The 117,287-nt window shown below is 40.0% G+C and overlaps 8 protein-coding genes across 14 annotated transcripts in view; 3 read left to right on the top strand and 5 right to left on the bottom strand.

The window, feature by feature from the left end:
* The first annotated feature begins 2,869 nt into the window (after positions 1-2,869).
* On the top strand, positions 2,870-12,670 carry dzip1 (DAZ interacting zinc finger protein 1). Of its 7 annotated transcripts, none has more exons than XM_080052732.1 (20): positions 2,890-2,980; positions 3,237-3,386; positions 3,583-3,730; positions 3,996-4,607; positions 6,038-6,077; positions 6,287-6,402; positions 6,737-6,895; positions 6,989-7,126; positions 7,209-7,271; positions 7,622-7,750; positions 8,693-8,741; positions 8,830-8,880; positions 9,098-9,157; positions 9,604-9,779; positions 9,885-10,095; positions 10,345-10,519; positions 10,838-11,202; positions 11,674-11,795; positions 11,947-12,106; positions 12,193-12,670. In XM_080052732.1, the coding sequence occupies exons 3-20, from the start codon at positions 3,728-3,730 to the stop codon at positions 12,300-12,302; spliced, it is 2,739 nt and encodes a 912-aa protein (XP_079908858.1). In that variant the 5' UTR covers positions 2,890-2,980; positions 3,237-3,386; positions 3,583-3,727; the 3' UTR covers positions 12,303-12,670. The 7 variants fall into 7 exon arrangements, with proteins under 7 accessions (XP_079908856.1, XP_079908858.1, XP_079908855.1 ...); XM_080052729.1 differs by having other exon boundaries at positions 5,993-6,077; XM_080052731.1 differs by having other exon boundaries at positions 5,993-6,077; positions 10,853-11,202; positions 12,193-12,669.
* Positions 12,671-13,312: 642 nt separating this feature from the next.
* On the bottom strand, positions 13,313-15,477 carry cldn10d (claudin 10d). The gene is made up of 5 exons (XM_080052615.1): positions 15,127-15,477; positions 14,623-14,784; positions 14,455-14,536; positions 14,218-14,325; positions 13,313-14,071 (listed from the first exon to the last, which is right to left on the bottom strand). Exons 1-5 carry the CDS (start codon positions 15,356-15,358, stop codon positions 13,879-13,881), a joined length of 777 nt encoding a protein of 258 aa, XP_079908741.1. The 5' UTR covers positions 15,359-15,477; the 3' UTR covers positions 13,313-13,878.
* A 757-nt stretch (positions 15,478-16,234) lies between these two features.
* On the bottom strand, positions 16,235-17,964 carry LOC307269901 (claudin-10-like; the record flags this gene model as incomplete). The annotated part of the gene is made up of 6 exons (XM_080052983.1): positions 16,235-16,382; positions 16,487-16,594; positions 16,683-16,770; positions 16,859-17,020; positions 17,136-17,275; positions 17,873-17,964. The coding sequence occupies 6 exons, from the start codon at positions 17,962-17,964 to the stop codon at positions 16,235-16,237; spliced, it is 738 nt and encodes a 245-aa protein (XP_079909109.1).
* A 308-nt stretch (positions 17,965-18,272) lies between these two features.
* Positions 18,273-22,035, bottom strand: cldn10e (claudin 10e). The gene is made up of 5 exons (XM_080053109.1): positions 21,775-22,035; positions 21,513-21,674; positions 20,571-20,652; positions 20,373-20,486; positions 18,273-19,315 (listed from the first exon to the last, which is right to left on the bottom strand). Exons 1-5 carry the CDS (start codon positions 22,004-22,006, stop codon positions 18,874-18,876), a joined length of 1,032 nt encoding a protein of 343 aa, XP_079909235.1. The 5' UTR covers positions 22,007-22,035; the 3' UTR covers positions 18,273-18,873.
* Positions 22,036-24,923: 2,888 nt separating this feature from the next.
* Positions 24,924-27,716, bottom strand: LOC307269844 (claudin-10-like; the record flags this gene model as incomplete). The annotated part of the gene is given in 6 exon segments (XM_080052925.1): positions 24,924-25,053; positions 25,613-25,617; positions 25,619-25,721; positions 25,839-25,920; positions 26,073-26,234; positions 27,497-27,716. Coding segments are annotated over 6 exon segments (702 nt in total).
* A 3,544-nt stretch (positions 27,717-31,260) lies between these two features.
* Positions 31,261-63,442, top strand: abcc4 (ATP binding cassette subfamily C member 4 (PEL blood group)). Its single transcript, XM_080052760.1, has 31 exons — positions 31,261-31,384; positions 32,036-32,146; positions 37,166-37,286; positions 37,679-37,903; positions 38,553-38,642; positions 39,813-39,976; positions 41,065-41,190; positions 42,115-42,364; positions 42,682-42,789; positions 42,971-43,060; positions 43,209-43,400; positions 46,510-46,604; positions 47,140-47,226; positions 48,971-49,067; positions 53,274-53,471; positions 54,454-54,591; positions 54,722-54,759; positions 54,845-54,957; positions 55,078-55,224; positions 55,597-55,676; positions 55,883-56,033; positions 56,145-56,264; positions 56,873-56,983; positions 57,088-57,188; positions 57,516-57,707; positions 57,799-57,954; positions 58,105-58,194; positions 58,449-58,621; positions 60,718-60,823; positions 62,582-62,716; positions 62,806-63,442. Exons 1-31 carry the CDS (start codon positions 31,311-31,313, stop codon positions 62,893-62,895), a joined length of 3,969 nt encoding a protein of 1,322 aa, XP_079908886.1. The 5' UTR covers positions 31,261-31,310; the 3' UTR covers positions 62,896-63,442.
* A 6,094-nt stretch (positions 63,443-69,536) lies between these two features.
* kynu (kynureninase) lies at positions 69,537-77,108 on the bottom strand (the record flags this gene model as incomplete). The annotated part of the gene is made up of 14 exons (XM_080052982.1): positions 77,071-77,108; positions 76,561-76,736; positions 75,734-75,854; positions 75,267-75,349; positions 74,239-74,300; positions 74,002-74,073; positions 73,564-73,638; positions 73,043-73,189; positions 72,146-72,244; positions 71,623-71,696; positions 71,223-71,275; positions 70,984-71,069; positions 70,249-70,479; positions 69,537-69,686 (listed from the first exon to the last, which is right to left on the bottom strand). The coding sequence occupies exons 2-14, from the start codon at positions 76,727-76,729 to the stop codon at positions 69,537-69,539; spliced, it is 1,422 nt and encodes a 473-aa protein (XP_079909108.1). The 5' UTR covers positions 76,730-76,736; positions 77,071-77,108.
* Positions 77,109-85,700: 8,592 nt separating this feature from the next.
* Positions 85,701-117,287, top strand: part of LOC307269899 (von Willebrand factor D and EGF domain-containing protein) — a gene marked incomplete at its 5' end in the record, with an annotated part of 40,262 nt that continues 8,675 nt past the window's right edge. The window contains 25 exons of the mRNA XM_080052981.1: positions 85,701-85,803; positions 93,934-94,118; positions 94,895-95,123; positions 95,625-95,690; positions 96,221-96,453; positions 98,861-98,950; positions 99,601-99,742; positions 100,686-100,903; positions 101,923-101,996; positions 103,203-103,386; positions 103,859-103,951; positions 104,419-104,621; positions 106,769-107,495; positions 107,839-107,980; positions 108,502-108,638; positions 109,378-109,539; positions 110,297-110,401; positions 111,361-111,475; positions 112,222-112,487; positions 112,835-113,054; positions 113,398-113,535; positions 114,598-115,014; positions 115,389-115,559; positions 116,075-116,448; positions 117,101-117,220. Coding sequence (XP_079909107.1) covers positions 85,701-85,803; positions 93,934-94,118; positions 94,895-95,123; positions 95,625-95,690; positions 96,221-96,453; positions 98,861-98,950; positions 99,601-99,742; positions 100,686-100,903; positions 101,923-101,996; positions 103,203-103,386; positions 103,859-103,951; positions 104,419-104,621; positions 106,769-107,495; positions 107,839-107,980; positions 108,502-108,638; positions 109,378-109,539; positions 110,297-110,401; positions 111,361-111,475; positions 112,222-112,487; positions 112,835-113,054; positions 113,398-113,535; positions 114,598-115,014; positions 115,389-115,559; positions 116,075-116,448; positions 117,101-117,220 — 4,914 coding nt within the window. The remainder of the gene's footprint in view (positions 85,804-93,933; positions 94,119-94,894; positions 95,124-95,624; positions 95,691-96,220; positions 96,454-98,860; positions 98,951-99,600; positions 99,743-100,685; positions 100,904-101,922; positions 101,997-103,202; positions 103,387-103,858; positions 103,952-104,418; positions 104,622-106,768; positions 107,496-107,838; positions 107,981-108,501; positions 108,639-109,377; positions 109,540-110,296; positions 110,402-111,360; positions 111,476-112,221; positions 112,488-112,834; positions 113,055-113,397; positions 113,536-114,597; positions 115,015-115,388; positions 115,560-116,074; positions 116,449-117,100; positions 117,221-117,287) is intronic.

Here is a 117,287-nt window from a genome sequence, read left to right as displayed (position 1 = left end):
TATGATTCACTCAATATAGATATAAAAAGGAAATGCTCTCAATCCCTCAAGGATAGTTAAGAAAATTGTTGTTCCTTCTTTGGCAACATCCTCATCAGCTGCATATTTTTTGACTGTCTTAAAAGATAAAAGTCATTACATTTGAATGTCTCTCTCCCTTATGGTATCAATTGCTATGGGCTCCCAGACAGGGGAAAAAAACTATCTCTTTTCACCTTTTGGATCATCCGATTCTTCCAAATTACTGGAGATGCTAATCTGGGAGCCGAAATACAGTGAGCATAACTGTACACAGCGTCTCAGCATGTGGAGTGGTCTGAATCCATCTCGTCCCTCTGCAGTGGGAGATAAGAAGCTCCTTCATGAATAAAGATGTTTCGGCATCCTTCCCCTCTCTCTCTCTCTGCGTTCGTTGTACTTGTTAGAGCGGCCATTATTTATAGTCCCACTAAGGCCCTGAGTGGTGAGAGTTGGTCTCATGGGGGATTGGGATGTGGAGCCACGGTTACCTATAGTGGAGAAGATATACCACCTCACCCCCGCTGAGAACTTCGCGCAGGAAATGAACTCATAAATCAAGCAGTAAATTGAGTGTAGGGCTGTGCTTACTCATCTCAAGAGGTCCGCTCCTCTTCCTCCACACAGCCCTGCTCCTTTTTACTGCATGACTAATGCAACGCTGCAACTTCTTTGCTCCGTGTGTGTGTGTGTGTGTGTGTGTGTGTGTGTGTGTGTGTGTGTGTGTGTGTGTGTGTGTGTGTGTGTATGTGTGTTTGTGTCTCCCGTTCCGGTAAACTCTCATCAAACAGTGTGGATTTTCAAATAAATGTCATAACTCTGGCCCTGGAGGCTACAGTGAGTATAGAGGTAAGGGCGGGGTGGGGGGGGGGGGAACTGCACCGCAAAAGTGCCTCTAGCAGGGACGTGGGTCCAGAAAAACCAACGCATCAGCATCTTGTCCTACATATGAACTTCAACGCCTCATTGGGATGCCACTGGTGCGGGGCTGCCTGTCTTTACCCAGCCACAGCCAGTGTAGAGAGTCTCCCCTGCCCGCCTCAGGCTACCTTGACAGTCACAGGCCCCTGTCCAGAGGAATTAAAATCTCTATTTATCAGGAGTTGACTGAAGCTGTCTGGGGACTGGCCGGGGAAAAAGGCACACAGTCGGCCCTCTTACAGCAGTGGGACTCTGATGGAGAGTTAAACACGCTGGAATGGGCCCGTTCAGGTTGTAAGCCTATGTGTGATGCAAAAACAAAACAAATTAAGTCTTCTATTCTATCCCAGGTTACACACCAGCTTCCAAACACCTTAATTGCTTTTTAATTGTATGCCTGAAAAAAAAGAAATGTTCTTATGATTGATCCTTGAATACAAGCAGAGTGCAAACTGCATACTGACACATAACAAATGTGTGGATCCACCTTGCAGCAGAGATCCGATCAGATCTCTACTGACCTCTGTTGGCGAAAACATTTACATGTCTTCACGGCTGGATTTAAGATAGTGACAGCATTTAGTTTGGGCTCCTTGTCATGTTTCAGATGTCTATGAGTTAACAGTTCCAGCTCAAAGGGGTCAAATTATGGCTTCTGTAGCAGGATGTTGTTTTGCTATATTTTCTCTCCCATCAATCATCTCACCACCCCTCAGATTTGTCTTGTGACCCTTTTGAAGGGGCTCTACCCTTAGGTTGGGAACCTTTACAAGTAAACCAACAGTTAAATAGGCCTATACTTACACATTTAATTATCAGTATGATTATTATATGTCATTTTACAGACACATTTATCCAAAGCAACTTACGACTGGTAGGCAGGTAGCATAAAAGGTCCTTCCTGAAGCCCCTAATTGGATTTGTTACTCTCCATATTGGATTATATCGTAAATCAACCACAACGGGCATTTTTCTGGGTAACAAGTAGCCTACTTTTACTTAAATACTGCAAATGTATTTAGCTCTCTAAATGACTTTAATTTGTAATGGAGTAGTTAGTATGTTATTAGCCTACTTATAAGGGAGTGAATACTTTTACCACCACTGCCATTTTTGGCAGCTGCCAAATCAAACCAGACTATACACTATTAGATTACCACCATCCCATTTTCAAAGCAGTATGCAGTAAGTATAGGCCCTCAATGTGGACAATGAGTGTGGGTGATGAGTCAATGGCAACTGCAAACCACAAGGTGGAGCCCTTACACAAGCAGTGCCTGCTGCACCTAGGCTACTGTAGCAGTTACATTGCAAAATTTTCTAAATCTTAATTTGCATCCCATGAGCTGTGTTGATGTTTAATATTCCACTATCTCAACTTGTCCTCTGAATCCAAAGTTTTACTTTTGCTTTATTCGGATTGGATCTTCTGCAGCGAGGACAGCCTGCGGCTCCTACTCCCTCATCCCTGTTTTGAGAATCCCCATTTCAAAGCCAAGCGGTCCCCATCTCCCTTCCCCCCTTCTCCCTGTGAGCTGCGTCAATTCCCCCACAACACCACCGGAAATTAGCTCCGTTTAGGCTTAGCCCTCAAAGTAATTTAGGGTGAAAAGCTGTTAGCAATATTGTCACAGATTCCGTGGCTCACCTCCTTGTTGTTACAGGGGATTCCGATTCGACTCCAACCTGGCTCTTTCCTGAATGACTTATCTTCCCATTTGAACTCTGTGCCTATCCTATGCCTAAAGGTTAAATAAAATAAAAATTTATTAAAATAATCCAATATAGGCTATAGGTGAAACATAGCCTATCCTCACATGATGTATGCAGTCTTTTTTAAAGGTCTGCTTCAGTATTTTACTTTGAAGGTAATTACCGGAAATTCTGTTTGTATTACCGTTAGCTTTGTGCAGTCTTTTCAGTGAGCAGGGATTTAGGAATGTGGAGACCAGCACCTACGTCACCCACAAACCGTCTGGGGTACCGTCGTCTGAAAACTTTTGAGAAAACTATGAACTAAAAACAAAAAGAGAACCCTCTGGTAAGTTGTTGAAATTATATCCTGCAAAACATATCGACATTTAATAGTCAAAATTGTTTTGGGGGGGTGTATAATACTGTGTTACGTTTAAAGTTTTTGCCCAACACACTTTGACTGCAAACATGTCCGTTAGCTAGCGGCGCAACAACACGTTGTAAATTGTTGTTTTAAACAACTTATTTTTGCTTCTTATTAGTCGTGAGGAAGATGTTTAACCGTCTCCCGGGCAGGTTCAAACGTGTGTACCTTTGTTTAGGTTGAGGTCAAGCAACGGGATAAAAAAAAGAAGCCTGCCCCAACATGAAATGATTGTTTCGGAAACGTCAAGCCAAGAGATTAGTGGTATTTGCTACTGGTAAGGAAAGAAGGAAACCGTCTCGGCTAAACCTCCCCGTGCTCATTTGCAGTAAGTAACGTTGCTTTTTGTTTAGCTTTTTTTTCTATGCACGCAATGCTTATGTCGAATGAGGCAAGATTTTTCTCTTAAAAAAAAAACTTTTAGGTATTATCCCACAGGACGTAATGTCTCGTCCTTCCACACACACTGTAGGGAAACATTGGCTGATTGCCTGCAGTGTTTTGATAACATATCTCTTCCCTAGGGACGCCCGTCTCTGTCTCCATGGTAACATGGCCTCGGCGTTGTCGCGTTGAGCTGCCTGTCAAGGGGGGCGGCACCGTAGCGGAACGACGTGGGGCATCGATTTCTTTCTTTCTTTCTCCCCGTGAAGGCGGAATCAGTCGAAGATGGTAAGAGGAGCAGGACTGCGTCAGGAAGGCACAGCGTTCTAGGTAGATGGAGGCTTTAATCTGCCTTGGTGGAATCTGTGCTCTGCTGGTTTACCTTCGCCAAAGCAGATGCTGCTGTAGCCTTTTCTTTCACTCTCTTCCTGTGATTGTGTGTGTGGTGTACCCATAGACTGTATACAAACGAGGATGTACCTGCTGCAAATGGGACTTGTTTAGGTTAAGATGCAGTCTGTGTTTAATATCTCTCTTTGGTTTTTAATTCCAGCCATTTCACGACGGAGTCTACTATCCCTTCGCCGGTGACACCCAAGGGACCCAGTCATCAGCAGGGATCCCGTCCCTCCTGAACTCCCCGCTCAGCCAGCCCTCTGCTAACGGCCACTCTGCAGTACCACCACCAGGCATGACTCCATCCAGCGGAGCCTCCAGTGTGTCTGTGCTGCCGCCTTTCAAGTTCCGGCCGCGCAGAGAGAGTGTGGACTGGCGGCGGATCAACGCGGTGGACATCGAGCTGGTGGTGAGCCAGCTGGACGTGGACGCCCTGCAGGAGCACATCAGCACGGTGACGTTCTGCAGCCTGGAGGGGGAGCGCTGCCAGCGCTGCCAGAGCCCCGTAGACCCCTCACTGGTCAAGCTCCTGCAGCTGGCCCAGCTCACGGTGGAGTGGCTGCTTCACTGTCAGCAATACCTGGCCCTCAATGTGAGCGCGGCAGAGCAGAGGCTGGCGGCAGCCGGCAGGGAGCGCGAGCAGCTGCTGGCTCAGCAGAAGAAGCACGAGGACAAGGTGAAGACCCTGGCCGCAGAGCTCAAGCAGAGGAAGAAGGTCATTCGCACCCAGCAGTCCATGCTCGCGCCGCGGATCCTGAGCAGCCACAAGGTACCCGCTGACAGGCTAAACACTAAGTCTCTCGTGGGGGGGGGGGGCGGGTCGGTTACCATTTGCATTTCACGTATAGCAAGCAGACGGCCAGCTCCATTATAACCCCCAACCCCCTTCGCTCCTCCTCCTGAGGGTCCCCCCACTCTTTCATTGTTCCCGAGATCTATTCACAGCTCCGGCTTTGTGTGTTGTACATCAGGGTTTGGAGGGGAAACATTTAAGTAGTTGAAGGCTTTTTCTAAAGAGCTCGAGAAAATGCTGTTTGTAAAAGTGGTTGTTATGTTCTGTAAAACCTACCATGGCTGCTGTGTTTCGGTGTGGTTGTTATAATAAGCCTTGTGTTCAGCCTGGAAGAATAGAATAGGATTTAGAGCTGCAGAACAGATGGTGTCATTTGGTGGCAATAAGTTTTTTTAATCCACTTACAAAAGGGCTGTAATCAAGACGACTGCTGGACTCCCACCTCCCCCATGCTCATCGACACATGTACCATTTTTATTTGTGTAGTTGAAGACATTTGTAATAGATAGATGCGTAGCTCACTTATGATGAGGATATTTATAGCGCAAAAATCCCCCCCTGTTCTTCAAGTGTACAGCTGCCACTGACCTGGCCAAACGGTTGCCAAGGCAACAGCTATACTGTGTCATGACAGGTTGCTAGGTGTGTGCTAGAAGCTCAGTTAACAGAGGTGGCTCAATAATTAATAGTGTGGCCATGTGTTTGTGTCCTCTGACAACCTTTGGCATTTAGTGGCTTGTCATTGGAATTGTCCACGTTTCTGACAAACACACAAGCGCTCTTTGAAGACTAATTTAATTTCACTCCCAATTTCCACGGTTGTTCCAAAGCCTAATTTAATTGCATTGACTTACAGACCTACTCATTGTAGTGGCACACTTCTGCTTGTCACGTGGCTCCCTTTTGAATCATTGCCATATGGTGTGACAAGCTATCAGTAGCAGCAGGTTTAACATTGAATGAATTCACACGCGCGATCAGCGGCAGAGTTTAATGTAGCATGTGATGTGTGTGTGTCGGGCAGAGGCAGCTTCTACACCAGTGGTTAAGTGTTAATATGTGGTGACGCCTGCCACAGCGAACAAATCAACATCACTCACAGTATTTCTCTGAATGGGGAACACATGCCTGCAATCTATGTATCCTCGATGGAAAAATATAATGCATATTATTTTTCTCTTGGGCCCTAAGATCTCAATATATCACAACTAAAATAAAACGCTTACAAATAGACCAGACACAATCGAATGAAGAAAACGTCTTCACCAGTTTGTCAACACTGTATTTGAGATTTGCTTTCTTTGTCAAAAATGCACAAGGTGATATACTAATAATAATTATCGTATGTTTGTCTCTTTTAGTGTTCCCAGTGCGATAAAAACTTCCTCAATTCCTCCTTTCTCCAGAATCACATGCAGCGCCGCCACCCTGGCGAGTATGAGACACGTAAGTCCACCAGTCAACAAGGTTCGCTCAGCAGTTTAGAGGAGGGACAAGTAGAGAGAAATAGAATGATAATGCATGAAACGAAGGTAGGAGACGGATACATTGCTTAATACAAGGAACGGAAGACGAACCAAACTATTGAAGGGCTTGAATCGCGTTGTATTGTTGTATACAACATCCTGCATAATTTTTCCTTATATTACATCTAGAGTTGCGGTCAGACAGTGAGAATAAATCTCAGATCGAAAGCTTCAAACAGGAGATCAACAGTCTGAAGGAGCAGATTCTTCAGCAGCAACAGGACCTACACGCCAAAACTATTCAGGTAAAAAGAAAACTGAGCAAACTCACCTTTTTTCCAGTGACACAAATGTTTAGGTTTGGGCTGTCGAGTGTACAAAACATGCAACATGAATAAAATATGTTCTGTTTTCTGACTTTTTGTAGAATATACGATTAATTACTAAAAATAAATAAAAATAATTAAAATATTTGTAAACCTGCTACTTGCAGCCCAACATTGTTACTTTAGCATGTGTTGTTAGATGCCTCACTGACTAGTAGTCCGTAACAAATTACAACTATCTCAATCCTACTAACCAAACAAGTTAACAAAAACAAAAAACATCTTTAAGTTGATATTTTTGTTGTGATTTCAGGAGAAAGAGCAGCAGTCCATGCACAAGGACCTGCAGAGAGAACTGGACCGTTTTAAGGCGGAGGAGATGGCTCGCATGGAAAGAAAGATAGAAGACAGCAGGGACGGCATGCGCAGGGAGATGGAATTTCTCTACACCAGAAAAATCCAGGCTCTCAATGTACTGAAATGACACTTGGATACTCTTTTCAGTAGCCTTTTCACACAGCATTTATCATATTTGGGCATTCTTGACCTGTATTTTCACTCATAGGAAGTCAACCAGAATCAGACGGCCAAGCAGGAGAGACCAGCCAGCCCTGTTCAATCGCAACCAGAGAGAGATGTGGACAACTACAGAGAGATGCAGATACAAGCCATCCAAAAGCTGGAGCACCAAATGAAGAAACAGGTCAGCGTAGAGGAGAGATATTGCTTTAAAATATAGAAGTGGACTTATTATGAATACTAAAATATTCTTTTGAATATTCTAGGATAAAAAGTGGGAATCTAGGCTGCAGGAAATAAAGGCTCAGCACGAGTCTGAAAAGAATCAGGTATGTTTCAATCGTTGTCATAATTATCATGCCATTAAAATTATTCCAACCTGGATTTCTTTTATGAATGTTATGATGGGTACTATCACACTACCATCATACCTGGCAATTTCAAGTTCTAAGAAAACACTTTGCTTGGGGACTTTCAAGAAATCTTATAAATTGTCCTCATTGAAGAAGTTCCTTATTTCCCCCTGGGAGGCATATGTCTTTTTTTCCCTGGCTAAACAGTATGCATGACTTTTAAACAGGAACCTAATTAAAGCAGCATTAACTGAAATATTTAACAAGCGTGTGTTATAATATCAGCCTGCTTAATTATGCATCATCTTACTGTGCTGGTCTTTTAGCTGCTAAATGAGCTGAGCAGAACACAGTTGACGGTGTCGGAGCAACAGGAGCGAGGCGAGAGGCTGCAGCAGGAGATGGGCAGGAGGCTGCAGGAGAAGGAGCACACCATCAAGGCCCAGAGAGAGCAGGTTAGCACTGATTCACACTCACACTGCCCGTGCAATGATTATGTCGGCACAGGAAGTGAGGCGGCGGGGCAGCCCTCGTTCAGGATATCCTGTATTTGCTACACGGATCTGTTTGAGACATGATGATACTGTACATCGTAGTGCACAGGAAGCTAATGCTTTTCCTGGGACAGCTCCATATTTACTAATGAAAATGGATTGTTGAAAACTTTGCAGCATATTGTTTAAACTACAGCTCACAAAAATGTACAGCTTAAATCCCTAAGATTTCTAGCCTGGTTCTACCAGATCATTGTACTTAATTTCATTTGTACAGAAGGTCTGGAATCGCTCAATTGACAAACGTAGGTTGCGTTCCGAATCGCATACTCTTTCTTTTTTCTATTCTACATACTACATCCGACGATAAAAATAATCTAGTTATGATGCAATAGGCATACTTTTGGGACATACTTTACTCTCTTATTTCTTGCTTTTATATCCGTCGCATCCCCATTTGTTTTCATATGGATGCTTCGTCGATGTGACGTCACTTCACGTGCGCACTGGATTGTGGGTCAGAATCGCCCAAATAGGATGCAGTTTTCAACACTAACAATCTTGGCCGCATGAAGTAGGACATCCGGGTACTTCTAACCATCCTAAATCTGGCCACAAGAATCGGGACATCCTAAATCTTTAATCTACATACTATATAGTAGAAAATATGCGATTCGGAACGCAACCGTAAACTCACTTGAAGGCGGGTGTCTGTTGAAGTTTAAAACTATTGGATCTGCCCAGTGCCACTCTGGATCTGCCAACCAATCGCATAACGTTTGGTCGTGACGTCATGCGCCGGCTTCTGACTACAACTGAAACTGGAGTAGTTTATTAAACTAGTAAATGATTATTTTTAATACATGATCATGCGGAATAACAACTTATTTTTTCAATTTACAGATACGGAATATTGCCTCCAACCCCCCCACCAAAATAGTGGAAATACCAGGTAATGATTCCTTCCTGGTGACTTTCTCATTAGAAAAGTATGCTGCTTACATGATCCTTATGCATTTATGGTATTCTCTGTTTTTCAGTCATTGTCAGTGCACCAGCTCCAGAGCCTAAGCAGAAGAGAGTTGTATATGGTAAGTAGTAGCCAGCCATCGTTAGACAATTAGAATATAATTGTCACTCCCAGAGAGTCAGAGCATGTGCTTTCATGCATGGTGGATTTACACAAACTCTTAATGAAGCAGTGCTGTCCCAAATTAGTACTCCCCACCCTCTCTCTCTCTTTTGATGCGTATTTCATCTCACTCCCTGACTTCCAATGACCTTTGACCTTGTATGCTGTCCAATTAGAGGAGCCAGTTTCTGCTCCTAAGCTGGATCCTATACAGGAGCTGTCGGAAGAGGAGAAAGGTAAAGCGGACCATAGACACCAGCAGAGCCGCTCGACTGCATGCTGTCTGCATGGATGCGTCAGTCTGTTGTGGGCAGGCCTGATATCAGTTTAGTCCACACTGGCAATAAAAGGCATGACCTTAGTATGAGAAAGCTTTTCAGAAAGAAAGCAATCACTCACGGTCCAAATCATATTCTGTGATGCCTGCCATTTGCGCATCGTTGATCACTTTGTCCATCCGTCATCTTGTCGCCAAATAGACTTGTAGACATTCTCCTCTTCTGCCTGCCCCACTGCAGTCACATCCGTCCACCCACCTCAACCATTGGCATGGAGCTTGCTGTGAAAATTGGCAGATGCATGCTCATTGTTTTTTTTTGTTGTTTTTCCTTTTCTTCTCTGCTGCCAGAAATGAGAGCCTGAATGATAATGTTTTGCCGATTAAGTGGGATTTATTTTACAGACTCAAGCAGCTCATCTGAGAGGAGGCTAGTGGAGAAGAAGCCCCAGCCCGTGCCAGAGAAGAAACAGAGGGTGACCTCCACTACTCTGAAAAGGAACGCCAGCATCAAGAAAGACATGCGGCCAGGGCTGGAGGAAGCTGTTATCATGAAGCTGGAGAACCTGGGAGTCAAGCCTGTAAGTTCACACTACTGAGGAGGGTTCGGGAAGCTTAAAAAGTGTTGTAGAACATATGCTCTAAAAGAAAATACATTTATTATAGTCCACTCAATCTCTTCTTAGGATCAGAGCGGTCTGAAGAACAAAGACCTTAATTCCATCCTTGCCAAGGTGCATTCGAAGCGGGAGAGCGTTGCCAAGGGGATGCCCGACTACTGGCGCCAGAGGGAGGAGTTAGAGGGCACTGTGGAGGACAGGGTGAAGCTGGAGACTCAGAGGAGAGGCAGCGACCCCGCGCTTGAGTCACAGGCCAGGTCCAGACAGTCTGTTCAAGGTGAGTCATCAAAAAGCCTCTAAACACGTGAGATCATCTCTCCAAGTTCCTAATTAGTTACCACACTGTAATGCTTTGTTCTTTAAGAAGTTCAGCTATTGCTTGTTGTGTTTGCGGCACGTAATTGGTTTGATTGTGTGTCGGTCCAGTACGTCACCGTGTACTCTGTGAAAGCTGACTCAATCTGTTGACACACTTTGAGCGACTGATCTGATTGCTTGTGCTTATATTATTTATTTTTGTGTGCAGTGTTGCAGATCCGGCCCCGCTCCAGTAGCCTGCCCTCCAGAGCGACCCAGGTGATGTCTGGACCGGCAGTCAAACAGCCCAAGACCCCGCAGCCAGCGCCAAGGACCAAGAGCACCGCCCAACCCAAGACATCTACACCCAACACCAAGACCCCTTTGAGGACCTTGAATTCCAGGTAAAGAAAAAAAACTGCATTGAGTTAAACAATATACTCATTGACTCTATTATCAGAATGATGCAGAAGCTGAAAGGTCACTCTCTGCACTTAGTTACAGCCTAAGTAAAGACACTGCAACTTAAACTATGTAGTGTGCGGAGAGTAAAAAATAACAATTAGAAATACTCATGATAAATGTTTATAGAAACCATTTGTGGTAAGATTAAGTACTTAAAGTTGTTCACACTTTGTGTTGATCCCAAATGTAAACAGTGAGAAACATAAAAAGGCTATAGGCTACGAATAGTAAAAAAAAAAATGTGTCTGATTGTTTAGGACCCCTCCTTTCAGCTCAGATGCGGAAACTGAAGATGAGAACACCGATATGGAGGAGGAACAGCCCCAAAAACATGCGAGGGGCAAATCCCCACAGCCCAGACCAAACCAGGCCACACCGGCCCACAGAGCAAGCAAAGCCAGTCCGGTCCAGTCCAGCCACTCATTCTCCTACAACACCCAGCAGGCAAAGAGGCCAGAGGGCAGTGGTAACAAGACAGCAGTTGCAAAGATGGAGAGCGATGATGATGAGGACAATGACAGCGACTGGTCTGCGGTCAGCGAGCTGCAAGAGATCCACTCAAGACAACTGCAGAGGCACAAAGACCAGAACGGCAATGTGGACAAGAGGAACTTTGGTAAAGGTAACTATAGTTGGTCCTGCAATTTGTCATTGATTCTGTTTATTCCTATCAAGTGGGGACATTTGACATACAAACCGATATAGCTGTAGATATAAGATGAGATGTTTTAATAGGTCAGGTTTGACACACAGGTTATATTGTATGCATTCAGGGTGCCAGTGAGAAGACTAACAATTTCCTTTCAACACTCTTACGGTCATAAAAAGTCTTATTTGCATAGTCAGATAAACCAAAAATTTAAAGTGAATTAGATCCAATTATTTGTTTAGTAAGTAATTTATGTTGCACTATCCCTGCCAGGTGCCTTTGCTTTGTCCTTATTGTGTTGTATATTTTGTTTTTACTCCACTACGAATGTTAACACCTTCAAGTCTAAAATCTACAAAAATCATCAGAACAAAGTTTTTTGTCATACAAATTAGGAACAAAAACTGAGCCACATTAATGTTATGAAATGTGGGTTTCTTTTAGAGAACAAAATCAATGACCTGGCCAGAAAAATGGAGAAGCAGTTTGCAGAGAGAGTGATAAAGAAGCCAGCAGGGGGCGTCAGCATCTTATCAGAGAGGAAGGACGAGGTTCAGGAACTCACGGTGAGACTGGGCTCTTTGACAAGGCTTCAGTGCACTGCTTTGATGTACAATGTTGCTTGCTCATTTGATATTATCTTGTACAAAGAAGAAGCAGTTAGCCTCCGGGAAGTAGTACTTGACGGTTAAATAATGGTTGTGTACATTGTGACAGTACACAGATTTTGAGGAGAGCAGTGAGTGGTTGGTCTCCTCCTTAGAAGACAGACAGGAAGTGTCTAAACCGGCTCAGGGCTCTGGACCAATGAGGAAGAGCCTGGATTCACCCAGTACCAGCGTCTGGGGAACCTCCACCGGAAAGGCCCCCAAATCAGGTCAGTTATTTCCACCTAAGGGCCTTAAAAGTAAATATAAATATGTATTTTAGTCCTGTGTTGTAAAGCTGTCTTCTGCCCATCAGGTCTGACTGAAGCGGGAACAGGAAGCACCCTGAAGAGCAGCCTGTGCTCCCTCAGTGACATCAGTGACTCCGAGGACATTAGCAATAAAGACAATAGACACTACAGTTGACCAGGTGATGTACTGTAGCTCCACGCCAAGCACAGACACAAAGACTTTACTACAACTCGTTTGACGTCAAACACCAACATGCAATATCTTCTGCTTTCGTTAAATGGAAGCTATAAAACAGAGTCAGCAATACTTATCAAAGGGAATTGGGATTTGGAAATAGTTTTTTGTATATAAACGACAAAACAATAAGTATTTTAGAGATGACTTTTCATTTTCAGCCTCACCGTATGCCTTGTGCCAATTCCTTGCTTGCCTCAGACCTTTTCAGTTTTTTAACTTGAATTAGCCTCTGCTTTTATGAAATATAACCAACACTCCAAATGAAATACTGTATGTAGTAGCTTGTGTAAAATTTTGTACATTAAATTGTTAAATTACACCTTCACGTGTCAAATGGAGCAATGAGATGTGATTTTTGTATAGAAAATATTTATACAAACAATAAAAGATTTATTTCTGGAAAACATTGATAGCACAACAGTCTTGGGAATGGAGGGACCGTTTCAAAGGGAAACATAATTGGGAGGCTAAATTATTTTTTGTCCATCACAATACTAAATAATAAATTTTCTGAAAGCATTGAAACGTTATTTAAACTAATATTATTATTATTGTTATTTAATGCTCCAAAGTTAAGTAGTAAGAGATCAGTGGGCTCCGAAAAGTTGGTTATAATATGTTTTATATTTATGGTAATTTGTACTGTATTTATCTTGTAACCCATAGGACTAAACATATGGTATTTTGTTTTATGTATATATATTTAACTAAAACACTATCAGTGGACTGTGTATAGGAAAGTGACCACAACACTACATCATGATTGAAAAAAACTATGCATATGTAAACAAATAAGTCACATCATGAATTATGAGCAATTCCTCTCTATTTTACTGATCGTTTCCGTCTGTTGTGGGTGAAGCCTGCAGAAAGAGGGTAAAGAATCAAAGGGTTTTGATGGACAAAACACTTTAATACAAAATGTTTTAAACGGACTTATTGCAGGATGTGAAAAGTTGAGAACCGGAAGACTCTTAATCGCTTTCTTGCCAAGAGCTGGATGAGAAGATGGATACCAATCCTATGTTTTTCCACTGAATATAAAGCTTAAACCAGCAGCTGGTTAGCTTAGTTTAGCATAAAGACTGGATGCAAAAGGCTAGCCTGGAACTTTTTGAAGCTAACACAAATTGTCTACTAGCCCCATACCAATCACTCCGATGACCCTCACCTTGTAGGTGTTCCCGCCAAGATACAGTCCTAACCTCAAATAGTAGTTTTTACACTTTGTTTTTCTTTTAAAACACAATATTTAATACCCTAATTATCCAGCTTTACAGGTGCAAGTAGTTTGATTGTGTAACCTTTGTAAAGAGCCAGACTAACAGTTTCCTCCTGCTGCCAGTCTTTATGCTAAGCTAAGCTAAACGAAAGCCGGCTCTAGATTCACACTGGACATTCAGACATATTCATATTATACAAGAAAGCAAACTAGATTATTTCCCAAAAAGGTCAATTATTCTGTTGAAGTCTTTTAAAGTCAATTTCTGGGCTCAGAGAGTTCGCTTCTGGCTCATACAAAGCTGTCCCGGGCCTGGCCGAAGCTCTTCGCTGTTTGTCGAGCGGTTGTCGCCCTAGACGAGCGGCTCTTTCTGCCTTCGTAAAAAAGCGGTGGCCCGATGGTCACTCTGGACGATGCGGCCGGCAGCATGTATGTCCCTCTGGTCCGGGCGGTGGCGTAAGATGCCGGCCTCCTCTTTGTTGAACTTTTGACGTGGTGGAAAAAAAGTTATTTATCGCAAATCTTTCTTCTCATGCAGTTACAACAAACCAGGTGAGAGATAATATGACTGATAAATGCATTACAGCAGTTCCAGTGAAATATACAGTATAAGGCTTTATATATTTTTACCTTGATGGCAGACCTTCTTTTCCAGAGAAGTAGGTCATCACTGCAGCTCCACAGAGGAGAAGGATGGAGCCTCCCCAGCCAACAAAAACTGCAGCTCCGAGTTCAAATCTGAACACAGCGTAGTGAGGTAAATCAAGAGTTATGTTTTAGTTTTTTTAGTTTTTTTTAATCCCTTTTAAAAGAAAATCACTTCCAGGGACCTTGTAAAAATGTTCACCCTTCTTTAAAAATACTCACTTCTGTGCCCTGAAATTTGGATCAACAAATTCTGTAATGACTTTGTTGGCCCACCATGAGTACGTGATCATACCACAGAATCCTGACAGAAACAGAAAATGTGCAAAACATGAACACAAGTGTAAAAATCCCCAAATTATTTATAGAAATATATTTTCTTTTTTATACCTGAAACTAAGTAGGTTATTCCGCCTGCAAAGGTCACCCGGGCATTGGCGATCTCTGAGCCGCCTATTTTAGTGCACTTCATCCCTATGAGTGTGAGGACGCCTCCGAAGAAGCCAGTGATGACGGCACAGACGGCAAGTGCTCTGCAGGCGTGTAGGAACACTACAAGGAAACAGGTGAAACCAAAAGGATTAATGGTATTTAATAAATTACAAAATTAGGTCGTCTTACTTTAAACTAGAACCAGGTTCTTCAAGGGACTGTACAATTGAATTAAAAAGTCAAAAAGTTTTGTCACAAATATAGCAATTATTTTGATATGTGAATGTTCATCTCCAACATGGGCCTCAAGCAACGTATAATTGATTTGACGGGCTATAGCAGATCTGATCTCATACATATCAGGCTATTTCATATATAGTTCATACATATATGAACTATACTTGTCATACAATCCCTACATTTTCTTTCTTGTCGAGAATTTGAAGCTTAATAAATTCTTACCAGGCAGGGCCAGCAGGGAAGGGTAATCCTTGCAGTCAGACACGCCCGTGGTGTCCGAGATGCAGTCCCTCCACAGGTTGGAGTAGTAGTTGGAGGTGGTGATCACCACGCTGCCCACCTCGGAGAAGGTCCAGTACTCTGTGGGCAGAGTGGAGCACACCAGGATCCAGCCACACAGGCAGGACACAAAGCAGCCGATCTCCATGTACATCACAATTGTCCTGTACTTCATGGTGAAAACTCTTACTCAAGCACCCACCCAAAAAAATCTAAATTAAATCAATATAGAGAGTAATGTTCCAGGTTTAAATAAGCATCCTCACTGTGGGAAACTAGATGTGCTTGCTGATGTGTTGGGAGTCCAAACCAGCTGTGAGATTGTTTGCCTTGTATCTCATCTTATCTTGTAGATGGTTTTGCCCAGTAAGCATCTCACTTCACGTTCCCAGCACTCAGGGCTGAAAGGGTGAAGGATTACGCCTTGCTGTATCATGCTTCCATTGTGTTTTCTTTAACTTCCTTATTTTTTATTTATTTTTAACTTTTTTCCAATAATTCTTCTTTTTTTTGTCATGGGAAAAGAAATTAACAGAAAATGTATCCTCTAAAGTGACGTCGTTGTGAAACTAAAAAGTAATTAACAGAAATTCCAATAGACTTATTGGGAATTTTGGAGAGGTTGTACTGCATACAAAGTACCCTAAACATCAGTGATACATCTAGAGAAAATTAAAATCCATTGTATTTAACAACACTTCACATTTGAAACTCCAAAAATAACTTATCAAACATAGCTAAGGGGTCTCCAGAACAACAAACATCTTACAATTCCTTTGGTAAAGTTATAAAAACAATGATGATGGCGAGAATGGAAACCATTGTTTTTTCATAGTTTATTGTTTCTTTTTGCACAAGACTTTACATTCGGAAAAACTGTCGCACACTGTAGCAACTTTTTTAAACACCGAAACGTTGCCTTCTACAATTACAGACAGATACATAGATGGGTAGTATCTTAAAAGCATATACTGAAATGTTTTTTACGTATATACAAATAAATATAACTAATTAAAATGTGATTATTTTTATTAAAGCTGATTATATGTTCTTACACAGTCACAACAGAAACCATCTGGTAGGGAAAGATGCTTCTGGAGACCTTTGATGTTTTTGACGGGCCACAGATGTGTTTTCGTCCTCTTGGAATGTCTCTTTCTTCCCCTCTTTCACAGATGAAGAGAACCATGGGATGTCTGCTGCAACGAGAGCATTGTATCCAGTCACAGTATATATAAGTGAGTTTCCAATTTAAGAGTTCCAAATCTCTTTACAGAAAACTGAAGTTACTTCACAAACCAACCTTTTTGGATGGCTTACGCTGCATACGGATGCACACTGAACCGTGGCACCCAGGAAAATGAGGAAACCCCCGACCAGGCCGAGGTACAGGGGTGGGCCAATTTCATAGCTGACTAGATAACAGTTTGAAATGTTTGTTAACATTGACTCACATTTACGTATTGATGAGGGGTTTATTTCAAAGTGCCACACATTACCTCATCTTTGACGCATCTGCTTTGGCGTGTAAAAAAGCCACAGCCACTCTGTTTATGTATAAACAATAACCAGCCATGTCTGACAGGCCTGCATGAGGGGAGAAGCCGATGACACATTAGGGGAAACAAAATAGTAGACAGACCAGTATATTAGGCTTTGTAAGAAATATACTCACAGCCGACTAGATGGAATGCAGATGCTGTTATTAACATCCTGTCCTTGCTCCTCTGGGCCCCACCAATGTTTGTGCACTCCATTCCGAAAAAGGCGAGCACTGTGCCAATCAAGCCGAGGCACAGACCAATCATAAGAAGCCCTCTGACTGCCTGGATGTATGCTGCTTACAGAAAGGAATTCCCTTATTCATGGCAAAAAAATCTGAGAGTAACTGTATTTTACATGCGTATGAAACAGGAAACTAAAGCAATGGTTATTTTTGCCAGTGTACCCACATTTGACTGACCACAGCACCCCAAGGTCTATACAGTTCACCAAAGCAGTGGAGTCTTCATAGCAGTCCTTCCATAAGTTGGACCAGTACGAAGCCGTCACCACTACAGACGAGCCCCCTTGACCTCCCAGCTGGGCCACCCTCCAGTGGCAAAGAGTATTAAGAATTGGCACTCGTTCAAACTTTCCAAAATTCTATGTCATGTGAGTGGCATCAACATATATTATTAATATCTTATATGTGCCTTCAATCCAGAAGTTCTTAGTAATACAGTGGTGTGATAGACTGACATTTTGTTCTGTAGTAATAATATTTTTGTATTTTCTAGCATAATTCATGTATTTATTAAATTATTTATTATCCCTCCCAAAAATGTTATTCCATTTCATTTTTATATTAAAAATAATTTATAGGAAGTTTGTACATTTGTTATAGATTGCTAAGATAATGATAATAATATTTCATAAATTCAGAAATAGTTAAATTACAAAAAAATAAGTTATCTTTTCCCCACCATATTCAAAAGTAGTTTTGCATTCCTGGCACAACAAAGTAGAAATGTATCATCCACAAATTCATGTAAATGTTTTGCACATGTCTCTTATTCAGTAATGAAATTAAAAGAGAAAGAGGAACACGCTGATCACACAAATGTACACTAATGGGTTGACATATCAGCTAAAATCCCTTCTGATTAGCCACATTTTGTATGCTATTTTTTTCTTCTTAGTTGCCTACCTCCAGTGGTCCATAGCCAGTGTGCAGCCCACAAAGCCCCAGCCCAGGATACAAAGTAGCACGGCCAAGATCTGAGCCAGTCTCCTCCACATCCCTTCAATCCGGTAAATACTAGAGCCTTAAATCATACAATACAAATAGTATAATGCCTGATGTGAATGTATTTAATGCCTTAGGAAAGGAGGTAGCCCACCAGTAATTCACAACAATAAAAGCCAGATGGGTTCTGCTCGTGTGTTTGTGTGAAGGTTTTTAAAAAAAACAGCAAAGCCGACACTGTTGAACTGTTTACTGTAAACCAGAACCTGATTAGCCTGGTGGAGTTTTATTTGATGTTTGAAAGGCTACACAAAGGCTGGCAGTTCTGTTAGAAATAGGTTTATGTGTGACATTGAATGATTATGTGCTTTGTGTCAGATGATAAACATGGAGAACAAGCAACAATAACAAGGATTGTATTAATACAATATTACAATAAACTTTTTATTTATACAAAACACATATCCCTGACATTTTTTTTAAAATCACAGATTCATACATTGAATAGAAAAAATATCAGCTCCTCCTTCCACGACATTTAATAAAGGTGCACTATGTAACTTTGGGTGTGTCAGAGAAGTGAACTTTTTCTAAGATATATTCTCATAACTGCAAAAACAAACTTTCCTGTCTGGAAAATGTGATCCCTTGAACACTGTTTGAAGTTAGGAAGCTTCCTAAAAAGTTACTGTTGTTGTTGTTGTTGTTGTTGTTGTTGTTGTTGTTGTTGTTGTTATTGTTTACAGCAGCAAGGCCCACGGTTTTGTTTAGAAGCATATTCTAGTCTTATGTTTGGTTCCAGGTGCCTCAAAATAATTTAGTTTTGATTTATGATGATATATTAAAAACTAAGAATTGCATGTAGAGAAAATGTGTTTTAGGCTCTGCAAATGTAAACAAATCCCCATCACCTGAAACTGCATATTGCACCTTTAACATTTGTCCCTCACATTACGATTGGTTCAAATAAAGGACTTTCTGACGAATGGTGTGGTCTCGCTCCTTGAACCGCCTGACAACGACGACACTGTCCTCCGGCTACTAGCGCTACTTCTGCTGCTGCTTCTGCTGCTGCTGCTGCTGCCTCTGCTGCTAGCGCTCTTCGTCCCAGACAAAGTTGATACGCTGGATTTGGACGAGAGGCCGGACTCTGAGCCCGATCCCCGTGACCTAGAGCCCGCAGACCTGGTCTTCGCCGACCGCCCCGACTTGGCTGTGCGTCCGGATTTGGAAGTGCGTTCCGATCGCGAGGAAATGCCCGAAACGTCACTCGAGCGCTCGGATCTGGACGACAGCTCAGAAATGGTGGAAACTTTGGTCTTGGAGGTGATGCCGGACACTGTGGACAGAGCTGTGGTGGACTTGGTTAGCTCGGGGTCTGGCAGTGCCTGGACTGTGATGACCCTGGAGAGAAAAAAGAGAAAGAGACACTTGTCAGAAAATCCTGCTTCAAATCTACCCTTCACAACTTTTTTAGTTTTCAATGATTTTTAATATGTTGGTTCTAAAAAAAAATCCAATAATCCACCAGATGCCCTCAGAATTTCCCCTCCTTATTTGTGTCTCATGCCCTCATCAGTCACTCACTACATAGACAGTTTCACTCCCATTGTTCCATTGTCAGATCCTCATCGTTGCCAGTGTGCCTAGTTGTGTTTTATCTTTGTTATTAAGTTTCTTCATTCCTGAGCTGATGGTTGCCTAGACACTCTCAGCCCGGAAAGGTATTGTTTCAATGCCAGATCCTGGGGCCTAGGTCTGACGTGTAAGGTTGGGCTGTCAGATCAGAGTAGACATAAGTTATGTTATAAGTAACATTACTGTTAACGTTACCCTGTAATTGAATTGGTCAGCAGCACTGGTGTAGCTTTATCAGATATCCTTCTAGTATTGAATTCGAACATGCAGGTTTTTAATTCCTTGATTTAAAGGTGTAGCTAGCAATTCTGGAGAACGCTTGTCAAAATCAGTAAATATCTCCTCTCAATCTGCTACATACTATGTGTGTGCTGAACAAAAAATTCCATTGTTGATACACAGCCTAGGCTCTGTAAACTGACATATAAACAAAAGCAAGGATTTTGGCAATAAGTGATTTCAACCAGAAGAATTCTTCGGAACTAAAGACTGCACCTTTAATTGAGATGGATGTATTTGTTTTTATTTTGTTTATTTTTATTTATTTTGTGAAATCATTTGAACATATTTTTTTATTGTATTTTCATGCTTTTAATTTAAAGAAAAAAATGTATATGTCTGAAATAAATTGAATCAAATCAAATAAAAAATGGAGCATATCTGCACCAACATCTGCACTATTCCGCAGTATTACTGGAGCCTTGTACTTTTTGGATAATGAGTCATTTCATTGAGCACACAGTGGTGTTTTCTATTAAGGAAATAGGCAATTGAGTGGAGTTATTAATTCACTTCCCCTCAAACAATATGTGTGTGTACTCACTTGGCCTCTGCCCCACAGAGCGGCTTGCACACCGACCACAGGTAAAAGAAGCCACCGGACGATTGAAAGGCAGAGCCCACCCAGCCCAGGAACAGCGGGGTGCCCAGGTCATACCTGTCAGGGTGAAAAAAGACAGAGAGACAGTGAGATTCATTTTCAAAGATTTCAAATGGTTTATATTTGAGATGGTTAACTTACTTCAGTCCATCAAAGTTAGGGTCGAAGTATTCTATTGAGACGTACTGTGCATACACGGCGTACCCAGCTGTAGACAGCACGCCTGGAATCATGTTGACAGACAGAAAAATAAAGTTGCACACAGATGTTTACTTAACATAGCAAGAAACACACCTTATATCACGGAGAAACCTATGGATTTTTATAGGGTTCTTATTTATATGAAATAAAACATCACATTCATATTTTGTTTGGCTGCCTCATAACGATAATGTCATGTAGAACCAGTATTAACTATCAGATAATGTAAAACAAGGTAGTTGCACTATCAGTCTATCAATTGGATTAGATGTAACTTTTCAAAATCCTAGAATGCTCTCAGAGATAATGTGTACATTCTGATGTTCAGCATGTATTTAATTCACCATGTTCATTGTCTTATCGTGTTAGCAAGCTACCAATTGCTGAAGTGGTAATAAAGAATGTCCTTAGTTGAACAGGTATTTGATCATGAACAAAAGTGTTTTATAAGTAAAAATTTGACCAGATGATGGCACTAGAAGTTGAATTAACTCTTAAAACTGACACACCAAGTTTGCATCCCTAGAGCCATGCTACTAGATTGGCTAAATGTATGATGCATGTTGGGCTGGTTAACATTTTGCACCATACCACTAGAGGGTGTCTTTTCATCAGATATAAAATGTCAAATTTATGTAGTAGGCTATAGTTGCCCTCATAAATCTCCCTTTTTGAATCACCAAAATAATATTTTGTATATACCTTTGTCAAATCACCCAGCAAACCAAGGGAAAACCAGTGGTCATTTTCCGATGGCTGTATTTACTGCTCGTTGGTAATACATAGACCAGAATCCACATAAAATGTTTATCTAATTAATATGTATCTGCTTCTGTTCCTATTAACTGCCGACATTACCGCTGACTATGTGGCAGACATTACCGCTGACTATGTGGCAAACTCCGCCGGCGTAGATTTTCTTGTACTTGGAGCGGTCTTGACCCCCGATGAAGGTGCACTCCATTCCCAACAGACTGAGCACAAAGCCCAGCATCCCAAGGGAGAGAGCCGCCATCAGCAGGCCTCGCACGATCTGAATGAAGCCTGAAGACACATGGCAAGACTCAAAAACACACAGTAATGAGTCTAGCTAGATGTTAGTGGAGCTCATGAAGTGACTAGTTAAGAAAATGCTTTGCCTTACCCTCCACAGACCAGAGCACCGGATAGTCATAACAGTTGCTGACGGCGGTGGAGTCGGTAAAACAGGATCTCCAAAGGCTGGACCAGTACCAGGCCACCTTGAGGATGGAAGAGCCCCCCATGCCACCGATGGAGGTGATCTTCCAGCCCTCCATCGCCATGGTGCAGGCCACGAAGATCCAGCCCAAACACGTCATCAGGAAGCCCCATATCTGGACCACACGAGTCCGCATCGTGTGTTGATTTCCAAGGTAGTCACTTGTCGTTGGTTATTTTCTTAAGTTTTAGTTTTTAATCCAATTTTGAGTTTTAATTTTAATTGAGGTCCCTTATTCACGCTGAAGAAGTGTGCATCCTGTACAGATAACAGACACTGGTCTCCTACTCAGCTGCTATTCTAATAGAAAAAGGAGAGGACGAGGGCATCACATGTCCAAATCAGGGGTGTGTATGTTATTTTGTTGCTGCTCCATGCGGCTGAGAGACAACAGTCACTCAGGTTCCCATGGGCCACAATCGAGAGTGCTCACCTAAGCGTTTATCTCGAATTACCCCTAAGTACTGCATGCCCCCATCGGACTGTTCTGCTCTTAACTTCGTGTGCAGACGCAGGATTTCTTTTTACAAAATCTATATATAGATTTTATCGCTGATGACATCACCAGGGTTATTTTCTCTGACGTTTAAGTCATGGTGAAAAGAAGTGAGAGCATCTGTACTTTGTAGAGACATACAGTGAAACAGAATATGTTGGTGGGGTGGGTATTAGTAAGTAGACGGCTTGAAATCAAATCTTTAGTAGATTTATTGAACGGTTATGAAGTAATACAAACACTAAGTAAAACGTAAATTAAAAATATATAAAAAAAAGATCCTTAGCCACATCAACAGAATCAAAAAATTAGCAACTCAAAGAAATAATATTATTCATGTTCACAAAGGGAATGAAGATGTTAAAAACTTTTCTGGTCCTAATTTATTAATTTCCAACAATTGATTGGATCACTTAAAAAATGGGTGTGGCTTTGTTTAGACAGCGGGAGGGAGTAGGGGATTATGGAGAAATCAGAAAAACTGGCTCATAATCCTCCTTTTATGGAAATTTTAAGTTTTTATATCACATACATCACCAGAACTTCCTTGTTTTCTCCGACCACTAAGCATACCTATAATATACTATTAAAACACACTACTTAAAGTCGGACCAGTATATTACTGCATTAATGACCTTTACATGATCCATGAAATATGTAATAACACTGCCGCTATGGCCCAAGCATCATCATTCTGGATGCCTCAGGCTTTAAGCTGCAAGTTATTAGTAATTTACTTAAAAGACCTGGCTGTGCTGTAGGTCTCATAATTGAAGCATAACTTCTTTGTGCCTTTGGGGGGGATGAAAGAGCTACTCTTTGTGTCTAAGTCCTCTCGGCTTAGGACAAAGTTATTGGTAGCGGTAGGGAGATATTGGCAACGGTGGGCTGCTCGGTAGCCTTCATGTATTTGGTAAGGCTGGATTTAATTAGCTTTAATTAGCGTTGAGAGTGGGGGAAAAATGAACAAAGAAGTGCTTATTTGACCTGCGCTGACCAAGTTTTAAAGGAGCTGTAAGAACAGCCAAGGACACATAAAATCTCATTGAGTCAGAGTGATTGCTATATTTTTCTTATGTGGTCTATTTAGTTTAGTTAAATTCAAAATGACACACTTTTAGCTGTTACATAATGTGAAATTTCCCTAATTTTCACTACCATTAATTGTGCATGAATGCTGCTCTCTGGTGGTGTGATTGCAGGAATAAATGGATGACCATTGTTCTGTGCCCTCCGCTGCTGTAATGACCATCTTCCCATTGGAACTCAATAAATAGGCGAGTGTTTTTTCTCACGGCCCCGTAATATAAAGCAATATATTCTTAAAACACCATCATATTTGACTTGAATACTTTTTAGAATCCTTAGAGATGTCAAACTGTGTACTCAATGGGTAGTGCACAGTTTTATATAATTTTATATTATTGGTAGAATGTGAAAGAACCTCAAAATACACTAAAGACATAACCAGAGACAATTTAGAAATGATAAGACTTATACCCAAATAATTTTGCTTCAAGGGATTTCTAATTTGTTCAGCATTTGTTTTAAAATATCAACTTGGAACCAAGAGCAACTCAGTTTGGATGTAACTATTGTGATCTGCCATATGTTTTGAAATTATCCGTCAAAAATAATTTCAAAGATATAAGCAGAAATTGTTATAGCCCTATATGTAATGCAGACATTAGACAATACAATACCGCCATTATATCAGAGCGCATCTGAGACACTTGTTTACGGATGCTAGGGTGGTGGTAAATTACTGGGCAACCACTCTGCTCCAGCTGGTTCAAGTATCCAACCTCTGGGCCAAGAGGTTTTGCGTAACATAGCCCGGGGTTCCTATTGATAATAATTCCTAGGTGCAGATGGATGGCTGATAGGAGGGGAAACCTCCTGTCGGGGCCCCCAGCTCTGCACAGCCATGTCTGGGCTCAGGATGTGACCTAGTGACCCCTCAAAAGGTCAGACCAGTGTAGGCCAAGAAGAAGAGAAATGCTTTCACATGATCTGTTTTTCTGGAAATATGACAAGATTTCTTCAAATCATAGGTTGTAAAGGTTTTCACGTTTATTTAAATTTCTAATTAAAATAATATTTGGTCACATTTACAAAATTGTACTGCTTCGAAACCGCATGCTTATAATGTGTCTTATAATAATCTAATGACCGCAATGGAAATTGAATCATACTAATTTTAATTATAAAACAGAAATTGTATTATGTGTTCACTTCAGTCAATGTGGGACAGGCTGGAAAAAGGCCCAGCTTGTTGAAGGTGACCCGAGTGTTTTGTGCCAAATCAAATTTCCTGCCTTTAAAGGAAAAACAGTCTTATCTCTTACATACGGGGCATTGCCAGAAATGTTCCAAAGAATATTATGGCCACTTTGGATTGATAAAATGTGTTTAAAAAAAAAAACGATCGGATGAAATACACTTTGCAGCCACTATTGTCATAGAGGCACAGAAGTTCATGAAAGTCAATGTGGTCCTTGGCTTTTCCTGTATATTGTGATCAATTCCACAATCATCAACAAGATGGAGTCCAATTTTACACATAGGCGTTTCGTCCAAACTGTCTGGACGGTTCCCCTGGTTCCTTGTGGAGGCCGTTGATAGTCCTGCTGTGCTTTTTGCGTGTCGTCGCAAATGATGCAGCTCCACTGTAGGAATATTCAGCCCTGCAAAAAAAAAGGATAAAAGAAGACAAAGAAATTATAAAGCACCAAAAAAAACTTAACCATGCTGTATGTTTCAATCTCCATTTAGTAAAGTATCATTGAGCATACATTTAAAGATTTCCAGTGGATAGTAAGTAACTATATCAATAAAATAAGAATAATAGGCTGTTCACAAAAAGAGAATTTGCATTCTTCGCCCTATAGTTTCCCTCAGTCAAGGTGACTTTCACTTGGAATAGGTCTGTATAACTCGACTGCAACAAAGGAAACATTCAGCCCCAGACGGCTGCATAACTAATCAAAATTACGATCATACAATTTGCCTTGTGGGTTCAGCAATTATGAGACAAGATGTTGAGAGAGATTATGGGACGTTTGCGACCGTAACAGTCCCTCCATTGCATTTAAGGTAATTATATAAATTGCCTGATCGAGTTAGCAACTCAGTGCAGTTTAGGGCCCGTCCAAATCAGATTGTCTCTAAGCCTCTTGTTACCGATGACAGATGTGGATGGGATAACACTGTTAGCATCCAGCATGTCAGAAGACATCAAGCCACTTGCCTGATGCTGAAGCCTTCGGACATGGATAGACAGAAAACCAGTCCTCCCAGGGTACAAAGCACCGATCCGGACCAGCCAATGAAGAGAGCCGCCCCCAGCTCAAACCTATAAAAAGGGATGAAGAGAGAAACTTAAAAGAGGGTTATGACTGGAATTTGTTTAATCTGAATGTGGTTTTGATCCGCTTTCGAGCAACTCTTTCCTTTAATCCTGAACACTTACTTCTGGGCAACAAAAAGGGGGTCGAAGAAGTCAGTGGTGATCCTGTGTGCATATATTGAGCATGCAGTCATGCAGCAGAGGCCTGCAAAGAGGAATTTAGAAGGATTTCTACAACAAATTCCGACTGAAATCAAAGCAGACCAAGCTATGATAATGTCATTCAGTTCAGGACTAATGTATTCCAAAGTTGGACATCTTACTAAAATACAGCTCAAATGCTGCATAAAAATGTACCGCAGAGGATGAAGTGGAAGCCCGAGAGGACGGTTAGGCGAGCCTTAGTGGTCTCAGAGCCTCCTATTTTGGTGCACTTCATTCCCACCAAGGCGAGGATGGCGCCGAAGAAACCCAGAATTATGGAGGCGATCATCAGACCCCGACACACCTGAATGTAGCCTTCAGGACAGAGGAAAAGAAGAGGAGAAAGAGAGCTTTGAACTAGCGGTTCCCAACATTGTGACCCTTGTTTTGAGAACATTTAAAAGGCCAAAAGAAAATAAATTGTTCTTAATTTGACCCCCCTAATTTCTGTCTTGACGAAGTTTAGATTTGTAGATTGATTCCACTTTCTTGTCTGTACGCTCAATGTGAAGCAACAGCCACAAGCTAGTTAGCTTAGCTCAGCATGAAGAATGAAAACACGGAAACTGTTATCTGTACAAGGGTAACAAAGGTCTATAGTTCACAAATAAACATATTATACCTTGTTCATTTAATCCGTACCAAAACAGAAGTCAAAACCAGAAGCTATTGCTTTAAATATTTAATAACTGCCAAAGATCCAAATATTTTTTAAGAGTTGGTGGAGTCCAAAAACAGCTAAATATTGGACTTTTATTCATCAGGTGGACACAAAGCGGACTGAAATTAATGATAATATTGCTCTATCTGCTGTATGTCAAGACTAAAGAGACAACTTAAAAGGTGATAATGTGTCAATAGTGTGTTCAAGTTTGTTTTTGCTGCCCTCGTGTGGCATTAAAAAGTTATAAAAGTATAAATTATTATAGGCCAGAGGTGGAAGAATGTAGTCAAGAAAGAAAAAAGTATTGGCAAAAACTAACATATTTCTTCTAAATCCTTTAAAATTTTAATCATATAGGGTCACGCCCTCCCCTAGATTTAGCTTGGGACCTAAAAAGGAAAGTTTAAAATGTGAACTATATTTTGTATATTAAGTGACGACACATGGCATTTATCTGAATGCCTCAAATTGCCTCTAGACACTAGAATAACAGTCTCTGCAAGCAATGCCTTTCCTCATGGTTATTACTAGCACGCAATGGGAAGTGACAAGTGACCTTTCTCAGATTGCTGCATTAGGACACATTAGGAGGTTTGCATCGCTCCAGCTCAGCTCATTCACTGAAATATGCCTCGCTCAGGTGGCCTTTTAACTTTAACGGTTGTAGTTGTTTGTGGCCTGAAGCCAGAGTCGTAAAAGGAAATATCAAGTTTCCAATTTGCATTTGTTTACAATGGTGTTCATTCATCCAGAAACAACAGGCGTTCGAGAGCTTTGGGCATTACTGCTTTTTCGGTCAGGTGGATAGTTGCAGAGATGCACAGTAGTATGGCAGAACGATACATTTCTGTCTTTGCATTACGACCTTGTAAAGACAACACCATACACCGCCTCTAAGATTCTCAGAACTCACCAGCCAGGGCCAGCATGGAAGGGAAGTCCTTGCAGTTGGACACCCCCGTGGAGTCGGTCACGCACGTTTTCCATAGGTTGGACCAGAAGGTAGCAGTGGTGATGACAGTGCCGTCCACAGAAGAAACCTTCCAGTAGTCTGTAGGCAAGGTGGACGACACTAGGATCCACCCAGAAACGGCGAGTACAAAGCCAACGATCTCTGTTGCCATGTTGCCCATATTCTTCCTGTGGCTTGGAGGTTCCGGACTCGGGGACAGGAGGACAGATCTTTCCCCCAGGTGTGCCAGGGAAGGAGGTGGAGGTGGGGGGTTGGACAGGTGCGTCAGCCAAGCATCTCTGCCGGAAAACCAATGCAACTTAAGTGCATATCATTCACTAGTGCACTATCGCTTGTTGGATATTTTGGTTTGTGTGGTGGGAGGGCTCGGGCGGCAGTGCACACACTGGCCATCACTCCACACGGTGTGCATGTAAGGGTCTGGAAGGGGATCTGCAGGAGGAGGAAGTCTGTAATTTAAAAAGGATCTGAAAAGTCTTTGACAGGTTAGGCACACAAGATGAGGGAACCGAGATAGGAGATTTTTTGAGATTTTTGGGTTCACGGATTGAATGCATGTTATTTGTTCCCTTTTTTAACATTTCAGTTAATTTCAAAAGGTTTGGATTCTCTGCGCTTTGGCACAATGCTGTACCGTAACTTAGCATTCCATTACTTCAAGTCTTTATTATAGAAGAAACACTAAATAAAGGCAGTGCCACTGATGAGGTGACGACAAAAAATCTAGGTGTTTCACAGCGTTACGGCTCCATCAAGTGGCAGGAAGGAGAAAGTGTTTCAAGCTTTCATTTCTCTGCTTGTAGTTTTATTAACTGAATATTGTACCTGTATTGTGCCTGCAGTTCTAATAATAATGGGCTTACATACCCTGGCACAAGTTGACAGCATCAGACTTTCTTAATTAAATACTGTTATTCACAGTTAAAGCAATTGATCTGAGAAAAAAAAGGAAATACTCCTGTGGGCTGGGTTACTGTATCATAAGATATTTAGTAAAAACATTTAGAAGAGAAACAAGCTCATTAGAAAGTTAGCAGCTTCTTATGGGTCCTAACTCAGCTCACTGAGGGCAGCTTACATAACAACAGGCCTGAACTTTGAGCAATGGGTCTTAAATGAAGGAGAGAGAGAGAGTGGAGGCTTGGAGGAGGGAAAGGGCAAAGAGGGACAGGAAGGTGAGTCAGAGGAAAAATTTAATCACAAGAAATTAAATTAAAAAGGTTATTGAAAAGGCAGGTAGGCCTAAAATAAAACGTGTTTGCAAATGTGAAAGAATGATCAATACTCCAAGCAGAATGAGGCGAGGCATTGACTAATTAAAATACTAATCTTTTATCGCAGAGCTTTAAAAAACAAAAACAAAAAAAAAACAAGGATTAAATCTAATCTGTGTTTGTAGAGAAAGAGGGCTTGTTTTTCTGGGTGCAAATAATCACTCAAAACATTTCCCGACAGTGTTGCACTGAAGCTGCCCCCATTTTTTGGGGTCATGAAATGGGGACAGGTACAGTGTTCCCATAGTCAATCTTTCAGGAGATTAGAACCCAGGTGTTTTACGTTCACTTAACGACAGAGGGATGGTACCTAGGGCATTGTTGATGAAGTCTCTTGACAGTTGAGGCCTTGGATGGCGAGTTTCCATGGCCACCGTTGCCGGGCAATCTCGGAGGGCACCCTGATCCTGATAAGCCGCTAATGAAAGGGAAGCAGCTGGAACTGTTTGTTATTGGTGCTAACCTGTTGATGACTCCTCGTCAATCTGATAAGCCGGCGATCTAAACTTTCTAATTTGTTGGAAATCACTAATATTAGGCCAGTACAGGACATGATCAACTTCGACTACAACTTCAACTTTATTGTCATTTACCATAAACAGAGTTTACAGGGAACTGAATTACGTTTCATACAGACCAAGGTTAAAAAAAAACAAGGAAAAAAAAGTTAACAGGGAAATAGACAAGAAACAGTAGCCTACCCTACAACAACCAACATCTGTGAAGGACATACAAATGTCCCAAGTTGAAAACAATAGTTACACAAAAACTTGTTTAAAGTGGCAGTGCTGATAAAGATGTATGACTTGTGTATGACGTGTGTATGACTTATGGCATTTCGCAGTGTGCAGATTCCACAGGAGTAGGCCTATATTGTTAAAAATTGTTTAAATTGAGCAGTGTGCATGCTATGTTTTTCCCATAGTTGCTTATTTGCGGCTTGTTTAGCTGCAAAACAATAAGACAAAAATAAAGTGTAAATAAAATGATATAAGGTGAGGACTTATTCCGTTTGTGGTCATTGAAGGGAGAAAAAGATCTTGGCACTTGTGATGGGGACAATCTTGGCCTACTAGCCTATCACTGGGCTGGGGCAGCATGGGAAAAGGAGCGTTGATTTTTTTGCAGACATGAATGTTATTGGGCGTTAGTTCAGCTTCTCGGAATAATCTCCTGCTGGCGTTCTCTCCTTCGGCCCTTACCCCAGTCGGTGCTGAGTAAACAATAACGTGCAAGTAGTGAGGGCCAAGGCCGCACCGGTGTGTTATCATTACATGGTCAGTGTGAGGATAATAGTTATGTGACTTGATTTCTTTTCAAAGTTTCCTTCTTGACATTGAAATAGGAGAAGGAGAGGTGTGTTCATACTCTCCCAGGTCTTTTATGCAAGTGCAGGAAACACCTGCAGTGTGTCAGAGGGCACCTGTTATCTATAGCCTGCTCTTTATTCATAGGATATTCTGTGTGTGTGTGTGTGTGTGTGTGTGTGTGTGTGTGTGTGTGTGTGTGTGTGTGTGTGTGTGTCACACATGTCCATTTGTGTTTGTTCAAGGGAGAAGAAAGACAGTGACTGCGCCATCAAACAAAAAGTTAGCTCAAAAGGGGGGGAATTTGTTGTAGTCATTTAGAGTAATGATTAGAAAAACTGCCTAACTCCTGAATTGCTTTAATATAAGTGAAGTGAAACATAGTAAGATTATCACGAGAAAGTCAGGCGGCACGAGTGTGTGTGACATAAAGACAAGAGAGAAGGGGAACTCGAGATTTTGCTGAGTAATTCTGACAAGGATTCTGCAGGACACACACACACACACACACACACACACACACACACACACACACACACACACACACACACACACACACACACACACACACACACACACACACACAAAGCAGGGAGGTTACTTGGACACCTTTCACCTAATATTTTACCCAGACAGAATATAGTCTTTAAATGGCAAAGGTTACCTTACAAAATGACAGCACTCACTTTATGTTTTTAATTTTAATTTAAATGCACAGTGACTCATTCATTTTATCTTTGTGTTGGCTTATTTGTTGATTTCTGATGAATACTTACTTGTTGAATATATGTTGTTACATATTAATGTGCCTTGTGAAAAAAAGAAAAAAGTCTGTTCTATGTTTACCAGGCTTTCACGTGATATTGTAAAACTGAGGCATTATATGTAGTTCCATTCCCACGACGCCGATACACGGTAAATTCTGTGCGCACAGCCAATAGCATGCGGCGATTAATAAATCCAGCCAACCAGGAACCTCCAGGGCGGGCTTGATTTCAATATGTTTTGACGTAGTCAGCCTCGCATTTGGTAAGTGAACACGTAACGCTTCATGGGAGGGCTTGCAGTCCTGGCGTGTGTGACTGCCGCAAACACGCTGTTTAACCCGGAGCTAGGAGTTCTCTGGAGGTGGAGAAAGTCGAGGGGGAGCTACCGTGTCATTGCGGGACTACCATGGAGGAGATGAAGAAAGCTGATAAGACCAACCCGTGTGCGACGGCGAGCTTTTTGTCCAAGGTCTTTTTTTGGTAAGTCGATAAAAAGTGTCCCGGATGGTTACCGCTGTTAGCTAATGGTAGCGCGCGATTCAAAGTAGTGATGCGAGATGCTGTGTGTGTGTGTGTGTGTGTCCGTACTTAAAACGTTTATTCTCCATTGTTCACGATGAAATTTTCCCCAGTGTTCAAGTGTCCCGTTAAAACGCGACCGAGTGCATCCCGTTTCCACATTGTGTTAAAATAAAAAGTTTCATTTTCACTTTCAGTCAAGAAGACCACAGACTGTATTTAAGGTCAAGACTTCATAGTTGGTCAGGAGCACCCCCTCTTCCTTCCATGCTTCCCTGTGCGTTTATGTAACAGTAGTTTCCTGTTGAATCATTTGCTTTGGTTACAGTAGTGTCCAATGGAAAAGTGTGTGCAGCCTCTCTATCTAACAGGCAGCACACAATAGTTGCTTGCTACTCATTTACAAGTGTTCTGTTGACCTCCAGCACACATCATACCATGACTTCTTGCCTCACCATACTTTTCATAGCTTTTTTTTAAAGAGCCAGGAGTGACGCCAAACCCAAAGTGTGTTTGGCTGCAGATGCATTTTATGGTATTAAGCACTAGAATGGTTGATGATCTGAATTTTTCGCCCTCCTAAGTGTCTCCCTCTGATTTTTTCTCCTTCAGGTGGCTCAATCCCCTGTTCAGCATCGGATACAAACGCAGGCTGGAGGAAGATGACATGTTTGAAGTGCTCACGGAGGACCGCTCGGAGAACCTGGGGCAGGAACTTAAAAGGTAGAGCGAGACAAAGGCCTGCCGAAAAACAACCCAGAACACTATCGCAAGTATTGTTTTGAAATGCCGTACTTACGGTGTAATAGTCACATCACAGTTATTAGTCAGTTATAAGTCTATTTCTGAAACAGTCTCTATTTCCCTCAGATGATCATGAATGACATGTAACAGCAAACAAGACCATCAGTGCAAAGATTGCTATTTTTATATAGTTTCTCATGAGAGTGTATTAATCTTTAGCTTGACAGAACAAACTGCTGCTGTAGATATCAGAAGCAACAGAGGAGAACAGCAAACTAAGAGGATACATACTGTCTTCTTGTGTATCAGGAGATCCAAGATGTTTGAGGCCATCTCGATGGATTATCTTAAAACGGCTCTGTCACCACAGAGTTCCCTGAAGATGAGCTCCTTGTATTCACAGTAGGGGTGTGAACGTTTACAAAAATGCCTAACCGTGTAAACGACAAAATTTTTTTCGTGTACACGGTTAACTGTGACGTCATTGTCCTCGTGCCCCCGCCGTCTTGTAGGCGCGCGCGCGCACACACACACACACGCGTTCGTTCGCCTGTAAACACACAATTGACAGGAACTACGCTCGTTTACACACCTCTTATAATAGGTCCATGGTACACACACACACACACACACACACACGTTCGCCGTCATAATTGCGCTTCATTAATTTCCTGATTAATATAGCCTATCGCTTTCTACATGTCCACGTTAAATGCATGTTGAACAGGTGTTATAAAGTTCGGGCTACTTACGAGCGTAGTTCACGTCAACCGAGTAACTTTAATATTTAGGTTATCTTTCATCTCTCTTCCGTGGCTGTGAGTCGAGCCCCAGCACGGCGACTCCCCGTGTGTGTGTGTGCGCCGATACACACACTCACTCACACACACTCGCCGAGGGACAGACAGATTCTCGGCAGACTAGCTTTTATCCTCCCCAATTAGTTTATTAGTGATGTAAAATCAATAAATGCGTGTCTCCAGAACATATTTAAAAACTTTGAAATTAAAAAAAAAAAAAAAAAAACGGTTTTCGTTTATTGATTTTTCCTAAACGGTTATGATTTACTAAACGGTTACACGTTTACACGTTTACACGTGTACACGTGCACACCCCTAATTCACAGCACGTCCTTTATTGGTGTTGGTAGATCCGCCCACTTCCATGACTTTAGACCACATTGATTATCACGTTACGCAACAAAATGCTATGTGTGTGTATAACCAAGGCCTAACAAATGTAATGAATGTGTATGCTTTCTTTACATGAAAAGCTGAGTTTTTCTTTGAAGCTTGAATCCAGCATTGTATACATCCATGTCAACTAACAAGCAGTCCTCTCTTTCCCTGCCTTTTGTTGGTGTATTAACACCTGTAGATCAGGGGAATATTTGATAATGGAAAGATCAGTGGCTCCTCAGGGAGCCTTTGAACCTTTGCTCTATAAACACTTTTACCCAAACTTGGATCTGAAAATATGACGGTCAATATTCAGTTTCCTATAAAAACAAGTAGCAGTTTCTAAGAAAATGTTTTAACTGCACGTTTTTTTTTTTTTTTCATTAACAACCCATGTGTAGTCTAAAGTCAAACATTTCCAGCGCTTTGAGGTGGGTGCCGTACACTGTTAATGCTTGAGATATTTTAACTTAACTAGCAATGATGGACAACTGGTAAGCACTCTTTCATGTTAATGTTTTATTGTATACTTACAACTCAGTCTTTGTAAAGCTCAGTTTCTGTGCAACATGTGCCAGAACAAACTTGACCACAAACAAACATATTATTTCCGAGATAAACCAAAGTAAACATCAAGGCTACAAAAGATACACAGTCTGTTATTTAGTGTGGAAATGTTGACATTTACGGGTAAGCCTTTGAATTTCACAAGCGGTTGTTGATTACTTGGTTGTTTCATGGTCAAACAAGGGTTTTCAGTGTTAATCTAAAAGGTTAATGTCAGCTGTTAAAGCTACTACGAGTAAGTCGGCACGTTGGCGACACCTTTGAACAAAAGCGGTACTATTATTACGACGGCAGCTGTCGTGAAGCTGTTTTGTAGCTCGTGCAGGCGTGCAAGATTCAAATAATCAGGAAGCAATATGGTGCGTGTCCGTGTGTTGAAAGTGTGAGGGCACCGGACTCTTTTCAGCTCCGTGAGTCTATGGGTGACACAGCATCAACTAATGCCAGTAAGTGCTAAACACACCTGATTGCAATGAGTTGATGCATTATTGTCACCTCTCACGGAGCTGAACGAGTCCCCGTGTCCTCACACAAAGCGAATGAACGAGAGATGGCAGTTAGTTAGTATGGATCACGATGAGGTAATGTGTTTTATGTTGTAAATAATGACTATTTCCCATGAATAATGGTCATCTGATGATGCTGGTGAGGCAAAGTAAACTTTGTTTTAGTAGGCTACCGCTCATTCATTTAGGAGTAAACACTGCAGTCTAGTTTCGCTGCGTGAAATTGTGTATAGGCTACGTTGCTTGGCAACGCCCTCCCGCCCGACTATCACTTTTAGCTTTTCTTCATTGCATTTTCTTTTTTTTTCTTTTATGGTTCAGCCCCGTTATCGGTCATTATGACGACAAACAACTGTCTCAAACAAGGCTCCCGCTCCCCTTCCCTCACCTGGAGGGATATGCTTCTCAAATCGCGTTCCTGCGCCTCACTGAAATCTGTGATCAATACGGATATGTGACCATAGAGCATGCACGCGTGAACCGAAAATCGGACTGGGTGTACGACCAGATCAAATGCAGTAATAAAAACTATATAAAAACGTCTTTCTTTGCACTGATGGTCTCGTTTGCTGTTAAAGGTAATTTATGATTATGAGAGGAAACATGAGGCTGTTTAAAAGATATTTAAAAGTTACTCGTTGCCGCTTTAAATTGTCGATGAAATGTGAATTTATCTGTGGCCAAATGACTGTAAAAATCCTGTCCTTAAGGCATCCAGGCCCCCTTTAGTCACAAATGCTTATCTGTTGGTTTTCACTTGTGCAGGGTGTTAAAGTGCTGGACTGCTGGTACAAATTGCGTTTGAACTGCTCTATTGGAATAGGTAAAGGAGGCAACAACTATGACTTAAGATTTCAGTAGTAACCGAGTGCCACAGACAAGTGAGGGAAATTGGAAAGTACTGAGATATCACATTGTCTGTTTTGGATGTTTTTGACAACCAGAAGACCTGAATCTTTAATGGTACAAATGTTAACTGTAAAGTTTGACCTTTTGCCATGGTGTTTATGTTGGATGTATATGACGCAGGTCCGTTAAATGTGGCAATTGTCAACAATTTTTTTTCACAAAAATGATAACCTATAGATGCCTTTCTCCTACTTTTGCATACAAATGACTGCTTTACCCTTTTATATCTTTTTAATGTTAAATATTTAAGGGTTATTATGATGATTGTTAGCTCATGACTAGTTTCAAAGTTTCAGCTTTGTTTTCGAAAGGTGGTAAAGTTTGCATCCTATTTACAGCAGACGATCATTACAAACTCCAGAACTACTCAAGCAGTTTCCATTGGCAATCAAGGCTGTGAATGTATGAAATTAGCACCACATGTTAGAACTTGCCTGACTAATACTACTCTTCCTCAGTGTTAATTTTGGCAGCAAATTCTGATTTAGTCTTAGTCTTTTGAATATCACACCATTTAGTCTTAGTCCTATTTAAGTCATCTGAAATCTTTTAGTCTTAGTCTAGTCTTAGTCAACTAAATATAAGCATATTTTAGTTGACTAAATTTGAAGCAGACTTTGTCGACTAAGTGTTTTTCTTCATTGAATGGTATTAAGGTTTGAATATTTAATACAGACACAGATTTAATGGTTGTAATACAAAACATGTATTCTATTTAATTCGTAATAATCTCACATACAATCAGTGTACCTGACTGGATAGGGGGGAGGGGGGACTTTAAGAGCCTTTGCCCGGGGGCCCATTATCTCATGATCCGTCTATGAACCAACTGGATTCCACAATCTTTTTTCTTTTTGCGGGGAGCATGCAGAAGCATTATTTAAAAAAAAATTAAAATAAAAATAATAAGTGGGGGGCCCCACACTAGGTCTTGAAACGGGCCCCGAGATCGTTAAGGCCGCCCCTGGGCAGCAGCAGCAGCAAGCAGTTACGTGCTGATAAAATTGAGCAATTGCCTTTCCTTTAAGCAACACTGCTGCCGCTGTGTGTGTTCGGACTTCTTTTGCATCAAAGCCTTTTTGATAATAAAATGAGAGGTTTTAATTGAACGCTGTCCATGCGTCGGAGTTGATTGTAACTTACTCGGGTGAAAACAGAAACTAACGGAGGGAGGCGGCAGTTTCACAGTTCATTTCCTATATAGTTGCGCAGTCAGTTTGGGGACATGGCTCTGTGTATTCAAGCTCGAAACACAGCCTACTACAAACAGATCGTTGAACTTAGCCGTTCCCATAGACAACGTTAACGGGCAGGATATCCCTGACTATCATTTTGTCCATCAAACCGCAGAGTTTTTCTGCACAGCGTCTCACTCCACCCGCTCACACTGACTAGTTCTCCCGTCGATTTTCACCGACACAGGGTTGCATTCGCTGCTTTGCACTGATTGGATTTCTTCCCAACTTGTCCCACAGTTCTGATTGGATCTCTTCTCCATTCGTCCCGCCCTAACAGTTTCGTCTCGTTCCTATTCGTAGACTATAGTGTCAGTTATATTCGTCTCAGTCTTCGTCATCATATCTGCCTTTTTATTTAGTTTTTATTTAGTTTTCGTGTGTGAAAAAGGTTCGTTGACGAATATTTTTCGTCATAGTCTTAGTCTACGAAATTAACACTGCTCTTCCTATAGCAAACATTGCCATTAAGTGAAAGGGGTGAATATTTATGATTATGCACTTATCACCACCTCACAAGCGAATCCTGACTCATTTGAATGCATGGCTTATAATTGCTCAAAGAACACATGCATTAAATAACATGCTACCTTTATGTGACAGATACTGGGAACTGGAAGTCCAAAAGGCCACCAAAGAGCTGCGCAAACCTAGACTCTCCAAATCTATCATCAGGTGCTGTTGGAAATCCTATTCAGTGCTGGGATTGTTAACCCTTGTCGAGGTACGTATGTTAGGAAATTGGAAATGAGCTGAATGTGGTGTGTTATCTCTGGCTCTAATATGCTTTAACGTGCAATTGAAAATCTTCTTTTTATCAAAGCATGCAAGATCACTTTAAATCAATATTTACAAGAATTAATACCAGACCAGGTATGAAACTATGCTTAGCATTTACTCTAGTGGGTTGCCAGCAGAATACTTTTAACACAAAACAAATGTAAGAAATTGTAAGAATTTCATCTCAGTTCCACGGTGAAAACACTACACTGTTTTTGATTGAACATGCAGTGGTTTAACAATTGTTCATTTAAAACCCTTGTGAATAATCGGCCACTCTCACAATGGTATGTGTCATGACGTTAAACTTCTTTGATATCCTACCCTGCATATCAGGAGGTGATCAAAGTGGTCCAGCCGGTGCTCTTGGGAAAGATGATTCAGTACTTTGAGAATTACAACCCAAATGACCAGAACGCTCTGTACGACTCCCTGGGCTACGCAGCTGGCCTGTCCATCTGCACCATTGGCCTGGCACTGCTCCATCACCTCTACTTCTACCACGTCCAGAGAGCGGGCATGAAGATCAGAGTGGCCATGTGTCACATGATCTACAACAAGGTCAGTAAGAGGACGGCACATTTCTGTTTCATAAGGTTCTGCCTATTTCTTGTTGAACGCTGCTCAATTTACATGTCAAGGGTAGTGAATGTCATCCCAGAATTCTTGTTCTTGACTGTAAGGTGGAAATACTTCTTTCAATGTGTTTGTTCCATGTGTTTGGTCATAGAAAAAAATAGAATAAACTGACTCCCTAGTTCGTTTTTCATTGATAGGTGGAGTCAGTGGTCCTGGAAAACGTTTGTTGTCAAAAGGACTTTTTGTCAAAATCACTGAATATCTCCTCACCATCTGCAACCTGTCCGTACTTTTTTTCAGCACACACACACGTACTGACAGGTAGCGGGATCGTGAGGAGATGTTTACAGATTTTGACCAAATTGCCAACAAGTCTCCAGAATTGCTGACTAGACCTAGCTTTTATTCTAACTCGTCCACGAAATGGACTACTTCAGTCACTTCATATCCTAATTGGACAAATTAAACGTGGTATTTTGCAGATTTGTACAGCATTTAGCTCAGGTTGAACGGACTGTGTGTGTGTGTTTGTTTGCACGCGTGTGTGTGTGTGTGTGTGTGTGTGTGTGTGTGATTTGAAGTATTTGTGGTTGATGCTGCCTCACTTTTGACAATTCCTGTCTTTGTCTAGGCTCTGTGTCTCAGCAGTTCGGCAATGGGAAAGACCACCACAGGCCAGATTGTCAACCTTCTTTCCAATGACGTCAACAAGTTTGATGACGCACGTGACATTTTATGCTTTTATAATAAACAATAACACGCTTAGAAAGCTTTTGATCTGCCTGCTTAATGTTTTTTCAGCCAGGGAACTAAGCTTACACTGAAACAATTCGGTCGTGTTTGTAGCAGCAGTCAAACCTCTGTCAACTGTTAAAATAGGTTGAGTGGTGTGGGCCCCGATCAGCTGATTCTAGATGTTCTACCAGCTGTGAATGAGATGAGATGACTGAGAGCCTCCTGGGACTGTTAACTGGATCGTGTTATTATGTGTTTAGTGGAAAGGGGGGGTGTACTGTGATTGTGTTAAGGTGAGGAATGCACTCTTAAACGTAATTTTGCAAGTCATCCCTTAGGCAGCCTGTGAGCGTTTCTAGCTAAAAGTTGTATTGTTTTGATGGGTGTGACATATTATTTTTAAATACCTGTGGTAACAGTGTCTCACGTAAGTCCTGACCGTAAACAGACTATACAGTGAGAAACACTGGCAAACCTGTTAGCTAGTGTGACTTTTGTGGCACCAAACCCAGAGTTTTGAGTTTCGTTTTAATCAAGGGGTCAGATAGCCTGCTGTGAAAACTCCACAGGTTCTTGGCACATTTTATTTTCTTGGCACTGGGCTGCTAATTAGACCCTGTCATGCTTGCTCATGCTGGTTTAAAGATTAAATCCTTTTGAAAGAAACTGTGGAGGGAATCTACCAATTTGGAGAAAAAAAGAAAAAAAAGCCTGCTTCTGAATGTGGACCTAGTGATCACTGTGCGATTCAATTGAGTCAGTTTTGTCCTGCTTTTCAATGCGTTCCTCATGATGTTACAGCTGCAGTATATTTTCCGGCCTTTACTCAGAACGTTGGTAGCAGGATGATGGAAGAAGACACAGTTTGAGGCAGATGAGGAGGTCTTCAGGAACAATTCTTTTATTTAATACAACAAAACTCATCCTGCAGTGAAAACGAAGCCAATAAAAAGTTAAAGTGTTTGTAGCCAAAAAACGATTGTGTACAATTTGAATGATCTACAGATCAGCCTGCTGGCTTCCTCAACTTAAGCAATCCACGCTCCTATCCTGCACACATATATACCCACGAGAGCTGCTCCTCTCCTGATTATCAGTAATCTTAGAATGTGTCATAACGAAATACACTACACAGCTCATTAGTTCTCTTCAACAGGTGACTATCTTCCTGCACTACCTCTGGGTGGGCCCCCTGCAGGCGGCGGCCGTGGTGGGCCTGCTGTGGGTGGAGATCGGCCCGTCGTGCTTGGCAGGCATGGTGATCCTCATGTTCCTGATGCCAGTGCAAACCCTGTTCGGAAGGCTCTTCTCTAAGTTCAGGTAACAAGCACACATAAATCCTTAGTTAGCTTCAGACTTGACTTTGCACCAAAATGACCTTTTTTTCTTTCACTTTTATTAAATAGTTTGCAGGAGACCAATCTTAAACCGTTGCCTTGGTGTCTTATTGTGTATAGGGGAAGAAGAAAAAATAATGTAGTGAGGGTTAGTAAATCTAATTTTTATATAAAGTAGCTACGCAGAGCTTGCAGATTTTGTTGATTCTAGCGGCACCTTTGGACAAAAGCGGAAGTGTTTTTACAACACCAAGCGCTTTGCTCAGTTTAATCTCCGACTGATAACATTTGAAGTATCTTAATAGAGCGATTTCAGCCCTTGACAGCAGACAAGGCAGGCTCTCCAGTCATACAGATTAAAATAACTTGGGATGTCTCAATCACCTAAAATAGGCATGTTTTTTCTGACTGGATTTTGGATTTTAGATAAGATGGTCATACATGCCCCTCTTTATGACCTTGTTCTCATGGCAGTTTTAGTATATCATCACTAGTGGAGGAGGGGTTACCAAGCAAATTTACATAATGTAACCTCTGGGGGAGGGGTTGTGTGTGTTTATGTGTGTGTGTGTGTGTGTGTGTGTGTTTTCCTTTTCTCTTCTATTCCATGATATGATGCAAAAAGACTCAGGCTGAAGCTATAGTTCCCAGTGTGTGGGAAGTTATTCAGAGAAATGCATTAAAATTGTGTGTTGTGTGAAAGTTAAACTTTGTTGTCCATTTTAAGAATGTCAGCCGTTGTTGTGATCAATGAACCCGAAGCTTCTTGTACAGATCGCACTGGACAAGGGTCAAGTGAAATATTTGTAAAACAAAAAGAACTCCACCTGTGTGGTTACACATTTACTGTAGCTCCCTTTTGTTAAACCTGATTTACAAGTGCCATTGAATTAGTTACTGTTATGTAAATGTGGCCTTATGGATATAGAAAATGCTTACATTGTGTAAAAATCAGTACCCATTTGTAATTGCGTACAAAGTCATTTTTAAAGTTGTCAACATTGTTTTTGTTTTGTGTTTAACTGTATTTCTGCAGCATTTCAATAAAACTTCCTCCTTTTTCTTATTCAGGAGTAAGACGGCTACTCTGACCGACAACAGAATCCGCACAATGAATGAGGTGGTGTCCGGGATTAGGATCATCAAGATGTACGCCTGGGAGAAACCCTTCGCTGCTCTGGTCTCTGAGGTCAGAAGGTAAAATCATGAAAAGGGTTATGACGCTCTGCAATTTCCTGTTCACAGTCAAGATATCTTTAGATCAAAGAAGGCAGTTAAAGAGGTACCGGATTAGGGCCCGACCGATATGTATTTTTGGGTGCCGATGCCGATTATTTTCTGAGAAAAATTACGATAACGATTAAATCGGCCGTTTTTCTTTTTTTTTAAATCCCATAAATATATATTGAAAAAATGTACTTTTTTGAACCCTTAAATATATATAAATACTTGTTACTGTCAATAGGTGTACAGGAACTTTTTATTTATTGAAATATGCATTATCTAAAAATAGATAAAGTGTTACAAATATGTCTAAAGTGACATGACGCATTTTTAAACTCAGAACATTAAGCATTTTATGTAACTGCACCCAACCCTCTGGAACTCCCTCCCTCCAAACATCAACATGATTGCTGGAATAAAAAATAAAAAAATTAATCTGCAAAAAAATCGGCGGCCATTTTGCCGATTGCCGATTTTCGTAGATGTGCTATAATCGGCCGATTAAATCGGCCAGCCGATATATCGGTCGGGCCCTATACCGGATCATAAATTAAATCTGTCTAATTATCATAGAGCGTTCTTATATAGATTGGTGTCTATAGAATATTTCAAATGCAGGCATGTCAGTACAGTACCTTCACCAATTGGAATCAGGCATGATACTACTACTTAGTATTGTTTGAACATGAGGTCTGTTGTCGTCTTGCTGCATAGTGCAGGCGATTTTAATTAAAAGGCGATTTTAGATTTCTTGGCAAGATTCAACCCCTTCACGTCTGCATTATAATAAGGGAATTTGAAGCCATATATTAAGTTGCCAACCATTCATGTGTGTTGCTGCCTGAAAGGGGATGCTCTTATAGCTTGTTGGAACCTCTCTCTCTCTGTCGTCTTTAGTAAGGAGATCTCCAAAATCATGTCGAGCTCCTACCTGCGCGGCCTGAACATGGCCTCCTTCTTCTGCGCCAGCAAGATCATCCTCTTCGTCACCTTCACCCTCTACGTCCTGCTGGGTAACACCATCTCAGCTAGCAGCGTCTTTGTGACAGTGTCGCTGTACACGTCTGTGCGACTCACTGTCACTCTCTTCTTCCCCAATGCCATCGAGAAAATGTATGAGTGTCGCGTCAGCATCCGCAGAATTCAGGTGAGGTGCCACTGCTTTAATATTAAGGTTTCAAAGCTTAAACTTGTGGTTAAGTATTGGAAAGGGGGGGGGACACGCTTGTGGTGTAGTGGTTCGAGCGCCTGCCCATAGAGGCTCAGTCCTCAGGAGTAGCAGACCACGGGTTCAAATCCGGTTTTAATCTATAAACTCCCACATTATATTTTTCTTCTTTTTAAAGATATGTGAATGTTGAAAAGTAATTTCACACCAACCAAGTAACGGTTAGGGTTATGTGTTTCTGTATAATTCCTTGGAGCTTGGCACTGACTCTATTCTGTTTATCTTTAATGGATAAGGAGTTCCTGATGCTGGATGAGATCACGAAAAGGAACGATGCATTGCTGCAGGTGGAGAAGAAGGAAGCCTCAGTGGAAATCCAGGATCTGACCTGCTACTGGGACAAGGTCTGATCCCTTGTGCTTACTGCTATACTTACTGGGAATACCCTCAACCAATTGTCTAGATAAAGCCATCCACCGTTTTGCTTGTGTGACAGAAGAAAACGTACATATCAACATATAGTGTTTGCATAATTTCTGAATGAATAATATTCTAGTGTTTACATATGTGCTGTTTCTCCCACAGAGTCTGGACGCTCCGTCTCTGCAAAACATCTCCTTAAGTCTGACCTCAAATCAGCTGTTGGCTGTGATCGGACCAGTCGGAGCTGGAAAGGTCAGATATCTAATATGTCGTCAGTTCAGAGTTCAAAACTGGTTTTGTTTTGTCGTGGTTTAGGAAAGGTTGGGTACATTTTTCCCACAATTCATCAAACAGGCTCATTGTTTTTTTCCTTTCCCCGTGCTTGTCTATGTCTATCCAGTCGTCACTGTTGAGTTCCATCCTGGGAGAGCTGCCCGACGAGAAGGGGGTGCTGAAGGTCAAAGGTCAGCTGACATACGCCGCCCAGCAGCCCTGGGTCTTTCCTGGAACCATCCGCAGTAACATCCTGTTTGGGAAAACCATGAACCCCCAGATGTACGAGAGAGTCATCAGAGCCTGCGCCCTAAAGAGAGTGAGACATCACTTAAATTATTACTAAAATAAAAGTATAAAAATATAACTACAACATTTTAACTCCTGTAGCTAAAATAGGATAGTTGTTTTGCTGAAATGCGTTTGTGGCAAAGCAAAGTCTTCCCACTTGTTTTTACAGGAAGTTGTATTATACCCAACACTCATTTTTTCATTGCGTAGATGGAGATGCAGCCCCTCTAATAGGCCTTTCACACCGCCGCAAAATCGGAGCTAGTTCCGGGCTAGTTCGGAGCTAGAGCCAGTGTTTTGGTTTCACAACGCCAGAGAGCCGGCTCCGGGCTGTAAAAACCGGTTCAACTCAAACCCCAGGATTGAGCAGGGTTTGAGGTAAGAACTGCTTGCGCCAGCGGCCGGGGGAGGGATTATCCTGACCAACCAGACCAACTCAAACCTCATGCCCGCCATATTTAAAAACACCGCTACTACGAGACGTAAACATAACATAATTACCGAACGTAGCGATCAAATTGACCGGCAAAAATACGCTGTATGGGTCTTGTTTTAGCAAAATAAACTTGTGTCACCACCGGTAATGCCAGAGACACGGCTTTCTATATTGAAAAACACAATCTTTAGATCAGCGCGCAGCAGTTAAGTTACAAATAGAGCATTAAGGCTGCGGCTTCACATTAAAAGCATTTCACTGGCTTCACATTAGCATTTCACTGGACAAACGTGAGTTGGCTTTTATTTTGAAGTAACATGAAAGTAAACGCTGAAGCAGGCAGCACCTTCACAGCATGGACATATAAACACAGAGCCCACTGAGCCGAGCAGCGCGACAAACCGAGACGCACACACACACACACAGATAAAGTGAGAGCCAACACGTGTAAAAATAAGACGTATTCGCCGCTGTTGTTGTGCTTAAAGCTAGCGCTAGCTTTAGCGTTAGCCACGAGAGCAGCGGCGTCGGGCGACGTACACACACGTTTACAGTGACGTCATGACGTTGCTCTCTTGCCGGCTCCATGGCTGGCTCTGGTCGTTGTGAGCACTTGGGGAGGAGGTACACTGCTAACCTCAGGCACACAATAGCTGTAAAGACTAGCTGTGCTGTTCATTCACTCCTCAGGCCCCGAGGCAATGACCTAATACGCAGCAGCGCTTTTTCCCTGCCCGTTGGCCTTCTGTGAATGGCTGTCTGACACTCAAGATTCCACAGTAGAGGCTAAAGGCACCGTTAACCACTTCTATCGCACTGCTGCTATATGGCATAGTCCTAATTTGTTGCAGTTTTTTCTTTTCATTTTTGTCTTTACCCCACCCAGGCATGTCAGTTTGAATTGAGTTGTTCATTGGTTTATTTGAGTAGTTGGGAACTACTCAGACCTGGGTTTTACCACGTGAGTCCTTTGACTGTCCACTTTTAATTGGGCAGAAAGAATTCTTATCGTTCAAATATAAAAAAAATACCACCTACCACCACAAAATAAATGACTTTATGGAGACTTCTCATTGTCTTTGATTGGACTTATTGTGGTTGTATAGTTTAATTCCTAACATTTAATGTGTGACTTATACACCATAAACCCGGTCGTTCTTTTAATGTAGTAACAATATGACTGTCTGAACAGCAATGTGCTGACTCACCTGGGGCCTCATTTATAACGGTGTGCGTAGAAACCTTCCCAAAACATTGCGTTCGCACAAAGCCAAGAATGTGCTGCGCAAAAAAAAAGTTGAGATTTATAAAACTGTGCTGCGCACAGTTGCACGCAATCTTCCCTTTATAATTACCCACCTGCGGTGATTTGTGCGCGGACGATCTCCGCCCGGTGTCATCCCACTTCACCTCCCAGTTTCATCCCACAATCTACCATACATGGCGAATGCTAAATAGCTCCTGAATATGATGACGCACTTAATAAGCACGGAATTTTGACTGACATGAGGAAAAAAGGGAGGTAACCGGCCACAAAGAAAGCGACTGGGAAGGAAGAAAGCCCGTGCCATGCGTCGCTGTAACTGCCTCAAAAACACAAACACACACGCGCGCGCTGATCACATATCATGATTGGCACAGTCGTTATAGTCTTTGTTAAGATGTTTTGCCCAACTTTGTACTGCATGAAATATCACGTATTAGCGAAACTGTAGGACTAGCCTATATGTAGGACGATATAAAATGTGTTGTGAGAAGTGAAATAATGCATTAGCCTATAGTATATTCCAAAGCATTGCTTCCCTTCCATAGATCAACACATTTCCAACAACGTCAGATTATAGGCTAGTTTAAACTTCGAGGGTTAGTTGTTATGGGAAAGAGATGCATAAAATAATTTGCTAAATTCATAACATGATTTTATCTAACGAAATATATAGTTTTAATTAATATAGTTGGCCTTAACTTTGTACAAAACTACTTTTTACACACAGCCTAAAATATAGACTATTTGCTCTCCCGCTGGCCACTCAGGGACACACCTCCCGACGTATATGATATTATTATAGAGTAGAACTATAAGATTCAATTTCAAAATATAATCAAAATATGTATAGACCTACTTGATAAGTAAATCAACCTACATCATTACTGCATGCCATAGACAACAGTAGCCTATATTCGCAACAATAGGTACGCACATAATTGATGAAATATATTGGGTGCCAAGGATATGTGTGTTTTTCCGATGACAGAGCTTTATTTCGTGGTGTTGCCATTGAGTGTCGCTGATTCCCCGAGTCAGCAAAACCTTGCGTGAGCTCTACGCATGGTCAAAAGTTTGCGTGGGAATACGCACACTTCTACGCAAAGAATTCTTTTATAAATACCACCGTTTTGCCACCGCACATTTGACCGCACATTTCTGCCGTCTACGCAAGGTTTTTGTGCGTAGAAAGCTTTATAAATGAGGCCCCTGGTGCGTTAACACTGTAACTGTTGTAAAGGACTGTTGAAGCTTTGTTCCTGTGACATTAAAAAACGGAAGTATTCCTGGGACGTAACCTCACATGTTTTTAAACACATCTGTCCCTTTTATTTTTTTGGGGGGGAGGGAAATCCGGATTAATTAAAGTGTCATCATTGATTATTCTAGTGTCTAGTATGTTCTAGTTTTTGAGTTGAATCTTTTTGTGTGCAGGACCTGGAGCTGCTCCCAGACGGAGACCAGACACTGATCGGAGACAGAGGAGCCACACTCAGCGGGGGACAGAAGGCTCGCGTCAACCTGGCCAGGTGAGGGCACACAATGAAGCCAAGAAGGTTTTCCAGTGTGTGATGATTGGAATAATTTAGAGCTGCAATGATTAATCGACGAATCGATTATTAATCGATTATTAAAATAATCGCCAACTATTTTGATAATCGATTAATCGTTTTGAGTAATTTTTTAATAAAACATTTCCAAATTCTCTGATTTCAGCTTCTGAAATGTGAATATTTTCTGGTTTCTTTAATCCTATTATGACAGTAAACTGAAATATCTGTGTGTTTTGGACATAACAATACATTTGAGGATGTCAACATGGGCTTTGGAAAATGTATCAATTTTTCACCATTTTCTGACATTTTACGGACCAAAACACTATTCGATTAATAATCGATTAATCGAGAAAATAATCGACAGATTAATCGATTATCAAAATAATCGTTAGTTGCAGCCCTAGAATAATTTAGTCTTAGCATAATAACTGAGATAGTACCCTTCCATATGGTGTTGTACCTAAATGCTGTGAGTAGATGCAAATCAAATATTGTGTGTGTATTTCAGGGCCGTGTATCAGGATGCAGACATCTACCTGCTGGACGATCCTTTAAGTGCTGTGGACGCTGAGGTCGGGAGACACCTCTTTGAACAGTGAGCGATTTACCGGTTTCATACGTTAACGCATCTTCTCGCCATATGTGTGACACAACCAGGTGTGTGAGGGTTTTATTCTTACTTACATGCTGTCATGTGCAGGTATAAGAGATGCATGCAGTGTTTCCCCTACCATTATACAGGCCTGGCGGGCCCGCCAGGCCAACGGGACCCCCCGCCAGGCCAACAGCTGCCAAAAAAAAAAAAATATTATTTTTTTTTATTATTATTTTTTGTCTGCGCTACGCCGCGCGATGCACGTGTGCATTCGGAGCGCACATGTCAAACAGGGAAACTGACGAGAAAGAACCTTCCTTTATAGGTCCATGGCATAGGCTACACTGGAGATATTTAGGACTCAGTAACAGGGAGTTGAACAGGAAAAAGTGATGAGCAAAACTTAGAAAGTTAAAGTTGCTATGTCGCCATGGCAACCAATCTGTATCAACAGCTGAGACAGCGCAGCAAGTTATCTTGAAAACTGCAGGCTATAGTAGCCCTACAAGCTTTATTTTTTGGTATTTTCAATGCTACTTTATTTTTATGTTTTAAATTGAGAACTAGGCTACAATATAATGGGTCAGAATACAAAATGTTGCTTATTTTGCACACATTTTGATTGATAGGCTAATCATGATGTGTAGCCTAGGTTAATTCATTTATTTTAAATGAATATTTGATAAATTAAAGAAAATGTTTCATGATCCAGATTATTCCAGAAATTAATACTAGACAGGATATACCTGTCTATATTAGGTCTTCGTGTTTATTGTATTTTATTTTCATATCTATGTGTTTTTCTTCAATAGTTTATATGGCTTGTGTCTCCAAATTATTCCATAAAATTGTTTTAGGCAGGACATATGACAGCTGTTTACAGAGCAAAAAAAATAAAATCAGATTTAGCTTCTCAAAGTGCACCAGTTTGATGCATTTAACTTTAAAAAGGTAAAGGTTTTCTTCCGCAGGGGCATGCCCCAAGACCCCACTAGCAGGTCCATTCTCCCCCAGCAGTCTCAAAAAATCCTGAGGGAAACACAAAATGTACAAACGTACCGAATGTGAAGGCATAACCCTATGCCCTGATTTGTAGCGGGCGGTCAAAAGAGGCTCATCCATAATACAGTTAGTTTTGGTCAATTTCTACTACAAATTTGGTATGCACGCCGCGCGCATACTCTTTATCAGCTTTTACCACCGGGCCTAAAAACAATTCTAGGGGAAACACTGGATGCATGGTAAGGTCTCGCAGCAAAGAGGATTTATTTGATCAACCAAACAGGAAAATGGTCTGGTCAACTCCCCTCTGTTCAAGAGCTTCAAAGCTTGAGCGGAAAAGCCTTCAGCAGCCGGTCTCAGCAGGAGAAAGTTGATGTAGAAAGACAAACGGAAGTGGATCTGCACTGTTACATAATGTAGCCTTTTACTTTTGTTTTTTAGCTTTCTATTGGACTCATTCAATAGTGTTGGACTATGCATGTGAAGTGAAAACAGAGAAAGATCAAAAACAGTACAGCGTTTGAAAGGCCAGAACTAAGCCAGGAAGAGGTGCGGTGCTGTGAGTGTCAGGCAGACAATTGAAACTGGCACCACTCTTTCCGTTTCACCTTTCCTCTTGGACAATACAGAAAACATAACTATATTTAGGAAAGGAACCCACATATATAGTACATCTCTCTATGTTGCTGCTCTAGGTTACATGCCTCATTGCTTACACAATCATTGTTTATCCATGTATCAGGTGTATTTGCGGCCTTCTGAAGAACAAGCCTCGAATCCTCGTCACCCACCAGCTGCAGTACCTGAAGGCAGCAGACCAGATTTTGGTCCTGAAGGAGGTTAGTGCCCGTACACAGTAAAATAATAGATATCCATCAGCATACAGTGCATGGTTTGATCCCCATGTTTACTCTCTGCATAGTATTGACATTCTTAGAACTTGTCAAACTAGACCGGAGACATTTCACCCAGTCTTGGATGAATTGTCTCTCTGGGAACAAATACATAACGAATATTTAAAAAGTGGATGGAGTATAATCAAATGGCTGCCTATTCAGAGAGGTTTAACGACTTTCTTTGGTGTTGTATTACCATTTTAAGAGCTGCCTCAGGGTCCTAATGCAGGTCTTGTAACATCACCTGTAATGGAATATATTCTCATTAATTTCTGCAACTGTCTCATCGAGTCGAGGAACTTTCAACTCTGTGTACTGTGTGAATGTTGGAAAAAAAATCCAGTGGCTTGGCCTTGGTTTTAAACTGGGATATTGTTAGCTACTGTGGGCTTTAGTTTACAGAGCTGTGTATTAGCAAACCAGGTGCACATAGGTTGTGGATCCTGAGGAGATATTCAATATTTTTTGACAGTTACCACAAGCATTCTCGAGAACTCCACCTTTTTACTAGGGCTGTCAAAATTATCGCGTTAACGCAGGGTGATTAATTTCTGGAATTAACGCGTTAATTTTTTTATCGCGATTAACGCATGTGCAGAATGACCCGCCCCGTGCATCCCACCAGCTCTGTACTACAGCCACTCTAACGTTGTGGCTGACCCAGGATCAGTAGCTGCGCGCAGCCAAACATAACAGCACGCTAGCCCATGCCGTGTTTTAAACTGCTAACGGTCACGTCTGTGTCGGGGGCATAGATAGATAGTGTATAAAATCAACTGCCGCGGGTGACAGTTGATGTCGGGAGCAACAGGAGGAGAAACATTGTTCGCTCTGTTCAGAGCCCGCGAGGACACAAACGTCTGCAGTTTTCAGAGGTGTGTGTGTGAGTAGACATCAACATAACGTTGGCTTCCAGGGGCCTGTTTCAGGTAGCTGGTTTTACATACTCTGGGTTTAACCCTGCGCTCTGAGTTGGTAAACTCAGAGCGCAGGGTTGATAAGCAACTCTGGGTTTTCGGTTTCAGAACAGTGGATCAGCGTTGGGTTTATCAACTCTGAGCGTGTTCACTCTGGGTGGAGCGTGTGCATAAAAGCCATCGTCAATGGATCGCTGATAACATGATTCACCATGGAAACAGAAGAAACAAATGATTGATCCTCCCACTTCTCCACTTCTCAAAAAAGAAAAAAAGAAATCTCCGCTCCTCCCACTAGAGTTAGAAATATTAACGAATGAGCTTATGGTAGCCTATGGAGAAGAATTAACGGGATATTGTCTCATAACTCTGATCTAATCTCCTCGGCAATTCAGAAAAAAAACAGAGCAAACATTTTTTGTCAAGATAATCATTTCGCTTCCGTATGAGAAGCCATAGTCTATTTTAAAAAGTTACGCATATCAGCTGTAAAGTAATAAAGCTGGCGCGGCACAGCATTGCTGACAGTGCCTAAAGCCTACTGTGCAGTAAACAGAACAGACTGTCGCTTCTTTTAAATGGGGAGTGAAATACATTAACGTCAAGACACATTAGGTGACAGTTTCCATTGAAGAGCCTGATTGATTTATTACCAGATCCATTTTCCTCAAGTGATCACAGTTTAAATTATTATATCATAATTATTTATATTCATATTAGGCTATTTAACGAGGCTTGTCTGTGACTTTAGGATCGCACAAGTGAACTACAACGATCGCGTGCAGCCGCAGCGTTACATGAATCCACCTGACATAAATCTGTTCAGTGGCACAGACGTTAAAAAACATACAATAGGCTACAAATAGGTTTATTAATCTGAATGTAGAGCATGTCACGATGTGTAAGGTGGCCGCCTATATGAACGGACCGAGGGCTGAGAACAAGGCTACTGATCAGATAAATGATTGGTCAAACGTAAAATCATCAGGAAATGATAAAAACATCCCGATGGAGATTTCTATAGAGTGATTTTGCTTCAAACTGTACAGGGACGCGTGTGACAGTGACACTCTTTCTTCAGTCGGAGCTGCGGCGTAAAGTGAAAACAAACTCGGGTAGGTCTAACCACCTATCCAGCAGGTTAGACCCACGGCGTATGTTGCCGCAGTAACTGACTCTCGGTTGCACTGAACCTGCTACCTGAAACGGAAAACCCAGAGTTTCCACCAACTCAGAGCGAACAAACTCTGGGTTGCCTCAAAACCAGCTACCTGAAACAGGCCCCTGGTCAGTCCCCTAGGACGTGTTCGCGCGTACACACACACACACACACACACACCGCGGACTGTAATCAAGTTGTATTCAAGAATGCACAACCTATAGATTCACAAAATAAATGCCATTTTATAGCCTATATTTGCCCAAAGACATAGTAAAGAGACAGACCAATTGAATTATGGTGAGGTAGGTATATATTTTAGTTTGATTTAAATGTATTTTCAGTATTAAAACCATCATTTGGATTTTCAATTTATAAAAATACTAATTTCAAGTGTACATATCCACCTTCGGTCCTTTATCTTTCCGTTCATACAACAATATACAGAGACAATTCGAAATTTTCGGGCATATTTCGAATGGTAAAATCAATCGTGATTAATCGTGATTAATCCACAGAATCCTGTGATTAATCTGATTAAAATTTTTAATCATTTGACAGCCCTACTTTTTACATATTAACTTAAAATGTTACATTACATGGGCTAAGGGTTAAGGGAGCAACATAAAACCAGATTAAGAATGGCACAAGTCAAGTGTTCAAATTATGTATTTATTACCAATAAGCATAGACTTACCTTCAGGGAGAACCAGCCAACATAACAAAATCATCCCTAACTAGAAAATAAATCCATTTGTCTAACAAAAGAATCATTCAAAAACTAAGCCTCCCTAACAACATTTTAATATAAGAAAACAGGAATAAACAAAATGGTGGCTCTCCCCTACCTAGCTTTACATCAAACTGACTTAAATGTGAGCAGATCAACTACTGGGGCCTCTACGAATAGTCAAATCTCATATACTTTAAGCCTTCTTTACTATACCTTAACCCCAAACGTCATCGTGGTCAAGGAGAGATGAAAAAGTGCTTCCTTTCGAAATACAGCACTGTTTCAAACTCCGCTCTTCTCTCTTCTGTTTTACCGTGTGTCTCGTTCGTATTCGTGTAGAGTCGGTAAACTCTGTCGGTGTCATGTTGGTTTAAATCTTGCCGTCGTAAAGGATTATGGGATACCACTATCTCCTTTCCTTTCGTAAAGGTTGGTCAGGAGTAACCTATGCTAAAGGAGGGTTAAATTATGCATAGAGGCTCCTTTCCTAAGCATTTTTAAAATTCGAACCACCTATCTGCCAAATACTTACGGGTCATCTCGATAGGAAAGGAAATTTCCTATGCAAAAAAGAGAATATGTAGAGGCCCCTGCTCTTTTCAAGACATGCATACAGCACTCAGGTTCTCCTCCTGCGTTTACACCTGAGTGACTCAGCACACCTGCTCAGTCAATCAGTATGTAAGACCCTGTTTCCACCTGGCATTAATATGTGGTTCTGAGGAATCCGATCGTTATATGTAAATGTAATATGCTTGTTCACACCTGGCCTTAACAATGCGTCTTCTATGCGCGTTTGCGATCCGGATTCGAATTCCCCGCGCTGTATGGAAATCAGCTCGTACATCATTTCCGCTTATACACTCCATCTTCAATGTTTTCTGTTTTCTGTTGTCTGTTTACCTGCAACGGTGCGCTTTTATGACGTGAATTGTCGCGTGAATGAGTACGCGTTTCCGCCCAGTCACTCGCCGCAGTTGAGTGGGCGGGGCCTAATGTGTATGAGATGCGCATACGCGTTTCCACTGTTAATGGGTATGTGGATAAGTGGTCTCAAACCACCTCCGAATGTGGATAATTTCAATGCGCATTCAATGCGCATTGAGCGTGTTTCCACCTGTAGTTAGCGCGATCGGATCCTAAAAACCACATATTAATGCCAGGTGGAAACAGGGTCTAACACTTCACTTACAAAAAAGTTAATGTCTGAAATTGTATAACATTTGTTGTGGCTCACATAAAGAACATTACAACCATTTTAGTGCTGAGTATCCTAACTGTGTGTGTGTGTGTGTGTGTGTGTGTGTGTGTGTGTGTGTGTGTGTGTGTGTGTGTGTCAGGGTCACATGGTGGCAAAGGGGACGTACAACCAGCTGCAGCAGTCTGGACTGGACTTCACCTCCCTACTGAAGAAGGAGGAGGACGAGGATCCACTACAGCCTCCTCAGGAGATCCCCGCCAGGGTCAGAACTCTGTCCGAAAACTCTGTGCTCTCACAGGCCTCCTCTGTTCACTCGGTCAAAGACACTGACTTACCGGTATGTACAGTGTGAAAGTTTTCACTTGTCCTTGTCGGTGCAAAGTTGAATTTGGCTCATTGATCCTTGAGGAATTATTTGATTTCCTGGAATTTAATTGTGTAGAAACAATAAATCCTGCTGTCCACCGTCACATGGGTTAGTTTTTCCTTTTAAAATAAATAAATGAAAATGATAGTGTGGATGTTAATCTATACCAGGGGTTGGCAACCCTAGGCACCATGCCACTACTGGCACGTGTAGCAAAATCATTGGCACACTGGCAATGAGCAGTACACTCAGCAGCATTTGAAATCAACTAAAAATCACCGGCTTTATGTGGTGTGTGACTGTCTTGTTTGATTGGGTAGGCTACGCGCTCCAGCGCACATTTCCCACAGTGGGCGCTGCACGTGTCCACATTGCCCACATTTCCTACCGCACGCTTGGTTCATGCTCCAGAGCTGGGGGCAAAGCTGCTCTAGCACTACCTGACTCGCTGGCTCTCCCTGGCTCTTTATTTTGCAAGGAAGTCCGATGACATGAAAAAAATTCTTATTTACAAGGGGAGCTTGCCGAAATAGCAGCTGAAGTTTGTTGTTTAGCCTGTTCATTTCTTAAAATCTTTTGTGTTAAGATTGCATGCAACTATCCCAAGTCTTTGTTGTAATATATACCATTAACTTATTAAATGTATTTATTTACATTTCATTTAAATAGATATGCCAGGCTACTCCTCCCAATAATAATAGTATATTGGTTTTATATAGCGCCTTTCAAGAAACCTAAGGACTCTTCAATATTAAGGCTACACAAAAAAGAAATAGACCTACCGTGATATAATACAGTCACCATCCAAAACATAAAACATACTGTGATATGAATGTTAAGGTCTTTTTGCGCACCCCTGATTATGGCACACTCTTTAACAAGAGCATTTCAAACTGGCACTCCGTGTCAAAAAGGTTGCCGACCCTTGATCGATACTGCGCTTTCCATACAGGCCGAGCAGGTGCTTGCAGTAGCAGAGGAGAGTCGCGCTCAGGGAAACATTGGAGTGGGTCTGTATCTCAAATACCTGAGAGCTGGAGCCAGTATCTTCTTTCTGATCGTTGTCATTCTGATCAATATCCTGGCTCAGGTAAGTCTTTCACTTTCTACATGTTACCTCAAAAATGACAAAATATAAGAGAACATAAAGAATCAGCATTCTCCTCTTAAGATTTAGAGAAAGCCACTTAACTATTATGCACTTTTATTTTATCTTCCAGGTAGCATACATCATGCAGGATTGGTGGCTGGCTTACTGGTTAGTAAGAAAACCATGTGAAATAGACAGAATATACTGATGTCTGATTTCTATTTTTCTAATTCTGCAACTGTTGACTGTTCAGGGCTGACGAGCAAGGGAAGCTAGACAAGTTGAACGCCAACAGCACCATCTTCCAAAACAGTCGAAACGTCACAGTGTCGCTAAACACTGACTTCTACCTGGGCATTTACGGCGGTAATCTAAAGAAAAACAACCTGTCACCATTATGTCACCTGCTCTGTACGTACTGTGTCTGCACTTTGTGGTATTTCACTGGCCTTAAGGCATGTTTTTTTTTGCTGCTTGTTACTACAGGGTTGACTCTAGCCACTATCCTCTTTGGCTTTGTCAGGAATTTGGCCCTGTTCAACGTGCTGGTGAGAAGTGCACAGTCTCTGCATAACCGCATGTTCGACGCCATACTCAGAACACCAGTGCGCTTCTTTGATGTCAACCCTATTGGTAAGCTGAGGTTTAAACGGGACCTCTAGATAATAAGCATATATTGATAGTGTTTTTGGCATTAGAATGTTAACTTAAGAATTTCATGTGAGGATTATTTTTTTTTCGCTGTTGGATGTTTAAGAAATGTTTCGTAACCCATTTAGACATTTAAACAGCCTGGTCGTTTTAAGACTGACCTCACATAATTACTGCAGAATTGTATGAAGAGAAATCACATTATTAAAAAATGCTGTAATGGCACTGAAAATCAGAAGTTTCCCCACAAAATAAACATATACCTGTACATTATTAACTGGAAAACACAATGGCATGTTGGCTAACTATTTCCGTCGTACTATATTCTCTATACTTTCTCCCGTCTCACCTCAGGCAGAGTCCTAAACAGGTTTTCAAAGGACATTGGCCAGCTGGACTCGAACATGCCGTGGACTTTTGTGGATTTTATTCAGGTGAGGAGAAAGGAAAAAGAGATCTACTTGTTACTAACAAAAGCAATGTGTTTCTGCGCAGTGCTAATGTAATCATTAATTGAATGAACTGTAACTGTATTATTAGAATCACTAGTTCTTAATTTTTCCTGGTGTTAAGCTCAGCTCAGCTGTATGTGGCCTTGATTGACACATGAATGAGCCAATCTTTTCTTGTCTTTTCTCAGGTGTTCCTGCAGATTGTGGGCGTGATCGCTGTGTCAGTGTCTGTGATTCCCTGGATCCTCATCCCTGTGCTGCCCCTCCTCATCGTTTTCCTCTTCCTGCGCCGTTACTTCCTGCAGACCTCCAGAGCTGTCAAGCGCCTCGAGTCCACCAGTGCGTGTCCCCCACAATGCAACTGTCATGTAAATGTCATGTATGCATGTGTTTCTGATTTGAATTGAGTGACTGTTAAATAACGCGTCCTTTTGATTTCCTCCCCTGCAGCCCGCAGTCCGGTCTTCTCCCACCTGTCGTCCTCTCTCCAGGGCCTGTGGACCATCAGAGCCTTTGGAGCCGAGGACAGGTTCCAGAAAACCTTCGACGCCCATCAGAACTTGCACTCAGGTTCCACACTAAATACTTGTTTTCTTTTTCTCAAAATATATTTTTTAGATTTTTCTATTTAAGGCAGAGAACAAACATTCAAACGAACCCCTCCTCCAAACCCCGTAACACAACATTATCTGCCCAAAATAATGAATCAAATTGCATACAAAATATAGGAGACGGTACTGCTTAGTAGATTTTACTGAGTTTTTGACATCCTTTGTTCAAATGTTTTTAGTTGATTTAAGGTCAAATGAAAGGGAGAATAATAGATGAAAGGAAAGAGTTGAGTCATGACTTGATGCAATTGTAGAAGTGATGTTTGTATCATTAATGCATATACATTTGAAGATTTATATGTACTTAACTGTCTTTTGAATTCTGAACTATAAAAGACCTCCCTGGTAATCTAATCATATGTATATATATTTTTTTTTTAATTGCATACAAAATATACACTCCTATACATACAAACCTATTCAAATAATAATAACTGTTCAAATTAAATAATAATACAGTCATTCTATGTTCTTCTACATTTACCATTTTTCAGACTCAAAACTTAGATTAGCTTTTCTAAACTGTGCTGCTCTAGTGTCAATAAGGTGTTTCCTTGTTGTGAACAGAGGCCTGGTTCCTGTTCCTCACCACCTCGCGCTGGTTCGCTCTCCGCCTCGATGGCATCTGCTCCATCTTTGTTGCTGTCACCACCTTTGGCTGCCTGCTGCTCCGAGACCGTGAGGGACATTTGCAAGCTCTGTATACTGAATTACTAGAAATGAATAATAGTGTTTTGTGTCTTATTGCAATAAAGCATGAAAGGTGTGTTTTCTTGTGTTAGAGTTGGACGCTGGCTCAGTGGGATTGGCTCTGACCTACTCTGTCACACTGATGGGCATGTTCCAGTGGGGGGTCAGGCAGAGTGCAGAGTTGGAGAACATGGTAAGATGACATGTTATTTATTTCCTTTAAGACTTTAATGTGGGGTTCATCTTTATTGTGTCTTATTTGTTTCTAAAAAAGACAAAAAATTATTGAAAAATGTACAATGGGGAAATAATATTGTGCTGCAAATCTGCGATTCTCCATGATTATCTGAGTACTAATAATTAAAAACTATCTCTATTATTATATCAGAAAGGTTTATAAAACAAATGTCAAATTTAAAAGAATTCTCATAAAATGATTCTAAGTTTATGTTTCCCCTGTTAGACCACAGTATGTAACGTGTAGTCACCTGTGTGTTCTGCATCGTTTCTCTGTCTTCAGATGACGTCTGTAGAGAGAGTGGTGGAATACACTGAACTGGAGAGTGAAGCACCCTGGGAAACCCAGAAGCGTCCTCCTCCCGATTGGCCCAGCAAAGGCCTGGTGACCTTTGACGGGGTCAGCTTCTCCTACAGCGACGATGGGCCGGTGGTGCTGAAGAACATGAAAGCCATGTTCAGACCAAGAGAGAAGGTCCGAGCTGTTTTAAGTCTTCAGATGCACAAATATTTCTCATCTCAAATTCCCACCATGTTAATTCTGTTGTCTCCCCCATATGTGTTAGGTTGGGATCGTTGGCAGGACAGGTGCAGGGAAAAGCTCCCTGGTCTCAGCTCTCTTTCGCCTGGCAGAGTATCAGGGCAAGATCTACATCGATGGGGTTCTGACCTCTGAGATCGGCCTCCATGACCTGCGCCAGAAGATGTCCATCATCCCTCAGGTGAACATATACTAGCTTCCTCTTATTGTGTATTCAAACTTGAAACACCATAACAGGGATGAGCTCATTCTCTCATTCTTCGGTAACACTGTTTTTTTTTACTCAGAATGTCATAGGTTACACTGTTGTATTTTTGTTTTTGTTACCCAGGACCCAGTTCTGTTTACAGGCACCATGAGAAAGAACCTGGATCCTTTTAACCAACACACAGATGAAGAACTGTGGAACGCTCTGCAAGAGGTCAGTGACACACACACACACACACACACACACACACACACACACACACACACACACACCTATAAATCTTACCTGATAAAAATACATTATTTAAAGAAAGAAAGAAAAAACAAACCAATTACACTAATCTTCTGTAGGTACCAGTAAATAATTAACATTTGATTATTAACTCTTGTAATTTAAGTCGTACCTGAACCACAAAAAGTTAGTGTCTCTGTCATTGTATATACTGTATCATTTGACTCATCCAACAGGTTCAGCTGAAGCCCGTGGTGGAGGAGCTGCCCGGTCGCTTGGAGACGGTTCTGGCCGAGTCGGGCTCCAACTTCAGCGTGGGCCAGAGGCAGCTGGTGTGTCTGGCCAGAGCCATCCTGTGGAAGAACCGCATCCTCATCATCGACGAGGCCACCGCCAATGTGGACCCCAGGTACTGCTGCTTGATAGACACTGCACCTACAAATGAATGTAGTTTATCTTTAAAGGTGCAGCGTGTAATATCTGAATATTATACAGCAGTTGGTTCTGAGCGAGTGATTTGATTGGACGAGAGACCTTCTGAGCGTTCTGAAGGAGTGCTGATATTAGCCAACAACATCACTCTGACTGTTCACCAAACTGTAGACCAACTGTCAAAATCACTCCGCGGCTCACTGATGAGCCGGAGCTTCACTTGTGTGTTATCTGTGTGTGTGTGACTCAGGTTGACTGTGGCGAGTCTCTCCCCTGTGAGAGGGCATCGCTGCCACACACAGACAGAGACAGTGTGCGGTAGTCACTCACACTCACGTTACTGAAGACAGCAATAGTGTGTGGAGATAAACTCAGGCTGCTGAATAATACGAGCGCAGCATATTAGCCTAGCCTAGCTTGCCCACCTCATTGTATAACGTTACTTCCCCCGGGCCGAAATACACTCATAAACTCTGGGAAATGAAGCGTGGGGGTTTGGATTGGGCAGCGGACTTTATTACCAACTAGATTAAGATCCGCCGTTCCGTTTCTTTGGTGATTTTTACGGGACATCGGGCCGCCGTGGTTAATGTTACCAGAGTAAACAAAGCAAGACGAGCTCACTCGCGTAAAGTTGTTGCTTAGCAACGCGCTCCGCTCTGATTGCTGTTGTCGAACTATTTGTGTTGGCGGAAGCAAATACATTCTTAAATGATTAAGCAATATCACACGAGAGGGAGCATGTTGTCGCTCTATATCAGCACTGCTGTGATTCGGTCGTAGGCACGAGGCCGCAGGCCGAGTGCCGAAGAGAAACACAGCAGTGCTGATATAGAGCGACAACATGCGACCTCGAGTGTGATATTGCTTTTATACAGCAGTTTTACAACTTAAATTCACAAGTTAACTTTAAAATGTGATCTTTAATCATTTAAGAATGTATTTGCTTCCGCCAACACAAATAGTCCGACAACAGCAGTCAGAGCGGAGCGCGTTGCTAAGCAACAACTTGACGTGAGCTCGTCCTGCTTTGTTTACTCTGGTAACATTAACCACGGCGGCCCGATGTCCCGTAAAAATCACTAAAGGAAAGGAACGGCGGCTCTTAATCTAGTTGGTGATAAGGTCCGCTGCCCAATCCAACCCCCCCCCCCCCCCCCCGCGCTTCATTTCCTAGAGTTTATGAGTGTATTTCGGCCCGGGGGAAGTTATACAATGAAGTGGGAAAGCTAGGCTAGGCTAAAGCTAGCGTCCGGATCGCGTCCGCTCGGCGCTCGTATTATTCAGCAGCCTGAGTTTATCTCCACACACTAGTTGTCTTCAGTAACGTGAGTGTGAGTGACTACCGCACACTGTCTCTGTCTGTGTGTGGCAGCGATGCCCTCTCAAAGGGGAGAGACTCGCCACAGTCAACCTGAGTCACACAGTTTACAGAAGTGAAGCTCCCTCAGGCTCATCAGTGAGCGGACTGATTTTGTCAGTTTGGTGAAAAGTCCATGAAGTCAGAGTGATGTTGTTCGCTAATATCAGCACTCCTTCAGAACGCTCTCGTCCAATCAAATCACTCGGTCAGAACCAACTGCTGTATAATGCTTAATTGAGTGGCATCTAGTGCAGAAACTTCTAGAATGCAATACTCCCCTAGGTAACCCCTCCCTTTTGAATAATAAGTGCAAACAGTGGACTTGGTTTAGGAATAAGTTTGTCCAATTTGTTATACTGTAGAATCCTGGTATTGCGAAACAGCGGCCTCCATGGTGCCAAGCTCCGCTCTTAAGGCTCATTCTAAGGAAATAAAGGAAAAAAATACTTTTTTTTCAAGCGATTGAATACTAATTAAAAATTGGACTTAAAATCTACTAAGTTTGTTCTGAAAAATGCCTGCACCTTTTAGGCTTCCTGCTGTTGTAGCTATGTATCTGCCTGTTAGAAAAAATACTTTTTTGAGGTAATGATAACCTATCAAAAATACACGCTAACAAAAGTGTTTTCTAATCAAAATACTTTATTTGTTACGGAAGTGGCACAGGTGTTAGACTGCATGCATTGACTATTTGTGTTGTGTCTCTGCAGGACAGATGAACTGATCCAGAAAACCATACGGGACAAGTTCAGAGACTGCACTGTCCTGACCATCGCTCATCGTCTCAACACCATCATAGACAGTGACCGGATACTGGTGAGTCCTCTTACTTAAAATGTAGCAAAGAGCAAGTAGCAAAGACACCAAATTGAGCTTGGGGAGCATTGATTAAAATTAGGGATGGGCATAATTAATCGATCATTGCTCGTTAAGAATATTGTCGATCACGTGAAATTGTTATCGATCATATAGCCGTTGTGTTGTGCAGTGTGAGTCCGGCAGCACAGCAATGAGTTCCACTATGTGGCAGCACCAAAGACTGTATGGGCAGCAATTAAACATCCTACCAGCAGGGGGGAGAAGTTTGGCATCGGACGGGACAGCTTTAGAACCGAAAATAACTAAGTTCATTAAGCATTGTGAAACCTTGTAAGTACAACACTTAAACAAACCGAATTATGTACCACTTGTACATTGAAGCCTACATCCGACCCTGTTTAACGTGTGACATTAGCGCCGCTAGCATTAGCGGCTAACTTTAGCGTCTATGCTTTCCTACTTCGCCTTCATCAGGGAACTAATTTGCACATTTTAGATGTTTATTAGATGAAGTAACGTTAGGTCCTTTATCACTCAGAGAAACGTGCCGTGCCCTTATGCAGTCTTTGGCAGCATCTTAGGAGGCGCATATGTGTTTAAACTTTAAAGCAGGGGTCTCCAAACTACGGGCCGCCGATTTTAAAAATATAATGTAATATGGCCCTTTGAATTTTTTTATTTTTTATTTTTTTTGCATTTCTTAGTTAACCCACTAGTGCAGGGGTGTCAAACACTGATTGATTGGCCCGTGGCACATTTTAAAAATATAATGTAATATGGCGCTTTTAATTTTTAAATAATTTAAATGCACTCATTATATTACAGAGAAATATGTCCCATAAAAGAAAATGAGCAACAAGCCCATCCCAGAGGACCCTGCATAATATTTTAATTTAAATTAATATTATTATGGAAAATCTATGTGTCCTTCTCCAATAGCTTCTAATTCATCTGACACAGTGTCTCCATTTTTTTTCATACAAAATTCTTCAGATTTAGCCTCTTAATTTCCCTCTCAAAGTGCACCAGATTCATGCATTTCACTTTAAAAACTTAAAAAAATCTCCCGGGGGGGCATACCCCCGGACCCCCCTAAGAGGGTCGGGACCTCGGCTGGATACTATTTTCACCCTGCTGGACATTGGACGCAAAGGCAGAAAACACTAGGTGTATCATTGGCATATAAACAAGAGGGGGAATGTGTCTGTTTAATGTGCAAGGAAAGTGTTGCCGTGAAGAAGGATTACAATTTACGAAGACACTATGAAACTAAACATCAGAGCAGATACATGTCCTGATAAATGTGTTATTTTTGCAAAGTGGCCCGGCCCTTCGTAGATTTTTCTGTGTGTGGCCCTCAGTGAAAAAAGTTTGGAGACCCCTGCTTTAAAGGTATCGTAGCATTGGCTCCTTGTTGGCTCATAGCCTCGGGCTTTAACCAGCGCCGCATTTTATTATTATTTTATTTTTAAAAGTTGCCTTGTCTTAATAGATTGTTGTTTGCCTTTAAGATCTTGGAATAAAGATGTAATTGAGTAAAAACCTCTTGTATACAGTCTATGGTAAAAACGCTGTATTTTGGATGTTCTGTTGGCATTTTTTAATATGTAAAAAAAGATAACGATTACTCGATAATTGCTCGTTAATTTTCCCGATGATGGATCAATTGAATTTCTTAAAATGCCCATCCCTAATTCAAATATCTCCAAGTGTAGAAATACTGTGATAATAATCTTACTATGATTTTGTCTGCAGGTTCTAGATGCAGGGAAGATTCATGCCTATGACGAGCCTTACACCCTGCTTCAAGATCCAGAGGGCATCTTTTATAAAATGGTGCAGCAGACTGGAAAGCAGGAGGCTGCAGCTCTACGAGAAGCAGCTAAACACGTGAGTTTTACCTTTCTTAAATCAACTTTTTGTTGCAGTTTAAAATAGAAGCTTGAGCCAATCTCATTTTACAAACGCTGTGTTTTCAGGCTTACGACAACAGAAGCCGTCCCAGCATTTCAAACGGACATGCGGAAACACCAGATGGTAGCTTGGTGATCTTTGAAACGGCTCTGTGAGCTCTGACTTCCTACTTTGCCAGAAGACTTAAGAAAAGTGCCTGGGCTCATACTGCGCCCCCTCCCACCCGGCCTCTGGTGAGCGCACAGAGGGCCCGGATAGACAGGCCTCAAGCAGAGGATGGGACCTGCAGTGGCTCCGACCTCACTGTGGCTGGGCCAAAACACACGCACATTATTCTGTTGTTTCCTTCCTTCAAGCTGAGAGAGAGCTTGGAAACTGCTGATGTAAAACTATTCACATAGTTATCTATTTTGTATTCATATTTATCGTATTTTAAATGGCTGCATAGTCCTTTTAACTGTAAGTGCCTTATCTCAAGTTTGTACATGTTAATTTAAGCAATACCTCCATCCAAAGTTGCCTTTGTAAATACATGCAGCACTTGTTGCACAGATTAATCACCACCAAATCTAAATAATAACACCAAAGTGTCTGCGTTTTCAGTAATCTATTTGTACATTAAAATGTTGAATGTACTTATCTACAAATGTGCTGCCCCTGGCCTTATACTGTTCTTATTGTCGACACTGCCTTTGAAGTATACATAGATCAGCTGCTTCAACTTAAATGGAGTTGTATCAACACATCCTCAGTCAAAAACAGGACGGACAGATCATTATACACTTGCATGATTATATGACTAAAACGCGCGGATTGTTTATACCGCGTCAAATGTCGGGCCAAATTGTGGCACTCCTGGCTTTCCATAGTTTTAGTCATATAATCAAGACGGACACAGACCTAGGAGCAAGTCGCTGCAGTTGAGTTCCACGGACTGCGGGAGTGAACTATTTGATGGGAAACATCTTGCTGACAGGCGGAGCTGAGCGCTAATTGGGAGTTGAAACCCTGTGTCTTTGATGCATTTCCCCAATTGGTTACTGCATAAGTCTGACATCACCAAAATGTGCACACAGCGGGATTTGACCCACAAAAGTGTCACTGGATTTGATACACTTCTCTTACATGATTGTATAGTAGCACCTATTTCTGAGCTACAGTTGAAGCCTGTAATATGTCTAGCGGTTGTCTTTGGTGTTGACATTACTACGGAGAATAGTTAGTAAATGTGTGATGAGATGAGTCTGGGTTTGATTCCTCCACCTAAGAAACCACTTCAGCTGCTTATCCTGCTGAGCTATTCCTCTGGATGGAAAAATTAGACTGTTTCAGAAATATTTAAAAGTTCCTGAGAGGGCTAGGTAATACTTGTCCTCTGCCATTCTCACTGTGAAATATAAACAGCGTTCCATATTGACAGTAGTTGTTTTGTCTTGCAGCATCTGCAAGAGAAAGCAGAGGGTTAGGAGTGCATTTACCTTGAAGGTGTAGGGTTGGAGCAAATGGAAAGAAGAGCAGTTCATATATATATATATATATATATATATATATATATATATATATATATATATATATATATATATATACATACATATATATATATATATATATATATATATAAGTTGAATATATAGAGGTTTGAATAATATTTATTTCTGAAATTATGAATGCGTTGAAAGACATGGATAAAAAACTTAAAACTGTGAAATAGTAATTGAATAGACTTGGAGCTAAATTACATTGATGGCTTGATGGAGGGCTCGTCTGAGGACGACCTAGAGAGAGAATGTATATGAATCAGCTAAAGGAGTATGAAGATGTGGAAAAGTAAGAAATAGTCTAAAGTATGAACGGTAGTGAATTGTTGAACTCTAATTGAAACAATGTGGAATATTTAAACATTTCTAGATAAAATTATTATTGAAAGACATGAAAAATGTATTCATGTGTGAAATAGGCCTTCAAAGAGCAGAGTGTTCACCCCATTTCAACTTTGTCTCTCCAAACTGTCTAATAAAGCGGAAAAAAGAGAAATTGCCCTTTAATGGGCAGAGTGAGTCACCCAGCTGAGTGTATGTCTTATTGAGGGTCTGTGATCAGGCAGAAATCCCACCTTTTCGAGGCCTCAGAGAGGTCATTTCATCCGAAACTTCACCTCAAACCACTGTCTCTAACTGACGGACCGTGAGTCTAACTGACAAAATTATTTTATTGTTAGAACCAGAAGAATCTGATGAAGACACAGTGTGAAGATTGTGCCTGTAATGTGAAGAATATGAGAACCAGAGCATTTTAAAAGTGTGGTACAGTCTGCCTTTCTCCAGAAATGTCATGTCTCAGTTATCAAGGCGGCAGTTGGTTGGACACCATTTAGCTTGGAAGCCCAGACCTCCCCTTGTGTAGGTCCGATTGCTTCAGTAGTCACATCTATGCGACCGGCAGAATATGTCCTACATTTTGATGTTAATCAAAATTTCAATTATCCATGTAGGGTGTCATTTGTAGGAGTGAGAGGCAGTTATATCATAGGTTTTGGTGTTTTTTTACACCAGTTCTACACTGTAACAGTTGGTTCCCCACTCTGCCTCTGAACATTCCGTCCCATCCGGATCCCATTATAAATTTAGAAAGAGGTTGAAAAGAGCTTAAAACTAAAACTGTGTTTGTTCAAAGACTGTTGAAGATTTTAAAAAGTTGTCAAAGAATTTAATAGCTGTAATTCATGTGAATTGTTTAAAGTTTGAATGGAGTCTGTAGCTGAAAAAATGAAAAAATCTCTTTATAATTACGCCTCAATATTGTCATCATGTGGTCACACTGAGGTACTGCAGCTAAAGGTAAACAGCAAAAGGGACGTTAAATCGGTGTAGTATTGAAGCCACGGACGGTGTCGCCCCCTAGTGACCACGATGAGGTACTACACCTGTACACAATGGCCTCATTACTCTAAACCCTATAATATTAATAATAACAATATTATAATCAATAATCAAAAACAATAATATTTAAAGCCTATTTAACACACACACACACAAGAGTGGCATCAGTTGCTTGAGACACTAAAGAGGGAACTACAGATGTATCTTGGCGTTTTACTTAATTTGTTCTCTATGTAAATGTGTCTAGCTTTAAATAGTTTTATTTTGAAAGGTTTAACCGGGAGTATTACTTGTATGTGATTGCGCCTGGCTTTATACAAGGTAGTAGTTACAGTATGTGGCCACAGGGACTCCGTGGATACCGATTTAACTTTATTTTAGTTTTTTGACTCGGTCATTATGAATGGTTCAATGCGGACTGAAGTTTCGCTTGGGTGTTGTTTAAATTAACTTTACTACAAGAGAGTAATCTTTGCTCACGTAGAAGTTTGTGGCAATAGTTCTTGCTTGACCTGGTTAGCCAACTGCTAAACACAAACCATAGACATATATACGTATATATGTCTATGGTTTGTGTTTAGCAGTTGGCTAACCAGGTGTTAGTTTTTCCGTTTTAATTCACAGATATTAACTGGTTAGTACATTGATACTTTCAAACTCTGAATACATTTTAAAAACGCGAATAAATGTTGCTTGTATGTAATTACGCCTAGCGACCATTGTGTACAGGTGCAGTACCTCATTGTGGTCACCAGGGGGCGACACCGTCCCTGGCTTCAATACTACACCGATTTAACGCCCTTTTGCTTTTTACCTTTAGCTGCAGTACCTCATTGTGGCCACGGGATAGCGTTTTTAAAAAGGGATTTATGTCTTATATGTACATAGACACGTTCCCCTCACTGATAATTAAGCAATAGCACACGAGAGGGAGCATGTTGTCGCTCTATATCAGCACTGCTGTGATTCGGTCGTAGGTACGAGGCCGCAGGCCGAGTGCCGAAGAGAAACACAGCAGTGCTGATATAGAGCGACAACATGCGACCTCGAGTGTGCTATTGCTTTTATACAGCAGTTTTACAACTGAAATTCACAAGTTAACTTTAAAATGTTATCTTTAATCATTTAAGAATGTATACGTTCCCCTCACTGATAATACATAATAAATAGTTCTTAAACATATGAAAAATAAAAGTATAAATATATTCATATATTTTTCCTTCATAATTGTTCATAAAGTTTAATTAAATAGAAATTAAGAAGTGCTTTTATTTTATTACATTTGTCTTCATCTAGTGTGTGTGTGTGTGTGTGTGTGTGTGTGTGTGTGTGTGTGTGTGTGTGTGTGTGTGTGTGTGTGTGTGTGTGTGTGTTGTTAAGTGAAATTTTCTTGTTTGTGATTATTGAATATAATATATCATATAAAAATATCGTGGATAGGATTTACTGATGGAGAACAATTTGACTGACTCCATAATAAACCTGTAGGTGTAATACCTCATTGTGGTCACCAGGGGGCCACACCGTCCGTGGCTTGAATACTACACCGATTTAACTGCTCTTACTTTTTTGACTCGGTCATTATGGGTGTTGAAGATTCGCTTGGGTGTTATTTAAAGACGTCACTACAAGAGAGTAATATTTGCTCATGTAAAAGTTAGTGACAATAGTTATTGCTCGATTAAACCTGATTACTAGCCAACAGCTTATGCAAACCGTTAGCTTAAGCTAGTGAAGCTAACAACATGTAGCCTACCTTCCTCCTTCTAAAATAAAGTTTCTAACGTGTGCTTTGTTGAAATGAAGGTGTTGTTTTGTCCGTTATATTTCACATATATTAACTACATTGATACTTTGAAACGGTGAATACATTTTAAAAACGCGAATAAATGGTGCTTGTATGTAATTACGCCTAGCGTCCAGTGCCGTTAGGTGTTGCTGCACCTCATTGTGGTCACCAGGGGGCGACACCGTCCGATTTAAGGTCCCTTTTGCTTTTTACCTTTAGCTGCAGTACCTCATTGTGGCCACGGGATGGCAGTATTGAGACGTAATTATAAAGAGATTTATGTCCTGACCTTTTTATATACTATCTATGGTCTTGATACGTTCCCCTCACTGAAAATAGACAATAAATAGTTCTTAAACACCCGGCAAATATACGAAAAACTTCAATATAAATATATTGATTTATTTTTCCTTCATAATTTTTCATAAAGTTTAATTAAAGTGAAATTAAGAAGTTATTTTATTTTATTACATTTGTCTTCATCTAGTGTGTGTTCTATTTTTACTTTTTTTAATCGATCATTATGGGTGGTTCAATGCGGACTGAAGTTGTTTTTCCCTTTGGTGTCGTTTAAAGTAATGTTAGGCTACTACAAGAGAGCTATTTATGTAGAAGTTCACATCACTGTTGACCATTTCCCGATGCATATAAAATCACTGCTTTCTGTCAAGATTTTCAGAGTAAAATAACTTGAAATCTGAAACAACCTTGAAAAATATGTGCGGCCAGTAAACAATGGGGGAACCTACAGGATGTTCTTTATTGGTAATACTGTGATATCAAAGTCAGATAGATAGATAGATAGATAGATAGATAGATAGATAGATAGATAGATAGATAGATAGATAGAAGGAAGGAAGGATGGATAGATCAGGAAGGGCAATGGAGGCAGCACTTCTGGAACTAAAATACAACTGCAGTCAATATGGAACGCTGTTTATATTTCGCAGTGAGAGACTGGCAGAGAGGACAGGTATCATCTAGCCCTCTCAGGAACTTTTAAATATTTCTGAAAGTCAATTTTTTTACATGTACATACAAAATTACATGTAACAGCAAACGAGACCATCAGTGCAAAGAATGCTATTTTTATAAAGTTTTTCTTAATGCCTTTGTCATGGGTACGCTCACCCAGGGACTACAGTTGGCGTAGTAAGGGGGTACAAGAATAAACAGAAATTGAAGGTTCCTCGTTGCACCTTTAATAAACCGTATTCTTAAAATGTTATAATAATGAAAAACATAACACAAGACAATTCAGGTGAGAGTGACCATGTTTTTAATATCTTAAACATTTGTGCAACATTAACAAACTTAATCCAACAGAAGAAACAAAAAAAAAACACAGCCGCCGATTGATTTTTATAACTTTTATTAAATGTTTGATCTGTGAATAAATATCTGCGACATTCACATATGAAGAATGGACAGAACGTCACCAAACACGTTACATTCAAACAGAGATCACTTCATATCTACCACGGGTCGGGATCTAATTTCAAATTAATAGTAATTGTATTTTTTTTAAATGGTGTATTGCTGATTTCTCCTTACAATCCTTACATCTCTATTGCTAATTATTTCTTGAAATATTGCAGGTTTTAGTGCGTAGGGTTTTGTGCTTTTTTTATATTTTACTTACAAGACTTTTAAATAACAATTTCTGTCAAAGTAAATGAACTAATCTCAACCCGGTGAGTAGAAATGTCTCCCACTGCACTAAATGTGGACAGTGGATTGTTAATATCGCAGACATGTTGATTGAACTGACATCCAAACTCCACAAACGCACAAAACTTCTGGAAAAACTAAACATGTGCAGCTTTTCAAAATGTGTTTTACATATTAGCCATCAGAGTGTGTGATAAATTACAGAACAGACACATTTTCTGCAATAGAAGTTGTCTAACTTCAAACAGTGTTCCAAGGATCCTATTTTCTTGTGTAGAAAAGTAATGAGAATAAACCTTAAAAAAATGTGCACTTCTTTGACACATCAAAAGTTGCATAGTGCACCTTTAAAAAGTATTTATGTAGCCTTTTCTTGAGCATCGGCAAACAGCTAAAACAAATTGAACTATTCCTTTAAGAGCAAGAGTATTTTGTTTACGTTAGTAAATTCAGTGGTTTAAATCATGGTGGATATTTCTCTCTCTTCTGATTCGCTGGCGGCGGTGATGGCGGATCGTAACGTGTCGATGAAGCGATGGACATCAGTGAAGGAGTTGTAGAGCGGAACCGGAGCGATCCGCAGAACACTGGGCTCCCGCATGTCACACTGAACAACAAGGAAACGTTAATGGCATGAATAGAATACTGATTATTGTTATTTATATAGTTTATATCAGTTTCATTTATCAATATAATTTTGTTTATCTGAATATTTGTATAGTTATGTGTTATTTTCTTTATTTTATATATTTTTTTTATTCATCCTTTATTTTTTTATTTTTTTATAAATATAATTTTATTAGATTTATCCAATAATTTACTATGGTCCAATGTCTGTGTATGTCTTGTGAAGAAATCAAAATCAAAATTTCTATTGTGTTATGCTGAAATTGAACTTATTCACTTTTTCTAAACTGTACAACAATGTAAAGCATGTTATTCAGATTCAGGCTTTAACTTTCTTCTAAACTATCCTATTAACATTACAGCTAATTTTTTGCACCAGTTGGCAAATTCTGTTCACACTGTTGTAGCTCTTTAAATAATGCTAACTGGTTGTTGAAAATGATCTAAATATGATTTGTGAAATTTTTTGAAAAAAAAAAAATATATATACATAGAAAAAAATTGGGAAATAAACAAACAAAACAAACATTGTAGCTACTCACAGCGACGCCTCTCTTCTCGAGCTGTTGGAAGACTTTGCGTATGTGAACGGAGAAGGAGAGAGAGAGCTGGCAGCCTCTCTGCTGCGGGTCGGAGGGCGTGATGATGTGGACAGAAGGTTTGTCTGGCCGGGCTGCGTCAGAGCTGAAGTGAAAACGCACCAGATACTCCAGATAGCCGGTTAGTAGGAGTGACTTCCTACGCAGAGCAGCCATAGTGGTCATGTTGAACACCTGCAAACAGTAAAAAGCAAATCAGTCTTAAATTTCTTAATGAAAATATAATGAAATTTCATGTTAAGTTAGTAAAAATAGATGTTAGTTGATTTCCCTCTACTTCTATATAATGTTTTAAAGAGTGCCCTTAAAACAGTCATACTGGTCATGTTAAACACCTGGAAAGATCAAAGAAAAAAAACTGTTTAATATCTGTGTTCATTTAGTCAATGAAAAATGTTCCTCAACAACCTTTTGTTATAACTTTAAGACGTTTACCCTTAATTGTGAGTCTGTCTGTGGCTGTCACAATGTTGATGAATGTTGATGTTTTTTTTAATTATTATTATTGATTATAAAACTGGACTACAATGAGTAGTTGTTGACTTAAAATATGATGGATAAAAACGACTAAAATGTGATTTAAACTAACCAGCATTTTCTTCTAAAGAGTAAGACAACACCATGGTAAAACATGTATTAAACAGCATTGACTACATTGCTCCCGGTGCACTGCAGTACCTCCAAACTGGCCTGTAGGGGGCAGACCAGCAGGACGGGCTGGTTGGACAGTCTGAAGCCATTCACGCCAGGCAAGAGGTCCAACTCTGAGAAGACACACACACACACACGCACGCACACGCACACGGCAGAAGTACTTTAAAATCAGATAAGAGAAGCATGAACACCTTTTTAATGATCTATTAAAAACAGACACTAAAGGTGGAATGTGGATCATCAAAACAAAAGATTCTTTTTACCGTTATTCATCTGGAAGCGAGTTTTCAGGTCATGTCCCCACCATCCAATCAGTCTGCAGGAGACAGGAACATATTTATACTAAAGAAAATATCTTTGGTTTGATACAGATTTCCACAAAAATCACGCCGTAAACATTTTAATATGTTTTTCAATGAAAATGGGAATAATTTTGTCAAAGCGATCATTCCCTCTGATAATAATGGCAATTGTGTTAGGATTTAGTCACAATAATGTGACACCTACTGTAACAAAAGTTTGATTTTTAACCTGTCAACTTGAAAGCTTGCTTCCGTTTCCTTTTCTTGAAAAATAAATTAGTAATACTTCTTCTACCACTGATTAAATGACCCTAAAGTTTCTTCATGTATATAATAAACTTTTTGTAAATCTCTCACTCACGCAGCTTTGATGGTGTCGTTGTGTTTCTCATGGATGAACGCTCCGGCGAGACCACCAGCTCCTGAGTTTATATACTGAGAGGAGACAAGGCGATTTGAGGACATACGTGTATCTATTTTATGGTCTAAATGTATTTGTTGGGGGGGGGGGGGCGCTCATGGTGTAGTGGTTAGAGAGTACCCCTCCCATTAGGCTCAGTCCTCTTTCGTTTAATCCTTTAATCTGTACAATAAAATGTACATAAAAGGAAAACGTCAAGGTATACAACATTGTGTCTCTCTTTAACTGTAGCTTGTAATGCACACATACAACACCAACTTTTCCATGATACACACATGTTAAAAAGCAGCTTTGAAACATACAAAAATGCTTTAAATAATATGAATATACAGTATGTTTTATATCATGTCATGCCCCTTTGTGCCCCATTTCATCTCTGTCTCTCCAAACTGTCTAATAAAAGCTGTTATGCCCAAAAAATCATCTTAAGAAAAAAAGAAAATGTCAGTTAACTGTCCCTGACCTTGTATGAGCACCAGCAAGCGAAGTCGACGCCCCAGTCGTGAAGCTTCAGCTCAGCGTTTCCAGCAGCGTGAGCGCAGTCAAAACCAACGTAACAGCCCTGGAAGGGAAAGAAGAGGTTACTTATAAGTTACAGCTCTGGAAAAAACTAAGAGACCACTTCAAAAAATCAGTTTGTAGGCATATGTTTGAGTAAAATGAAGATTTTGACTTTATAATAATAATAATAATAATAATAATAATAATAATAATAATAATAATAATAATAATAATAATAATAATAATAATAATAATAATAATATCTACCAAATTCCAATCAATTTTTTTTCCATTAAGAGCATGTTCAATAAGTTATGTAGAGATGTAGATTTAAGAAAAATACAGACCGGTCTCTTAATTTTTTCCGAAGACAATAGTTATTTTTGTCACTTTTAAGGATCAAGAAACTGCTTTTCTATGAAACGTCTGGGAAACTGTTATGTAAATAAAGGGGGCCACCATAACTAGCAACATGCCAGTTTACAGAGCCTAGGCTGTGAATTAACACTAGGTTTTTTTCTAGCACACACACAGTACAGACAGGTAGCGGATCATGAGGAGATATTCACTGATTTTGACAACAATTGATTTTAATAACAAGCATTATCCAGAATCCCTCACTCCATCTTTAAGTAGAAAACTAAAGTACAAGCATCAAAATATACCACGAGCACGAGTCTAAAAGTTCTCATTCCACCTGACTTCATAATAATAAATATTTTAGACCAGGATTATAATTATAAATGCATTAATATGTTAATTTTGATCTTATCTTCTTTTTTTTTCTTTTTTTCTTTTATTAAAACTTTGTTCACAAGATATGAACCTACAGACAAACAGTAAGATAAATGTATTTTACCTTCTTGTGTCCGGCCTGTGTGATGGCGGCCATGTTGAACAGCTGTCCGGTGTAATACTGCACGCCACTGAACATCACCACGGCGATGGAGTCTCCCTCCTTCTCTATCAGAGACAGGATGTCCTCAGTCCGCAGAGTGTCTTCTCCCTGATACACACACACACAGACACAGACACACACAGACACACACAGTCACAGACACACAGTCACACACACACACACACACACATTATATTCACTGGGGCTATCGAGAACCTATACTAAATTGTTAAAAAATATCAATAAGATCTATGACAATTTTTCAACTTTATTCATGGAAACTTCTTTTTAAAATATTATACCCCTCTGTAATTTTTTTTGTAGAGAAAGGGGGATTTAATTCTTGCCTATTTTGTTCTGTTGTCGTGTAGCCCCACATTAAAATATTCCTGAAACTGCATAGTATAAGATCAAGTTCTGAAAGTTGTTAGTTATTGTTGCTATGCCTAGTGTCTGTAAATAGAAACTGTGTGAAAACTGACCGGTCGTGGTGAGATCATCAACATGCTTTCCTTCGGGTCGAATCCTCTCAGGCGGATCTGAGACTCCACAGCGTACTGAGGGGACAACAACACACGGCTGGTCATTATTCATACTGATGCATTTGTATTTGATTGAACATGTGGTAAAATCTGCTTTATAATGAGCGGTTTCCGTATCTTTTTTTGTAGTATCAATATACATTCATAGAGGAAGTAACTAGCAAGTAGTGAATTTCCATACACATGTCAATCACACCACAACAACACAATTAATGAAGAGTTATTTGATAAGAAATTGGTTAAATATATGATACAATAATTGTGAAGATTGCGTACTTTCATGTATGTTTGTATGTATGTGCGTGTTATATGATGTGTGTGTTGTGAGTTGTATTAATCAATTAAAAAAATAACAAAAAGAAATATGTCTGTACTGACGTGGTCTGAGGGAAAGGCCTTGTCCTCTAGCAGGATCTTGTGTCGAGCTGCTGTTGGTTTGTAGAAGGAAAGCTGCAGAAACACAGACAGCAAGGGACTGTCAGTGCTCAGGGTAAATACATCTCATCAGGTTTAAACATGTAGACAGATCCAAATCAGTTCAATCAAATCAGTATAATTTGTATAGCCCAATATCACAAAAATAGTGTTTTTTCTTCAGCCGAATATGACACTGACCATAAGAAGGTGTAGATTCACTGTAAGTCCGTTCATCAGAGCCACCTCTTCAGCTTTAGCTCCTGCAACAAACACATAACAACACCTTCAAACTTTCAGTGACATTCTCAAGGAATAGGTTTCATTTTATATTGTGACAGCAGCAAGTATTTTCCTTCAAATCATAAGATCCACTGATATTCAGAGGACTGTGTAACTCTTGTTTTCAATGCTTGTTAGCTTTTGTATTCAGACGTCATTTTTCATGTTTTCGGATATTTCAAGATTAGCTTTTCAGGACTTTATCCAAGAATTTCTAGTTGTTCATTACAGCCTTTTTACCTATAAAAACTGTGTATGTGTATGTGTGTGTGTGTGTGTGTGTGTGTGTGTGTGTGTGTGTGTGTGTGTGTGTATGTGTGCGTGCGTGTGTGTTTGACTAAAGATAGGTTTTAAAAACCCTCATGTGAACTTTGGACTCTACAAAAAGTGCAGTGACCTGAACATATATATGGAAAGGTTCATCACAAACACAGTCACTCTACACACACACGCACGCAAGCACGCACGGAAAGTCACTAAAAAAACAGACAATGCACAAGTGTGGCATGAAATTGAGACAGCTGTCATATTTGTGTCTGTAAGAACGTCAGAGGTTTTTAGTCTTAAAGATATTTTTCCTTTAATGCAAAAAGTGTGAATGGTTCTTCAAACACATGTAAACCTTGTCATTTTGTTCACGCTTTCAAGTCAAAACAACATGTAACTACCGTGAACCCGTTTACAAGACATTAATGATTGAAAGTTGAACGGCCCTGAACTCTGCAGAACGCTTCCGAAAACTGAAAAGCCCATCTAAATTTGTGACTTTTAATTTCTCCTTTTCACAAATATAATTTGGTATTTACAGCACAAACTTGTCTCATCAAGGTCATGGTTGTTGGGATTTGACTCATGTTTGTTATGTTGTGTTGATAGTTTGGTGGGGAAGTGTTCTCTGTATGTTTCAATGAAGTAATAACAACAACAACAAAAAAAACTTGTCTCACCAACGACGTTAGCCATGAGTTCCTCTAAGTTGTCTTCAGCCCAGGCCCACGGCCGGGAGCCCGCTGTGTGACCGTGGACACCGCTGGCAACACAAGACATTTAATAATGATAAATGATAATTAAAAACTTTATTTACATAGCACATTTTATACTAGAAATGCAACTCAAAGTGCTTAAAAATCAATCATAGATATACGGACGGACGGACGGACAGACAGACAGACAGACAGACAGACAGACAGACAGACAGACAGACAGATAGACAGATAGACAGATAGATAGATAGATAGATAGATAGATAGATAGATAGATAGATAGATAGATAGATAGATAGATAGATAGATAGATAGATAGATAGACAGACAGACAGACATGAAAATAATAGTAAAAAGATAGATAAAATACATATATATATATCTCAATAAAAGCCTTGTGCTTAATGTGGAATAAAAAGATGTCCACTTACGTTTTAGCCCATTTTTCCATCTCCTCCTCTATGTACTGACTAGCCATTTTAGGCTGAAGCCCCAACGAGTTCCCAACCAGGTAGATGCATTCTCTAGACCCGTCCACCAGGGAGAGGTCGGCTGGAGGACAAACATCAAAGATGAAACAATAAGAATGATTTTCATACCTTACATAGGGGATTTCATAATGATTTGTTGTTAACTATGATTTCTGAGACATTTTCTTCTTAAAAACAAGAAAGAGTCTGAAGAACGATTGTTGTTAAAATCCCTTTTTGTCAAAATCAGTGAATATCTCCTCATGATCCGCAACCAGTCCGTACTGTGTGTGCACTGTAAAATAAAAAATCCAGTGTACTGTAAAATTTAAAATCCAGTGTTAATACACAGCCTAGGCTCTGTAAACTGGCATGTCGCTCGCTATGGTGGGCCCCCTTTGTTTACATACCAGCTGACAAAGCCTAGGCTGTGTATTAACCCTGGAGCCCTTTTCAACACACACAGTACAGACAGGAAGCAGATCGGGAGCAGAGATAAACTGATTCTGACAACAGGCATTCTCCAGAATCGCTGACTCGACCTTTAAACAACTGAAACACTTTCCCATCAAAATAGCATCTCACACACACACACACACACACACACACACACACACACACACACACACACACACACACACACACACACACACACACACACACACACACACACACACACACACACACACACACACACACACACACACACACACACACACACACACACACACACACACACACACACAGCTCTGTTTCTGTAGGTTTGAATAGCATCTTGTTCAACTCACACGGAGGTAAATCTGATATTGTGGGGACATGGAAACGCTCTCTGAGATGACTGAGTTTGTCCCGTGTGTCGAGGTAAGAAGCCACTTCAGCTGAGACTGGAGTGACGCGCAGAGAGGCTGAAACCTGATCCAGAGTCTCTGACACACACAAGCCGTCGAATGGATCCATTGCTGTACTGTACCGGCCACACACACACACACACAAGTGTAAGTTAAGTTAATAAGTTAAATATAGTTAACTAAATTAAATAAATTCAAATAGATTAAAAGACTTGTCCTCTATTGTTTCATAAAGTGAAACCTGTAGTGAACTGAGAGATATGAAAGATTTACAGTAACTCACAGTTTGCAGACTAGCTTCCTCTCTTCACACACAGTCAGATTGAGCAGTGACTATGTTATGTAAATGCACTTTGACCTGTGTGTGTGTGTGTGTGTGTGTGTGTGTGTGTGTGTGTGTGTGTGTGTGTGAGGCCTCATGTTAATCATTCTTAAAAATAAATCACTGACCTTAAACCATCGATCCAACTTCATTTCTTCTGTCCAACAGGCAGACCACAGTGAGTTCCCCAATTTGTTAGTTTCACTTTCATGTGAAGTTTCCACATTCTGAAGAAAAACACACACACACACACTCACACACAACACACACACACACACACACACACACACACACACACACACACACACACACACACACACACACACACACACACACACACACACACACACACACACACACACACACACACACACACACACACACACTAGGGCTGCTCGATAATGGCAAAAATAATAATCACGATTATTTTGATTGATATGGTAATCAAGATTATTAAAGAATATTATTCATTGATTTGAGAACAGGCATTTATTGAACTTTTAACACAGTTTTTTTATTATTATAGGCCAATAGGCCCTCTGTGATAGCCTGGCGCTACCAGACCATCGTACTTCATTTCATTTGTACAGAAGGTCTGGAAGTGCTGTAATTGGCAAACGTTCACTCACTTGGAGGCGGGTGTCTGTTGAAGTTTAAAACTATTGGATCTGCGCAGTGCCACTCTGGATTATCCAACCAATCGCATAACGTTTGGTAGTGAGCCGGCTGTTGACGGTGCGTTCAGGGAACTCGGAAATTTCCGACTTCACTCCATATTGTAGTCTATGGATCTACCGGTACCTGGCAACGGTAACTTGCTAGAGCCTAACGTTTAGTTATTTGGATGAGAAAGGTTGTAGGCGTCCATACTTTCCCGAGCAGATGCACTGGAACACAGACAGGTCGGAACTAACAAGTCGGAAGTTTCCGAGTTCCGAGCGTAAGGGAACGCAGCATTCAACTGAAACTGGAGCGCGACTTCGACCCTCATCGTTCTCAGCCACTTCCTCTGTTCGCTGATTGGATACTCAGAAATCTGTTCGGAAAAATCTCACTAATACGCCCCACCACCAGACTGACTACTGAAGGGAAAATGAAATTTGGGCGGAAGTAGGTAGGCGGGCGGAGCCAGGCTACCTCTGTGATGCGATAACCAATAATTCATGAATGTTATTGTTAGTCTACTTGCTTGATTTCTTTTTAAATAGCCTACAGAGACACTTGGAGATACATGTGGACATTTATTTACTGCAAATCGCGGCCTTTCGCGCGGATATGGCCATACACAAGCACACATCGCGCTTGCTAGCACTTTAAAAAAAAAAACTACTCACGGCGCCCCCCCCAGGGCCGTACTGTTACATGCCATATCCACTAGATGGCAGCAAAGCATTGTCAGACTTTGACAATAATTTTGAATCCTGCTTCACACACACACACACACACACACACACACACACACACACACACACACACACACACACACACACACACACACACACACACACACACACACACACACACACAAACAGGAAGTGTGGGTTACTACTCTTATTGCACTCATTAATATCATACGCAATAAAGCATAGATAAAAAAAAATTCTGTCCATTTGGAATGAACAAACAATCATTAATTTAACATGAGACGTTGCCACCTAACAGTAAACGTTTCTATGAATTATTTAAATTCCCTAATGATAAAAACAAAACAGGAAATCAAATACGATGCATGATTTCGTTGCTATTTTAACACTCCATCCCCCTAAACTCTGCAGGTTTTGTAAATAGTTTTAATCTTTGGCTCAAATATTTTGATCTCCAGAAGCAGTAGTTTCTTCTGCCTCATTATTCGCAGCTCACGGAGTTGTCAGGTTTCATTTCATCACAATAAGCTGCTGCTCTCACTATAGTGTGGAGCCTGGACACTCAGTCATTTAAAGTTGATGCAAAAGTTTAATTTTCACTTGTAAATTATAGGTAAGGGTCTATAGAATAATTTTGGTTTGAGTGTCAATAAACCTGACCAATTATTATTTTGAATTAGTTTTTTTGCCCATCTTCCAAAATGGCCACATTCAAAATCATGAATCTTGAAGGTCTTAATTCAGGTTAAAATATATTTGGTCTGGTTTCTTGACCAAAATTGTTCTATGAACTTAAGTAAAAACTAAACCTTTGCATCAACTTGAAATTAAAATGACAAATGACCAATACAGACCCCTCCAATAGTACTGAAGGTGAGATGTACCCTCCACACTGCAGCAAACTGTAAAAATAGGTTTAGATGAATTTGTTCATTTAAAGCCACTACGAGTAACTTGGTCTCTTGGCGGCCCCTTTGGACAAAAGCGGTAGTATTTTTACGACGCCAGCTGTCGTGAAGCTGTTTTCTAGCTCGTGCCGGCCGTGCGAGATTCAAATAATCAGGAAGCAATATAGTGCATGTCCGTGTGTTGAAAGTGTGAGGGCACCGGACTCTTTTCGGCTCCGTGAGAGTGGTTAGTGACACAGCATCAACTAATGCCAGTAAGTGCTACACACACCTGATTGCAATGAGTTGATGCAGTGTCACCGAAGTACTCTCACGGAGCTGAAAGACTCCGTGTCCTCACAGAAAGCGAATGAACGAGACGGCAGTTAGTATGGATCACGATGAGGTAATGTGTTTATGTTGTTGTAAATAATGACTATTTCTGAATTTCAGATGAATAATGGTCGACTCATCTGATGATGGTGAGGCAAAGTAAACTTTGTTTTAGTAGGCTATCGCTCATTCATTTAGGAGTAAACACTGCAGTTCGCTCCCGTGAAATTGTGTATACGTTGCTTGGCAACGCCCTCCCGCTCGTCTACCACTCTCCCTTTTAGCTTTTCTTCATTGCATTTTCTTTTTTTTCTTTGATGGTTCAGCCCCGTTATCAGTCATTATGACGACAAATAACTGTCTCAAACAAAGCTCCCGCTCCCCTTCCCTCACCTGGAGGGATAGGCTTGTCAAATCTCGTTGTTGCGCCACACTGAAATCTGTGACCAAAGAGCCTGCACGCGCGAACCGAAAATCGGACTGGGTGTGCGACCAGACCAAACGCAGTAATAAAAACTATATAAAAACTTCTTTCTTTGCACTGATGGTCTCGTTTGCTGTTAAAGGTAATTTATGATTATCAGAGGAAACATGAGGCTGTTTAAAATATATTTAAATGTTACTCGGAGCTGCTTTAACGACCCATGACAAATAATTTGGTATTTACAGCACAAACATGACAAACTACATAAAAATAGCATTCATTGCACTGATGGTCTTGTTTGCTGATAAATGTAATTTATGATCATCAGAGGAAAAATGAGACTGTTTCAGAAATATTTAAAAAGTTCCTTATAGCACTTTTAACAGGAGAATAAGTTCAAGGGTGAATTCACAAAATGTCTAAGTATTTTCTCCTGCCCATGTGTGTCTTTAAATTTGTCTTTAAACTAAACATGTTGCTGTAAATCCGCCCCAAGAGTCTCACAAGTTGTTAAACGTGGAGAGGGTTAAGACCTTCGGGAAAAACGTACTAAGAAGTGCCCTGTAGGTCAAACTGATTGACCTCTGAACTCATTTGACCTGCCCTCTAACTTTACAGGAGCATTTTTAGGTCATGACGGAATTATATACCCCAAAAAACAAACGTTTAGCACTTTAAGAAATGTCTGTGCTGCAAAAAATAATTGATTGAGTATGTTGTAACTTCTCCAAGATAAGCTGACATCATCAAATAATCTAAGGTCAAAATTGTACGTTTAAGTGTTTATTTGACTAAACCTTGTCTGTTTGCATCTGCATATTTCTCCTGTACAACCATCTTTAACGGACATTATCTCAACATTATTTTTCTTAATACCAAGAATCTCAACTTCTAAAGCACTTACATCAACTGCACTTTCCATACTCATTCTCAGCACTAGTCTGAAGGTTACTACAGAATGATGTGTTCATATGTTGTTAATTGTCTGATTTACGATACATTTTGTTCTTATAAACACACAGAAAATGCATTTATAAAGGCCACAGATTTATAAAATGACGAAAGGCTGTAACCAAAATCTGTTCGGTGAATACTTCTGACACTAATATGTAAAAATGAAATAAGATTTTTAACTCTGACTTTATTGAACATCTAGATTTTTAGTTTTTTAACGAGATGCAAATGTACAGATAGTTAGATATTGCCATGTTTCTAAACTTTCTCCTGTATATTCATTCAAACATTTGAGAACATTGCAATACAAAAACAGAATGGTTTTAATGTCAGTAATCTGGCCAATTTTCATGATGATATCTCTAAATGAATTTTTTTACCCTATTCATCTGCAGTGTGAACACAACTCATGTAAAGAAAAAATGCCAGATATGCATTTGTGGTTAAAAAAAACACCCTAAGCATGCAGACTTGTTAAAAATAATGACTCACTTTTTTTTCACGAGTGTAGCAGAAACAATATGGCAGCAAGATGTTAGTGGTTGCCATGGCGGTAGCTAGTTAGTGACATGTTGTATGTTGTTCTCACAGGAGATGGTCGTGTGACATCTGGAACCTTTCAGGAGGCAGGACTGAGCCAGTTTTTCTCAGGACCAACTTCAAAGAAATCACCATAGCCTAGTCATCACTGCGTACACTGCTGCTGCTTCTTCCAAACTACAGGGAGGTTTGAGAGAGATTGAGACATGTCAGACAGGTGTGAAAAAAGGGGCTGAAAGTTAGAGGACAAGTTGAAGTTTAAGCATCAGTTCCCTCTGTCCTTTCTGTGTGAGATTTCTGGCTTTCATATATTAACTAGAAAATGCATTTCCTGCTGAAAATGCGTGTGAATGCTGAAAAAGCTTACGCTAAACTGGATAGCTGAGTATGAAAATTTGAAAAAGTTTAAAAAGGTCTCATTAGGATAAAAGGAGTTGAAAAGTTGAACGTTGAAGAAGTTTGGCTACGATTTCTTGCTGAAATTATGAATAATTTGCTCCAGCATTCACAATAATTAAAAGTTCATAAGGACATGCCAAGAGGGACTTATACTTTGGTTTGAGAGACATAAAGACATGTCAGACAGATGTGAAAAAAGGTCGGAAATTTACAGGACAAATTTCCGACCTGTAAATTCGGAATGAGTTTAAAGAATAGCATACCCAGCATAACTTCAACCCTTTCCACCACGATTTCATCCATTTTATATTTGATTTGACTAGTGATGAAGATTGAATGTACTTTTTTAATTTGTTGTACTATTATTTTGTATTAATAATAATAATCATTTATTATTATTATTATTATTATTATTATTATTATTATTATTATTATTATTATTATTATTATTATTATTATTATTATTAATAATAATAATGATAATAATAATAATAATAATAATAATAATAATAATAATAATAATAATAATAATAATAATAATGATAATAATAATAATGATAATAATAATAATAAAGCTTCTGTTTCCTGTGTCTTGTCTGTGTGAGATTTCTGGCTTTCATGTCTTAATTCTAATTGCATAAGTACAACAACAAACAGGGAGTAATAATCTGCTCTATTGCTGATACTAACATTTGAAATTATGAAGACACTTGTAAATGAGAATGTAGTACAAACTGTATACAGTACTTCGGCTTTTCATTTTTACCTCTTTACCTGAGATGTAAACGACTGTGAGATATTCACTGATTTTGACAAGTGCTCTCCAGAAAACCTCCCTAATAACATGTTTTTAAATGTCCTCAAATGTACAAAATCTAGTCTAAACATCAGCCATTGAGCTAACCAGTTGATTATCTATCTCCATGTGACTGGGATCATGTTGTGAATGAGAGTATTTCTCAACAGGAGGCTCTGAGAACCTGCCGCGCTGAAACAGAGACGGTCCTAGTGTAAATATCAGGTGCTGGACTCAAGACTGAATACCTTTCCACTAAATAAAAACCCCCAGAGCAAACAGCAGGCACTAATCTGCACTCGCCTTTTCACACACACACACACACAAACACACACACACACACACACACACACACACACACACACACACACACACACACACACACACACACACACACACACACACACACACACACACACACACACACACACACACACACACACACACACACACACACACACACACACACACACACACACACACTTGCCTTTTCATTCGGACCCTGCACTTAAATACTGTGAGAAAAAAACTCAAGAGCTCCAGTTTGTTCTGATTTTGACTGTTGACGTTTGACCCAAAAAGAAACTTAATTATTTCAGTGCAGACATGAGAAAAACTTAAAATTTATGAATATAATTTGCCTTCACATATCGGCATATTTTTTGTTTTGTTCAATTAAAGCGCCTCAGTTTGTTCTGACTAAGACCCAAGACGTTATTGTAGACGTCAGAATTATTATTTTTTCAGTGCAGAAAATTGGGAAAAAGTTGATGGAGAATAAGGTGGTTTATGAGTATAATTTGGCTTCATATAGTGGCATATTTTTTGTTTTGTTAAATTATTTGGTCGAGGAATTGGTAAAAGTAGAAGTTTATGCACTGTTTTGCTTTATCATTCATGTATATTGTTTGTTAGATATTACTCTTGTAATGTAGGGGAAGGTGGGGTGATTTGTGCAACTTTTTACTCAAACTGATTTTAAAGTGAGGCCTTGACAGTTATGTCTCCAACTCAAATATGTACATATATTTCAGGATGTTGTGCATCCCTGGCAATAAAAACTTTGGATCTGGAATAAACTGTTTAAGAAATATAGCTTTCGGAAAAAAAGTTGTCTTGTCGCACAAATCACCCCACTACGTGGGGTGATTTGTGCGTCATTGTGTCACAATGACAAAGTCACCATCATCATCTTTCTGGCCATCTGAACTCTCATCAGTGGTGTCGTTAAGTGGAATTGAGATGTCACTCTCTTCTGAGCTACTGTAGACAATCACTTTCTTTTGGTGACCAGCGTATACAGCCATGCCACTGGCACAACTCTCAGAAATGTACTTTGCACTAGTTGCTCCGTGCTTGTGGAACCAACTGCCACCTGACAAATGTGATTCCACCTACATTTCTGCCTTTAAATCAAGGCTCAAAACCCATATGTACACCCTGGTGTTTCCTCCCCATTAACCTCTGCACTACTTACTTACCTCTGCACTACTATCTGTGTTTATGTGGATGTATGGGCTTTACGTCTTTTATTTTGGTTATTGTTATTTTACCTTCATTGTTTACCTACTGAATGCACTATGTACAGCACGTTGGGCAGTGCAAACTGTCATAAATGTGCTTTTATAAATACATTTTACTTACTTACTTACTTATAACTCACCCAGGCCCTTGCGCACAAATCACCCCATCCCCAGAATTTTGGATAATAGGCATGATGCAGCAATTTAGGGTTGACATTGTGCTAACTATATAGACTCAAAGTGTAGCACACCAAAGCACTAAAACATGTGTCAAATGTTTTCAAACGTGTCTATAATTGTTCAGACACAATAATCAAAAAACCTTGATCATGGAAATTTTACTTTGAAAGGCAAAACACAGTTTTTTGAGCTTAAATGTGCTTATATCTTATTCCTTGTGTCTTCCTTCTTTACAGGATGAGTCAAATGGATGGCTCTTCTTAAATATGTGGTCACATTTCCAATTTCTTCCACGGTTTTCTAGAAACAAGGGGTTTTGCAACTTCCAAAATGCACAAATCACCCCACCTTCCCCTATATGATGTGTATTTTAAAAATCATAAAAAATAAAAAAGCATTTTTTAGGGAATAAACTACAATTAACTCCTAGGTTATTAAATAATTCCTATTGTAAAAACTATATAACATGGCTTTATAGGATCATGTAGAATAACATAATACAACATAAATAAAGTAAAAAGACGTTTACACTACTTCTTCGTGCAGTTTAGTATTTAGAGAAAAGCCTTTCACACATACTTTACGGCTGCTGTGTGAGTAAACACTTGTAACTGGTTGAGCTAATGCAGCTGCTATAGATAATGTCTATATACAATGTTCATTTTGGTACAGTGTGTATCAACTAGATTTACCCAAGTGCTGTATTAGTTTGAGGCACTTGAACTCAACTTAAATATTTTCTTTTCATACTTCTATTAACTTATGCCACATTAATGAATTAATGAGTTATAATATTCTAAAATACAGTAGGCCTATAATGGTATGCAACAACAGTCACTTTTATACTACTAATAGGGCTACTTAAAGTTCATTTTCTTGATTATACTTAATTTTTATTCCCGTTTTCAAAACAAGAATATTGATTGGAGTTCCACGCGCGGATGTGCGTCCTAACGTCTCCATCGGTGAGTCTAAAAACAAGTGGAGACGCTGTTGTGTTTACGGCGGCTCGCATGGATCATTTATTCCTTCACATCTACGACATGTTTGCGGAGGGACGTTTAGTTAGTGTTTGTATTGGGGATCACAGACGAGTAAACGTGTGTGTGTGTGTGTGTGTGTGTGTGTGTGTGTGTGTGTGTGTGTGTGTGTGTGTAGACGCAGACACTCCTCCCTCCTACTCGCATCTTGAGCTCTCTCACACCGCAGTCTCCAGAAAGGCCAGCGCTGTTCAGACCTCTTTACAATCGACTCTGGGACGGGTATAGAAAGATAGATAGCCTATATACAGTTTTCTCCAAACTTTCAATGGGACCGGACGACTAACAACCAACTTGCTGCATTTTTTTTTAACCATGATGGAATTTTGGGCATTTGGTCGCGTGCGTCTTGGATTCTCAACGGGATATTTACGCATCGCATTGTTGTGGCTCCTGCAATTAGGAGCGTTGGCGCAACATGGTAGGTGACAGAAAACTTTACTTTATTCGTATTATTGGTAATATTACTCAAGTAGCCTTAGTTGTGGCTTGTTTAAACGCACAAGGCAAGTGTAAATGTTTATAACCCGAGTTATGATTTCCAAATGGTCTTAATCATGCAAAGAGATGTAAAAATCAATCCAGAGTAAATAACCTAAATGCCATTTCAACTGATTTCCGCTAGAAATGAAATGCATGAAAAATGGGACACTTGCCTGTTGACTCGGTCTGCGAGGCTGCATTCCTATCAGTCATCCTGTCCAGAGGTTAGACGGACCTTCACAGACAAGATCACACACACACACACACACACACACACACACACACACACACGCAAAGACACTTAAGACACAAAAACACCAACATGTTTTGGCTAAATTAAACTCAGTTATTAAATTGATGTAGTAGTTATCTGATCACTTCAGGGAGATGAAGTCATGTGTGTGAAATAAATAATATTCCTCCACACTGAACACATTTGCAGTTCTTTAAAGCTATAGTGCATAACTTTTTCATATAAATAAACGTTGGTACATTCAAGCCATCGCCAAACAGGTTAACATAAAGTTGATTAAGCCTAATCAACTCGACAAAACTCTATTTCTCAATAAGGCAGCATTTTCAAACTGGTGTCGTCCCCCTGACACTGGCGCAAGAGCTCAAAAAAATCCCAAGAAGAGCCCAAGAAATGTTTCAGTTGTTGATTCTACTGCTAAGAAAAAACCTGGACGTACATCAGAAGGTATAATGGTGTAAATTCAATATGAATCAAGCTATAAAAACAGACCCGGAGAGCATCATAATGCAGCAATAATTGAAAAGATCACAATGACTCAATACACACAATATATTCCAGTAAACTTCTCCATCCTAATTTTTTCACTGATGTTTAATCAGACTTTTCCGTTGTGCGATTCCCTTGCTCTTTCACGATTTTTTCTTAGCTGTTCCCTAAATAAAACCCATGATTCTAGACTGAAAATGTCAAGAAAGTGAATTTAACCCTTTATAGGGCACTCATTGAAATACTTAGAAATTCTAAATGTCAACCCTACAGTGTTATTGGAGGATATAACAAGACTATATTTTCTTTTTCAAATTAAAAAAAAAATAAAAATTTTACGTTGCAAATCGAGGTCAACGAAGTTACCATATATGGTTCCTTGCCCGTTTAGGGTAAGAAAAAATCCCCCAAAGTGTATATATAGAAAATACAAGAAAATACACTAATAAAGTAAAGGAACATTTATTTACTGATAAAAAACATAAAACATTAAGGAACATATATTTAGTGATACTAGAACTTGTCACAAGAATGTTCGTTAAAATGTCCAGGCCAGTCATTAAGGCAGCTGCTTCATTCTACTTGATGAAGCAGTAGCACTCAGCAATGAGGCAAAGGTAGATCCTGCAGACCATGCAGACTACATTTGACCTCAAGACTTCCCCCTACTGCTGCAGTACTTCAAGGTGTTGCAGTTGGTTTAGACAGGGGCACAGAACAGGGACAGGTTACACTGTACAGAATAATCTGGGGTGTGGCTGCGGTGTCCCTGGACAGGCGCAGGGACACCAACAGAGGTCCTGAGGCTCCCTAGAGATGCTGAGCTCCTTCAGGGGTAAGATGTGAACCTCTTCTGGCTGCGGGAACACCTGTATTCTGAATTTATTTGGTTACTGGCAATCCAACCAAGAGCCTTGCAGTCCCGCGTGTAGATGACCCCAGCATTTGTGAGGGTGTCATCAATTGCAATTGTAGACAGCTGCTAAAGACAAGAGAGTTTTTGAGTCAATATCAAGTCCACTTTGTGTTCTTTTTTAAGATAAACAGAAACAGTGAAGTGTAGATCTACTTGAAAACAAAGAATATTGACGTTTAAAATGTAAATATATATAATATGATTGACATAAATTGAAAATATAAATGAGTGAAAAATAGTATAAGTAATGGTGGTACCACTACTTTCTTCTCATAATTCAATCAGAAAAATTAAATACATCACAAATTTTGAATAACTTTATAAATTTTAGCAGTAATACCGCTCACAGCAAAAATAAATACCTACATATGCCATTTAAGTATAATGTAAAGTGTTGTAAAGTCTCAAAACTGTCCAAAATCCCACATATTTCACTATTTATAGCTAGAAATTTTCGAAAACGTCAAAAAATGTCTCACTCCAACATCCAATGCGCTAATGAGGACTATTGTCTATGTTGTCATGTGTTATTTGTTAAAAAGCAAGCACATATGGCTTACTATACCCATTGGCCGTATGGGCGTATGTCTAAATATGGACATATGGTCACATGTACAATTGTTAGGTGAATCGGGCGTATGATCAAATATGGTGCCTCTATTTTTCATGCCAAAATTTTACAAATTTCTACAAAGACTACACAAACAACCCCTATCTCAACATCTAACACAGCTATTCAACCATATAATGTGTGAGTTTCAACAACTTACCTTTGTTAGTTTTCACGTTAGCCCCGTGAGTATGGAAGCTTGTACAGGCCGATCATGGTACTGCATGGACTTTCGTGGCAAGCTGAAGTTTGAGATGCTCTAAAATACAGCCGATTGGTCAGATGTTATCACTTGACTAACTGTGACATAGCCTGGTCTCTCCAGATTGGCTGTGAGAAATATATGGGCTTTGCTCCTTAATGGATAGGTTTGGTGAGGCTTTTAAGGTAGTCAACTTAAGTTACCATATATGGTTCCTTGCCCTATAAAGGGTTAAAGGTGGAGTCTGCGATTCTGGAGAACTCTTGTCAAATCATTTTTAGCAGATTGTAAGGAAATATTCACTGATTTTGACCAAAAGCATTGTCCAGAATCACTGACTCCACCTTTAAAGTCTGATTCAGAATGGGTTTTTGTAGGACAATGTGTATTTTCCAGTAAGGACAGTTGTCTAAATGTAAAGCAGAATTAGACACACATGGACTCAAAATACAAACACATGGCGATATTGAAATCAGACCAGAACAAAGCTTACTACAGATAGCTTTTATTACCGTTAACCTTTTCCATCCGATAGACAACAATAATTCAAATATCTTGCATGAGCAGAAACATATAGGAACAATAAAACCCTGAACTGACTTTTAGTCTAATTAATTAAAGGTGGAGTCAGCGATTTTGGAGAACGCTTGATGTCAAAATCACTTTATGTCAAAATCACTTTTTATCAAAATCAGAGAATATCTCCTCATGATCTGCTACCTGTCTGTACTGTCTGTGTGCTGAAAACAAAATCTGGTGTTAATACACAGCCTAGGCTCTGTAAACTGGCATCTGAACAAATCCAGGGCCTACCATAGCTAGCAACATGTCCCGTTTACAGAGCCTAGGCTGTGTATTAACACTGGATTTGTTTTCAGCGCACATACAGTAGAGACAGGTAGCGGATCATGAAGGAGATATTCACTGACAACAAGCTTTCTCCAGAATAACTGACTCCACCTTTAAACTAGAGTCTTAGTAGTCCTGCTCGGTCCACCTTGCCACTCTCTATTTTTCACACACACGCACATGCGCATGCACACGCACATGCACACGCACACACACACACGCACACGCACACACACACACACACACACACACACACACACACACACACACACACACACACACACACACACACACACACACACACTCTCTGTATTCTTCCCTCACTCACATCTTGGTTGAAACAGCAAATCAAAGCACACAGTCATAAACTTTAAGATGGGCCGTCGTAAAATGAAACATGGCGGGTCCCTCACTGAGCCACAAGAATTTCTGAGCCAAAACTAAGTCTACTGCAGCTACCGTAACGCTATACAAAGACATTTTGCCCAGTTGATGTTAAAGAAAACAAACGTTATTGGTTTTAACCTAAAGACAAAATGTGTTTAAACATCGCAGAATCTTATACATTCTCCCCTAAGGTGTGGACATGTCTTTAAACCCGCTGACCCCTCATTGGTTCGTCTATAAATATGTCAATTTGTTCCACCAAATATTGTTCAAACCAACTGAACTTTAAGATGAATCCTCAAAGTTTACAAAGAGGACATATAGCTCAATGTATATGTGACATCGGCTGCTACAATATTGAAACATTTTGGCTGCAGCCTTTAATGTTTGGGAAATCTTAGCTCAGTGAATATTACCTTAAAGGTGCAGTGTGTAATGTGACATCATCAAGAAAGTTCTAGAAAGTTCTAGAATGCAACGCTCCCTGGGTAACCCCACCCCTTTCGAATAATAACAGAAGCTACAGTGGCCTTCAAGGACAAGAACAATTCAACATTTTAAACAATGCACCTTGTCACTACACGATCTGAGGAGCCTGCACAATATGAGGTGCGCGTGCACAAAATGGCCGCCATCATTGACAGCCCGCTTAGCTCAAAGTGTTTTGGAGAGCCACAGACTGCACTAAAAACAGATTGTAACTCGCTCAATTCTGAACCGATTTTCATGACATTTAGTTTGTTATGAAGATGGAACAGTAATCATGCTACTGATTACGTGTTACGGGGCCGCTAACCCACGGACTTTGTATGTGTGTGTTTGTGCTCACGGGGAACTTTAGGAGGGGGCGGGGGTGAGGACGCTGACGTGCGTTGCCTAGGCGACTGCGGGCTTTCCAAGATGGCGGCCGTTCTGCGCATGCGGTCCTCATATCGTGCAGGCTCCTCAGATCATGTAGTGACACACCTGATGACATTCCAACTATGACACTTTCAAGATGGCGGCACTAGACCTTGGTCCAAAATATACAGAAATATGGACATATATGAGACCCTTTCTAAGGGGAAAAAAATAATTCAAAACTTTTTTTCAGCTATTATGCACTAAATTAAATGTACTTATGGATATTATAATTACTTTCTACAAAATCTGCTAGGAAATAAAACCCAAAATTCTACACACTGTAGGTTTAAGTACAAAGAACCACATTTTTTGTTTTGTTGTGTTATTTGGTCGATTGTCACTGTCAAATTCACTGAAGGGGCAGATTTAAAAAAGGGTTTTGGACCTGATAATGACCATCACTGCTGTATCATGCCAGGCCAGTAGGTGGCGATAATGTGTCACGTCAAACACCACAGAAGAACATTGATAGCATGAATCACATCGAGCCAGCGGCAAAATGAAAACCAATCAAAGTATTCTAAAACAGTAAAATGTTCGTCCTTCAATTTGTATCTTTGTCACAACTGTTTGAACTATATTTAAGGGATAAAAAAAAAGATTGGTTATCGTAACTTTTAACTATCAAATAACAGATCTGCCCCCCCAAAAAACATGTCGGGGGCTCTTGTGGTGTAGTGGTTACAACCCCCCCCCCCCCCATAGAGTCTCAGTCCTCTTCACAGCAGACCCGGGTTAGAATCCAGCCCGGGTCGTTCTCTGCATGTCATTCCCCTCTCTGCCCCATTTCATCTCTGTCTCTACAGACTATCTAATACAAGTGTTGGGTGATCGTACCCATGACAAAGGCATTAAGAAAAACTATATAAAAATAGCATTGTTTGCACTGATGGTCTCGTTTGCTGCAACATGTCATTAATGATCATCAGAGGAAAAATTAGACTGTTTCCGAAATATTTAAAAGTTCCTTGTATCAACTTTAAACACACATTTTCCTCTCCCCATGGAGACCTTGTAAGTGATGAGACATTAATGATTCGAGTGTTTACAGATCTCCTGTGGACCTGTAACCTTTTCTCTCTGTGTTAGTTCTGAGTGACAGGCCATCTGGGGTGAAACAGACCCCTAACCCCAGTTGAGTTAACACCACACACTCCCAAACATCTGGGCTGGTCCTGGGGGGCCCTGGTAAACCTTGGGGGGGCCACTCCAACGTAAACTCATTAAAACGCCAGTAGGAGCAGTTTAGCCACAGGCAAAAGTTTAGTATTGTTTAGTTTTATTTCACATACAAGTAATATTAAGATACTTAGGGATAAAATATAAGAATTACATGTGTGGGTGCGGCAGAAACCTGTACAAGCGTGTAAAAAAAAAAAAAAAAAAAACAGTTTACAAAAAAATATATGTATAATATAAATGATTAAAACACAGTGAAATAGTCAAAGTAAATACAAAACAATCCAAAGCAATCAAAAAGTATATGTAAAAAAAAGTGCAAGAGAAAAAAAATGAAATATGCAAAAAATAAAATCGCTAAAAATGTTAAGTTACAAAATGACCAATAATCATTGTAAGGAGTATATACTGTATAAGGGGGTTAATCTTTAAATAGCAAAAAGTCACGTCTCTCTCTGATTGTCCTAATGCCTTAAAACCTAGTTGTTTGTACGACCTGCGACCTGAAAGCTTCTGAGGTGGTGTTCCAACTCCCAAAGATGTCAACAATAAGGTTTGCTTTAAGGCGGCTGTCAACATGAAGACGGGTCACTGGGACTTTGTTTAGGCTTCGGGATCACTGCCAGTAACTTCACCCCGTCCATTCAATGCTTTGAAGGGCTCAGGACGTCCTAAATACCCACAATGTTTGTTTTCCCTGATGTGGCTTAACTCAGTGAAAGGTAACATGTTTTGTAATGTTCGCTGGAATTGAAAGAGCAGACAAGACACTGCAGGCAACATTTATTTTTTAACCACTGGACAGTTTGTGATTTTTGGCTATTTAGCTTCAATAACATGGCTTCTTTTGTAGTTGTATAAATCTAAGGTCCAAAATTAACATATAGGTGTTTATTTGACTAAACCATGTCTGTTTGAGTCTGTATATTTCTCCTATATAACCATCATTAACGGACATTGATTCAACATTTCTTTTTTAATACTCTGAACCAAAAAACTCAACTTCTAAAGCACTTACATCAAATAAACTTTCCATACTCATTCTAAGCACTATTCTGAAGGTTAGTACAGAAGGATTTGTTCATATTCTGTTAATTGCCTGATTTATGATAAATCTTTGTTCTTTAAAAAAATACAGAAAATTCATCTTAAAAAAGGCCTTTGGTTGAGGACTTTGACCCTTTGCACTTGACATATTCTGGGGTTTTTGAGAGAGTGCTAGTGTGGAAAACGATGCCTTCTGCTCGGTTGTTTGAGGCCGGCCGTCATGCACTGTTGGCTTTAGTGCATTTAGGAATGTCTGTTATCCTTAGTGATCCTCAACACCAGCTGACACTTTAAAGAGAAAATCACCTTCTCCGTGCTACTGCTACCATTAGCTTTCATAATAAAGCTCCCCTCTGTAACAAATCAATAAGTTTTGACAGTTTAGACATATATAATTGTTGTGATGTAATCTTCCTTGTTGGATTTTGTGTAGGCAGGACACTTTTCTATGAGCATTATGGCATAATTATAATTTTTTATTTCATTACGCACTTCTAGAAATAAGTAAAAATTACGAGAATTAGAATGAAATACAATTTTCGAGAACAAATTGTCGATAATAAACTTGACAGTTTCAGACTGCGGTAAAGTTGTAAAGCTTTTGACTGATTGGAACTTCCAGGATCAATAACTCATTAACAAAAAGTCATTAAAACACAAACGATGCATCTTTGCTAGGTCATTAGGCAGACAATGGGCTACAGCCACATTACTGAGACCAGACGTCCTCTAAGCTCCACTTGTAACATTGCTCTCTATGTGCAGCGGGCTGTAAGACGAGAGCACAGGGACCGTCTACAAAAGGGTAACAACACCCAAGAGAAAAATATTCAAGCCATACAATGTACCATTGTTGCTATTATTCCATTATTATTGTGCTTTGTTTGATCTATATTTATATTAGTCATGTGTGTCCACTCCATATCTCTACACACTCAGACAGACATGAGGACTTTGTTAAAGATAAAGTTTTAACTGCGTGGAGAATCTACTCATACGATCACGGACTGAGATTCTTCAGTTTTCATTTCCTCCTGTTAAAAATCTGGAGCTTGAAAAAGGCAAAGTGAGGAAGAGTGAGAGATATGCTCAGTCTGAGATAACCTCTGTCTCTACAAATCTGTCTAATAAAGCAAAAATGCCAAATAAAGATCTCAAAAAAACAAAAGAAAAATTAATTATCTTAAAAATCTGCAAAATGCCTTTATAAACATTTTGACTCCCTCTCCTTAGCCCCCGAGTGTCTCCCCGGGGGCCACCAGACGTTGCGTGACCCCCATCGCAGCGTAACGTTCGACTCCACGGAGATCCAGAAGTCTTCCATCCAGGATATGGTGTGTGATCACTTGCTACCGCCCGCATGGTACCGCTTCCGCATCAACAACAAACCGGCCGAGATGCCCACGACATGTGTAGAGGTAAGGCAGGAAAGATAGTGGATGGTCTATTGATATTTTAGTATCTGCATGTAAACATCTTGTCAATGATTGTACTATTCTTTGATTTTTCTATTGGGCTATTCTATACACGTGACATCTATTTTATGTATGTCTGTCCTGGGAGAGGGATCCCTTTCTCTGTCACTCTCCCTGAGGTTTCAAATAAAGTAAAAAAAAGAAGAGAAAAAGAAAAAGAAAAACGGTTCAAAGTTTTTTACTGGGAGTTTTTCCTCAGTGTTGAGGTGATGAACCAAAGATGGTTGCTCCAGTGTTGCCTAGTAACTTTTCACGATGGGCACAGTGGTTCGATCCAACTGTGTCACAACTGAGCTGCCAGATTGAAGTTTGTTTATTTCCAACTAGTAATGCAACTTATTCTGACCTCTGGTCCAAACGACCTTCGTCAGGCAGATGGAAAAGCCTGTGTTTCTTAATGCTACTAAATCAAAGTTTACTTGACTTCACAATGGCGTCACGTGCTAGCAAAGATCTTCTCTCCTAAAACACTTCATCCAAAGGGTTGCAAGAATCAACAAAAACTGAAATTTCCTCGTAGCCACTTCAAATACGTAACGAGTAACTTACTACACTTTCTAAATAACCTGCTCAACACTGCCAAGTTCTAACAAAAAAATATTATCCAACATCCTCTTCCATAGCAAACTTGGGGCTTCCAGGATCCTGTTAAATAAGCACCTTGAGCCTTTGATTACAGCCATAATCATAAAAATATAATAACAGTTTGTCTTCCATAGATGAACCGTTGTGGGACGCAGGCTCCGGTGTGGCTCTCCCTAAAGGACACACCTCTCCCTCGGCCTGGGGAGGTGAGACAGCTGTCGGCCTGCGCGACGTGGCAGTTCTTCCACGGCAGCGTTAAGGACTGCTGCCTCTTCAGAATCCCCGTCACCGTCAGGAACTGTGGAGATTTCTTGCTCTACTATCTACAGCCGACACAAGGTTGCATGGGATACTGCGCCAAAGGTGACCAGATTTCAACTGCTCTGGTTGGACTAAGTAAATTTTTTTTTAAATATCACATTGTGGGGTCGCTCCGGTGGCGTAGTGGATTGAGCATGTATCATATTGGCTCCGGCGTTCATTGCAGTGGTCGCGGGTTCAAATCCGACCCATTTTTACCTTTACTGCAGGTAAAAATCTGTCTCCCCATTTCAATTCTGTACTGTCAAGTAAAGCTTAAAAAAAACACATTGTGAAAAAATTATGGACTACAAGTTAAAGTCCTGCCTTCTTACGGTACTTAAAAGATGGAGCGATTCTGGAGAACGCTTGTTGTCAAAATCACTTTTTGTCAAACTTAGTGAATATCTGCTCACGATCCCCTACCTGTCTGTACTGTGTGTGTGCTGGAAAACATCTGGTGTTAATACACAGCCTAGGCTCTGTAAACGCATTCTCCGGAATCTCTGACTCCACCTTTAAGTAAGAGTAAGTGTTTTTTTTCTTTTAAATCTGGTGTTTCAGTGGCTCCGGTTCTTGGACCCAGATTCTGTCCACCCGGAGAAGTAGAAGTCAACGGCCGATGCAAAGGTGAGACACTCTCCATTTTATAACTGATAACTTAGTTTCTTTCACCTTTAGCAGGCGTGCCAAAAAACAAGCAGAAAAAGCAGCATGTTGAAGTACAGACACAAGAGTTTTCCGCTCTTGCCGACTGGGAAAGCAGTTTAATTCAAACGACGCACTTGTCCCTCAAGGACAAAAAATGGAATCAAGGCATAAAACAAATGATCCTTGTCCAGACTAGTCTAAATTGACAGCCATACGTGCTAAAAACATATAAACAAAAAACAGTGCAAAAAAAGATTGAGAAGTGACTAAAAAATCTAACCGAATCGAGGACTTGTAGAATCATTACACCCCTAATCGGCATAGAAAAGTTTGAATAAACGACTTAAAATGTTTTATCCAGATCTTTTCTTCGCATGCCTTTTTATGCTTTAAATGCCTAAAGTCTATTTAGATCATCTTTTAAATGACTACTATCATTCCTACCCTACCACTGTTTCACTCTCCCCTCCTACCCTACCACTGTTTCACTCTCGCCTCTCTGTCCCTAGCTGCCGTCCCGTCGTTGCCGTCCCGACCTGTGATAACCCCGGAGCTGATTGGTCAGAGCGTGCACCTGAGATGCTCCTTCGCCCCCCCGCCCTGGAGCGCGATGCTAGGTTACCAGGTGGTTTGGGCGCGACACATCGGCCGCAGTATGAAGGCAGAGATCAGGCAGGAACACACTCTCAAGCCCTTCGCTCTAGCCGAGATGGACGGGGTTCACTTCAGACTTGGAGAAACGGTAAGCAGTGCCAGACTTTCCCTACGTTTCAATACCCATACTTCCCTACTATTTAGTACGCCATAAAAAGATTTAGGATGTCCCAATACTCTGCGTCAATTGTAGTGTGCTGAAAATACATACATTTAAAGCCCTACTAACTCCAATAGCATTTTGGAGTATTCGTCTTTATTCTCGACAATTATGAAAAAAAACCTTCCTTATCTGATTTTTTTTCTCTCCTGTGGCCCTCAAACTCTTCTGTGTAGTATGTAGTCGAGTAAATACAAAAAGTATGTGATTTGGAATGCAGGGTTTTTGTAAAAAGATTTTCAGGGGGCAAACACATGTGAACGTTTGACCCTTAAGAGCCATGGGTCATTGTTGACCTCTTTCTGTCTTTCGGAAAGCAATGTGGGTTACAGCCAGTTAAAGCTATAGTGCGTAACTTTTTCAGATACAGGAATGCCAGTTAGATTCAAGCCATTGCCAAATGAGTTGACACAGATTTGATTAAGCCTATCAGCTCCACAAAACTCTCTGTATTTCTCAGTATGGCAGCGTTAACAAACTGGTGTCGCCCCCCCTTGACACTGGTGCAGGAGCTCAGAAAAATCCCTGGAAGAGCCCAAGAAATGTTTCAGTTGTTGATTCTACTACTAAGAAAAAACCTGGACGTACAGCAGAAGGTATAACATCCATGATGCGCCATCACTGAAGGCTTCACCTCATGTAGATGCACCGACAGTGTTGTTGTAATAACTCAGAATTCCTCATGGTGGAGACAGAAGTTACGCACTATAGCTTTAAGAGAAGGCAAGAGGACGGTGGGTGAGTTAAATCAGTTGCAGGTTGGGAAAGCCTTGATACACATATGCTTCCTATTTAAACTTCTCTATTGTTATCTGTACACTGGATTGTAGGGAAGTTATTTTTACCCAGACAATGAAGCTGTCACAAGGCTGTGTTTGTTTGAAAAGTTTCAGTGAGTAGCTTTTATTGGCCTTTCTCAGAACAGACGTGTTGGTACATGTCAGTGGTCCGATGGCCATCAGTTGTAATCCTTCACCGGGAGGCATTAGGGGTCAAGTCTTTGTCTGTGCAAGTACTTTAAGAATAGACTTCTTTCGTACTTCATAAACCAAAAAATTAACAACAAATGAACACACCCTTCTGTAATAACCTTCGGAATAGTGCTAAGAATGATTATGGAAAGTTTAGTTGCTTTAGAAGTTGAGATCTGGTTCAGAGTATTGAAAAAAAATTATGTTGTGATAATGGCCGTTAAAGATGGTTGTATAGAAGAAATATACAGATGCAAACAGACAAGGTTTAGTCAAATAAACACCTAAATGTACATTTTGGACCTTTGATTTATACTAGTTTGAAAAAAGACAAAAATCGCAAAATTGACCAGTGCTTGATAAACTATGTTTTTGTCTGCAGTGCCTCACCTTAATACAGTTTCTTACAGTCCAAATAAACTCAAACATTGATTTGCTTTTCTTTTGTTATGATTAAATCTCTGCTGACTGCTTTCATTTCCTGGACAAATCATTTGTTGCCAGGAACCATTAAAGTTCTGAGATTTTTAATGTGATGCTATTTGAAAGGTGATGTCACTATAACAGCTGTTTGGGTTGTTCTAGAATCTTGGAACGTGTTGCCTAGCGCTGCCGTTAACACATGTGGATATAAAAGCTGAGTAAAGTCAAAGGGTCATGGTCATTTTTTTAAACCAACAGAATTAGTTAAATGTTATTGCTTGTAGAGCCGCTGTAAAGTGACATACACAGGGAAATATTTGGCTGAATCACAAATACTGTTAGTCGTATGTTCCTCGATTTTTTCCACACATTGTAGAAATTTAAGACACTTTTTCACTTGGATATGTAAACAAAAGCAGGTAATGTGAGACAGAGCTTAAAAAAGGGATTTGGTATCTAGAAATTAATCAAATTGACCCGCAAAATAATGTGAAATCTGCACGGCTCAAAATGAATGCACTATGCAATGAATTTAGACAAGTATTCAGAAAATCGGTTAAAAGTTAAACACAACCAGAGTTTATCCGTGTATGGAAGAGTTTTTGTTAATAAGGAATCAAGTCCTGGCAGACTGATTAAAATTCTATTAAATTCACTTCTCTGATACAAAACTAAGTGATTTGGTCCCACAAATACATAAAAGCATGTTGTTCAATCAATTACAAAGTAGAAATTTTGGAAAAATAATAGATATAATAAAGAATAAATGGATCATATTATTAGGATTTTCAGTTTAAATGTCAGATTAATTTAAAAAAAAGTTAATCTGTGTAGGTTTGTTTTTAACAATGTTTCACTCTTCAATCTTTCACTTTTATTACACAATAGGCCTATTCATTTTCTGACAACCATTAAGTGATGACATGTAATTATCCTTACAGTTCTCCTGCAGTGTTTCGACTTTCAAACCGAACTCCAGCCAAAGCCGATCCTCTCCCAAAGAGAGTGAGAGTTTCTACGCTGGACTGAAGGTAAACAATCTTGTACAGCATTATGTTTGAATTTAAATGTATTACAATACACAACACTGATAAATGCTTTGTTCTCAATCACGGCATTCTACGGTCCGTTTATTTCTTGATAATGCCTACTGTTAAGGATTATTCAACGTCACCATATTTTGCTTCAATTACTTAATTTATTTAGTTAGGAACCATGTTATAAGCAGTAATGTATAGCCAACGGGTCTCTCTCAAGAAATAAAGACAGACAAAGTGATCCCTTACCTAAACCATCATAAGAAGTTAACTTAAATGTTCATGTAAACAGACTAGAATTAACTTTTTTTTAATTCATTTTTTAGTTAGACTAAATTATTTATTTTCTTTATCATTATGAGGACATTTGAAAAGCCACAATACTATTTCATTTCATAGTAGTTCAAGTTAAAAACCTTGTGAATTAAAAGCCAAACTCACATAATGTTATTTTTTTTTTACCTCTGTCTCCTGTTTTCTCAGAGTCTGAGTCTCTCCACATAGCAGAGAACAGTGTCAACCATTATAAGAAGTGTTTTAAAAGCCACAAAACCTATTTTGTTTCATAGTCATTACAGCAGAAAACCTTGTTAATTAAAAGCCAAACTCACCAAATGTTGTTATTTTTTGCTGTGTATTTTCAGTTTTCTCCGGAGTCTCTCCATATATCAGAGAACAGTCAGGAGCATGAGGTGGCGGTCCACAGCACTGTGCCCATCCCCTGCTTCGGACCCAACCACGGGCTGCACTGTGGAGTTTCTCTGGTTCTCACTGTCCAGGACCCAGGTCAGACCTACAGGAAAACAAAGAAAGACTGTCCCTGTTCAGAATCTGAATCTGAATCACTTTTATCACTCATCTTATTGTACAGTACACAAGAGTAAAATTCTAAGGCTGTTGTCAACCTTAGGAAATACAGGAGAAAATGTCTTATTTTGATCTATAAAGAAGATTTCAGTTTGAGTTTAATGCAAGTTAACTACTGATGTTCAGATGTTTGGAGACATACATTTTTATTTTGGCAACACAATAGTGAACCAAACATAGCCATTCCCTCAGTCGTGATATCCAAACTTACTTTTTGAACTTGCCTCTTGCTGGTTGATTTCACTGGGAGGCTCAGTCGATGTGTAATTTAAGTTGTGCAGAGGACTGTGGGTCAGAATCACCCAACTATTGATTTCCACACTAAAAATCACCACTGGATGTAGTAGGACATCTGGTGGCAAGTTGACTTAATTTATTCGGACATCCTAACTCTCTTTTCACCATACTACATAGCAGGGAACTAAAGGGATTGGAACGCACCCCTTGAATGTCTCAAATATCACAAAACAATAGCTCCTAATTGGTAGTTTGACCTCATTTCGTTAAAGATTGCCAGCACTGCCTGGCAAATTAAATTCTGGACTCTTCATATGTTTAGTGAAAACAAAGATGCCCTCAATAAGCTTTTCAAGATAATTAAAGGGTCAAAGTTGTGTCCACACGATTCTCTGTTGCTGCTTTTAACATACCGGTAAATATCCTCTTGACTTGCCCTTTACCTCATCACATCAAAGCCATCTCAACACAGCATTATTACTGTTGTGCAGACAGCTGTGTGTCTGTGTGTGTGTGTGTTAGTATGTCTTTGTGTGTGTCTGTCTGTCTGTCTGTCTGTCTGTCTGTCTGTCCATCTGTCTGTCTCTGTGTGTGTGTGAACTTACCGCTGTGTTGACGTCCACAGACAGTCTTGGACACGAGGCCTCGAACGTGGCGCTGTCCAACTGCCACGTGGAGCTTCGTCCAATCATGTGCAGCGACGGGAAATGTGGGCGGGCCTTGTTTCATATCACCGCGGTAACAGACTTCACAAGAGACGGTAACCGGCCGAGTCTGGTCGGTGTGATGCCCGGACCGAGCGCACCACGATTATGGAGGAGCTACGTCCCAACCGCCCTGAAGGTGAGATGAAAGATAAACAATTAACGTTAAATCATCATCATCATAATCATCATCTTTTATTATTAGACTCAAGGTCCATTTAAAAGACATACAATACAAAAAATAGACAGCACACATAAATAAGAATAAAAACATTCCCACCAATTATAAAAGGCACTTATACCAATGTCTCCAAAGGTATGACTGGTAGCGTACTGCACTATAACTTGGGTTCAACAGCAGCATTATAATTTCATACTTTGAGTCATTCAAGTGACCGTTAAAGCTATAGTGCATAACTTTTTCATATAAATGAATGTTATGGTTACATTCAAGCCATCGCCAAATGAGTTGCCACAAAGTTGATGAAGTCCTATCAGGTACACAAAAGTATCTGTGTATTTCTTTATAGTATGGCAGCGTTTACAAATTGCTTGATAGCTCAGAAAAATCCCAAGAAGATTTTTCAGTTGTTGATTCTACTGCTAAGAAAAAACCTGGACGTTCAGCAGAAGGAATAAAATTCATGCACCATAACTAAAGGCTTTCCTCAAGAGGTAGACAGTGTTGTTGTTATTACTCAGAATTCCTTATGGGGTCAGGAGAAGTTACGCACTATAGCTTTAAAGTAATTTGGTTCAATGGATTCCTGAAATTATAATCACCATGGTCCAAGACTTAATGAATAATAAAGTAATAGCAATGCGATATTATCTACTATTAAAAAGTATCAAAACGTTTCCCTAATCACAGGTTCTCTGTCATACTGTTTACATATACACAGCTTTATAATACTGGAAGGTGATGTTAGGATAGGGGGTTAAGGAGGCCAATCTGAGCTTGTTTGATGCTTTGACGGGATGTTAAGAAAGCCATTAGAAGCGTATTACGTTATGTAAGAGGTGATGTCAGCACACGCACGCACACACACACACACCAGCCCTCTAGACATAGTGTCTGTGAGTGAGGGGCCCGGGACATCTGTGTTTGGTGAAAACATCAAAGCTTCGCCCCTGTAATCTGTGTTCTCCTGCCCCTAGGTCACGGTGCAGGACATTCCCACTTCAGTCTGCTACTCCCTCACTGACCCGCATATCATCACCGCGGACGGAAGGTAATTTAAAGACTAATGCGCTGTAACTAGGGATGGGTATTGGAAGGATTTTAGGTATATAGGCAATAAAGTTTGAAGGAAAACTGTCTACATTTGAGCTTACTTAACTTATCATTCATCATCATCATCATCTTCAACCGCTTATCCTTATCATTCATATGAAATGAAAATGTATCTTGCATATGTTCAAGAACCTCCAATTTTGAGTTCTACATACTAAGAATGTCAAACAATAGCAGTTGTTCAAACAACTTCTCTGTCATACAGAAAACAAACAAAAACATATCAGTCAAAATGTTGATTCAAACATTAAAACAATGTTAAAACTCTCTGAAAAACTTTCTAAAAAAAAATGGCACAACTTTTAAATTTTTTGGAATTCTTAGTTTGTAGAACTCAAAACTTGAAGTAACCATACATAGGAATAACATATTATCTCAACAAAAGATCACTAGTTGGCTTAAATGGAGGCAGTTTTCCTAAAACACGCTCTCAAATCAGACCACACTCAAAAACTCCATATAAGGATACTTGAAATAGTAAATGGGGTCCCAGTTTTGCATGGTAAAACACTGACATCTCTCTATGTTTGTATGTCAATGTGTTACTTTAAGGCGTTATGAAAACCACCAGATTGTTTTATACGTTTCATTACATATGAATGATAATTTATCACAACAAAAGGTCATTAGCTGGCTCAGCATTAGGCAGTTTACCTTCAAACCGAATAGTTTTAGTCTCATAACTCTAAAAACTAATGAAGACATATTTCACTTTACGTGTAATGCATCTAGAGTATTTTACTCTATGGGCCAGTTTCACGCCATGGTTTAAGCCTAGTCTTGTAGTAAATGGAATGGAGATTGTCCATTGAAATAAAAATTTAGTAGGACTAGGCTTAACCCATGTCTGTGAAACTGTCCCTATGTGTTTCACCTTTATTTATTTTTATCAATATATTTATTGGTTTTTCCTTTTTTTTAAAACAACAATAAAATTAAAATAAAAAAACAATACAAATATACAAACAATACTGACAAACAAAAAACAAATAAAATACAAAGTACACCCAAAATAAATGAAAGTTTATGTTTCACCTTTATGAATTAAATTCCAGATTTCTTTCTACTTTTCCATGATATTCTAATGCTTCGAGACACACCTGTATATGCACATAATGTCTTTCTGTCAATGTGCTACTTGTAGGCGATATGAAAACCACCAGACGGGCACCTTTGTCTTGTACCGAAGCCTAGTGAGAGAGTTTGAGGTTCACTCTCGTCAGTGGGACTGTGGCAGCCGACACTACGCGGTCGCATGTAACTGTGGCGTCGCAGCTCGAGAGGGGAACGACGTCGCTGTGTTTGACATGTGCAACGGACAGCCACAGGTTAGGATGGGGAGATTTACTGTTATATGTAATGTTAATACACAGCCTAGGCTCTGTAAACTGGTATGTAAACAAGGCTAACACAGGTAGGGCGCGGACCATTAACTGTTATATCGCTCATAGGGATATGAAATATGACAGAAATTAAAGGTGGAGTAAGCGATTCTGGAGAATGTTTGTTGACAAATTAACTTTTTGTCAAATCAGTGAATATCTCATCACAATCTGCTACCTGTCCGTACTGTGGGTATGTGGCAAAAAAAGAGTGATAATATACAGCCTAGGCTCTGTAAACTGGTACATACCATTTATCAGAGCCTAGGCTGTGTATTAACACTATTTATTATTCATTGTTGTTGTTTATGTTTTTAATGTTGTTTAACATGTCTTCATGTATAATTGTTGGGAGATGTACTGCAAGAAAAATGTTTGTGCAAAGGGACAATAAAGTATTGTCTTATCTTAACCACAGGAGAGCCGACCTCACCTCACTGTGAAGAACCTACGAGACGGTGAGGCTAGTCGAGTCCGGGTGCTGGAGTCCCACCAAGGGAAGAAGGTCACCGTAGGTATCCACACACTACAACACTGATACACAACAACACAAAGCTGACATATCATTGGTTACTGCCATTCTAGAACCATAAACTGTCTGTTATGAGGGATACAAGTAACACAATTAAGTGATAAAATTGCATGTGAATTGATAAATTGACTGGTAAAAGTGCATATGAAATGAAAAATCACTGTTTTAACCAATCGAATCATTCATGAATAGATTTTTAATTTTTCATCCAATTGAAATGTTCCAAATGAAATGCACAATATTATTTTTTGTTTCCAAAACATACATTGTATTAACCAATAAAATACCTGATGCATTATACTGTAAAAAAAAATGTAAATGAAAAAAAAGAAGATTAAAAAAATAAGTCGATAAGTGTAATGAACTAGTCAACATAAAAAAAGGTAAATTTTCTGCTTATATAATGTTCTGTGTAACTGTTTAAAGGCTGCCCTCTCCCTTTGTAGTTGATGTTTCCGTCCGGGGCGTTTGTTAGGGCGGACGTTGGAGACTGGGGGATGAGTCTGTCTGTCCGCGCTCCGAGTGGTGACTATGGCAACACGCGAGGTCTCTGCGGAACCTTCGACCGGAACGGCAACAACGATTTCCACGGTAACGATGGCAAAACGTATGGACCGGATGACCTGCAACGCTTCATAGAGGAATGGAGGTCAGTCTGAGAAATATAAGATTAAGATGAGATTTTTTTAGTTTTTTAGTTGTTTTCTTGTATATTCTTGTGTTTCTATTATTTATTTACTTATAGCATTCCTTGCTCTTTGTTTTATGTTTAATTTTTGATTCTGTGTTATGTACACATAGAAGTGTCAAAAATTCAAAAATAAAATTATATAATAAAAAAGGTTAAGAAGAGAGTCACTGAAGGCAAAAAAAACATTGTTTTCTCAAGCACTGGTCAATTTTGAGATTTTCATGGGCCGACAAGTATAAATAAAAGGTCCAAAATGTACATTTAGGTTTTTATTTGTTTGTGTCTGTATATTTCTAGCATTTTTTTTTCAAACACTCTGAATCAAAAATCGCAACTTCTAAAGCACTTACATCAACTAAACTTTCCATAATCATTCTTAGCACTATTCTGAAGGTTATTACAGAAGGATTTGTTCATATGTTGCTCATTGTCTGATTTATGAGACATTTAGAAAAACAGCCCCATTCTTCCAGTGTAGTTGAAATTGAAGCAGTTCAAATCCAGGGAATGACCTCAAAAACTAAACTTGACAGAGGTTAAAGAAAATGTAGGTTACGACCAAAAATAAAAATTTCTAAAATATATAAAATTTGTTTTACATTGGAAAATAAAGGCTGTATTGTTTCTCAAATCTGCTCTCAGCAAAAGTGTCTGTTAATTTAAAGTAGGCTAATGGTTGTGCATTAGTAACTCATAACGCTTATTTAACGGCTTATTTTTATGCCTGAGGGTCATTTCAGTAAATGTTATTTTTGTATATTTATTTGGTCTTTTGACATAAATATAGAAAATATTGAAATAACCTACAGTCCTTCAAACTTCCAACATGCCTATCAATACTAAACTAGATGAATCCGTCTGTCAATGTTTGATACTTTAAATTAGGACCAATGGCAAACATGAACTCAATAAATAGTTCCATCAATATTAATATGTATTATAAATATAAACTATTTGTATAGCATTTTCCATACAAAAAATGTAGCCCAACGTGCTTTAAAACTGCTATTCAAACTACATAGGCTGAAGTGGGTGTTTTTGACTGTAATATATGGTATTGGGTATTTTTAAACAATGACAATGATATGAAGTCATTATGAACAAATTCATTGATAAAGTCTTGAAAAACTGGAATGCTTAAAAAAATCACCTTTCAGATTTTACCAAAATTAACGTTAGCTTTTACAATTTCATTCACAAATTTATGAATATCTCAGACATTTTTAAACATAAAACGAAGCCCGACACTTCTGCTAAATAAACACACAGTAGGTTATCTCACCAGTAGCGTATTTTGTGTCATTCCATGAGTTGTATAACTATATTTTCTTCATTTAGACCGTCTTTCTTGGTTTGTTTACATCAGAACACCGACCTTCCCGCAGGTGTTATTGTTCCGCCAATTAGCGGCTTCCTCTGTAAAGTTATCTGAAGTTGCACAGCGAAATTTAACTTCCGGTTTTGTACCGTTCGTGTGCTTTTATTCTGAAATGTACTTCCTGACCTGTCATGCTTAATCTCAAGGAGTTAACTTTACTATTTACATCTCAGAGTGCAACGCTATGCAAACATGCGTGTTTACAAGGTTGGATAAAAAACAGAGGCCTGGATGCTTTTGAAAAGTTTTTATTCATGAAATTAATCACAAATGTCTTAACTTTATCTTAAATTAAAGGAATATTTTAATGTAGCTGCCTACCACACCGCTTCTCTACTGTATAAACATTGTTGAAATAAATAATTCACCAACCATTTGCTAAATACATATTCTTAAAATAGAAAAAAAGATCTCTGTCGTGGTTTTATTCTAGCCTATATAAAAGATTGAAAACTTAAATAACAATTCAACAAATTTTTTTTTAAATCCAATTTTCTTTGGCATTTGTGTCTAATGCATATGATAAGTGATGACTAGTGATGTCACTGTTATATATATAAATATATAATATTACATTCTGCCCCTGGTACAATAAAACAAACTGTAGGCTATAAAAAACTGAAAAAATTTAGTATTTCTGACACTTTCTTTCTTTCTTTCTTTCTTTCTTTCTTTCTTTCTTTCTTTCTTTCTTTCTTTCTTTCTTTCTTTCGTTTGTGTTTTCCAGGCTCGCTCCCGGAGAGAGTTTATTTGACACTTCTCCTCCCGCTTCAACACAAGACGTGAGGAGGCCGTTCTGCAAGTGCCAGAAAGGATTCAGCTCGTCTCATCAAAACTCCTACAACCCTTCCGCTCACTCCGACTGCGTATCTCACGATAATGTGGATTACACATCTGTTTTCCCCTCTATGGACACCACAGTGGAATACATCAAAAGTCCAGAGATCGAGGAGAGCATTTTGGATGAGTCTGCCGCCTTTAACAGCCACCCACTGGAGAGACGGCACATTTTAAACACTCAAAACACCGACGGTGGCCTAGAAATGGACAATGCGTTCAGGGAAGATCACTTGCTATCCGTTGACAGGCCGAGGAGACAGGCTACATATGAATTTCAACCTGTTTTCGCTGCTCAGAGCTTGGAAAACTTGGCCTACTTCTTCCCAGAGGATCACTTGGCAGAAGCAAGATTGATAGCGCAGCCGAAATGGCCCACACCAAGTGGTTTGACGTCCTCAAAAGCCCTTGAGTTGTGCCAGATCTCGTTGGCTAACTCCACTGTTGGTGCGGTGTGTAAGGGGCTACTGGGAAGGCGCCTGGACGAAGCAGTGGATCTGTGTATACTGGACCTGCAGCTTAAAGATGATCTGGGTTGGGAGGAGGCGCTGATGCCGTATTTAGAGAATGAGTGTGAAAGGAGGCTACTGGAAAACCGCACACAGAGGGCTATGGAGGTAGGGGGGCTGGTGTTTATATATTTATTGATATTCTTATTAGGGGTTCCAACACAATTATACTAATATATTTTTAAAACTTGATTTTTCCATTACATTTGACCTAATTTCCATAACCTCATTTAGGTCTGGTTCATAATCATATGGCTCCATTATAAGGCTCTTACTTAATTTGTTATATTTGTCATTTTAAAGCTATATATTAATAAAAAAAACACGCTTCCCAGGCATTCTTGTAGACAAGCAAACACGCAGTGAGTGAGTAAGTGAGTGAGTGAGTGAGTGAGTTGTGTATTTTGTTTTATTTACCGGTACTTTCTAATGACAATAGAGTTTATTCCAGGTCGGGGGTCCAGTGGGAGCCAGCAAGGAGGTGGTGACCGCGCTCCGATGCCCGAATTTCTGCAACGGAAACGGAGAATGCACAGAGTGGGGCTGCCAGTGTTATCCAACCTACAGCTTCTATGACTGTAGTCTAGCCATCAGTGAGTATCTCTATCAAGGGACACATGTTCACAACCTTAATGGGTTTAGCAGGTCAGAGTATTGTGTTTTTACTGTTCTGAAAGCTCAAACTACACTGCATTACCACAGTGTATCATTACAGTACAACATGTTGTCCTTAGGTTGACATCTAAGACAGAGTTAATGTAACTATGAGAATACAAGATATTTTTTTTTATATTAAGGGATTAAATTTGGAATTTTACAAGAAATAAGTCGGAATATTACGAAAAAAAAAAAGTTATATTATGAGAATAAAGACGCTTTTAGGCTGTCTGTGATACAAGAGACAAAATATCAGAATAGTATTTTTCCCTGAATTAAAACATGGAACTTGGAGCATCTTGTGGAGTTGTAGGCCTACTTCAGTAATAAGTTTCAGAAATGTTCTAGTGAAATTACAATGATATTTTTTAAGATGCAGACATACTGTAGTAAAAATGCCCTTATTTTGATTGGCTGCTCAATAACTAACCATTAAACTAACCCTGACCCCTGATAGGCCAGCCGGTGGAGTTGACAGACCTGGAGAACGGAGGACTATGTGACATCACAACGTTTAACTGTCGCAGCGTTCGCGTGTTCGGCCTCGGCTTCATCCAGTCGCCAGACCTCAGCTGCCACGCCACACGACTCAAGGTGAGGAACGGGAAAATGTACCTAGTGAATTGGTGTTTTTGCTATTTCTATTGTTATTTACACTAAAGGTGAGGAACAAGCATAGATCAAAAGTTAAATGGCCTTTCATAGCCCCTGTGAATCCACCAAATCTTTCTAACTATGTCATTTAGGGAGATAGTTTCATGATAGTAAAGCATCTGAAAAGAGTTAGGCATATTTATCAATTCAGATTAAAGATATTGTCATTTAAGTTTTGATAAACTTTTCAGAAATTAGGTTTAGATGAGGCGGTGCTATGCTCTGGTCCTTATTACACAATCAATTATTTTGAACCAATCAGTTCACTGCCCGGTTCTACAAAAAAATAAATAAAAAATTGATACAGTCCTGTCAAATGGTCTCGACAGTCAGAAAAGCTGTTTTTAAACTAGGTTTTAGAATATTTATGAACATTTATTTTCACTCAGATTTTGTCAAAAGCTTATTGAGACACCTGAATTTGATATATATAATATATAGATTTTTACTATTTTAGACCAGGTTTACAGAGGCTTTAAGATGCAAGTGTTGTTGTTTTTTTATTACAATATATTTCCTATAAGCGTCGATCTGCCATGCTAAAAATAAAAAAACACACACACACAGTACCAACAGATAGCAGATCGTGAGGAGATTTTCACAAATTTTTACAAAAAAGTAAATTTGACAGCAAGTGTTCTCCAGAATCCCTGACTGCACCTTTAATCTGTCTCCTCAGTACATGAGCGGCGTTTGGGTTCCGGGGGAGAAGCAGAGAACCAAAGCCTCGTTCCTGAGCTCCAAGGCTCTGGACTGCGCCGTCCCGTCTCTGAGCAACACGGCCATCAACACAGAAGATTTCATGATGGACGACAAGCCCTACGCACGCTGGGAGATCAAGGTAACGTCCCTGATGTTAATATTTTAAGGTGTGACCCTGCAGGCAAAATTATAGGTTTTTTAAGCACTGGTCGCTGATATTAATATGTTTAAAGAAGAGACACAAATATTGTTTTTTCAAGCACTGGTCCATTTTGTGATTTTTGTCTATTTCTCTTCCATAACATGTCTTCTTTCCTACAAGTATAAATTAAATGTCCAAAATGTAGATTTAGGTGTTTATTTATTTTACTAAACCATGTCTGTTTGCGTCTGTATATGTCTCCCTTAACGGACATTATCTCAACATTAGTTTTATTCAGTTCTCTGAACCAAAAAGCACTAAAGCATTCATAATAAACTTTCCATAAGGTTATTACAGAAGGATTAAATCATATGTTTTATTTTTTTTGGCATTTTTATGCTTTATTGATAGTGTAGAGACAGAGTTGAAATGGGGCAGAGAGGGGAGTGACATGCAGAGAACGACCGCGGGCTGGAATCGAACTTGGGTCCGCTGCTGACTGAGGCTCATGGGGGGGACGCCCTACCAACTGAGCTAAGGGCACCCCCTTGAATCATATGTTTTTGATTGTCTGATTAATTTTCTTCTTAAATAGATGACTCAAATGCATTTTTAAAGACCTGTAAAGCTGTTGTTTTAAGCAAAAAAATTTAATCTATTCACCTGCAGTGTCTCGCCTTAAAAGGTGTTTATTTTTTTTTATTTTTTTCAGAAGTGTCTCTAAACGTGTCACTTTCTTGTTTCTTTAACCCAGGTAACAAACGATGGCTCCCAGTACAGTCAGAGCAGAGTGCTGACGATCTACGATGGAGTGTGTCAGGTGTGTGAGGCCTCGCGCTCAGGACTCTGTAAGTTAAAGGTAACAACTCACATACACTAAAGTCTACACGTCAAATAATTGTTAACAACGCATGCAACTACCAAATCAAAAGAAATCAAAGCAACACATCCACTAAACAAACCTTCTCATAAGCCCTTAAAAGCTACTATATACGATCAGTGATTACTCTGAGACTGTAAAAAGCTCAAATTAAGGTCATTTTAATTTGGTCCTATCGTGTTTTCCATCTTCAACAATGCGGTTTTAATTTTGCTGCTGTCTTAGCCATTAATCCAAATAAATTGGTTAATTTGAATCAAATGAATTGTATTTTTAGGAAATTTTAGTCATCTTTCACATGACTGCAACAAGTCACTCTGAATGTTAGTTTGTTTGTTTCCAGGAAACAGATTTAGGAGCGTTGTGTGTTTAGTGGAAATGTTTGTTGAAGCATTTTATATTCTCTGAACAACCGGTGGCTCTTTATAAATGACTAAACCAGACACAAATTTAAAAAACAGAAACGTAAATATTTAAAAATAGTTCTAAAGGAAGTCCATGTATCATACAGACAAGCTGGAGTGAACATTGCCAAAGCATAAAAATGTTGTCAAAATCACTTTTTGTCAAAATCAGGGAATATCTCCTGTCTGTGTACTGTGTGTGAGGTGAAATAAAAGTTGGTGTTAATACACAGCCTAGGCTCTGTAAACTGGTATGTAAACTAAGATTGTGTAAACAAAGGGGGCCCACCATAGCTGGCAACATACCTGTTTACAGAGCCTAGGCTGTGAATTAACAATGGGATTATTTTCAGACACATTACATAGTGGTAGACTAAAAAGCACTCTCCAGAATTGTGACTCCACCTTAAAAAAAAAACTATTTTATTCTGTTTAATGTCCTAAAACTTCCTTTACGTGTTATAAATAACATAGTTAAAATAGAGTACACACACACAAACCTTTCCTTTGTTTTCCTGTGCCTCTCGTTGCTAGGAGAAGACTTGTAACATCGAGGGGATGTGTTTTAGAGAGGGCGACTCCAACCCGGGCAGCCCCTGTCTGCTCTGTGACCCCGACACCTCTCAGTTCAGCTGGTCAGTCAACCAAGGTACAGACACACTACGGAAAGAGAAGGGAAGATATTCATTATTTCAGGCCTTGGAGGGGACATTTACATTGTTACAGCATCAAAAAGGACAAGAACCGACAAGAAGTCGGATATTCTTTGAGAAAAAGTTGGAGGAAAAAAAATAAGTTCAACATTCAAGTTGAATTTTCCACCAGAAAAAGTTGGATTATTTCCACATTACAGACAGATACTCTCATAGAGAAAAGGTGGGACATTCTCAGAAGAAGAAACTAGAATTTCTAAACATTAAAGAAGGACATTCTCTGTGAATAAATTATGAATAATAGTGTTTTTTAGTGGAGGACACATCTGTTTATTTAAAAAGGTTAGATAAACTTCATCAAAATCTAGACGTGGAGTGACTGCCATGGATGACCATGGATCAATTATGCTAATCAAATACTACTTATACTTATAATTATGCTACTATAAAGTGAATCATAAATATACAGCTCCGGAAAAATTAAGAGACCATTCTGGTTTTTCTTCAATCTTCATCTCTACATTATTTAATGGAAATGCTCTTAATGACAATATATCTGGGGTAAATTTGGTAAAAATGTTGTCAGTAGTTTATAGAATAAAACCAAAATGTTCATTCTACATTCTACTCAAACATATGCCTAAAAATAGCAAAACAAGATACACTGAATATTTCAAGTGGTCTCTTAATATTTTCCGGAGCTGCTTTCAATCCTGTTTCTAACCTTTCTCTCTGTCTCTAGTCAACGAGCCTCCATCTTTTCACCGGCCTCAGACTGAGCTGCGGACGTTTGCAGGAGAAAACTTTGTGTTCCAGTTTTCTGCTTCGGACCCCGAGGGATCGGCTCTCCTGTTCCAGTTGGAGGGGGGTCCGTTTGGGGCTGAGTTGTCCCCGGCCGGGCTGCTCATATGGAGGGTCCCACTGCAACAGGACGGGGGGTTAATGAAACACAACGTCCGCTTCACGCTGTCTGACGAATGCAATGCCCAGAACAGCTTCACTGTGGAGGTAAAGAGATCATGAAAGAAAATGTTGGGAATTTTGCTTTTTTTTTATATTATTTTTTAGCATTTTTATAAATTAAACAGAAAGACACCATTGATTGTTAACATAAATATAATATTATATAGATAATAATTTTTAACATGTGCTTTTAAACCTAGCTATGGTCCAATCTATAGAATTATCCATATGATAATGTTTGATAAATATAATTCTTTACGTTGTGTTTTACAGATTGAAATACTTCATTTTTAAAGTGTGCTATATCGTGTAGGTATGGTCTAATTGGTCCCATCTACATAGAATTATCCTAATGATGTGTTAAATATAATTCTTTACGTTCTGTATAACAGATTGAGGTGGTTCCGTGTGGGTGTCATGGCGGAGGTTCGTGTGTGACGGACGTGAACTTCCCGGCCGGCAGCGGAAAGTTCCTGTGTGTGTGTCCGGAGGGTTACCGCGGCGATCTATGTGAGGAGAACGTAAACCAATGTTTGTCCGCTCCGTGCACGGTCGGCAGATGCATCAACACAAACACTGGCTACAGGTGTGAGTGTCCAGCAGGGCTCACAGGTCTGGAATGATTTCAACTCAAAAAAGCTTTATTGACATGACTATTGTAGTAACATTTCTGATATATATTTTTTGTTTTATAATTCATTATTTATTTAAATACTGTACCTATATCTTTTTTTTATTGGAGTACATTTTATTTAAGGTCTTTGAATCTGGGTTTTAAGGCTATACACCGCAGGTGAATAGGGTAAAATGTTTAACTTTTAGATATCATCATGAAACTTTACAAGTTAACTACTGACATTAAAACTATTATTTTTTGTAAAACGATTTTTCCAGAAATGTTTGAATAAATGTGTGCAGTACAAGATAAATCACAGTTTATTTGTGCCTCTTGCAGGTGTGAAATGCCTGGAAGATATAAACGAGTGTGAAAAGAATCCCTGTTACCATGGCGTCCAGTGCTTCAACAGCTTTGCTTCCTATGGCTGCGGCCTGTGCCCCAAAGGCATGCTGGGTAATGGGACGACATGTGCAGGTAAGCGTGAGTATATTGCCATGTTTAAAGCTATAGTGCGTAACTTCTGTCGCCCCCATGAGGAATTCTGAGTAATTACAACAACACTGTCGGTGCATCTACATGAGGTTAAGCCTTCGGTGATGGCACATGGATTGTATGCCTTCTGTTATATGTCCAGGTTTATTCTTAGCAGTAGAATCAACAACTGAAACATTTCTTGGGCGCTTCTTGGGATTTTTCTGAGCTCCTGTGTCAGTGTCGGGGGGTGGGGGGGTGAAACCAGTTTGTAAACGCTGCCATACTGAGAAATACAGAGAGAGTTTTCTGGAGCTGATAGGGTTAATCAACTTTGCGTCAATTCATTTTGCGATGGCTTGAATGTAACTGAAATGTATTTATATGAAAAAAAGCTACGCACTATAGCTTTAAGAGGTATATTCAGTTACAGGTTTTCAGGTGGTGTCCAGTCATGAGATGCGATGGCCAAAGAACATCAAACAACAAAGCCAGAATCAAACTTTGTACTATCCACAGGCTTCTGGGATGATAGAAAATCAAAACAGATGTCTGTATAAAATGTCTGAACAAATCATTTCATTTCATATAAGATCTTAAAATTGTTTTAAAAAAATCACAAGGGGAAATATTTTACAAAATGTTTCAGGATCACAGTACATGCAATAAATCCTTGTCTAAAAATCAGTGAAAATCTCCTCACAATCCGCTTACCGGTTAATACACAGTTTAGGTTCTGCAAACAAAGGGAATGTAACCAAACAAAGGGGGCCCCACCGTAGCTAGCAACATGCCCGTTTACAGAGCCTAGGCTGTGTATTAACACTTTTTTCCCCGTGCAAACACGGTACGGACAGGTAGAGGATCGTGAGGAGATATTCAGTGATTTTGACAAAAATGTATTTTGACAACAAGCGTTCTCCAGAATCACTGACTACACCTTTAATTTGAGTGGCATTTAACACATGAAGTAAATCTAGCTTTCATAGAGCAGTAGGAACCCTGATAAAGGATGTTTTTATGTAACAATCCAAACTATAATAATCTGTGTCATTCTTTATATAGCTGTCGTCATGCCAACATCTGTTCCTGGTTCTACTGTCTACAAGACTCCAGATGTTCTGATGAAAAAACCCAAAATACAGACGGACACTTTACGGAAAACCACAAGTAGCAGTTCCCCACATGTGAAGACAATTCCAAGGATTATCCCACACCAATCTCACACCAAAAGCACTTTGAGAAGGATTCCAGGAACTAGTCCTAACCCAGCCCTCACTAAGAAAGACACTAGACCAACAAGGATAGATGCTGTGAGAAATACACAAGAAATCAAACTTGAAAACCCTTCCGTGACTAAAATTGACACTTTAAAGAATATCTCAGGAATTAGACCGGACCGAGTCGAGCCCAAAATCAGCAGCACTATTGCGAAGGTTTCCACAGTAGCTCCGCCGTCTGGTAATAACAAGCAAGCTGCAGGTAAGAACAAAATGTTATACCGGTATATATTTCTTTATATATTAACTTATATATAACTTATTATTTTGAATCATTCAAGACCATACAGCCTATAGGAGCCCACTTCATATGGATCAAAATGTCATGCACCACAGTTGTTATTATTGTTTGGGCCAAATCATTTCCAAAATAAACAAATTTGACAAACTTATTTTATAGTATTTCACGTATTACAGTATTTCTGCTACAACACACATATAGATACAAACACACATGCATACATGAAAGTACATAATCTCTACAATTACTTAAGAAATCATATTCACCCAAATTCATATCCCTTATAGCTATACCAGCTCATATAAAGCATTGACTACAGTTTGTGTATTTCTCAGGCCCGGCTCAGTCTCAGTCCGTTAGTGTTTCTAGTACGTGTTCCAGCAGACCGTGTTTCCCGGGAGTTCAGTGCATCAACCGCCGGCCGCCACACGTCGGTTACGTATGTGGTCGCTGCCCGCCCGGTCTCTACGGCAACGGACGCGTTTGCATAAAGAATGCCAAGGCAGGTGAGTTTACTAACCAACAGACTTTAATATGACACAGGGTTAAGGTGGAGTCAGTGATTCTGGAGAACGCTTGTTGACAAAGTCACTTTTTGTCAAAATCAGTGAATATTTCCTCATGATCTGCTACCTGTCTGTACTGTGTATGTGCGCTGAAAAAATCCAGTGTTAATACACAGCCTAGGCTCTGTAAACTGGTATGTAAACAAAGGGTATGTAAACAAAGGGGGCCCTCCATAGCTACAAAACATGCCCGTTTACAGAGCCTAGGCTGTGTATTAACAATGGATTTTTATTCAGCACACAGACAGCACAGACAGGTAGCAGATCGTGAGGAGATATTCACTGATTTTGACCAAAAGTTATTTTGACAACAAGCATTCTCCAGAACCGCTGACTCCAACTTTAAATCAGTTTGCAAAGCTGTTCTGAAGAGTTATACTAATAGCTTTGACTCGACAATAATAATATGTTTTTCAATGAATGGGTCTCTGATGTCACTTCCTGTCTCTCCTCAGCATCCAATCATCTTTATCAGCAGCAGCAGACGATAGTAAAAACCGTCCAATCAAAAGTCTCCCAGCTCCACCTGCCAGAACTGCCTACCAGACATGCAATAAAACACCGTTCAGAATGGGCAGCAGTCACTCGAGGGACCAGAGACAACCATAGACTGAATACCGCCCCGGGACAACACAGCACTTCACCCCAGGGCGCTACCGTAGGGCGGGGGGGTGGCACGGGCAGGAGAGAAGCCATCACTGTACCTTTAAGAGAAGTTCCCTCAAACTCAGTCACTAAAGTTAATACTCACGCAATAAACCGCCAGACTGTTAGATCTACAACAACCATCGCTAGGGATACTACGGTTACGCATTCGGCGGTCTCCAAGGTGAGTTGGCAATTTGTGAATGAGTTAATGTCTGAATGAGAGAAAATGTGTCCTTAAAGCTATGGTGCGTAACTTTTATTGAATGTCGGTTACATTCGAGCCATCGCCAAACAAGTTTACAAAGTGGATTAAGCCTATCAGCTCCACAAAGCTCTCTGTTATTTCTCAGTAAAAGGCTGAGGAAAAACTCAAGAAATGTTTCAGTTGTTGATTCTACTTCTAAGAAAAAAACCTAACCCATCTATACGCAAACACTAGAGGCTTACCTCGTGTAGAAGCGGTGATATTGTTGTTGTAATGGTAAATGGACTCCACTTATATAGCGCTTTTCCCTGGTTTTTCACAGACTCAAAGCGCTTTACATTGTTTTGTACACATTCACCCAATCACACACATATTCATACACCGATAGCAGCAGCTACCACGCAGGGTGCAAGCTAACTATCGGGAGCAATTCAGGGTTCAATGTATTGCCCCGGGACACTTAGACATGTGGCGGGTAACCTCCGACCCTGCACTCCAGAGGCGACCTCCTTACCCACTTCGCCAATGCCTCCCCGAATAACAGAATTCCTCATGGGGACACCAGACGTTACGCACTATAGCTTTAATGGGATCATTGTTTAATCTCTATGCTCTTCCTTGATTCTAGCAGTCTACAGCAGCATTGACTGACACCACAGTATCCATAGTAACACCAGCTGCTCTACACATATCCACTCCTTCCAAACAGAGCAGCCAGCCAACACTCAGACACCTGGCCTCCACACAGGTATGGAACACATCTACACATCTGAAAATCACTGTCAATTCATACCATGAGAGTTTCTAACCTGTAG

This window comes from Ammodytes marinus (genome assembly GCF_949987685.1).
Source record: "Ammodytes marinus genome assembly, chromosome: 24".
Taxonomy (NCBI): Eukaryota; Metazoa; Chordata; class Actinopteri; order Uranoscopiformes; family Ammodytidae; genus Ammodytes; species Ammodytes marinus.
This window is presented reverse-complemented; position numbering and strand designations above follow the sequence as displayed.

Excerpts from the sequence above, each read along its gene's own strand:
- dzip1 (XM_080052730.1), top strand. Across the intron at positions 7,127-7,208 it reads AGCACCAAATGAAGAAACAG|GATAAAAAGTGGGAATCTAG; the intron begins GTCAGCGTAGAG and ends TGAATATTCTAG. Across the intron at positions 8,742-8,829 it reads CAAAATAGTGGAAATACCAG|TCATTGTCAGTGCACCAGCT; the intron begins GTAATGATTCCT and ends TCTGTTTTTCAG.
- cldn10d (XM_080052615.1), bottom strand. The coding sequence starts at position 15,358 with ATGAAGTACAGGACAATTGTGATGTACATGGAGATCGGCTGCTTTGTG. Across the intron at positions 14,785-15,126 it reads TTCCCTGCTGGCCCTGCCTG|TGTTCCTACACGCCTGCAGA; the intron begins GTAAGAATTTAT and ends GTTTCCTTGTAG. Across the intron at positions 14,072-14,217 it reads AAAGAAGGTCTGCCATCAAG|TTCAACAAAGAGGAGGCCGG; the intron begins GTAAAAATATAT and ends CCACGTCAAAAG.
- abcc4 (XM_080052760.1), top strand. The coding sequence starts at position 31,311 with ATGGAGGAGATGAAGAAAGCTGATAAGACCAACCCGTGTGCGACGGCG. Across the intron at positions 37,904-38,552 it reads GTCACATGATCTACAACAAG|GCTCTGTGTCTCAGCAGTTC; the intron begins GTCAGTAAGAGG and ends GTCTTTGTCTAG. Across the intron at positions 57,708-57,798 it reads TGTTCAGACCAAGAGAGAAG|GTTGGGATCGTTGGCAGGAC; the intron begins GTCCGAGCTGTT and ends CATATGTGTTAG.
- cldn10e (XM_080053109.1), bottom strand. The coding sequence starts at position 22,006 with ATGCGGACTCGTGTGGTCCAGATATGGGGCTTCCTGATGACGTGTTTG. Across the intron at positions 21,675-21,774 it reads GGTGCTCTGGTCTGTGGAGG|GCTTCATTCAGATCGTGCGA; the intron begins GTAAGGCAAAGC and ends ATGTGTCTTCAG. Across the intron at positions 20,487-20,570 it reads CCTAACTTTGATGGACTGAA|GTATGACCTGGGCACCCCGC; the intron begins GTAAGTTAACCA and ends TCACCCTGACAG.